General features: G+C 38.4%; 1 protein-coding gene across 1 annotated transcript; it reads right to left on the bottom strand.

Annotated features, from left to right (window-relative positions):
* Positions 1–32,109: 32,109 nt before the first annotated feature.
* TACR3 (tachykinin receptor 3) lies at positions 32,110–70,439 on the bottom strand. The gene is made up of 5 exons (XM_066549013.1): positions 69,697–70,439; positions 56,764–56,952; positions 54,895–55,045; positions 37,402–37,598; positions 32,110–34,497 (listed from the first exon to the last, which is right to left on the bottom strand). Exons 1-5 carry the CDS (start codon positions 70,170–70,172, stop codon positions 34,182–34,184), a joined length of 1,329 nt encoding a protein of 442 aa, XP_066405110.1. The 5' UTR covers positions 70,173–70,439; the 3' UTR covers positions 32,110–34,181.
* Between the last annotated feature and the right edge of the window lie 73,740 nt (positions 70,440–144,179).

The raw sequence follows: 144,179 nt of genomic DNA, 5'->3' as shown, positions 1-144,179 counted from the left end.
TAACTTCACTATCATTCTACCTAAAATTTTGTGGCTTGTAATTCTTCATATAAAGTTTGGTAATTGTTTTTTTCAAGGGCTAAATCAAAGGCACAGGGGTCTTGGGCTCTGTGCCAAGGTCTCTGAGCCCCCTGGGCAGGGACTCGAGTCCTCCAGGGCAGCCAGAGGAATTTCCTGGGTTCCAACAAACTTCTTCAAAGGGTAGGGCTGCAATTCTGATAGCACTGAGCAGCACTGAGCAGCAATTGATAGGTAGCAATTTAAAAATATATAAGTTATAGCCATAGGATTGATTAGTATTTCCAGCAAGAAAGTTAAGACCATCATGAGTTTTGTCCTAGGACTGACAGGTAATTTTCCAAGATTAAGGAAGGCTTTGCATCTATAAACTCTAGATGTATGTACAGTTTTGCCTGTGGGGCAAGATGTATGAAAAGTAGAGTTTAGATCTGCCAGATCTGTGGTCTTACTCTAACATAATACTCTGTCCATGGTGTTATTTGCCTGGAGATAGTCTCACCCCATGTGCCCTTCAAGCTGTCCAAAGCAATATCCTTCCATGAGGGTGGCTCTGAGCCTGAGCCAACAACCCTCATTCAGGGGTACACAGGCTATGGTTGAAAGCTGCACCCACACAGCTACGCATAGCACAATTGGCTTAATGTGAGCAGAACTGTCCAGAGAGCACAGACAGAGTAGAATGTCAGCTTGGGAGAGATCAGTCAGGCATCCCCTCACTCAAATTGAAGCATGGAAATAATTCCACTGAAGCAGTGTGCTGCAATGAACAGATATTGTGGCACCATGAATATAGGTTTTGGGTATTTCTCTAGTGTGGTCAGAAAGAACACTAGACCCAATAAGGTCATTCTCCAGTGACTGCCACATTTTGTTTCTGTAGCTTTCACTCCTTCTTTCCCTTTTGGAAATAAACCAGTCTCTTTGCTGAAACTGCTTATTCTTCAAAAGGACAGATGAGGTAAAAATGTAATCAATACTTGGTTGCTAGTCTACCTATCCGAATAAAGCCTATGGTAACATGTTTCCTATGTTACCAGGAGCCATGGCCAATCTTCGATTGCTGTTTCTTGTGTTGAGATAGAAATGCTGTAGGGAAATTTTACTTGTTAACCACTACACACTATACATTGTATTTCATTTTTTCCTGCAGGATAGGGAGGATAGATCACCTCACTGCTTTTGAGCTGCATAAACTTATTATGCACAGTTTACTTGGCATAGCAGAGCCACTCAGCTGAGGACTTGGAAGCTTGAAGGAAATTAGCCACATGGTGTCTTGGGGAGGAGGAAAGGGAAAGAAAACATATCCTAAATCTCCTAATTGCTAGAAAATTGAAACTTAGTTTTGACAAGAACTTAGGTAGGAATAAAAAAACTTCAAAATAACATACCTATCATCCAGTTTCTTCCCTGCCCCACCACCACAGTACTCTACTACTCTAAAAAAGAATCTTTTGTTTCCCAGGAAGAGTCTCCTGAAGAAACTTCATGGCTTTAGTAGTTTGCAAGCGAGGAAGATACAAACTGAGTTTTCTCAGAAGAGGAGTAAAATACAAAATAATGCTGATATTTTTTTATCTGCTGTCAGCTTTCAGGCTCTGTACTTGCCAAATTTTGTGTAAAGCTGGCAGGATATTTGATCAAATCTTCAAATTTAGAGATGCATTTTATCAAAAGAACACGTACAGACACAACAGTTTTGTTGGGTTTTTTCTTTTTTTTTTTTTAATTTTTTTTTATTTGTCTGTAGACTACAGCCTTTTAAATTTATTAGTACTTGCTTCTCTATACATGTAGCTTAGAAGAAAAAAGTGTTGCTTTGCTGCTTTCTCATAGCTGGCTGGTTTTGGACTCCACACAAGGTAAAAGTGTTACTAAGTCATATTACTGGTGCCATCTTGCCTTGGAATGTGGAAGTGTTGCAAGACACAGTTAGTACTGCTGGTCACATACAGGTTGCTTTCTCATCCCTGCTATTAATGAATTCATGTCCAGTGGTGGTGTAAAGCAAATAGATCTCAATGAGACCTTCAACTGGAGCTTGTAGCTGAGATAATTCTTTTTAATAAGAGTAGACAAGCTGAGAAGTGTAATATAAAAGAGCCTGTGAGAAAGGGTGCCAAGAATTTGGGCTAAGTTGATAAGAAAAGGTGCGAAGACCTTCTGCCAAAATGTGATTGGGATGACAGCATTTTGTCATTACCCTTGGCTCAGGTTCTGGTTCTTTAAAATGTTGCATGCTGCTGAAAGCAAAGAATAAGAGATGTCAATAGTTGTGCTAAAGTGGTGTTAAACTCAGGTGTTTCTTCTCAGTCACAGAGTCTGATTTACTGTTTTCTTTGTTTCTCCAGTGCTGTCGTGTTTGACTATCAGTGACTTGGGAAAATGGCTTTAATGCTGTTTCTTGGCTTTCTAAAGATATTGCTGTGGAGTTTGTAGCAAAAGACTCTGAAAGTTTAGTAAGCTTTGATCCATACTCATGGAAAGTTAGTCTTTTCCTTCATGTTGTCTTTGTGAAGTCCCTTGCAGTATGGAGGGAGGGGAGAGCAGAACAGTTTTCCAGCAGTTAAAATGCCAGATGGAGTTAAGTTATTCAGAGTGGGCAGGTATTTAACACATTTTAAAAAAATCAATATAATAATGTATTTTTCTATGCTCCCCTGGACACATTAAAAGTATGTCACATAAGAACTGTCAGCTTCGGGTTGTATTACGCTTTGAAACATGAACATAAAACTAATACATAAATTTGACCTTTGATTTTTTCAATTTAGTTTTACTTTGTGTAAGAAATGGGAATTGCATCACCTATTTACCAGATTTATCAAGTTTTGAACTAAATAAAAGCAATCTGTATTCCTCAGCAAGATGCCTCCTAAGACAGGGCCATGTCAAAGCAGAGTGCAACCTGCTCTGTTGTTCAGGTTTTCTTGCATATTTCATTTCCATGTTTGAATGACTACCTAACACATATTGACTTTAATATATATGCAAAGAAAATGAAGTGTTTAAAAATAACAGGCTTTTTTTCTCACATTTTTAAGTCTCAGTTCAGCTTGATCAACAGCAGTCAGATTATGCCAAATGTTTGCATGGAGTTTGCCATTGGTTGCTCCAGAGTATATGTTGAATGTTGTGTATTGTGGTATATTATTCACTGTGGTGTACCAGCAGGCAGCTAAAATGGTGTATATTTGGTGTGTTTATTTGTATTTGTCCATGGATAAAACAAAGTGGAAGTTTTGTGTTGGTCTTTGTGATTATTTGGCAATGTTAGTACTGAATTACTTTTCAGTTACAATTTTTGTGGCCTTGTATTTCTCACTTGGTTAGTGAGGTAGGATGGAATTTTAAATGTTTCTGGATGTTCACTCCAGGGGAGGTTGGATAACAGACAGAAATTGGAGCTGACCATGGTTTGACCTTACTGACAGGTAAGGTTTATTAGGGTTAGTTGCAAGGAGTGAATTTTAAATGCAGCGAAGTCATTACATGTAACTGATTACTGAAGCTCATGGTTTTCTGCCTGCCTGGAAGAGGGAGAGGCATATTGAGAACTCAGTATTTCCAGAAGATGTTACTGAGATCTTTGGATGGAATAATTACAAACAGTAGAAATCAGTTCTGAACTAAACAAGGAGCTCTCTGAAATGTCCAGATCAGATAGTGGTTTCTGTTTGCCTACTAGAAAGCTCAAAAATCTCGTAAAAATGGTGAAATAAATGAGATTCTACTTGCTGTACTTGGTAAACTTAATTTTTCTAGTCCTTTATGGCCTTTCTGCTCTGTTTTGCTTTCTGACACTTCATCTGTAAACATTTAATTTATAATGTGTTCAAGAACGTTCTTTGGAAAAATTACTGTGAATATTTTTCATGTTGTAAACTTGCTGTCTTATCAAGATACTATATATTTGATGCTTTTGGGTGTAATTATTTTAACATATTAAAACATAGCAACATTTAAGTTGTTGATACTTAAATGCACAAAGATTTGTGCAGCAGAAGCCACAAGAATGAAGGGCAGGGAAACTTGTCCTGAATCATCTGAGAGTCCTAAAGTCACATTTGGGGTCCTCTCTTACTGACCTGTGCAGCCACTGCAGTGACCACACTGCACATTGATGTGGTTCTGTAGCTGTCTGTAGATTAAAATTGTCAAACAGGGAGAGGGAAAACATAGGAAAAGGAAGGCCTGGTGTGTTTGTGTTGTCAAGGCACTTAACAGCTCTGAAGTAAGCTATTTACTTGTAATTGTTCTCTTATTTTTTACAAAAATGCACCCTTGAAGTAGTATATTGAGATGTATGATGGTTCTCCATCCCTGGTTCCTTATATTTCAGTAACTTTTTTTTAATTGAAAAGAGGTAATTTGAGAAGTAAATACTAGAAAAAGAACAGACTAATGGTCTACCCAAAAAGCAGCAACAGTATGAAAAATATAAGTGAAAAAATTTTCAGTGGGTAGTCACATATACAAGCTGGTTTCATCTTGCAACAGGAGTTGAGTGAGCTTGTTTTTTAAAAGTATCACACTTGGAGATGGAAGTCTGGAGGTCTTATTTTTAGAGTAGCTGTGTTCACTGGAACCAAAAAAAGGAAATAATGTATTTTGAATGAATTAGAATGAAATCCTGACTTGAAAGACAGGAAGGAAAGCAAGGAAATGCCTGAATGTGATAGGCTGAGTTACAGCTTTGTGTAAACTGCATTTTGAAACTGTGGAGAAAGTGAAGCGTATGGGGTTGGTGATGAAAAGCTGTGGGAAGGCCAGTTGAATTGGCTTAAATTCACACCCTTGTGACTGATGACATAAACTAACCTGAAGTAAGCATCTGTACTTGGATGCTACTAGATAACTGTGTGTTACAGAATTTCTTGAGTTGTCTCTGAAGCATTGCAGAACCAATACACTACTACAGCTCCCTGTGACAAGTGCTAAAACATCTATGCATTTAAAGTTATGAAAATTGACTGACCATAGTTTATATGATGTGAACATATGTTAGTTTTAAAATGGTCTTACTGGAAAAGGTTGGTGTGAAAATTAGGGATTGCAACATTCTTGATGAATATAAATAGAGCAGTAAAGAGTCTTATTAATAGAACTCCTAGCCTCTTTCCTCATTATGAGATTTGTTAGGCTTTGACATCTGAACATCCGTTGTGGAAGATAAAGGTGTTATTATTATTAAAGGTGTTGGTGTCAACAAAGTGTCAGAGGACAAGTCCCCATGCAGCATTGTGTCCTGAGGAGCAGAGCTTATCTGTGGATGAACAGCTGGGGGTGCTGTAATTCTCCTTTCATACTCATTGGTGCCACATGGCATCTTCCTTCGTTGCTTGTGTGCAGACAAGTTCCAGGGCAATAGGAATTAATTAGAACTCTTTTTGATTTGACTAGTATAGCATAAAAGTCACAATTAGCAGTATTTTGGATAATTAGCTTCTATGCTAGAGAATTCCATTATTGCATTTGGGAGACTGCTAGTTAGAATCCTGTTAAATCAAAACCTGGGTGCATAGATATTTTGTAGTCTCTTGGGAAATCAAAATGAAAATGTTTTAAAGGGGATTTTATTAATGTGCTTCAGCTCAGAAATGATTCAGAAATTATTTCTCCCTGTCTGGGTGGTAATCCACTTGTTGCCTGTCATCAAATAGTTTGGATTTGATTGTGGAAACACTTGTTGGAGTCATAAATCAGTAAATGGACTACTTATGTTCTTAGAGTTATGGCTGTGCATAAATAATGGCAGGAGCATCATCTGGCACTGGGAATTCTTTAATAGAGAACCATATTGTGATTTGTCTGTTTACAGTGTTTCATAGTAAGGCTCTAATTGCTATTTCCTCTGCATTGGAACATGTGTAAGATTCCAAATTACGTGGAATGCTTGTTCCTATTATTATACATAAAATAATGTGTTCAAATGATATGAACACTTTTCACTCTCTGATATATTTATTCCCTCCTAGCACGGGTGAAATGGGAGAATGCTTAGATGACATCTTTCTGTGAACACTGAAAAAAATGAGGTACTGAAGCTGAGATGCTTTTAAACGTCTTTATTCCATTAATTTGGATTTACTAAATAATTTTGTGAATCTGTTTACAGAGAGCCTCTGACGAAAGAGGGAATTATAACAAGATCTCCTAAGTCCTAAAGGAGCACTTAGGTCTTTGGATGGCAATTCTTCCAAATAGCTGCAGCAATCTTAAATCTGTAACGTTATTTTAAGAGGTCATTGCCTAAATTGATGTGTTCTGTTGAATGCTGTCATTTCCCAAATTGCATATATATGAATGTAGCATTTTAGATCTTCGAAGGGAAAACTTGGTGATTTTATATGTTAGCACCTGTCACTTCTCTTCTTCCCTGAAATGCTTACTTTGTTGCCTTAAGAAATAAATTCTTGTATAAAAATATACAGGGATATAGACATATATATTACCCTCCATATAATAATTATGGATGAGGGTCTTAGTATAGATGGGGAACACGGAATAAGATTCAGTGTCTTTTACTTCTCAGTCATTAATTTCTCATACCTAACCAAAAGATAAGAGTAACAATACTCTAAACAGATTGCACCAAGCCATGTTGTATTGGAAAAACCTTAAGTTGAAATTTGAATTACACAGTAGATAAATTCAGTCCTCCTCTGTTCACAGATAGCAGATACAACCCTGTCATTTTGGACACTGGCTGGGAAACCTCAGCTTTCTTTAGTCGTCTAAAGCATTTCAAGTTTCTGTTTGAATTCTTGCTTTTAAATATTGCAGTGAATCCTGAGTAAAATCTGAAATTACTTGTTCAAAGGCAAAAAAGTCATAAGAAGTTTAAAACTTGGACTTGTGTCCCACCTAGACAATGGGACTTTCTTTCTCAAAGTCCCATTAGCTTCTGGGTCCATCACAGCCTGCCTTGATATCAAATCCACTAAATCATTGAAAACTGAAGCTGTTTTTTTGTAATGGTCAGAACTTTTAAGGCTTTTTGTCTCTTCCTTTGGTTAGTTCTGAATGAAATTATCTGATTTGTATTCACTTCATATGCCTTTACTCTCTTTTAACCTGGAGCAGATCAAAGTTCTTCATAAAGAATATACAGAAGCTGGTCAGTAGACTGAAGGAGATTAGGTAAGCAAAAGAAGAATTAATCCTTTTTTTGCCACTTCCCTTTAATCTGATTATTTGTTGGCAAGATAAAAGGATAGATTATTTTCCACAAGCCCTGTTTCTTGGAATGAAGCCCTGTCCATCCCTGCCTTTGTGTAGTAGGCTGATGGTCACTTTTCAAATCCTGTTGCTGAAGATCTTTCATATCATCCTACAGACAAAGCACAGGGTCTGGCCTTCTTCAGCATTTAGTGTTGCCAAGTCCCTCTGTTCCTCATAAAATAGGTGAAAAACTGTTGAGAACCAACCATGATATGAAGCAGCAACTGAAGATGAGTAGTCAAGAGTCCAACTCCAAAGTATAGGAAAAATTTAAATTGCAGTTCAGGTTTTTCTTTAGTGGCCAGTGCACTTTATACAATAAACCTGGATTTATATGAAGTGTTGTCAGTTGCTTGCCAGAGCGAAAAAATACCTGACAGATGATAGATTCATTGCAGTGGTCTTAGTCTGCATTTCCTGGAATAGGTAGTTGATGTCAATACATGTAAAGCTGTATGTAAAGAGAAAGCACAAAAGCATCAATTTCTGGATTGCCAACATGTCCATCACAGTACCTCAAAGACTGTCCAAATGGTTACCAGAAAAGCTTCTGAAGCCTGGTTGGCTGCTGCTGCACGCTAACTGTATAGCTGAATGCTGACAGGTGCTTTGTGTGACTTTGTTTGAGGGAAGAGGAATATTTTCTTTTCTGTCTGTAGATTATGCTGTGTGGACAGGCCAATAGAAAAAGCAGGTAGCAACTTAACCCTGTGGAGTAGTAACTAAAGGCGAAGAGCACTTCTCTTCTGCATTGCAGAATATTATTTTGTGGGAAATGTTGCAAGACAATTTTCTAATTCCTGTCTGAATCTATGGTAATAAACTTACTTGCTACAAATTTTGTTCATGCAGTATAAACTAATATTTCCTGTGGAAGTGTAGGGGTAAATGTTTTCTGAATTGTTATGAGCATAGAGGTGTAATGAGAAGGAACTTCTAGCCTGAAGCTATGGGGTTGGTGAACTAAACTAATGATTGAAGCAATCATTCTGTCAATGATATGTTCTAGCAGCTTGGCCTATGTTTATTTCTACATATTGAGATAAGTAGATACTGCAGTGGAAGTAATGTTTAACGAAATGCAATGTTCTAATGAAATGCAATGAAGCAATATCTGACATATATTACTACAACCTTTTAGCAGAGACATTGGCTGTGTTTGGGCTAATTGCATATTACTTACTGGAGAGGCTACTCTCTTTAATATTTTTTTTTTTCTTACTGAAAAGTCAAAGCATAGTTTTGCATACAAAATTAGCATGAACGTTGCTTTGGAAAAGAAAGTGGACAATCACTCCAGTGCAACTCACCATGGAAGCATAGAATATGCAGTGTTGGAAGGGACCCATGAGGATCATTGAGTCCAACCCTTGGCTCTGCACAGGACACCTCAAGAGTCACACCATGTGCTTGAGAACATTGTGCAAATGCATCTTGAACTTGGACAGGCTGTGCTGTGCCTACTTCCCTGGGGAGCCTATTCCTGTGCCCAACCACTCTCTGGGCAAAGGACCTTTTCCTAATATGTGACCTAAAACTCCCCGGACACAGCTTCAGGCTGTTCCCTCAGGTCCTGTTGCTGGTCACAAGACTGAAGAGATCAGTGTCTGCCCCTTGGTCTCCTCCAGGCTGAACAAGCCAAGTGACCTCAGCTGCTCCTCATATGGCTTCCCCTCCAGACCCTTCACCCTCCTCGTGGCCCTTCTTTGTAGGCTCTCTAATAGTTTATAACATTTTCTGTTTTTATTTTGTGGAGCCCAAAATTGCACACAGTGCTTAAGGTGAGGCTGCTCCAGTGCAGAGCAGAGGGGGACAATCCCCCACTCTCTTGCCCTGCTGTTGGTGCTGTGCCTGATCCATCCTGGATGTGCTTGGCCCTCCTGGCTGGCAGGGCACAATGACTCATGTTCAGCCATCAGCCAGGACTGCCAGGTCCCTTTCTGTGGCACTGCTCTCCAACCTCTCAGTCCTCAGCCTATACACACCACCAGGGTTGCCCTGTCCCATGTGCAGAATTTGCCCTTTTTAAGCTTCATACACTTGCTGATTGTCCATCTCTCTAATTTGTCAAGGTCTCTCTGCAGGGCCTGTCCTCCCTGGAGACAGTCAAGTCAACAGTCTCTCCCAGTTTAGTGTCATCAGCAATGACACTAAAATGACACCCAGAGACCTGTGTGTCTCTGCGTGAACTTTAGTTTTAAGACACAAACAGCATGATATTGCTATCTGACAATTAATGCAGAAAGCCATTAATGTAGGAAAAGGGTAATAGTATACAAAAGGAATCTGCACTAGAAGAGTGAAAAGCATAATGTATAATGTCAGGTTTCATGGTTTGTGGTGACAGCTGAGGCTTGCTTTCCTGCTGTTTACTTCCCTTGAACACTGCTGTCTGTTTCCCTGCATGATGAGCTAATTATCCATTTCAGTTGGGTATAAAGTGTAAAATTAAGTTGTGATAAAGTTCTAGATAGCTCCTTTATATGGTAAGGCCTAATTATGACTGTCATCCTCATTAGAATTTTTTAAAAAATATCATAAGGTAATTAACAATGGAAAATAAGCAGCAGTCTCAGTGGGGGAGTGAGGAGTAATTTTTATTCCTGTAATGTTTATAAATAACAGTGGTATTACCAGTACTGATGATTTTTGTTTGTTTCTAGGGTGAAAAATTACAGTGATGTGAGGGTAAGGTAAGATGACAGAGGAAATGGCAAAATGGAAAAAAGTAATCCAGATAGAAGAGATTATTAAAAGGATTCATAGAATAGGGTGGTGAAAATGGAGCCTGGCTTTGTGGAATGCCTGGGGATTCAATGATTCAATTAACAGTACCAGAGTAATTAAAACTTTGGGCAAACTGTAACATTCTGCTGTTGAAAAGGTCCATCTGGGTAACAAGGCAACTAAAATCCTGGAAAATATGATCATGCAGGGAACTTTGCTGTTATATGCAAAGCTAGCAAAGTAGTGGTTGACACAAGTGAAGCTGTGAAACAGAGTTTATGAGAGTAAGGAGGAGTTTCTTTGAGCTAAGTAATGAACATTTGGAAAATTTATCAGATGAATGCATGAATGAAATTTGAAAAAAAAATTGTTTTAGTCTAGACCTGTTGCTCCTATAACTCTAAATTTTTAATCCAAATGAACTTTAGTCATGTAAACTTTTCTCAAATACATTACATGTAACCTATGAAGAGTTACTTATCAAAAAGATTGACAAATTGTCACTACTCACTTGGAAAAACCCTTGTAAACTCAAGCTGTGTGGTGTTCCTTATGCTGCTATGTAAAATGAACTGCTCAATCTCAACAGCAACAAGCTATGGTTGAAGTTGTGTTGTATTGAGTTGCCATTTAAATATCTAAGATTCTGTAGTTAAAGTTTATATCAACATAGAAATAATTCAGATTTGTCGTTTTGATTTAGAGTTGAAATCTGTTTTTCTGGGTTTTGCATATATAAATTAATTCCTGTTTTATTTTTTTCCTTTAATTTATTCTGTTCTTACTCAGTTTCCACTTTTCTTCAGCTTTGTGGTTTGTGCAATACACAAACAGCTTTGTGGTTTGTGCAATACACATTTTAAATTATTTTTCTTATTATTTCTTAATAGACTTTTTCCTCATATGTGGGTAGTAATGTGAAACAGTCATGAACTGATATATGAATGGATAAGTTAGATGATGATTAGTTTGCTGGAAAAAAGAATCAATAAATCAGAGAAGTCGGATCTGTTCTCAGACAAGGGAAATGGATGTCATAAAATCCATTTTTCAGCCCTTCTTGACTTTCTGGAACTTCAAAGATAACAGGTCAGCAATAAGTCACTTTATTATTGCTGTAATATAATGCTGACAATTTGAGGCAGAACATTTATAAAAGGCAGGTGATTTAAAAGAACATAAAATTAAAATGAAATAAATGCCTTGATCTAAATCCTTAACTAAATGTACCAGCAGGTCATCATGTGCAAGGACACAGATTATAGCCAGCTGGTTCTCTGTTGGCCTCTTCCTGCATCTGTTTGTTCATTATTTCTTCTTTACTCCTGAAGAAAAAGCTTTCGCCTGTACATTCTCCCAGCATGAAAACTTGAAAGAATGCACCTGAACTATTTTGAAGAAAGCAAGGGGACTGTGCATTTTTTTTGTCATTAGGGTTAGAAGTCCCTCAACTTGGGTTTGGGGAGTGCGATGAGGGCTGATGCATAAGAAACTTTATTTTGTTTCTGCTGTCTCAAGAAAGGTTAAATTTCCTTTCCTTCTCATAGTTATTGATATTCTATGTGTACATGTTTTCCTTTTAAGTAGTTTGAGTGACATTGTGTTCAGGAAAAGTTTTGTGCTTGTCTATCAAGGTGCTTTTCTGTCAGGAAGGCTGGAGAGAGGCCTGACAGCTCAGCCATACATGTAAAATACCATAGTTCTTTTATTGTGCATGAAGAACAACTATCCATTCCAATTCAAGATGCGATGGAGTGTTTGAATGTAAATTTTTCTGGGGGGAGGAAGAAAGGACAAAATTATTATTGCTAAATGAATTTCAACATCTGATAGCAAATAAGTGGGTATTTTATGATGAGTGTAGTCTTTATTTAAAGAACAGTAACATCCTTGTCATTAGGCATAAATCTGCAGGATGTGAGTCACTGGTGTAATATTCTCTGCTTGAATCTGTAACTATTGAATAATGGCTTAGTGATAGCAGGTGCTGAGTTACAGCCTCAGTGACATGTCAACTTCTAGTATCAGTGTAACTGCTTAATTACTGCTAATTTACTGGTCATACTGCAGATTTACAAAATGCCTGAGGAGGGTTTGCTTGCAGCACTCCACATAAAGCCAAAGGGAATCCCATTTCTTGTTTTCACCCTTTATGAAGAAAAGGGGCTTGAGTTGAAGTCATTAAAGGAGAGATCTATGAGCAGTCTGCGTCTCTTGAGCTCAAAACAGATGTACAGTTGTAATTAATTCTTAGTTTAGCAGTGCAGGTGATGATATCCAGGGTCATCATCTTCTAATTGACCCTTGTCCATAGAGTCTACTACATACTTGTGAAGGAGTAGACCCTTTGTCATCTGGTCTACAAGGAGCAGGTGCTGGAACACAAAAGCTGATAATTGTTCCATTGTTTGCAGCCCTGTTAGTCAAATCCTTAGAAGCCAAGAATCTGGTCATTAGTACTGAAATTTGAAGGCCTGTTTAAAATAAAGCTTTGTGTCTTAAGGATTACTTGCTGGTTTATGTCAAATTTTACCCTGAGCTATTGTTTGTTCTTCCAGCTTTTTCACTGAGTAAGAACAAATCTTGAACTGATGGAAAGTACAGCAGCTTAGCTGAAACTCACAGAAGCACCAGATTTTACCTTGTCTATGAACTTTCCTTGCTAAAGCTTAGTAATTATGAGTGGAGTTGTGTTATGTGATTTCTTGTTGCTGCCTAACTGGGCAACAGGAGAGTTGCTAGTAGTGCAGGCAGCATTGATTCCCAATACAATAGCAATAGATCTAATCTGTGAAAATAATTCTTTTAACTGAGTGTAAATACAAGGAAAGGCTAGGAGATAAAACTGTCTTTATAAATAGAGGTTTGAATTACTGCCTTTATATGGATCCAAACAGAAGGCCTATAGACTTTTAAAATAAATACAGAGCCTGTGTGCATCTCAAATCCATTGAGTGGAGTTGTATTACTATGTATTAATAATTATCAATATTTATAAATAACTAGCTTAATTTGTAGGTACACACAGTTTGTGGTAATTGGGGTGGGACTGTGGCTGAGCCTCATCCCCAATGGGCTGCAGCTGTGAGCAGCAGGTGAGCAGGATTGAAAGCAATGAGCCATGGGGTGCCCAGGGGCACTGACCCATCACCAAAGGGAACAGAGGGCACACAGGTGCAATGCATGAACAATGAGGGTTATAAAAGGTTGGGCTAAAGAACAAGAAGGGCTGACACTTGAAGCCTTCTTCAGTGGTCTGGGGTTACTCTGGGTTTTAGCTTTCTGAAATGGTATGAGGATACTCTGTGTATTGTGGCTATCTCAACTGTGACATATGCTATGACATTAATACAAAAGGCCTTTTCTTCTTTCTTTGGTTTTTCTTGCAGTTGTGTGTGGCTCTAATCCCCACCTCCCATTTTAATTTTAGTCTTCAGGTTACTTCACCAGTATAGAACACAGTGTACTGGTTGAAATCTATGCTGGTAATGCAGTAACTTCCCTGCAGCCGCTTATGAACATCAGCAAGGAGTCCTTCATAAGATATTGTAGTGAGTTCACATGTCATTTTCAGCTTTTTGTTCTATTTGCATCTGTAAGAACTAAGAAAGATTGAGCAAGTAAGAAAGTGGGAATAGAGAAAAACTTCAGAAAGAGGCAGGCTATACATTTTGGATAGTGTAGTAGCAGCAGGTTTATTGTTGTTGGATAAAAAATTTTTTTCTGAACTGTTTTTGACTATAAATGCACCAATTCAGCCTTTAGACACTAATTCATCAAAGCTAGAAATTATATTTTTGAGTAATATAACTCAACTTGACAGTAAATGAATCATAAGGATTAAAGGTAGGATTTTTTTTTAATAGTAAACTTTAAAATAAGAGACTGGAGGTTAGGTTTAAATTGTTCATAGGCAACTGTGCTGAATGATTTTCAAAGGCAGTGTATGAAGAGAAAATTATGGCTGTTCAAACAAAGTAATTCAAATCTTACCAGAATTAATCAGGAAGAAGACAGAATGGTAATATCTTAATTCAAGTATCTCAGTTACCAACTGATCTAATTTAGTGGAAATCTTAAAAACTCCCTTGAGAAGGAAAGGTGCTCATATTCCAAGAGACAGAATAGTTTTATTCTTTATTTAGCAATGGTGTATTTAAGTCAAGTTTTCCTTGCCCACTTTAATGCAAACATAACACTGTGTCTACACAGAAGAGGCTTCCAGGGGTAAGAGAGAGAGAGATGATAGCATCTCTTTTCAAAGCATTTATTGATTTTAGACTATGTTACATAATTGTGTTTGGAACAGTAAAATAGAACCCTTTTCATCTCTTTAGGATCGATGGAATAGAACTATCAGGAGGTTTTGATTAAAAATTTATATAGAATCATAGAAAAATTTAAATTGGAGAAGTTCCCGAAGATGATGAAGTCCATCCATTGCTGTGTGTGAGATGAGAATTTTCATTGTAATGATTTGGTTATAAGTGGAAATTTGCTGGAGAATAGCGCATTATTCTCCAGTGTAAAAATAAGAAGTTGCAGTATGTTTATGTTATTATATATATCTTGTAAACTTTAGATATATGCATTTCTTGGTGGCCAGGATTCACAGAATCCTGAAACAGCTGTGCCTACAGAGCTGCTTCTTTGTTATTTCTGAGGGTGAAGCAATGATATTTTATAATAAGGAGGAGTCTTTGTGTTAATTGAAGATGGCATCTATTTTGATGAGCATCACTTGCAGAAGGACTTTTTAATGTTGCAGAATGCGGACAAGAACTAATCTCATTCTTTGGAGTATGCTACTATGGGGCACTTCACATAAGGTGCATTTTTATTTTCAGCTCATTATTTTTGCTATATTCAGTTATTCCATGTGACATTTTATCATATTTGGATCTTTTCTGTAGTCCATTGAGAGGAGAAGGTTTCTGCTGTTTTCACTTTTGCAATTACCCTCTGCTCCATTGTCTGAAAGACTTGATGTAGCAACTGGTGAAAGCAAAAAATAATTTTGTCAGTGCAGTTTCTGTCTAAGCAGATTTTTTGACAACCCTTTAGCCCTTGTGCTGTGCTATGATGAGCCTAAAGGCAGGCTTTGTTTTTGACTTCATGTTGACTTAAATATTTCAAGCTTTATCTCTTATACCAACCTAGTGGAGGTTCTTATTTCTTCACCATTTAAATTATAAAAGCATTGCAACTAAATTCTGCCTTTTTACTGCTGGAAGATGGTGTATCCTGGATACATGTTTGTCAAGGTAATGCAATTGTTCCATTTTTTGGTGCAAGGGAATTCTAGAACAAGGGCAAGACAGAACTTGATGCTCTTTTCGTCAATGAAAATGTGTTTTTCCTGAGAAGTGACTATAAAATTATGGAAATTATTTTCATGGAGATGCTCTATAGCTTTTTTTTCCCCTGTGCATTATTCAGGAGATATATAAAGTAATTTCTTTACTGTTTTTCTTTCTTAGAATCTTTTTGCAGACAAATTGCTGAATATCTGTCTCTGCTAGAAGTGTCTGTATTAATTCAGAATAGGAATATACCAGCATTGATTCCTTGAGCATGCATAAGTCTGCAGTGTAAATACTTCTATCAAGTCAGAGGAGGGAAGACAACTTTTGTTTAGCTCTCTAAAATGCTAAGCTGTGAAGCAGACATGAAAAGTGAAGACAGATTGTGCTATGACATGGAACAGACCTAGTAAAGTAGCTACTTTACTAGCTACTTTAGAAATTTTTACTCTAGAATTTTTGTAAAGAAAAACGTAGCCTGAGGCAAGGGCACAGGCCAAATTCAGTGTTCAAATCCATCAAAATAGGTTTCTTCACTTTGAAGACAGGAGTGTCAGCAGCTTACAAACTGTTTTGCAAGGAAATGTAATTAGGGTGGAATTTGTGAAGCCAAGTGGTGCGTGGGATGTGAAGGGATGTTAGGATGTTCTGTCTGCTGCTGGAATATCAGCACAGTGCTGACAGGGGCTGCAGTGCCATGAGGGAGAAACCCTACCCGAGTTCCATGCATGGTTCCTGGTGACACAGGCTGACTGACACAGTAACTCAAGGCACTCCAAAGCCTCGGTGCTTGGCAACACAAATGGCATCTTGCACTGATGAGCAAGAGCTCAAGGAGCTTCTGCCCTGCGTGTCCTGGCAGTGCTCAACTACTCCAGCTGGTCAACTCCCCCTGCAGTTTCCTTACGTTGTTTGTGATGTACCTGTGCACTCGTATGGTGCCATTCACCAGTGATCTCCATTCCAGTCCCACCTCCTCTTCTCTTTTACCCCTTTCTGTCCTGCCAGCTCCTGGTTGGTAGTTCTTGATCTCACTGTAGTCTTGCCTGTACTCCAAACCTGGTATCTTTTCTTCATACAATGTTCTTGAGGGGTATAAGCCCTATGGGAGGCTACATGCTGAATAGAGAGATCCAGGGACAAACCAGACAGGGCTTATGCCCGGTAGTTGTATAGGGCTGGCAGACCAGCAGGGTTTTCTAGCAGACAGTTAATTGGTTTTTAAAAATAGTCCTGCTTTTGGTTTTCAAAAGCAAGCAGGTTGTTGTGAAGAATAAATATGTAGCCAGTGAGTCTGAGAATGATATTCACAGCTCTGGTTACTACTTACACAGCAAACTGACTTACCAGGATTCTTTTCTACTTTGTAGTCTTCTTTTTAAGTGGTTAGTGCATAAAAGCCTACCAAAGGGAACAAGAGGGAAGTAACCTTTGAAGTAGAAATCCATGTTTAAAGATGATACAAAAAATATATAGAGAGGAGATTTTTAATAACCATGCAGGAAAAAAGTGCACTCAATTGAATGACTACAGCAAACACCAGATTTAGGCATGAAAGATTACTTGTTCTGTCTCTCCTGTCTGAAAGATGTGCTTTTTACCTGGAAAAAAATCTGGAGAAAGAAAATCCTTGGGATTTAATTGGACTTTGAATATAACTATGAGAAGATTCAGACAGTGGCTATCCCAGTTTGACAGGAACATTGACTTGGGAACTATTAATTTGACCTTGGACAAGAGAGCTATTTGAACTATCTTAACCCTGCGATTGCTGCTCCATAGCTTTTATTCTTATCTGTGTTCCCTCATATCCTCATTAATGGAACTAATCTTTCAGCAATGATTCAGTCTTCTCTTTGGAGAATAAACCCTGCTCAATTGATTATGAGTTGTTTTTTTTTTTTTTTAATTCTTTTCCATTCCAATCAGTTCTCTAATACTGCTGTTTTGGAAGATATAGTCACAAATCTTCCTGCCAGCAACAATAATATCTAGAGACAGACCCCCCCCCCCCCCTTTTTTTTGTTTTTGGGCAATATGGATGCTTAAGTGCAAGCTAAGCATATGGTCTGAATGACACAAGTTATTTCTTGGTTGGGAGTTACCAATTTTATTTCTTGTCCTGTAGCTACTACTGTTGTGGAAGTTGCTTGTAACTCTTCTCAAGTAGTTTTATTTGGTAGCAAAATTACTTTATAGAAAAGTTTGTCAGTCACTCCTGTGGCAGTATTTGAGAACTTCTTTTTCTATTTCTTTGGAAAAAATATTATCTATATCTTCCAGGATATGTTGCACTGAGTCTTATTCATTTGGATCACCTTTAATCAGCATACAGGAGTATTCTGTGTCACAGGTCTGGAAATGGGAACCAGGAATCATTACTGTCCACTGTGTGAAGATGTGGAGACTTGGTTAGACACATACCCACACATTCTCTGGGGTGACAGGGAAATACTTTTTCACAGAAATATGGTGAATTGTTTGCTGAAATTGTTCCTCAAGCTGAGAATTGAATAGAAATTCCTTTGTGTCTTCACAACCTCTCTTATCTTGGATGCCATGCATTCAGTAGGTCTCAGCTTGTGCTTTTTTGTAAGTCAGGGTATTTTCTCCCTCTTAAACCTACTTATGATTTTACAGAATTTCTGCTCTGTTGTGACTGCAGTTATTATTTATTCTGGGTCCTGTTTCATGCATCTGCTCTACTTTCAGAGTAAAAACTGCCAAGATACTGCTCTCGCATCAGCCTTACACCTTCTCTTACTATCACAGCGATACTTTGAACTTATCATTATTCTACTAATCTGTTTACCACTAACAGAATGTTTGAATCAACAAGAAGTTGAAACTGAGAGAAAATCTGATCTTTTAGACTAGTGATGTAGAATCTGACATATGGGGGGAAAATGCAGTAAAATTCCAAAAACATGAGAGATAGTACTTGAAATATGATAAACTTGTTTTGTAAAAGAATCATTATTGCTATTGAAAGTGTCATATAAATTATGCCAGTCAGCTGTCCTGTTTTTTTTGTTTTTCAGGTAATGCCATATAAGTCTTCTTGATATAATTGGCATAGCAAAATAAACTTTATGGAATTAAACTTCCAAATATGTTTTGGTTGGTTAGTGGCTTTGACAGAAAGTCACTGGAGAAGGAATCATCTTCATTTTTGCTGGCTCCAGATCCACTTTAAATTTAAGCAAAAAAAAGTGAATGCAGGGGGAGCAAAAATGCAAAACATTTTCGTATTTTGCCTTGTTTAGGACTTTCTGGTGTTCAGATTTTTGTGAACTTGCTAATGGTTTTTTCCTCTGATTTTAGTAGTATAAGAAGTTGCCATTTTTAAATGAATGATTTCACAAATACTTTTCATTTGTTCAAATAGCTAGATAAGAAAAGCATATGGAAGAGTAAATAGATTGTTAACAATCTGTTTGGGGGAAAAAAAAATCTCCTTTTGCAAACTGGACTGCGTATTCATCCAGGTAAGGAGAAGGTCATAAAATCTTTATATGAACCTTCAAAAACAAATTAAAAAATCCTCTGTAGACTATGTTGAAATTGTTACAGTTGCTAGAAAGATCATTTATATTCTCACTTCCCCCTCAGTAACCATGAGACATGAATAGCTTTCTTTTTAAATTTTTATTATAAACAAATTGCATTTCTATTACAGAGAGGTAGCCAGTTAATTCATAGAAATCATTGACACCAGATCAGAAATTCTGACTGTCTTCTTACATTCCTGCTCCAAAACTGCTTCTGGTATTTTCTCAGTATTGGAATGTCTTCTGGGAATCTGCAGGTAGCTGATTTTTCTAGGATTTCTCTAGTGCTTCTTATGTTCGTGTGTATTTCCCTGTTTTTCAATGCAGTTGTTCAATGATTTTCATGTGGAAGCATATCCCAAGTGCATTTGTTGCATATATAACTAAGCACAAAGCTGAATACTGGCATAGGAAAGCCTGATGGCTGGACATAAAGGACAGTTTCAGTCTGTGATACGTAGCACTTCGTTTTTTGTGTCCTTATTGGGTAACATTAAGGTGTGCTTTAACACCTGATTCAACAGATGTGTGGTTTAATAAGAATAGTTTTTCTGGCTTCTAAAGGAGCAGATCCTTGTTAGGGATAAGATTCCTTACCTGTGCAATTTCTTTCCCTTTATAGCATGTCTGACCAAAGCTGTCTTGAAGTCTTTATTACTGCCTATGAAGTCAGCTACTTGTTTTGCAGCAATTCCTTGACTTAGCACTGGAATTAGTAGCTAGAATTGGCTCCTGCATCTACTGGGGACGTGTCCTTCTGTCTTCTTTACAGTGTTAATGTCTTTAATTAATTGGTCTTTCTACTCAGACTCAATTCCTGTTCTCCTTTACATATACACACCTTGAAGTCACTTGAAAGGAAGAATTTTCTTGTTATACTCAAAGCACTTTCCTTGTCTGTTTGGTTCACATGAAACAAAAGTGCATAATGACAAAAACATTAAAGAAACCCCACGTTGTATTAGTGTCATTCTTTGACATTCATAGTGCAGTTACCTAAATAAGTTTAAATAGGTACAACTTATGGCACTAAGGAAAAACAACAGTCATGGCTCTTAGAAATCTGCCATAGAAAAAATTGTCTTCTGTAGACACCAATCCTTCCTGTCTCTCACACAGTTTTCTTCAACATCTGTAACTATTCTTCTATTCTTTTTCCTGACCATCTTTTTTTTTTTTTTTTTTCACATGTCTAGGTCAGCTTGATGAGTGACATACAAACCCTCTCAAAAATGGAAAGATTAGCAAACTTAAAGCATCTGCTCCTTCTCTCTTAGGTATGAAAAATAGCAACAAACCTTAATTGTGTTTTCCCCATTTGGACTATTTTGGTTCCCACAGGAAGAAGTGGCATTCTTCCTATATGGATTTAATGGAAGTTGCTTACAGATACCACTTTATACATAGCTCAGGTACTGTGTAAGCTTTCTCTCAGTGTCTTTTTATGATACTCAGGTGTGAGTATGGGGTAGACTTCAGTAGTGTAGATAGTGGAGGGTTTTTTAAAGTAGGTTCACACACCATTGAGGAGAACCATATGAGAGACCTGCTGAGATCATCTGAATCAGCCTTTGGGCACCAAATGTCTTATTTTACTGTCTAGCTTATAGGGAGGATAAGTTCAGTCTCTTTTTAATCTACTGAGTCTCTGAAGACAGGCACTCTACTGGCTAGGTGAAAAGAAAATACTGCTAGTAAAAATGAGAATACACTGATGAGAAAGAACTCTAGCTGAACTGTCCTTAGTCTCAAGGGTGTTCCCATTTTCTTTTAGAATCTTCATGATGTGTATTCTTTTGCTTCATGCTCTGCTTGATACAGTTGTGCCTCTGCATTGCTCAGTGTGGTCCAACAGTTTGCTTAGTCTAAATTTCTTTATCACAATAGGATGACTGTCTTGGACATTGCTGGTTTTGTTACTGCTTTTTACAATGGTAGTGTTTGCTGTAGCGTTAGCCAATGAATGAATGAGATTAGGGATTCAAGACAAGCTTTCTGTTGCTACAAGTTGTGTTGAGCTGATGTTAAGGTAAATACCTAAAGATGGGAAGTTTTCCAGTGGCAGTAACTGAGCAGCAGAACACATTTCTAAGTTCAGTGCTGACTTCTGAATGATACTTTAGCAACAATCAATGAAAGCTTGAAATCTATCACATTAAAAATAAGACATCTCAGTGAGTAAACCTAACTACTGTCTGTTTCACCTGTTGCAAAATAATGAGAATAGCTTAATGGCAAATCTAATAATCTGTGACGTGTTTGACTATAAAACTCCCTCGTCAGTGTACATAGTTTATTTCTGAATTTGCAGAAGAATCATTCTTTACTTTTAGAAAACCACCAGTTACATGTGTGTGCATTTTATATAGAAATTGAAATGAAACCTAGGGTTTTTCTAGAAATAAAATTAAATAATTGGTATAATATGTTTGCAGGACATTCTGACTTGTGTTATAGTCCGCAAAAGTTATGAAATATTTAAGGGTAATAGTTAGCTTCATTTCCCCCAAAAGATTCTGTACAACAACAGATTTGTCTATGAGACTTTGTACTGAAAGCACTGCAAAACTGAATGCATCACAAAGTGTAAATGCATGAGGATGAGGAGGGCATCAGTGTTTGGTTCACTGTTTAGGGAGCACTGCTCTGTGTTACTGCAGTGGTATTTGTCACCCATTCCTGTGCATTTTAGAGACTCTGCTATGATTTGTGCCCTAGCAGAAAGTCAAGCCCCAGATCAGTGCACAAAATACTTCCTGCTCCATTATTTTCTACCTTTCTTTTACTTGGTACAGACAAGCAAACATAAACACAGTAATTTAGTATTGGACAAAGAAACTAGAGAGTGCAAGGATCTTTACAAACAAATGAGGAGAAAAGTGGAATTAAAAAACGAAGAAGAAAAAAAGAAGAAAACTAAAAGTTGTTCATGAATGAAGGAGAAAATAATACATTACTGAAAACTGAATTTCATTCTTTTAATAAAGGGCTAATGCTAAAAACCCCTGTGAACGTCTCTATAAATATGAGGTGTAATGAAATAGACCAACTGCAAAAGCCAAGGAAGATTTGTGCTTTTCTGAGAAATGTCATGACAGAAAAAAGTCTTTTCTGTTAATTCTAATTCTTTAAAGGATGGTAGGAAAAATATTGTAAAACAGGTTGTAAGAAGTAACTTTTTTTTCTAGAAAAGCTATCAGATGAAAAATTTAGAGACTTTTTAAAATTGTCTAAAGAAAACCCAGCAGTGGTCATCTTTAATGCATTGAAGATGACACTGCAGTACCTCTTGTTCCTATGGAGCCTGACAATGCATTCTTTCCCACAGAGTAATAATTTTGCAGGGACTGATGAAGAGCAGAGGGTGAACAAGATGGTAACAAGAGTGGTTTGTAGCACTCCATCTCACTTACAAGAGTTGTGGTGTCAGATTTTTTGGTCTGTCATCTTGCATGCTTAAACTTACAGATGTCTGTAAAAGTAATGCAGGCCTATGAGGCCTGATGTTCCTTGTGCTACTTTAATCAAATATTATGAGAAACTACTTTACTTGCTAAAATGAAAGTTTTATCAAAACTTTCAATGGGTGCTACTGAAGTTTCTGGTTGGAAGCCTATGCAACTTCTGCATATGCCTGAGGTGGGTCATTTTAATTAAAGGTTCATTAAGTTTTACCAGTTTCTAAGGGGAAAGGGATTGGCTTTTACAATTTGTTATTAAATTCTGTCCCAAATTTACCAAGCTGAAAACATTTTGGTTGCAAGGGGAAGAAGGACAATGATACTCTAGTGAGATATCGAGCTGCATGATTTTCTCAGGGAACCCAGCTATGTGCCCAAATACCTACATAGCCACAACCATTTACTAGTAGTTGAATTGAAGCTCTCTTAAAAAAATGACAAAATCTAAGTTTCTGATTCCTTGGAGATATTTTCTTCTCTAAGCTGGTTTGTGATTTGATCCCTGTGGTTTTTTTCCCATTCTTTCAGTTGTATTGCAATTGTAAGGTTTTCTGCTACGTAAGATTCTCTAATTATAACTTTTTTGGCTTTTGTTTAGTTGTGAGATGATGCCCAGCCCCAGTGGTGACCACTAGCCATAGCAAGGGAATAGCCAAGTCTGAATATGTGCTTTCTGTGATGCTTGTTAGAGTAGTATGTCCCAGACATATAAGGTGTCAACTAATAACTTTTGGTACACAAGGGAAGTGAGCGATTCCTGTACTTCTTGTTCTCGTAATAACAGGGTGCATGCATTTTGTAAGATACCTGCCCAAGAATAATTTTCAGTGATACTTTTGTTAGCTTTTTTCCTTTGTACCTGTGATTCATCAACTTCAGTGTCTGAGTTGCTCCGAGAATGCACATCAAACTGTTCAGCTTACAAGTTTCATGCTTCTATTAAGAGAACTTTCTGCCTTGTCTTGAGTGATTTAGTGGTTTCCAGAATTTGTACCTACACACTGGTATGTTATCAACACCTTCCTAGCCATGAATTCAAATCATAGCACTGTGAGGGCAGCTGTGGGGAAAAGTAGCTCCATTATATTCAGGCGCAATACAATCTCCACCCTTTATTCCCTATGGTTTGCACCAAGCTTATGTTCCACACAATTTAATACACACATATATATACATCAGTTTGTAGTGTTAAATTAGTTGTTTCACTTTGCTTCTTACTGTGTTGTTGGGGCTTTTATCACATGTTGTGGAGGTTCCTTGTGGAAGCTTATTTCTTACTCTGGAACAAGATGTTCCACTTATGACAGTCATTCAGGCAAGCTATTCCTTAGACTTTAATGCATATTTATAAAAACCTCTCAGTAAGGCTCATTTCTATTTAGATACTTCTGCAGAGTAACAATTGTGTGGATTAGAATAAAGGATAACCAGTTCCCTGAATTCCATTTACTGACACATGCACCTGAAACTTGTTTCACAGAGGCTAAAGCAACTAAGTTGTGACTTTTGAGTCTCTAGGTGTCATTGAGGTAAAAGCTTGTTTTCTGTGCATTTGCCTCATATTTGCAAAAAAGATATTGATCTGAAATGTGCTATTTTTCATCTCAATGTCACAACTTACAGCATTATAAGATTTAGTATGTGCAGTATGTCTTTGGCAAGATGCTGAACTACTTTAAAAGAATCTCCCTTGATTTTGTCAGGAATCAGAATTTCTCAGTACTTCAGGGAAAGATGCTTTTCTGTAGTATGAAAAGATCTTACTTGGTGTGAACTAATTGACTTAAATGCAGAAGAGAAACCGTGTGATGGTTTAGACCCTTTCTTTCAGCCTTTGGTTTCTCAGTTGAGGAGGAGCTAATGAGTTCCATCCAGTGGTGGGAAATTCTGTTCAGCTGTGTTAAGTCCACATCACTCAACTCACTGAAGTGCCCTCCCATGTTAGGTGTGGTACCACAGGTACTTTGAGAAGCTCTGTATGTTCTTAATAATACAGAATACTGTAGACAAATTGTAGAATAACCCCTATTAATAGCTTTTAGAATACGTAGAAAAGCAGCTCTTGCTTTTTAATACATTCAATTTTTAAAATTTTGTCTTTTTAAGTGATTTTGCCTATTACAAGTTCTTGCTTTTGTGCAGTTAGGAAGAAGTATTTGTGCTTTTGGAAGATTAGGACTATGGTTGTGTTGCTGTGCAGTCAAGATTTCCATGCATGATGGATTAGTTAAGAACAGAAGGATAAATATTAGGTAGTTTGGAGGAAAAGTCACTTGAGACAGATCATAAACCCTGTGCCAATAAGGTAAACAAGATCATTAAAAGCTAGTAGTTTCAAGGGACTTAGGATGAAAAAAAGACAAAAATTCTTCTAGTAGAAGCCAAAGACTGCTGTGCAACCTGCTGCCTCTGTTGGATGTGATCCACGTCCACAGGTAAGGATTTTATTTCACCATCATGGTGCACCTTGCTTTCAAAAGTCATGAGGTTCTGGGAACAGACCCTGGCTGTTACATTTCTTATAATTCTAAGACTTCTTTACAAACACTCACTGTTGTACAGCAGGAAAGGCTTTTCATCTTACATTCAGGAAATTAAATAACTTGAATAGATTGGTGGAAATACCTAAGGTCTCTTAAATGTTTGGATACTATCAGTGCTTTTTTCCTTTCACTACCATGAGGGTGAGTCCTGCCTGATGAGCACAGTGGCCCTCTATGACTGAGTGACTACGTCAGTGGACAAGGAGAGGCTACAGATTTCATTTATCTAGACTTTCATAAACATGACATTGTTCCCCACCACATCCTTCTCTCTAAATTGGAGAGGTGGATTTTATGAGTTGACTGTCAGATGAATCTGAAAGTGGTTGGATGGTCACATCCAGAGGGTAGCGGTCAATGGCTCTGAGTTCCAATGGACATCAGTGACAAGCAATGTCCCTCAGGGGTCTGTATTGTGACCAGAGTTATTTCACATCTTCATTACTGAAATAGATGAAGGGTTTGAGTGCAGCTTTAGCAAATTTGCAGATGACACAGGTTGAGTGGTGCTGTTGCCACACCTGAAGGATGGGATGCCATCCAGAGGGACCTTGGCAAGCTTAAGAAGTGGGTCAATGGGAATCTCATGTGATTTTAGCAACACCAAGTGTGAGGTGCTGCAGCTGGGTTTGTACAATCCTGGTACCAGCACAGGCTGGGGTGAACAGATCAGAGCAGCCCTACTGAGAAGGACTTGGGGGTGCTAGTGGGAGACAGGATGGACCAGCAGTGTGAACTTGCAGCCCAGAAAGCCAAACTATTAGATATTAGGAAAAGGTTTTTCACCAGATGGGCACTGGGCTCCCCAGGGAAGTGGTTCCAGCATCAAGCTTAACAGAGTTCAAGAAGTGTTTGGATAATGCTCTCAGGCACCCGGTGTCATTCTTGGGGCTGTCCTGTGCAGGACTAGGAGTGGACTTTGGTAAACCTAGCAGGTCTCTTGCAACTCAGCGTATTCTATGATTTCAACAAATCTTGTCATTTATAGGTCTATAATTTTACACTAGTTCTCAATTTCTGTGTAAATGGATGTGTTAGGTGCAAAGCTAAGAAAAATAATGTTTTTTTTTTCTTTCTACTTGAATGAATACAAATGAAATGTTATAATGAAAATATCTGAGTCAATTTTTCTCAGTTATATCAGAGTGAACCTTGTGTGATTTAATTAACTTTGTTGCATGCAGTTGAAAAGAAGACTGTATTTGGTCCCAAATACTCTCTCTCAGACCATCTTGTGAATTCAATGTTAACCTTGCCAAGAAAGTGAGGTATTGTACTTTGCTATTGAGAAAACCAGGAGACATTTGAGAGTCTTTCCTAATCAAGTTGACTATTATTATTAGCAAACCTTTTTTCATTTGCCAGTCATTGTGTTACATGTTCTTTGTGTTACATTTTAATTCTAAGCACATTGAAGCAGTGGTTTTGTTTTCTGCTGAGATACACAGCACAGTGGGTTTTACTCCATAAGAACTTAGTATGATATTACTAATGTAAGAGAAGTAAGTACAGTGCTTATATATTAGGATTATAAAATAAGAATTAATTTTATTGTACTGATATCATGAGACATATCCATGCCCTGTCACGGTTTGCAGTGCCATGTTTACCCAGTGCCCTCCTCAGGTACACAGTTTGAGATATATATATATATACACAGAACTATTGCTTTTTCATGTTAGAATGGTACAGACATGTTTGTACTTTGATAGTAAAAGGCCACAGATTATCTGGTGGTGGGAAACTCCAAGTTCCTTTGTCACCTCCTCAGAAGCCTCAAAAGAGTTAAAGCCCTTATGCAATTATTAGTTCTCAGACAAAATTTTTCAGTAGAACAGAAACATGTATTTCAGTCTGAATATCATATTAAATTGATTGGGCAAATGGTCATCCAGATCCCCTCAAAGCTGTATATCAAAATGATACAATTAGCACACTTTATCATATCAACCTCTGACACATCCACATGGATTTATGTTGAAATACTCACCTACCAATAGAAGAAGGTGGAAGATTATTAGCATTTAACTATTTGGTTGTCCCAGTGTCTCATTTCTGAATTCCTGTTTATTATTGGATGTTTATTATATTACTTAAAAATTATTGCATGGCTCTGAGCTCTGTGAATGGGCCCCAGAACCAGTGCTAAGAGTTCAAGATGTGCTGGGGACTTGCTTAATTCTTTTCTGTAGATGAAACTTGTGGATTTCATTCAGGGTTGTTTTCCTTCCCTGGAGCTTGTGTGTATGTGTGCATTATTTGTTCCAAGACTTTCTGTGAAACACCCACCCTGGTATTTCACCGTGGCAAGCAAGGCAAATTGAATGATTTGGTAGAAAACAATTAGGATTATCACTCCAGGCTCTTTCAGGTATTTAGGTCTATGTTGAGATAAGGTGTGGAGCTCTCTGTGTCAGAACTTGCAGCCATGCTGGGAAATCTGTCAGGTTGCACACATCCTTAGGGGCTCCATGCACCTCATGGCCTTAGGGTCAGGCTTCTCTTGGGTTGAAACAAGGTGAGGCTGCCAAAGATGTTCTTATGGCAATAAGATGGAAGGCGTGTAAAGTGTGTGAGGAGTTCTACCATTTCATTTTTTGAGAGCTTGGCAGATGGTTAGACTGATATTTTTTTTTTTCCCCCTTGGTACACGTCAGGATAATAATTGCTTTGGAATGTGGAGGTAGCTACATGTGCTATGAGTGGGACATGTATGATTAAGGATAGTAGAAATGGTCCAACCAAATGCCAGCATGGGCAAGTTTACCTGTGGTAGTTTGGTCATTTCAAGGTAAATTTTAGCCCCCACAGAGCTCTATGTTCATATATCTGTGCTATTTTCTGTACCTAAGCTCATCTGCTGCTAGCTCTGAAGTATATCTACATCCTATTAGTTTTAGTGTGATTCCATGTCTAACAAGCTATGAAAAGGAGTTTGGGGACCAGGGGCAAGCTGTTTGGCTGCTTTCTCCTTCCTCTGTTAGCAGTGGTCCTGCTACCCCATACACATTAGCCTGGCCAGGTGACAGCAATCGCATGACTCAGTAGCCATGAGGGTGCTGTGATGCAGGGCATACATAGGAGGAGAAGTGAAGATAATGATGCTTCTATGAGAACTTCTTGTCTGCCTTATTGAAGTTGCCAATCCTCAGGAGAGCTGCTCCATGTGGGCCACCTCACCTGGCCCATGCCTTCTTGGTGATGCATTTGTCTAAATGTTTTCAAGGTTCTGAATTCAGCCAAATGAATGAAGGCTGTGAATATATTAGAACACACTTCTGAATAAAATGTTACTTTTCCTAGTGTAAGGGTCCTACTGAGTAGAGCTTCAGGTTGAGGCAAAGCTTTTTGATCTTGAAGGTGTTGCTGGCTGCCTTACGTTCTTTAGTTCTCATACAAGATACAGATTTCAGTATTGCAAACAGGAAAGAGCTGCTGGCTGGACTGCTCAAAGGACTGCTCTGAAGTCCTTTGATGCTGGAACATCTCCCTGTCCTTGGTCAGACCTCCTCTGGCAGAACCTCTGCAAATCTGTAGATGCTGTCCAGGAAGTTTTCCCTTGCATTCAAGAAGGAGCTTGCCTGAAGTTTTTATGCGTGTAGTATCTACAGACTTGGTCTGTTACCTTCACTTGCATATGAATTTGTGGGCAGTGTTGTAGAAGAGCTGCTGAACATTTCAGGTGTTGGCACATTTGTAGGATTTAATTGGTCAATGCCTACTGATTAAATTATTAGTTGGTTGGTTTTGGATTTTTTAAAATCTAAAGCGTGTAAATCCAAGCAAGCTGGGCAACGTGAATTTCCATACTAAGTGTGCTTGGGAAGTACCATTCATGTGAGTGTTCCTGGTGTCCGTTTTTCTGTTTGCATCACAAATATTGCAGTGAAAAACTCCTTGTGAAACTTAGAAATAGTGAATCCAGAGGCTGTTGCAGAGTACTCATAACAAACAGCTTTGGTGTTTTAAAGCTTAACACTTTGCTTTGGGAAATCTGATGCCAGTTGTAATGCAATATGCATGTTTCAGTTTTATAGATGGGAGAGAAGCAATTCAATTAGCCAGTAACTATATCCATGTGATATATGAACTCATCTAAATACAATTTGTATTTTAATACCCACAGCAACTGCTCAGGGACTGATAAAGAATTATCTTTGACTGGTCTCAACAGATCATTTTGATTTATGAATGTAGAACCACTTGAATCTGCTCATGAACAGGAAGACACAAACTGAACTGAATGCATTATTTAATACAGGGAACTCACAAGATATCTGTAAACAGTGGTATGCCCTTAGTAGTATCTCCTGCAACTTTTGTAGCAATCTTTGGAGGTATTCTTTAACAAACAGCTCATAGTATTTAGGACACTAAATTTAAACTCATCTTGAATTAGAGGAAGAAGTTCAGCAGTAAATTTCCACTTGGAATAGGCATTTCAAAAGCCTTGACATAAATGCAAAAGGAACAAGAGTTTCTCTGAATCCTGTACCCTGGTGGGCACAGCCTGAAATGTTTGGAAATTTATATCAGTAAAATAGGTTCTTCTTCACTGATGTGAAAAAAATTCCCCAGTATTGAAGGAGGAACATCCACCTCCAAAATACCTGAATGGATTTATTTAGATAAGAAAGCACCAACTTCTAAAACCTCTTTTGTTCTCCTTTTTTTATCAGTTCCTTCTGTATGTTACTTTTGAAAATACATGTTGGTATTGATCAGAGACCTTCCTCAGTGACACCTTTAGTTACCAGATGTAAAGCAGCTGCAAATAGCTCACTCTGTGCAGGTCTGCCAGTGCCTCCCAACCTTGACAATGTGCTGTAAGTGACCTAGAAGAAAGGCTGTCAAGGGATTCCTGCCAAAGAGATACCCTAACCCAATCTGCTGGAAGCATCCTGTCTGAGTACCCTGAGCTTGCTTGGAGTTCATTTTTCCTCTCAAGATCGTGCTTTTATGTGGAAGACTGCTGCAAATCCTGATTTAGTATTCTGCTGACTATGCCAATTTGTCACAATTGAGTGGTTTAGGTAGTTTAAAGAATCACTGTCACAGTTATTGAGAAAAGTAAGTTTTAATATAAATGCGTGAAAGTGCAGCCAAGTTCAATGGCAATGTTCACTCTATTATTTACTACAGCAATGAAGCATACAAAGGAATATTGGCTTAAAATCACTAGAATGATTTGCATGGAGACCAGGGATACAAGTGATTAGGGTGCAAAGGGAAGGAAGATTTTCCCATAGAGTCACAAGGTTCAGAGTGGATGCCATTGAAAAACTTAACCTTAGACCTGATAAATGTTTCATGCTTAAAGGATTTTAGTACTTAATCAATTAACTAATTCAGCATTTATGAAATAATTCAATAAAATTGACTAAAGTTGCAGTAGTGACTTAATTATCCTAATGAGATGTCAGTGTTTATGCTATACTTGCTACAGGGTATTTAAATCAATTCCCACACATGCATGCATACAGCCACAATGAAGTGTGTACAGAAGTACCTGTGAAAAATTCCCCCTGATTTCAGTCAAATACCCTGTTGAGTGCTTTGGCTTTTCTCAGCGGTTGAGGCTCAAGGAGTGAGACTTTATCTGCCTATGCCCTGTCTTCAGCTTTCTCACAAACATCAGAGTTTGCAAGCTCTGAGAGCCATCCCCCACTCAAAGGGAGATTCTGGTACATTCCACTGAAGTCCAGGGAAGCTCAAAGGGCCTCACTTAGGACCTCTATTTATAGGGTAGTGAGATGTAATCTGTAAGAGTTCCATCCTCAGATCAGTCACGACTGGAGTTTCCAAAACAATTCCAAATTGTTTCCAATACAATTTCAAGTTGTTTTCAAAACTCCAGCCACAATGGTATTATTCCCCTTGAGTTATGGTTCAGGGAAAGTCCCAAAGCTGTAAGTGGGGGACTGACTGTGCTCTTGTCCTTCATCTCAGGGATGTTCCCAGCTCAACCACTCAAGAGTTGCCATATGATCAAGGGAAGCTTGACCACCCAACTCATCACACAAAGGCCAGTGCCCAGTGGGGATTCCTGAGGTTGTAGAGTGGTTCAAGAAAGAGTGTGGGGGGGAAAATGCACCACCATGAAGACTTGAGACAAGAAATGAGGGGGATTTTTTTATTGTTTAAATAGTCATGTTTAGCTTTTTAAGTTGGTTTGGTTGTGTGGTTTGTTTTTTTGGGTTTTTTTTTTTTTTTTTTTAAAGTTTACCCAATGTCAAGGGAATGACAGAGTAAACTGATGCTGATTATTTTGTCTTTGGTGATGTGAAAGTTAAACCTGTTCTCTACCAAGGGAATGTCCTTGCAAAGTGGCTGTTCAGGGAGCAATGATCTCTTCATCACATAAATGTTTGAGGCAGACTCCAGTAGGAGCCTGGGCTGAAGTACTACAAACTGTTATACTGAGAAGGACGAACGTGTTTCAGAAGATTTCAGGATCAGAAGACCTTTCCTGATGCTGTTTAATTGTAGCTGTTTTGGAGTGTTATTGTGCCCTTCTTGGTAAGAACCTAGCTCTGTATTGGTCTGTTTTCCTTAACTCGTTCCTAGCAAAACTGAAGAGTGTGGGTTGAAGGTTGCAGACATGAGACAGCCACAGTCCTGCACCAGCAATCATGTGTGTGCTCTGTATGCCCACTACTACTTTGAGCAGTCTTATTGACACAAACTGAGGATGATCTGATTTCCTCTGCACTTAGTGAGGGGTGTCAGGAGGCCTGTAAGGAATTTTATAGTGACCAGGCCTCTTGCTGAAAATGCTTGTTCAGAAATAGTAATTCGTATGGAAGCTGCTCTCAGTCACAGCTTTTGCTGTGCTACTTGTTTAACTGTGTAACCCTGCATGTTCTTGGGGGCTGAGACACAGATTGATTTGCACCACATTATCACTGTAATGTTTTGTTAAAGCAATGCTGTGATTACAGGGAGAGATTTCTTAATTTATTATACAGGAATATCCTGTAACTTCAGAAGAACTACAGGAATGGTGAGGGTGTTTTGACACCTCTAGCCCACGAAAATATAGTGATATTATCAATGGATTAGTTGTCCAGGAGGTCATATCATAAACACTTAAAGTGAAATTGTTTCACTAGAGGTACAAGTGTGAGGAGGCCACCATTGCTTTCTTGATATTTGTCAATGAAAAATCCTAAATGTTGCATGAAGATGATATTTTATACATGTATGCTGCTATACTTTTATATACAACTTTTTAAAATTTATACTCTACATTTAAAAACAATAAATTTATCAACACTGCTTTTGTAATAGCCATTATTAGAAAAGACTGTTTATTTAACAAGTATACATTTTCTCTATGTATGTTTCTCAGAAGTTGTACATGAGCAGACAGAGGACTTCACAGCATGTGTTTGTAGTACATCACCATTAGGTTAATATAATTAGCATAATTTTTTGTTTGTGTGTGACAATCCTGGATCTTTTTTAAAGAGTTGTTAAAAACCTGGGAAGATTTAAAGTTCTTAAAACAGAGTATTTAAAGGGAAAAAATTCACAAGTATTTTATAGGCATTGCATGACACTTGCTGGATTGCTACACACGAAAAAAAGACAAGGAGAAGTGAGAGCATGACAATTACAATGTTGGAAAATACCTGTTTTTTTAGAGAAATAGACTGTTGAAAAGCATGGACCAACATTTAAAAGGGAAGTCATTAATGAATGGATTGTTTCAGTGGATTTTATATCAGGCCATAGATAGAAAAAGTGAGTCTGAAATTGTGTTTCATTTTTGTAAGAGTACAATATTCTGTGATCATGTTCTTCAGTTATTCCGTACGTGGAGAATTTAATGTATCAGGTTTATGTATTTGAGGATATTTTACCTTAGGATTTTGATTTAGTGATACCACAGTGCACTGCAATCACTATACAAGTACAAGTTAACGCTTAGCAGAACGTAACAATTGACTATGTACATGAATCACAATACACAAATATGATTCTTGTTTTACTGATCTTGTTTGATATGCTCATTGTCACAATGCTGATCATCCCCAGTTGCTGGGAAGGAACGTGGACTAAAGCCAGCTCAAGCCTTTCTCTCTTCAAATGTCTCTTTATTAATTGCTCAGCTTTGGTACTGTGTTGGGTTCAGCCAGATACACACTGTCCTGTGCTGGTTTGGCTAACTCAGGAAGACATTCACACTCTTCTTTGTATTTTCATTAACTGTTTGACAACAAACATTCATGAAACCAATTTATCCATGCAACTGACACAGTCATTAAACTAAAACTAAGGCTGCTCTCTGGTCCCTTTTTTTGTTACATTCAGCTTCCTCTGCAACAGTGATGGTAAGTGGATTTTGTCTGAATTCAGTGGGAACATGTCTGTGTAAGAATGCCTAGAATGTTTGCAGAGGCAGGCACAGGAGTATTTTTACATGCATCAAACTATGGAAAATTTGTGAAAAGAGCCCAAATAGGGGTTTTTTTCCAGTGGAAGTTTGTCATCATGAGTCTTGTTCCTTGATCTTCTGCAGAAAAGAGTCTGTTGCCACAGTGTTATTTTTTTCATATATGAATCTTCAGTTTAAAATCTTTTGGCCTTTCTAAAGTCAATCAGAAAGGTTCTGTTAAGGTCACTGAGACAGACCTTACCCCTAGAACTAAGATACAAAGCTATGAGAGATTCCTAAAAGCAATATATTCCCCTGGAAATACAATCCCATTAGAATCTAATGTTCACTAATATGCAAACTTTGGTAGAATTAACTTAGTCTCTTAGTCATGTTCTCCGGTTCTTATATATATTTGCAAAATTACTGTTGCAGACAGAGCTGAACTGCACTCACGTGAACTTAATTTTGTCTGTTTGTCTGGGAATGGAGCTAAATTGTGAAACAGCTTAATGGACTTGGGGCTCATTAGGTTTTCATTATAAATACATCTCTATAATCAAATATCACGTAATTTTGTTACTGTTGAATTAATACACTTGTAATGGAAAACACAGTACATTTCTGCTTCAATAAGTAAAGGAGTCTGTTACATTTTGGTAAGTCAAACATAAATGCCACTGGTCAGAGACAACTGAAGCAAAGTTTTTAATGCCATTGGTTTATTCTGGATAATCCCTACGAACATTGTTGCGGCTAAGGTGCAACTATGCTTTTGGACTGAGACATATGTCTTCAAATTCCTCTTCCTCTCCAAAGCAAAAAAAAAAAGACGAGATTTCCCAAAAATCTCACAATATTTATAGCTAGGGTTTATTAGTGGAATCTGGTTTGCTTTCCTGTGGTAGGGATACTGAGTTCCAAAGTAGGAGAACATTGTCCAGTGTTGCCCTTCTAGCAAAGTGAAATGTTTAGGAATAAACATCTACTGATGTGTGCACTGAACTGATGAGGCTTGAGGCCGTGGAGACAGTCTTGGAATTCCTCTGTGAGCAACCATTGAAGTTCAGGTCCCTTGGAGCTGGTCTTTTCTTATGGCTGGCGTGCACACTGTCTCCATCGTTGGTGTCCAACACCACGGTCATGCTGGAGTCCATCCTGGACACAGCGTAGAGGCTGCTCTGCCGCGTGGGGTGGAACCTGGCTGCCTTCAGCTCCAGCTCCTCATAGCTGGACACCTCAATGAAGGGGCACCAGCGCAGAGCTCGCTTGAAGCCAGCACGGAACCTAGGAGGAAAGAAGCCTGGTGGAAGCCTGGGCTTGCAAGGCCCCAGGCCTTCATCTGAAAGCACAGAGTGCTGCTAGTGTACTCACTTGGCCAGTTATCCTGCCCCTAGGCCTGGGTGGGCTGAACTCAGTGGGAGTTTCCTTGACTGAAGTCAGAGTAGGACAAAAAAAGATAGTGGTAGCAACTCATTTCGGTTTGATTTTCTATATGCTGTCACTGCATTTTAACAGTGGTGTTTTTCTTATAATGAATTTCCTGTCTTTTGCCTCTGCAAAGTAAACAAACACCAACTTTCACAGAACTGTCTTCACAGAAATTGTTTTGATTTGACCTCTAATGAGATCTGCACCTATATTTTCATCTTCTTTCAGCAAGGAACTTCGTAACTTTTCTGCGAAGTGCCATCCCAATTTCCAAATTTTAATATCCCTTCTGTATTTCTCTCTAACAGGGATGCTTGTATGGTAATGAGTTAATGGCTAATAATTGTTCATGTGAAATATTTGGAAAATAATTTTTAATAATTAAGGGGATCCTAGAAAGTTGAAATCTGAATGTGAGTAATCTATAAACAGGCATTTTGAGGCTTTAGAGCATCAATGTTTGCAATACTCATACAGAGGCAGGGATTCACCGTAAAGACCATTGTTACATTTTGTGTGTATGCATTTCCAGAATAAAAGCTTAATATATTAATTAGAAAAGCAATTCTCTATGTATCTGTGTACAGCTGGAAAAAGAACACCTTTTCACCTAGACCTAAAGCTTATCTTTCTCCCTTTTCTTGCTCCTCTTGTTTTGTTTAAACAATCAGCTCTCTTGTTTATCCTGTCTGTAAGTTTTTTAGAGCAGTGATTAAACTACCACCGTGATGACTGCAGGTAAAAATTGAGATCAAGTGTTTAGTTAAAGTTAACAGATCTCACAGAAGTGACTTTTCTTTCCTCAAATTTTTAAGTTTGCCATGGAGTTCTCACATGATGACAACTGAGCAGGTAGGTTGCTATTCAGCATTCTTTGTTTACATGCAGTCCATATTTTGGAAAAATACTGAAAGAGCCTCTAATGGAAATGGATTTAGTGACAGGAATTGTAAAACCAAACCATCTTTTAACTGTATTACTTTTCTTGGCATCTTCCATCCTCTTTCTAATTCAGGGCATGTTTTTTCTTCATCTTGAAATAATGCTCTCTTTATCTAGATACATAATATCCTAATTAGCCTGGAAGATGATGCTGGGGATAGATGTTCTAACTCTGTCTGATACTAGATCCAGCAGAGGCATGAATTGATCTGACTCCCAGCAACAAGCTCTATTTTCCTATTTAATGAAAAGGAAGCAGATATTCTGGTATCTTCATTTCAATATGGAACTTAATTATAAGAGCACAGTCACCAGGACATCGTTCTTGCATCAAATTCTGAATAAGGTGACCTTTAGTATGTCTCAAAATATTAATTTTTCTTTGACTGTATTCTTTAATCCAGACTTTTAATTTTGCAGTTTCCAAGTGTCAACATAAACCACATCAGAGATACTATTTTTTTTATAAATTCTTTTGTAATTGTGCCATAAAAAGTTTTTGAAGAAAATGGGGTTGGTTTAGAAGTTTTATGGTGGTAACTGAAAAAAATGAGGCCTCATTTTTCCTTGTCTTTGATTTTGCAGACACTGGACACTTAGTGAAATCTGATTTCTGTTGAAATTAATGGAAAATTTGTCATTTGAGTTAGTTTTGTTCTGGCACGCTAAAACTTTACCTTGTCTTTAAACAGTTGTAAATGATGAAAAGCTCATCAGAAGGCAGAAGGTTCTATGAATTTAGTCATTGCCTTGTCTTTTTAAAAGATCATGAATGGAATTGTTGTATGTTATCCTCATCAAGAAGGATGACGCCGGTGTTTTTGCACCAATAAAAACTTGCTAGGATTTGTTCACTTCATTTTTGATTAGATTCCTTTTGACAAGTACTACATGATCTTTATTTGGGGTTTAGGAATACCATGCAATATTGCTATAAAGTTTGACAGTAATTAAACTTTGCACTGGCTGCTAAGTCAAAAGAGATTTAAAATAATATTTAAGATTACTTAATCAATACTGATTTGTACTGACTGACTTTGTGAAGTAATTAATTGTTCCTGGTGTTCTTTATCCAATAACGCTAGAAGAAATACTGGTGAATAGGATGGCCAGGATGATGTTTGTGTAGATCCTGGTCCTATAAATTGAAATGAAAGATTTGAGTCTATTCTGGAATGCAGTAGTCTCAGGCTAACAGGTGTCTGTAAAATGTCACCAAACTCAATAGGTGCAGTGCCTTTGAAATTCAGAGCATAATGTGTTGCTATCAAACACTACTGTAATTTAGTATTAAGTAATGAGAATGTAAATATTTGTATAATATTTATCAGCCAATTGCAGATCTTGGAGTGCAGTAGAAATTTAATGCTGAGATCTACAGAACACAGTAAATCACATTTTGTATTGCATTCTTCCAGCAAAACAAAATTGGGTATACAATTGGTGAACATACAGCTTGCACTCTATATCACTAATTACCATCTTCTTTATTTTTATATTTTGCAAACTAAAGCCATTAAAATGCTATAGGTTTTTTTAAAAAAATTTTTGGAGGTGTACATGGAAAGGACTGGTTTCTGAAAACTGCATTTTGCTCTGAAATTTTAAGTAGACCAGAATATTTACTGGAAGTCTGCCTCTGGGTTTGTGGGGCTTCTTTTCAAGTACAAACCTTAAGAAAGGGTTTTTTTTTTTTTTCATTTTGTTTTTTCCCCAGTAACTGGAATCTATTTAAGTGAAAATTCTGTGTCTTTTTTCCATTTAAGCAGTTTATGTTCTTGGTGAAGTTATGCACCTCATTTCATAACCAACTCTTACCTCTTATTAAGACAGCAGTAGATAATGGGATTGTACATTGTAGAGCTCATGGCAAGCCAAAAGCTGGCTAAATAGATTTGCTGAATGTATTTCCACCGGTTTAATTGTTGGTAGATCCCAGTGACTATGAAGTAAATGTGGTAGGGCAGCCAGCAGACGGCAAATGTCAGCACAACCACAATCATCATTTTTACCACCTGAAAGAAGTAAAAATGGTATTAAGCCTTTTTAGTTCGGGCTAGCATTTCGACATCCATTAATAATTTTCTTGTAATTAATTTTTAAAGTTGGTCAAAGGAAAGGTGAATATGCTTTTATATAGTTTTTCATTTTAATCTGAGTCTATTATTTTCTTCTTGACTGGAGATCCTCTTTTTCTGAAGAAAAATAGCAAGAAAACCTTTCCTGACATTATTTGTATTGATTTTTGCAAGTAATGTATTTGGCTATCTAAAATATCACTTCTTTTCTCTACATCTAACCATGTCATAAGGTTACAGAATGTTTTATTCAGACACCTCATTTTGGCCTTTATTGACCTTGCTGTCTATTTTTATTGTGATCTGCAAGTCTATTTCTTGTCCCCAGTTTTTAGATGTGATTTGAATATCTCTAGGTTGTAGGAAATGAGCAACTGCAGCATCCTGTGTAATTTCAGAGCCTAACAATTCCCTTGCCTGGTGATCCTTATTTGTTGTTTTCTGCGGGCATTGCAACATCTGTTAGCTGCCACAGTGAGCACAAATTTGTGCTCCAGTGAGCACAGATGAAGAGGGGCTCTGCTTTGTGCTCCAAACACGAGGAAAACTTGCAACTCACGTAAAATTTTCACTCCCATACTTCTCTTTTCAGCTATGTCAAATACTAGTCCAGCTACCATTTTCAGCACAATGTGTCACATGTTTTCACCACAGGTTTTCTTTTTGTAGCTGAAATGGAACTAGACATGATAGATCCATGCTGGGAAGTCTCTTGTTCATTTGTACTTGTGAATACTGAAGAATAACAGGGATCTCTATGAACAGTTCCTGTATTTTCCTCTGTACAAAGTTCCATTTCATACTGTTTCTAGTTTTACCAAGGGAAAAATCCAAAGAGCTGAAATTTGCCATACTTACATGTCTTTGGTTAATGCTTTTATAAAATTCCAACTAACATGATTAAATAATTTTGCGTATAAAAATGTTATGGTATCCTCCTTAACTCGCATTACATCTTCCTATGGGAAGCATAAAGCAATTTTTCATTTAATAGCTGGCACCAATTAACAATCTTTCTTGCTGGATGGGACTGTAATGTGCAAGATTTTGCTTATAAGAATGCTTATTGTTATATATATGCACTGATCATCATTTAAAGGCAAAAAAAGAGGCATCTGGCTAAATATAAAACATTTATAATAGTTGGTTCTTTTAAAGCACTTTTCACCAGTTAACTATACATCAGCCTGTGAGTAGGAAGATCAGTTTTATGAAGGAAGGCAACACACGCAACATGGTATCACTTTTACCTTTCACAGGTATGTCTGTGTATCTGCATCTAGGCATATATAGAAGTTTATGGGACTATATATGTGATTTATGGGGTAGGGGGGAAAAGGTTATGATTTTATGTGGACAGAAATTTCGGGACTAAACTATGTATGTGAAGTGATGCATAAAAATGTGTTGTCAAATCAGTCTATCATTAAATGGCATTGCTATTTCATTGCTTTCGACATAACTTCCACTGTTCTGCTGGGGACTTACACCTCTGCCTTGTACACATTGTATAGATAGAAGTCTTAATTCTGTAGTTTTACCATGTTACTTAAACTCCCTGTCATTGATTTACAGGTGCCCTTTGCTTGTTGTGTTTTTATAGATCTGTCAGGAATGATAAGTGTTACTTCAGCACCTTTCAGGACTTCTGTAATTTCAGAACACTTGAGAGTCTTCCTTATTTATCTTGATATTTAATTAGCAGGCCTTGCAGATCCAGCTGTGCATGTGAAATTGTTCCTAGAATTAGTCATCACTGGGATATCATAGGTACTGAATGAAAGGATTTTGTGTCCAAATTTTCAGAGTGTAAATAGGTCAATCTGTATTTACAGTTTACAGTTCATCTGTGCAGTGCTTGAGAACCAAAACAGTAGGGCATCCCAGCAACAAATGTAGCTTAATCTCATTGAGCTTAATCTGTTGTAGCTTAATCTGTGTCACTCATGCCCCAGAGATGCTAGAAATCACAGAATGAGTCCATGTTGCCTGTTTGGTATACTCAATTATGTAAATTTTTTTCCAAAAGAAAGTTGTTTGTCTTTTTTCTGACATCCAAATGTCTAGTTTTCTGTGAGATATTGAAGGGCAAAGGCAAGCAGTGCTTCTAGAGTCTACTTACAGGTTTCCTAAAGCTAATAAACCACAAGCTGTACGAAAACCAGCTTTTAGATTTCAGCTGCTGCACAAATTAACTTTGAAGGAATGAAGTTTCAGTTTAAATTACTATTAAATACAACATTTCAGATTTTCTTCAAGGGACCAGAAATCCCAAACTAACTTTTACCCTGCAAAGAAAATCCAAAATTTTTCTTGTCACAATTTCAGGCAATTCAGTTCTAATTTTGAATGTTTTAAGTTTTGAAATGAAAAATGCCAAATCACCCCCGGAGAATAAAACAAAATACTCATAGTTTAAAAGAGTAAGATTCGTATAAGGCTTTCTTGCTGCTGTTTCTCTCTGGAAATCCATGATTAAATATTAAGTCATCATCCTTCTGAAAGCAGAAATTTCTGAAGCAAATAGTCAAACTAGATAACAGGCTACAGATGATTTTAGATGGACATAAGTGTTTGATTTAATTTGTGAAGTAACGAGTCACTTGAATGACAGACAGTGAAGCACATTACATTCTTAATCATTCAGGTTTGCATGTCATTTTAAGTATTTATATAGTACAGTGCACTTATTGACATATTTCCTAGGAGAAGGTAAGTGATATGTTGTAAGTCTGTGTGGGGTAAAATTGTTGGAAACAGAAGGCTATTAAGGTTAAATTTGAAGTCAAATGCAAAAATTGTGAGAGGAATCAAAAAGACCTAGTCTGTTCTCATTTCATCATCTAAGAATGACTATGTGTTGGCAAAAATGGAGGGGAAAAAAAAGAATCAGGAGAAGGAGGGAGATTATTCTCAATGTCCTTTTCCCTTTCAGAGAGAGGCACACACTGCAAGGCCATACCTTGCATTTTATAGCTGCAGTTCTTGTCTGTAATGTTGGTCTTTGCAGTATAAAGTTTAATTTCTTGATTATATCAATAACTATGAACAGAAAGTGACTTCAAGGTCTTTAAACCCAGGGCACCTTGAGATTACTTGGAATAAATTCTGATGAACAAGTGCCTGTAAACCAACAGAGAAAGTAAATTAAACACGCCCAGTATGAATTTACCACAAAAACTTGATTGTCTTTTCCCAGTACACTGTGGTGTTTCATTAAGAAACCCCAGTGACACTTTACAGGTCCAGCTGCAGAATATAAAAACCTTCAGTTGTTTTTTGACTACTTAAACCTGTGACTGAAAAAAAAAATAAAAAAATCTCTTTTTAATAGGTTTGTTCTGTTTCGCTTTTTGAGATATTAGTGTTTTTCAGTTGCTTTTCCTTCTGTTCTGAGTTGCATTGGATTCATTAGAAAGGTTTTCTCTTGTGCATTAGGAAACATTTCTAAAGCAAGAAAATTACTGAATTCAGTTACTTAGCTTAAAATGTAGCTCTGTTCCTGCCACCATTTCACCATGGAGCTTTCCAAAATGTGAATTGCAGTCAAAATCTTTTATCCCAGTGGCACCATTTTCTCCTGGTGTTCTGTTCAATCTCCCTCTATGTATATTGTTGGCAGCATGACTGGAGGAAAGAGGATTTTTTCTAGGCAATACTTTTGTTCTAGGCAATACTTTTGTTAAATGAGTTGTACTGAGTCTCCCAGTTGTGCAACCTTCATGCAAGTCTTGAGGCTCGATTTGTAAATGTAAAATCAAAGTATGTATTTTTGTACATTGGTTTTCATCAACCAGTTCTGCTGACACTGATGCACTGCTGCCTATGTCTAAGAAAAACTATGTCTAGAAAAAGTTAATTTATGTGCTTTCTGGTCTTTATCCATTCCCTAAATCCTTTCTGAGTAAGAAGCATTCTTTCATTAATGAATGTAATGAGAAAAAAATGTATATAAAAGAGCAAAACCGATGTAAGTTCATTGGAATTGGAGTTTGCAAGTTTGCCTTTGCTGTGAAACATTTGGAACAGTAAAAGTGAAAAGGAACTAATAGATTCTGCTGCACTTAGAAAAACCAGCAAGTACATTTATTTTTCCATACTGTTTTTATTTTGCATGAAGAATAGCTAGAAGAGTAGTCTGGTTTAAGATGTAGCATTGAGAGCAGCCCTTGAAAGATTGGGAATAACATATACTGTTCTGAGAGACTCAGTTGCTGCTGGAGGAATACAGCAATTCACCTTGCAAGGCAATGAATTGCCAGCAATACCTAAGACTTGGACCCTGCAATCATTTCCTTTTCAATCTTCTCTGCAGCTCCTTATTGCCTTTCTAAGTCATCTTTGATACTGCTGCTTGTACAAGTACAGGAATTTGGCTTTTGATTTTATTTCCACTTATGCCACACAGAACAATTACTTTCAGAACTTTTACTCCTGGGTGTTATGCAGATATGAACAAGAAGCAAATGATTTAAGAACCCATGGAGTGTAAGAATGCCTTTGTTTACCTTCTCCTGGATGTTATTTATTCATGAACACTGCTTAAACGTAGTTCACAGATAATCCCTGGAGTCATAACTTTGGCCCTGTACTCTTGGGAGATGTAAAATACCACACTAACATTTCACAAAGTGTTTCTCCCAGCACGTTAGAATGCAGCCAGTAAATCCACTTCCCAGTCCTGGGGACATACATTGCACTTATGCATGAGGCACCAGAGAGAAAGGAACACCAATATGCCTTTTCTTCTCCATGATGCTTATTTGGAGTAAACTATCTCCCTTCTGCAAGAAATTTAGGATTCAAAGATAATTCTGCTGGCAACAGTACAGAGATGGAGCTGACTTCTGAGGTACCAAGTGCTTTGACTCACTCAGGGATTTTCTGTATTCTTTCAGCCCATAGGAAAGGATGGATTATCAATAGTTGAAAGAGATGCACATTTAGGAGGAGAAAGTATGAGAACGCTTGGAAGTCTTTCGGCCAGGTAAGGTATTTGCCAATTCCAATGCTCCAGATACTTTTAGTCTTCTGACTTATGTTTTCCATCTGTTTTTCTCAGTTACTTGAAATAAAGAAACTGTTTTTAATTTCAATTTGCATAATCCCTTGTTGCAAACAGAATTCATAACCATTTACTTTTTAGTTAAGCTCAAAAGTTCAAAAATATATTCTTGTCTAGAGTGAAGTAGTTTTTAATTAGTTTGCTTTCTTCCAAATTCCCCAGTGTGGGACTCCCCTCAAACCAAAGCAATTGTGACATTTTTTATGAATGGTCTTAGCTACTACTGGTTTAAATTATTTTCCCCCAAAGCTTCATAGAACACAGGTTTGACAGTGATTTTGAGTTTCTCTTAGCATGTCAAGAAATATCTGTTCCATTGCAAAGAAGAGGTAAATATTTTGCTCAGAGTTTTATTTTCCTTGAGAATGTGTGATTTTACAAGCATCTGACTGGGGGCAAGGAGGAAAAGTTTCCACAAGTTGTGTTACTTTATCTAAGAAGAGATGTCTCAGTTTCTCACAAGAGATTGTTGGGTGTTAGGCAATATGCTAATGTCTGCTACTCAACCTAAGAGAGATTTCTGTAAGCTAGACAGCAAGTAAAGGTAGGTGGCCTTGTATCATTGTCTTGGTCTTAAGCATTGAGTGGCATAAGAAGTTTATGTTCTTTAGAAAATGACTCTGAGTGGTTGTTGTGGGATTGGCATTATTGGGCATGATTATCCACCTGAGATCTAGTTCTTGGAAAAAAGTGGAAAAGCTGATTGAGTGCTTTTGTGCTTAAGATTCATACCACCACTTATTTTACAATACTTTCCTTCTTTACTGGGAGTGAATGATGGGGCAGAATTCATTTCCCTGCCTCCAACCAAATATGCGATTTGGTGTGGGGGGAAATAAAATAATCGTATCTTTTTTTTTTTTTGCTAATGGGGTAGTTAATTCTCAAGTCCACTTTGACACAATTCTGAAAGTTTTCTGGAACCTTTAATCCTCATTGTAGGCTCAATGTTTAATTTTCCATGTAAGACTTCTGAAGGAATGGTACTAGTGAATGTTCTCTTTTGAAAATTATTCTTATGTATTGGACACTGCAATAACCAACTAATGCTATGATGAATTATGCCAATGAATTATGCAAAAGTTGCATACCATCCTACTTGTGTTTTACTTTATGTGGGCTCCTTATAATGAAACCTGTCCTCCTGAACCTAAAATGAAATGGGTACCTTTTGTTATCTTCACAATAGGAGCACAGACTCTTGTTTCATATGGAAAGACTACTGTTTGAATTATTTTATTTCCACCTTATTCACCTAGGGTAATTAAATAAGTGATTTATATAATTAGAAGCCATTTGAATGTTTACCATATTTCTTTAGAATTTTGGCACAAGAAAATAATGAGAAGTAATGCAGATTGTTTCCTACATAGTTTGAAAAACCTCTTCTCTTTTCTGTTGATAAGAAAATAACTATGAATTATTCCTGAACTGTACTTATTTAAATTGCCTGGCAAAATTCTGTTACAGAAAAACACAGTTAAAGCTATTTTTTAGTTGCCATCCTAATTATGCATTTGCAATGGTAATAGCATCTTCTCTTTCGAAGTCTGAAGAAAAAACTTTTATTACCACCTAAGAAAAAAAAAGGGCAAAAAATTTTAATATTGTTCCCCAGTCCATTTTCATTTAAATTGACTTCAAATGAAACTGGTAATGTCAGAGATATTGAGGTTTATATTTTGAATTTCATGCACCTAGTTTATTTTTGTCATTCTTCAAATGACTGTACAAGGTTGTGAATTTATTAGAAGTAGACTTGTAACTCCATACAGAATATTTTGGAAATACTTGGTCAATAAAAAGTGGTACGTGCTCTGGTCAATCATTGGTGAAGAGTATCAGGAGTGTCATTATCTTGACAAGCATTTATTTTGGTACAGACAAGCAGTCCTTCAAGTATTAAAGTATCCACATGCTTGGCCATAGTGGTCAACACATTGGTCATAATTGCACTGGTTTGATACTCCTGTGGTATTCCAATTTGTGGAATAAAGTATAAGCTGACCCATGCCATGGTGGTTGAAACTGTTTCCTAGGAAACCTGCTTTAAAACCTAGGGAAATAAATTACTTCTATCCACCCCAGAAAATGAGTAATTAAATAAAGGTGCTTTGAATAGGTTGCAGTACAGAATTATTAATTCTAAAGAATTATATTCTTGAGTTAAAGGATTAGATTTGTTTGGAGAAGGCATTAATAGACATAACATAGACACCCCTCTGTGTGGAGGTGTGTAGATTTCTGCTTTAACTCAGAAAAAACCTGTGCTGAAGTTACACTTTGTTTTGACATGAAGAGCATCCTGTAATGAATGCCAAAGTGTGTGGGTGTAGTACTGGAACTGCAGTTATGTTCTGCTGAATATACAGGTCTTGGCTCTGCAGTCCTCCAAAATGAGTGATCTGCATCAGATTTCCTGGGCTTTCCACCACACAGATGCTTGGCAGTGTTCTGGAAAGCTCAGCAGACTGAAAACTCATGCTAAAATTAATTTGTTCATGACTTCCCTACAGGGATTTGATGAGGAAGTGGCTTCTTGTGCACTCTCTCTCTGTATATGTGTATGTGTGTGTGTATATATATATATATATATATTCACAAATGTGTTTTTATGCACCCATGTATACACAGGAATATTCATGTGATCATAATTTAGCAAATGTAATGGGATAACTTTGACTGCAGATTAGATGATACAATAAAAGACCTTTTGAAGTTTCCAAGGTTTGTTTATATGCTGGTGAAATATAAGTTATATTCTTATGTATAACTGAAAGAACACACTTTGTCCTGAATGTGGGATTTTAAGGTTATTGGTCTGGAGGGTCAGGTCCCAAGCTTGAACTTGGGGAGAACTGCAAAGAAGAAGTTAAGTCTATCTTAAAAAGCCCAATTCCATATTTGAAAAATGAAGATCATAATCTCCATGTTGAAAATCTGAATGTTGAAAAAGAGATACTTGGCTTTCATTTCTCTTTCTCGTAGGTATCTTGGTTTTATTATTAACAAACATGTATCGTTGAATTCAGCAATGCATTTGAAAACACACTGAGCTCACTGACATTGGAGTGAAGCACTGTTGAAATTTTTTTCTGTTAACCCAGTGTTACTTCCATTCTTAAATATATGAGGCACTAGTAAGCAGAAATTTTTGCCCTAGGACTGTGCCTAGACTTTATAGTTCACATAAATTTTCTGCCAATAGTGATGGAAAATATAAAACTAATGAGAAACATCACAGCAACTGTAAGTGCACAATTTTGAGCCTAATCACTGACCATGCAGAACCAGTCTCTTAAATCTGCCCCTGACCTGGAGATGTTGCCAGCTGTTCTATAGAAAAAGTATTGACCAGAAAACTTTGTCAGTAAATATGTAAACTGGCAAGGCTTATGCACAGTATAAAGCCATTTTTAGTATTTACTCTGCTTTTACTTCTCTGTGATTGCTGCTTGAAGCATGGACGATGGGTGTGGAAAGATGTGTTTGTTCACAGGTCTTAGCTGAGTTTTAGGACCTTGAGGCAATGAATGGAAGCTGATACTGCTGCTGAGTGTTCTGTAGCTATTTGGAGATAGAGAGCAGAGAAGAGCAATAATTCCAATAATTTTGTTATATTTCACTGTGTCAGTAATGTTCAGAGAATGAGCAGGAGGATGTCTGATTTTATTTCTACCTCAGTAGGAAATCTTGTTCAAAGTTATGGGCAGATCATTAAAAAGAGAACAAATTGCTAGGAAAAAAAAAACTTGAAAAGGAGAACAGGTGAATCCTTTTTTTTCTGAAATTCTAAGACCATAAAACAGCACTGTAAAAAATATTTTGTGTTTAACATGCAATGACAGTAATTCTCCTCTACCTTATGCCCCAATTTTTCCCTAGGCAATTTCTAAGCATTTGAAGAGTGAGACTGTGAAATAGAAATTATGATTCACAACATTAATAATTACTTTGCTCATTCCCTACATTTTCAGTGGGTTTTCAGTCCATATACTTGGTAATAGAAAGAGTTTACAGAACTTTTTAAAACTTAAAAACCAAATATTATTGATTATTCTGCCTCATCCTAATGGAAAAAAAAAGGTGCCTCTTTTGTGTGTATGTGTTTAGGGAGGGGGTCATACATTGTAATTAATGTGATGACTGTGCAAGAACTTAATTGTAAATGAAGAGCCTAAATCAGGCTTTCATGTTAGTATTCTGTATTCTTGTGGAGATTTTTGATAGCTATGGGAATATATTACTGATCAAAATAGTAACAGCTATCTTACTCTGCAAGTATTTTCACCAGAAAGATATTAATGTGATTTTCTGACCCTCCTTACCCTTTTCAAGTTTTTCTTAAACTTAGAGAAAATAAGCTTTAAAAAAAGTCCTATTCTGCAAACTTTTGACGGCAATAGAATTACTTGCAAATAGAGACTTTGACTTTACTGTTAATAGCAATCTGGTGAGTCTGGCAGGGTATTTATCTTTATGATTGTGGAACAACTCCTCAAAATGTTGGTGGAGCACTAACATTTGCAGTTGTGTTCAATAACCTTGTTAATGACCAGTCCTGGCTCACACTTGCAGAGCCATGGAGAAGGGCAGCAGGCAGGATAAGCATCTGTGCTCTGTGGGAAGCATGTCACATCTCCTCGTGTAGCTTAGTCCATCTACATTGTTACAAACCCAATTTTAGGCGTGTGTAGCACTTTGTGAAGTCAGGCTTAGCTTCTTTAGGATTGGTTTGCATCTACCGTATTAAGAAGGCTATTTCATACTTCCTGTGAATAGTCAGAGTTAAGGATATCGTAGTGAGAGGTGCCCTGAAGCAGAATGAGAGGAAACCTGTCTTAATTATTAATGTTTATAAGTAATTTTACCTGTTACATTTCACTACTGAGCTTCATTTGGGAAACACTTTCCACTGGAAAGGTAGTTGAGAGAAAAAAATAATTATTGAGAGTATTTCATACTAATCTCTCTCTGATCTGGGGTATATTCTCTAAGTATCAATCTTGAGATCTACCTAATTTAATGTATTAGGAGTTTTGTACAGCAAAATAAAGGCATACTGATAAATTTGATGACAAGACACTTCTGAGCAACTGTGCTGCTGCAGAAGTGAGAAGGAACTGTGAGGTGGAAGAACTGTGGGAGCAGAAATGAAGTTTCACAGTGCTGTTCATATACTTTGCATGGTACCAGTAGTGATTGTGTCCCTAGGTGGGGTGGTGGCAGTGACAGATATCACAGAGCAGATAGGAACTGCAGGACTGGTACTGTGCTAGTTTTGATGGGTTGTTTTACACTGTACTTTCACAGCTATGATCATACTCAGCAAAATTCTGGGATTTGCTCAATTAAGGACTGATAAAATTATCTGCTGTGAATTTGTTTGCCTGTTGTGAACAAAAGAGGAGGAGACAAATGTTATTGACTCATTATAGCAAGACCAAGTCATCCATTTCATGAAAGGAAAAAAATGAAATATTAGGATGTTCCAGATGAGGCATTCTCAGTAGAGAACAGGGAGTTACCCCTGTGCACGACCATGGTGACACTACATTGCTGGCATTCATTGTCTGGTTTTGGTCACTTGTTGCATAAAGATGTTATATAAAAGAAGATCAGAAGCACTAGTTTCATTTATGTAACAAATGTAAACAAAGACTGAGAGAAGAAATGGACATAAAAACATCTGTAAACATGACACCAGAGAGGGATGTTAAGTAATTAATTAAGCTAACTGAAAATAACGGCATAGAGCTGTCTATAAAGATATTTAGCCTGGAAAACTGAACTCTATGGTTTGTGAGATTTTTACAAGATGGAGGTTTAAGATGATATCAAAGGATTTCTCTAAGAGTTTTTTGTGGTGACAGGCCTGAGGGCTGGTTCCTGTTCTGTTTTCATTTAATGTTTTACCATTGAAAGAACACAAACTGATGCTCAGTGAATAAGTGGAGAAAGCACTGGACAGCACAGTTCGACATCTTCCAGTGTCTGGCAAACAAGGGATGAATTTGTTTCCTAAAGAGCCTTTAAAACCATCTGAGAATTCCTTCTTCCTGTTTTCTTTTTCCTTATGTTAAGTAAGAAATGTGACATTGTCAAACACAAAACTTTCCATGACTCATTGATATGAAAATCTTCAAAAACATTTAATTTTGAGAGTAGCTTCACAAAATCTGACATACATGACTGCGTGATTATAACCTCAGAGGAGACTGACTTAAAAGTATGAAATCATAAAGTCAGACTAATCACCTCAGAAACTTTTTGGTCACTTTGTATTTTGCTTAGGGGAAACACAATGTATGAGCATAAGCTGCCACTTTGGTATTTTTGTTACACCCTCAGTTGCCTGAGGAATTAATTTGGGACATTTCTATGTAAGGACTGCAGTCTTTAAAAAGCATCTCTGTTTCTATTGACTGTTGGCTGATAACAGAGCAGTGGAGTGCCCAAAAGTGGTGCTAGCTGGAGCGAGTTGTTCTTCAACCTCATATTACTAAGCTTTTTTTCTTTTTGAATGTGCTGAACAATGATTGCTAAATTTGTCAATGTGGCTGCACTCAAGTACACCTGTGGCTTTCAATCACGATAGAGCTTTGGCCAGCAAAGTGCTCACAGTGCATCAACATTTTGGATAAATGATAATTTAACTGTAGCTGTATGAAATTTCAGCTAGTCAAGCCATACAGCCACTCACACATTACAATATAAGCCATAGTGCTATGACTGTTAGATCAGTGAGATCACCTCTTCTTAAAATAGCATTTATTTCTCCAGCTTAATGTTCTATGTTAGCTCTCTTCTAGTATTTATTTAGTCTGTTTTGTACTTTCTGCAAAGTCAAAGAGAAGACACATTTACAGAAGATGTGTATCGATGGACCAAAAAATTATACAGCCCCCTATTTTTGGCAGGAGATGCACAGTATTCCTGGCCAATTGAGCTTCTGCACCTCATTACCCTACAACGGGATGGGTAGGTTGTTTCACATATCACTTGCAGAAATGTAAGATCAGCTAAAGGGAAGAGGTGTGTCTGCCCACCATGGCAGTCATTCCTGCCTGGGTGCACAAGCACAAATGAATCTTCAAGGTGGAAACACTCGTGTCCCATGAATAAATAAATGATGAGGAAGGCACCATGGCAATGTAAGTTCTCTTCAGCAGACTGCTGTTGCATGGCAGGTTTGGGTGATCTGTAGTCCTAGACTGTATGTAGGGTGAAGATGCCTTCACTGTACATACAGGGTGTTCTAGGATTTGCTTCTCTTTGCACACCTAAACATGTCTAGTGAATATTTGGACATATGTGCAGCCTTGGTAAACCATTACCTGAAAAAAGACCATAAAATTGTGTTTCTTACTGTCTGACTTTTAAAAACTAGTCACAGGTGATGTTTCAGTGTATATAAGGGCATCAGCTGTCAAGATTGGGCTTTCCCTTGAAATCTGTAGTACAAATTTGTGTAGAGTAGTTGACTGCAGAGGGGGATTTAATTGAATTTAGGATAATCAAATTATATTTACTTCCTGCTGTATTAAACTTCTATTTCCTATGTCATTTTGAAAATGGCATATAAATATAAGGTAGTGGAGACTACAGTGCTGGTTCCCATGCTGGGATAAGCCAGAAGATGGGTTGCTTAAATAACTGGTTTTAAATAACTGACTGAAGATTTTAAACTTACCATGTCTTTATGCAGTCCCATGAGGAAGCAATTACTTTCCAACCTTAAAGAAGTTTGAACAAATATGTAGGATAAAAGTGAAGTTTCAAGATGGTGTAGGAAGTCACATGCAAGAAAAACCATTGGACCCAGAGTATCAAAACATTTTGTTTCACATGGCTGGATGCAAACTTTCACAAAAGTTTTTATGAATGGAGCAATATCTAACCCTAGTCTGTCTGTCTAGGCTTAGTGGTTGCTTGTTAACTAGAAGGATCTCTGATTTTAGAGTTAATTATTGGCTATCATCTGATCTGTGAGTTCATAGTGTAATATTTCATCACCAATTTATTTTGAATAAGCTTTATATTATGAGTAGAGTCTTGTTTTGTCAAATCTGTCAGCCCATAATTAATTCAGTATTTCAAGAGTTTTGATGCCGTACCGCAATGTTTTAGGCTTTGACTTCTTGTTTTTTTTTGTTTTTTTTTCCTTTTCTCTTTTTTCCTGCCTCTTCTCCACAATAAATTACTCCATAGAGAAGCAATTAATCTTCTTTTTTTCTGGTCTGACCTGTTTGGCTACCTTTTACTGCCAGCAAAAGTATCATTATTTCTAACTAGGGCTTCTCTTTGTAAAGTGTGGTATAAAATACATATTAATGTGTTTTCATGTAATTTATTCATATGTGATAAGGAAATAAAAAAGGAAAACCTGCATTTTTAGTGGCACTGAAAGCCAGTGAGAAGTCAGGAGTATTTTTATGGCTACACTGATATGTAAAAACAGGAGCCTAAAGACATAGGACAGTTCCTTCTGAATCAGACAGCTGCACATCTATCCTACTGTTCTGTCTCAGAGGCAGTAGAAGGTGCTGTTTACCCCATGAACCTGGCAATTTTCCATCTTCTATTTTCCCGATACTGTCCCAGCACCCAGGATTGTATTAAAGAGGAGTGCATCTCTGATCCATTCCTTTCAGTATCTACTTGGACATTAGGGAGAAATTTTGGACATCAGGAAGGATTTCTTCATTGAGAGGGTTGTCAGCCATTGGAAAAGGCTGCCCAGGGACGTGGTGGAGTCACTATATCTGAGAGTGTTCAAGAAATGAATGGACATGGCACTTAGTGTTGTGGTCTGGTTGACAGTGGAGACCAGTCAGAGGTTGGACTCGTTGATCTTGGAGGTTTTTTCCAACCTTTTCCAACTCTATGATTTATGAATTTATTGCTTGTAATTTTTCTAAAACCTTTCTGAAATCTGTGAGATCATAAGCATCTGGCAGAAGAACCTCTCAGATGCCCTTTAATGACTTTTAAATTACGCTTTCTTAAAGTGCTCTCTCTTCTACCAGCCTTGTGCTCCTCTCCTATTAGTTCTTGCGTTTCAGGATTTGGTGATCAACAGTTCTTCAGTCACTTTATCCACTACCTTTCTCTAAACGCTGACATCTTGTCCCTTGGCCTCCTCATCTCCAAACTAAAAAGTGCAGGCCATTTTAATCACTTCATAAGTCCTTTGATCATTTTTAGCTGCCCTTCCTTGGACTTTCTCTAAATCTATGAAAAGGAGGGGAAAGAAAAAAAGAACAAACCAGAGAAATATGTGTGAAGTGTTCATATAGGAGTTCTCACAGAGGCTGTGAAAAGCAAGCATATGGGACTTTTTTCTCATTTTATATTCAAAGTTGAGAAAAAGAAATACATTGAAACAATGCATCTTTTAATCAATCTTCATTGCTAAAATAAATTGAGATGACACCTCAAGCTGTGTTAGGAGAAGCAGAAAATGCAGAAGTATAAGTGTGGAGGAATGAAAATTACTGAAAAAATGCCTGGTGACATACTATCACAAAGTAACAGTCATAAGTAAAAGGAGAACAGTAAAGGAAATACAAAAGTTAAGGAGAGCATTTTCTGCTGCTCTGTATCTTCCCATTGTGGCCTGACAATAGCATCTTCTGATGAGATAAACGTTCTTTTTTCAGCAAACTGTTGTATCAGAATTGTACCTCTTGATAAAAACAATACTAAATGATTTTACTTGCAGTACATAATTATTCCTTCTTATGGTTTAAGTAAAACTGAAAGAATGATTGGAACTTTTTAGATAGCAAAAGCAGGGTGTGGAGACGACATCTGAGAGCAAGGATTTGCAGAAAAGAACAGAAAAGAACAATAAAGAACATTTTGGCCTAGCAAATCTTATAGTAATATTATGAGACACTTGTACAAACTTGTTATGTGTGACACCATTGAGACTATAATTCCATATTATGAAAATAGGAATTGCAGGAGAAGAGATGATGTTCAGCTGGACATTAGTCAGTCTCATGCCAGGAGCTTTAAGAAGAAGGGATAATGGCTGCAAAGTCCCCGCATGTAGCAAATGTTCAGAAGTTCAAAAGACTGATACCAGGCAGATTTGAATGGGACAGTCCCTGAGATATTTGAGCTGTGTGTCAAGGGAAAAAAAAAAAAAAAAAGGGTTTTGTAGTTTCATCCAGTCCTGAATTTCTAAATATTTGGTCTTTGACCTTACAGATACTAAGCATGACTGTATTGTCCATCCTACAGTGTGCAGTGTGAAATTCTTTGAATCCTTCATCCCTTAATGATGCTTTCAGGATTGCCCAATCATATATATGAAGTGATGAGACTATCTGTTGAAGTACTAACAACTTTGTCAAGTTGTTCAAATCTTTTGCTGGCAAACATTGTTTCTTTTAAAGGTCTTGCATGAACTGTTCACTACCTTCTTAATATTAAATACTATTTCAAACAACCCTAATCAGACACCTTTGTGTGCTGTAACATTGCCTGATATGAAACAGTCAGCATTTTATATTTCTCCTTCATTATAAGTGCATAGATTTTCCATATGTCTTGATACCTATATACTAAATAGCAAGAGAAGCAGATTATTTCTTTGCCTGAAAGGGGCAAAGCACTAGCTCTGTTATGAGAGGCAGGCTGAGTTATGGCGTTATTTGGATTCCAGTCTGTTAGTTCCTCTCCATGAATAACCAATTATGATTCATCTTTCCAAATACCAGTTATTTCATAAATCCTGTTGGAGAGCACAGCAGTGTAGCTAAAGTGCTCTCATGGAGCTCTACCCATAAAGTCACTGATGCAGTTATAATATATCTGCACATAATTTAATTCCCTTGTTGCATGTCTTGAAGGTATGCATCTCTACTCTCACATTTAAAATCCTTTAATTAGGGATGTTTTTCCTTGTCTCTTGTATATATTTAGAATTCTAAACAGGTGCTGTTTTTAAGGTATTCAAGGGATTTAATTGGGCTCTCTGTTTCATATAGTAAAAGCCAGATTTGGTCTTCAGAGACCTCTAGTTTCTATGTCACAAGATGATTATTTTACTTAGTCATTATGATAACAGGTCCTGAAGTTCTGGCATGTCCTGGTTCTGCAATAATTTAATAATTTCCCTTCCACATTTGCTTTTGCAAGATGTGTCTGTTACAGAAAGTGATTTCTGCAGTGTCCTGAAAGAAATGAAAATGTTAGTGTTCTCCAGAATTTGAAGGAGATCTCGTGTTCTCTCAGGACCCAATATGCCCCACTCTGCTGTTGCTGCAGCCCAGTAGCATATTCCACTGTATTCCACTGTTCAAACATATAGCAACAGGAAGCAAACTGAGCAACTGAAAATGTGCTCAACATTGTGAATTAGAAATTTGTATTAGGGTACCATTTTTTCAAGTCTGAAAGGTTAAATACATTTTAGTATAAAAAATTGTGTCAGAAATAAAAATGTAGAAGGCTGTCTTACTAAATAAGAAAAGTTAGGTTAAGAAAAAGAATGTTGTAGGAAAGAAACCTTCATTGCACTGCAACATTAGGAAAACTGAACTGGAGATAGTCGAATAGTTCATAAGCAATCTCAAGTCTAGTTAGTTTAAGCAATACCTACAGTGAAAGAGATTGAAAGAAAATATCTGGGAAAACTTGTTTGTATTTCTCACAATAAAGTTATTGTTTAAAAATCTGATTTATATATTACAAGCAGGCTGATCAGTGCTTATCTCAAATATGCATGGACCTTAATCACCTGAAAGTTATAGCAAGATTCGCTTTTGTTTCAGTAGGATAATAATCTTACCTAACAAGAGCTAATGGTTTGCTAGCCCATTGTTCAAAAGTCAGTATCTTAACTCTCTGAAGGCTAAACTTTTTTGCCTTAGCTTCCAGATAGCAGACACAGTGTGTGCTGCTACATGTGGAGTAAGAAGTTAAAACCCAAATGTTTCCTTTATTTAATGACAAACATTAATGTTATGAAAAGAACAGCCAGTAAACAGAGAAGACAACTTGTCAAACTTAATCAAATTTTGTATTGAAGCTGATCTCTCATTAGTGCTCTTTCAAGTGATTTGGTGTTTCTGAAAGAATTTACTGTGATATGTTGCAACACAATTGCAGATGATTTTATAAGTATTCACTTAGTGGGATTTACTGGAACAGTACCTTTCTCTTAGCTTTGAGCTGCTCATGATATTTGTTGGACGTGTCCCCTGGTATTTCTCCTCCCCAGAGGGTAATTCCCACCATGGAATAAGTGATGCCCATGACGAGCAGTGGGAAGCAGTAGACCAGCACAATCACAATAACATGATACCTGCAATGAAAAGATATTAAGGTGGTAAGTGCCTTCAGAGGAGCTATACCAATGGAATGGGCTGCTAGAAGTCAAGACTTCTATTTTAGCACAAAGCATGTTTTATATTAACTGGCTAGTTCTTGATGTTTTCACTGTCTTTTTGAAAGTCTGGAATTGCACTGCAAATTTATGTACATTTTAATGCATGTGCTCTAATGCTGAGCTTGCACTAGTATATTATGAGTGACTCTATAGTTATTGTGATTAGTGACTACAGAATAAGGTGGGTTTGTCCATAACTAGCTGAGTTGATTTAATTGCACAACCAAGTATCATGAGGGAAAGCTAGGCATTTGGCGCTCTAGTCTGGACCATAAAACAAAGAGGAAAGTAAGTATTTTAGTGATATATTGATGCAAAAACCCTGATAAGAGTCCTATCACCCACTGTTCTTCAAATGGCAGATCTGTTGCACACAGACAACACAAATCTGCAGCCTGTGTGCAATATAGTCACCACTGCTGATGTCAGCACTGGGAAAACAAAGATCATTTCTTTTGCCTTGTGCTAGTTCCTGGTTAAATGTCAACTTCAGATGAAATCCTAGTGATTGATAAGTGAAGGATCCCCAACTGTCACTGAGAGTGACCTTCCTGCCCTAAAGAGAAATGTCTGTGAATGGCTCCTAAAGTGATAAAAATTATATGTGACTAGGATGTCTTTCACCTGCCTCATAAAGAGCAAAAGGTCAAATTTGATTCCAGATAGTTACACAGACTTTCAGCCTTGAATGCAATGTTTTTCTTAAATGTCAGTGATGACATGAAAGGACAGATGCCTAAGTAGCTACTTATTCCTAATTCTACCAGAGGGACAAATAGGATATATTTAATTTAATTGACTGATATTCTCACTTTCAGAAAGTGGAACCAGTTACAGGTTATCCAGTTTTCTCTTTTGGACTAATATCTGACATAAGTAACAGAATGAAGTGGCAAAATCCAGCCCTCCCATGAAGAAATCTAGAGGAAAAAAAAAATGGTTAGGGCCTTCTCATTCTCTACAATTACCTGAAAGGAGATTGTAGTGAGGTGGATGTTTGTCTCTTCTCCCTAGTTACAGGAGAAGAAATAGCTTCAGGCTGTGCCAGGGAAGGTTTAGACTGAATATTAGGAAAATTTTATTCATGAGAAGGGTTGTCAATCATTGGTACAGGCTGCCCAGAGAATCAGTTGATTCCCCATCCCTGGGTTTACTGAAAACCTGTGAATGTGGCACTCAGGGACATGATCTAGTGGCGGACTTGGTAGTGTAGGGTCAGTGGCTGGACTTGATGACCTTAGAAGTCTTTTCCAACCTAAATGATTCTAAGGAGAAACTAGAAAGCCTTTTTTTTCCTGGTTAGGATAAAGAGGAAGCTTGCTTTGAATTGCATGTTATGTTTCCAGTTCTGACCATCTCTGTCTGTATAGAAGTAGTAATCTTATGTGCAGCAATGATGGTAAAAGTGCAGCACAGGAGGGAGAACACTGAGATGTGGAAGAGAATAAATTTGTTCTGTTTATCACACATAATGCTTTATCATCCGTAGAAAACTGGCTCTGCATTTCTCAGTGATCAAAGTTATTCTGTTAGTTATTCTGTGTGTAGAGTATCTGCACAATGCCAGAGATTTTGCCAAGTCCATTGCAAGTCTCAACACCACCATGCACAAGTTTAAAAGAACAAAAGCTTACGTAAAATGCTGTTTTGGACCACCTGGCCATGCTACATAGCAAAGAGTTCTCCCAGGCATCACCTTGGTTATGGAGTATAGGCACTGGGGAAAGGCCAACAGGAATGCCAAAATCCATATGCTCCCAATGACCACCTTGGTAGCAGTTGCAGAGAGCCTAGGTTTCAAGGGATCAATAATGGCCATATATCTGTAAAAGAAAGCAAAAACCCCTGTGTAAGAACTCTTCAGAGATTCACATGTATCTAGAATCAGCCAAAGCTTAGGGTAAAAGTGGAGATAGTTGTCTTCCTGCAATTCTGATGTCGCTGTGCTCTTTGTGTGGTTCTGCTCCAGTGAGGGCAGCACTGAAAGGAGAAGCAGGTTCGTTGGATATTATTTTGCAGCCATGGGACACCCAGTTAATCATATGTACCATCAGTAGAGAAACTATTTTGCAAAACGTTAGACAATTCTGTTACTGTACAGCCTGATGGAAAAGCACAATGCAGCTGAATCCTCTGTTACTCTGCTAGGTCATACAACATTTATTTCTTATACAAAATTTTACAGCCAAGCTGTCAGGATTATTTGTCATCTGTCCCAAAGCTACAGGAACCTGATAAGTCCACATGCATTTATTTCAGTACAGGGAGATTGGCTTCAGATTGTCTGCCAAAGAACACCAGAGCAACTGATTCATACAGAGAACTGAGAGAAGAGCCAGTTTAGAACTGGTAAAAGCGTTAAGGGAAATAGATGCATAAAGCAAGAAAACATCTCATTTGCCTTCTCAGTTCCCATGCTCCCAGGAAGGATAGCATTCTTTGTCATGGCCCATAATTATATTGGCAATTCAGGTATGCTGGTAACCTTAGGAAAACATGCAAAAAAAGAATCAAAATGTTTAAGTAATTACAATTAAAAGTTTAGAAAAAAAAATCAGTGAGAAAAAGCATCTAAACCGACAGTAATAGAAAAACAAGTCTTGTTTTCTGTTTTTTGATCTGTTACAGATGCAAGGAATAAGGGAGACACAAAATTTGCATCAATCATTTTTTGATGAATATCTTGTGTTTGCTGCAATTGAAAGACTCATACTCATTTCAAATAAGTGGAGTAATATATTTTAATTGTTACGGTACACATCTAGGTTCTTGGCAGACTTGTCCAAGGTTTTTACGTATAGACATTAGCCATGAGTCAATAACAATAATATTTATAAGATGATGTTCCTGATAAGAATTTGTGCAAAAATCTTTTACATCCATATTTATGTGCTGTAGTACACAAATTTCACTCACACAATAAGATAGTCTTATTTTTTTGGAAATTTTATCTTTGACAGATGAGTAATTACAGAACAGATATTTGTTTTAGCAAAGCTAACTCCATTTATAGTTAATGATAAAATATGTGATAAATCTAACATTGGTCATAATAGTGCTATGCCTTTTCTAGTAGATATAACTGCCCTAGTATCTTAAAACATCTAAGTGCTGTCAGAAACAGGGAGTGATCTAAAACAGCTTCAGTTCTGAATCTTCAATTTCCATATCTGGAATTTCAAGCTTGGTAATTTTTTGGTTTTACTGCACTTTGATACTTTTTCTCTCTAGGGTAATAGTTAGTTCCCCTCTCTTTCATATGCCTTAGCTTTTTATTTCAGCTAAACTGGTGCATTTGGTATTACATAGTATGAAATAGTTTTGAGTGCTGGGTGTCTTCTGTTTCTTGAGAACGGCAGTTGGATTGTTTCCCTCTTCTACCTAGTTCCTTTCTCCTCTGAAGAGTAAGTACCACTTGGTAAAGAAGTCAAGTTTGTAGTCATGAGCCCTGTCTTTCAAATTGAGCTGGCTTTTGTGTGGACTGCCAAGCACTGTCCAAACATTTGAAGATCTTTACTTATAGTAAGTGATAAGCTGTAAGCAAATAATAATTTTCACATGCTTGTGAGACTCTTGAGGCATCTCCTTCTAGCCTGGAATCATTCCTTCAAATTGCTAGCTTTCTTCAGATTGCACATTGCTATTATTTTATGTGCTATTGTCAGATTTCTATTACATTCACATTATTCTTATTCCCAGTTATATTAATCTTACTCCCAATAGATACCAACAGTAGTTCTTGTTGCCTAAGATAAAATTTGGTTGTTTTATCTCCCTGTCTGCCCTTTAAAGACATGGATTGTTTGGGTGAAGTGACTCATACAGCTGTACTGATGGAAATTTTAACAACTGGCTGTCTGAGTAAAATAAGTCAAAGGCCAAGGATCAGATGAAAAGCATGCTATTTATCTTTAGAGTTCAAATTTGAATGATAAGCCAACAGCCTAGCTATTGTACAAGATTGATTACAAATATGTAGCAGGCAGTCATTCTAAGAAGCAAAATGGAAAGGAAGTAGGGGAACTTTGACTATTCCCTCAATAATAGCTTTGTGCTGGATAGATTTAGTGGAGAGTATTGACAGCTCTGTTACAGAGCCTTTGATAACAAATCTAAGTTATTCTACTTTGAAAGTACACTAACAATTACAGTGTATTCTGTAAGTGTAAGTTCTCTAAGTGGCTTTTCTTAGAAAATTGCTTCATTAACGTAGTGAGATATTGCTTTATAACTGCAATTATTACATTCACTCAGATTTGTCATACGTGTTTGGTAGCATTTTCTTAGGGAACCATCATTGCCACAAGTAAAGTAGAAAATGTGGATTGAGCCTTCATTGAAGGCCAAGAACTACCTCCATGTTTGAGCAGAATCTGGATGTTATCTCTGTAGCCAAAAGAAGCCTTGAAAAGAAGTGAGTTCTTCCTGCACTGTTAGCTGTCATTTGCAAAGGAGGCACACAAGCTCCTGCTTATGATTTTGTTTGCTGTAAATGTTATCTTGCCATTACAGGTATCTAAGGGTAGTTTGTCTATTTCTTTAGGCTCAATCTGAAGTAGCGGTCACTAAATTTTTGGTTTGCTCTCGCTTTTGATCTCTCTCCATTCAGCAAGGGTGCTTCCAGCAGGAATGAAAGCTGCTGCTAGCACAGGCTAGAGTTTCCATGCTTAGGTGTTGCTCAGAAAATCAGTGAGGTAAGGAGGCTAAGGATAGGATAATAGGTATGTATAATGAGCATATTGCCCCTAAATATTACAATTGCTCTGTATGATATCCTTACATATATTAAGGATGGAAAAATGCCAGTTACAAGGGGGAAGAGTAGATATGCTATCTGAATTGTGCAGTGAATGGTGCTGAACATGGTGTAGAAATATAGGAAATGTTTGAATAGGCCAGGAGTGAAAGGGAGAATGATGAGATATATAGGATCTAGCAAAAGAACTGAGACTAGGGAGCAGTTTGTTGAATGAAAAAAATAGGAGTGAAAAGAGAAAAATGAGAAACTAGTAGGAGAAGCAAAGAAAGGAGAATTGTAGAATAACAGCATATAGAAATTGTGTTGAGAGAGGAGAGATTAAGAAAGGAAACTGGGGGTCATGTAAGAGCAAAAGACATGACAGAAATCAGCTCTAGCGTAGCAGAGATTCCAAGGTAAGTAGATGTGGTATAAAACCAGAACATTTTGGCAGGGTGGCTTGGTGACAAGCCCTTCTGCCTCTGCGTCTGTATGGGAGAGATCTCCCAGAGAGTTTTTCTCTCTGTAATCAGCCAACTATAAACAACATGCAAGGTGAACAGCAGGACTTCTTGCGTGCTCCAATGTTATCTGTCTTACAGACTGTTCTGCTACTCCACGGTTCTTTCAAGTAGTCTGAGCTTCATCATAGAATCATACAATAAGCTGAGTTGAAAGCAACTCATGAGAGTCATTGAGTCCAACTCCTTACCCTGCACAGGACCATCCCCAAGAATCACACCGTGTGCCTGAGGGCGTTATCCAGCTGAGACAGGCTGTGCTGTGCCCACTTCCCTGGGGAGCCTGTTCCAGTGCCCAAGCACCCTCACAGTGAAGAACCTTTTCCTGATACCTGAGCTAAACCTCTCCTGACTCAGCTTCATGCTATTCCTCCAGGTCCTGTCACTGGTCAGGAGGGTGAACAAATCACTGCCTGTCCTTCTGCTTTCCCTTGTGAGGATGCTAAAGACTGCAGTGAGGTCTTCCCTCAGTTTCCTCCTCTCTAGGCTGAGCAATCCCAGTGACCTCAGCAACTCCTCATAAGACTTCCCCTCCAGACTCTTCTCCAGCCTTGTGGTCCTCCTGTAGATGCTCTCTAGATAGATTAATGCCTTTATGTTATAGCGCCCAAAATTTATGCAGTTGTTCTGAAGCCAGTGACAAATGCAGAAGCCCTCATAGGTTCACCGTATTCTGTGATATTTATACGCAGACCTTGTACCTCTCCACACCTCCTCTCCAGGGACAATAAAAGATGGTAGGCATTTGAGCTGAAGAAGGATTTCTAATGGCTACAAGCAACTGAAGCCTTGTTACACCACTGAAAAGCATTCTGGAGCCACACAGACATTTTTTCAGTGGGGTGCTGTGACAATTTGTTTGCAGTCTTTGGACAGTTACTGTTCAGTCTGTCACCAGGCTTGAGCAGTGTGGTTCCCTGCTGAATAAAGGACTCTGAACTCCCACTGAGGTGGTTTGATTTAAAGATGGGACTTATAATGATTTCTCACTCCAGTGGGAGCTGCTGATAGTGCCACAGATAGCTTATTCTACACAACAAAGCGGGGATATAAAATATACATTGCTGAAAGGAATGAACTCATTATGCTCATTTATCATAACAAGCAAAAATTATGATTACCCCACCCAACAAAACATTTATACTTGGAAAATAATTATAAGATGGAATATGCATATTTAGAAATGCAGGGATGGAAATATGTACAGGTAGAATTCAAGCCAGCACTTCCAAGAATGTGGATTTCTCAACAACTGCAACATGTTCTTCTGTGTATGACTCCAAAGCATTTTAGATAGCACTTTAGTTTCATTTGCACATCATTAGCACAGGATTTTTTTTTTTGTGGCCATATGACATCCCACTGTCATCACTTCTCTTACACCTATATCTTGTGTTAATCTTTGTTCCTAATTGATTACTACTGAAGTCAGCAAGAGTCTTTCCACTGAGTTTAATGAGAAATCATTCAGGCTGCATGATACAATGGCTGGTGCATCATGGTGTACTTGCTGCTGCACTCTTTTCGTAGCTGTCAGAACAGATCCAGTTCCCTTCTGAACTGCTCTGTTTGTCTAGAGTCTACAATTTAGACTCTTCTTTTCTTGTGTCTTGGGTTCACCAAATCAAGAAAATCTGTTTTCTCTGAAACAAAAATAGAGAGTCTTCTTTTGAATAACATTGATAAACTCTTTAAGCCAGTAGTTTTAATGGTAGCATAATCATGTATCTCTCTTAGTTTTCCAGTAACATGAGCCGAATAGCTGCTAAATACTATAAAAGCTTGAGAAGTTTGTGGATTATGGTCCCAACAATAGAAAAGATAAAAAATAAACCTAATTTGTCTTTTTGTAAAATGGCTTAGACTGGCTAATACAGCCAGGAAGACCTTTTGTCTTTAACACATCATTTAGAAAATTGTGGCAAAAATACACAAGATGTTATTAAAAGAAAATGATGTTCAAAATTGGATCCTGCAAATGCCCATTTGGAGACCCAGCTGGAAGCCTTTAATCATCCTAATTGATTTGTTTCACCTGTTTACAATGTGTTTATAAACTCACATGGGGCAAAATGTAATCATCCCAGATTGTAACAAGAAATTGGAACTTGACAAAGGAAGAGACTGAGAGAAAAATCATAATGCTTCCATGTAAGTGACTTGTCAACAGGACACAGCAGAGCATGCTTCTTTCATGAATACACAGAGGCTGTTATTCCCTCAAGACAGAAGCTGATCTTGGGACTTTCTATTTAGAATCAACTGGTATTTATAAACCTTAAGGAATTTGCTGTGATTCCCTGCCCTTGTTTAGAACATTGGTGTGGAAAATCCTTCAAAATGTAAGCTATATAGAGTAGACTAAAGGTGATGGAATGAACTGCGATTTTATAGGCATTTTTTGTATGATGAAAACAAAATCTTTAACTTTTGTATTCTTTAATCTCGATCTGCTACCTACTAGAGCAAGGCTCCTTCTTTTCTTGTGTGACTGGTTTGTATTCATTTATTTAGTCTGACTTTCTCTGCAGGAAGAGTGGCTGTGGGCATTTCTGTAGGACTATAACTGACTGTTGAGACAGACTGGTTTTGGTGCCCTGAAGGGCCTGTTGTGCAGTGTTCACATTAAAGCTAATGCCATAAAGGAGGTGTGTGACAACATGACAGATAAACACATGGTACATTTGAGAGATCAGTATCCCAGGAGTATAATTTGGCCTTGAATTACCCAGAGGAATGTGTGTTGCTCTGGGTGAATGACTATTTGTGCTTTGAGCAGGGGGGAAACACTGAAGTTTTTCTGAAATCAGAACTAACTTCCGATGCCTTCCTTACAAGCACCTCTTAACTAAAACCTAAAACCAGTAATATTCAAAGTTTTCAGCATGTCTGAGCTCTCATAAACAGTGCATTCTACTTGAGGAGGATCTGGTAACTGTCAATGGGCTAGATTTTTATAAATATGTAATTGATTTTATACAATGTATTCTATATCTATGAATATTGATAGAAAAGGTCTGTCTCATAAAATGACAGACTGACTTCCCCTGACAGAAAGGGGAAGTTTCTGTTTCTCCTTTTCTTTTAATATCATCTGTGTAGGCTATTGAGGACCAGTATCACTGCAAGGTCTGTAGAAACAGCTCCAGCTGCATAACCACTGTTAGTTACATTTCTTCCACTGTCATCTAGATGAGTTCCTTCTTGTTTCTGCAGTTATCTTGAAATAATTTTATTTTAGGGAAACACAGGTATGTTAATGATACAGCTTTATTTCCTGGTTGGTGAATTAGTCAGAAAAACATGTGTTTAGGCAACAATATTTAAGAAAATCAACAAATAAACAAAACAAACTGCTCTCCCCCAAAAATTCATCACTCCAACCCTTGACTAGCTTTTAAAAGTACCACAGGCCACATTGCATAGTAAACCACAGAGCATATTTTAATAGTTTTCATTAAATTCTAAATAAGAGTATGTATTTAAGGCTAAGACTGTCTAAAATGAACTTCTTGTTTGAACATAAGGTTAAAACTTAGTGGATATTTCCTCTCTGGAACAAGAATTCTGGGGACTTGTTGCTGTTGTAAATGTTGCTTATATTTCTCAAGATATTGGTGTATCAACCTCTTTTTTTACAGCACCTTTTGAAAACAGCTTAATAAATAGAATATTTACTCAGTACAAAACAAAAAGAAAAAAAATAACTGGTATGCCTGTATTTTTTTTCCAGACTGCCCCAGTATGTTTTTAATAATTTAACTCTGACATGAATTTTGACCAAAACTGGAAAAAAGTCCTTTTTGCCCAATCACTATGAAATTGTACCATTGCCAGAAAAAGTTTGTTTTTTCCTAGGCCTCTGCATGCTGAATCCTGTTGCCATTGCTTCAAAGTGTTCTGCAGAAACTATCTCACCTCTTTACTAAGAGAGAAAGAATTGTCAAGTCCAAAAAAATATTTTTAGACCCCCAGGTGATAGAGAGTCCTTTGTGTTTCAGCTCTTGATATTTGAACCCTTAATGCCCTCCTATTGAATTTTCTCTCCAGTTCTGAGAATTTGTAGTTTTCAGAGGACAGCCTAGATACTGGAATCCATAAATGAGATGTGCTTCATCTTCAAATACTCTTTGAGGAAGACAGAGAAATGGGGAAGGGGTTTTCTCTTTGAATTCTATAGTTTGGCAAAGTAAGAATAGAAATAATAGTGATAATTTCTAAAGCATATCTTGCATTTTTTGCCCTTTGTGATGTGCAGTGACCAAGGCTAATTCCTGAAGTTGTGATTTTGAAGTCATCCATCAGTTTGAAAAAACATTGTGTTGCACTTTTGTGTTGTAGTAGGGATATGGCAGGTAGTTTTTTCTGTAGTTATGTGGCACCAGAGGCTTTAGGAAAAGCCAGCTAACAGTAAAGTGGCATCTTATGGAAAAAGATAGAAGCACTATCAATTTCTTATGGTGAAAACATTCTCCGGTATGAGTGGGATGTCTCTAGCCTGTGAAGCACAAGAAACTTGAAAAAACCTCCATCTCATTTTTTGTTTTTCTTGTTCTCATGCTCATCTCTCTCTCACAAGTCTTCAGTGCAAGTTCTCACTTCTTTTTAAATGAAAACCATTTATTTTGAGACATCTAAATCTGAGGGATAGGGAATGAGAAAGGGGCGAAAGGCTGCAGTTCTGTTTGAGCAGAGCTCTGTGCCAGGTGTGACAGCTGGGCAGTGCAGGTTTCCTTCTGTCACTGCTTCAGCCTCCTCCATTCACCAGTGAGCCAAGCACAAAACACTTGGTGCCAGGCTCACATTCAAGGTGGCAAATACCAAAAGATCTTCATGTGTATCTCCTGCTGACACTGCTGCCATATCATCACAGCACAGGGTCATGCCCTGTGCACTCCGTGTCTTAAACTGCCAGAAATGTTTGAGATCATTTTTATACATACATATTTCCCTGTACTTTATTATTTCTGAGCACACAAGGCAGGTAACAGGTACTTAATAACAGTCAGATAATAGATGGTTTGGAAGGACTATCAGTTTAAAATGCTTATGGTGCATGAAGGCCTTGAGCAATTTGTCCCAGGAATGAGAAATCAGGCAGAGTGTGATACCAAAATGTATTCTACTGGAAAGATAAGACATTTTTGTGCCAACTGCCTACTTCAGAATTTCAGTAACATTAATTTATAGGGCATGTTGGTACTATTTTGTGACAATAATAACTGCTCTTACAGAATACATCTGGAGAGATTGAAGAGCCTAAGTGATATTTTCAGGATGTGAGTGTATATATATGATGAGTTTGGGTTTTATTTTATGGGGTGAATCCTTTGTTTGTCTCATGTCCATCTTCTGTTACAAGCTCGTATCATTACTTTTGCTGAAGTCTGAGTATATAGAGGGATTATTAACAGCCATCAGTAACTGAAAAATGTCACAGGAAAAAAAGAAAACTGACACCATATATGTGTGCTTCTGTAGATATATTAAAAGTGAGAAAATAAGGTGGGAAACTAGAATGACAGGTATTGAATAAGGACATACGTATGCTTGCTAGAAACTAGGTAATACTCAGGTTCATAAAAAAGAGAGAAGACTGTGCAAGCGGAGAAATAAAATTGTATATTAAATATAAAGTCAAATAAAATGAAACAAATGTTTTTTTGCCTTCAAAGACCAAAAACTTTAAGGTGTACTAGAAAGAAAATAAATGGTAAGATATGAATAGGATAAGCAACTACTCACCATTGCTATTAGAATACTTTTAAGTCATGAGGAGTTGCTTTTACGAAGAGTTAAATTCATTGACATGTGAAAATCATTATGGAATTGCAGAGAGAAAAGTAACTGAGAAAGTAATACAGTAAACCAGAGGAAAATACGTAGTACTAAGTGCTCTAATGAAGCCATGTTATTTTGTGCTATATTGCTGCATCCCCATACTTCCACTGTAATCATCAAGCATCTGCAGAGAATTTTTAGGCCTACCCACAAAACAGGTTGTATAAGGAAGCAATCTCTGGACTCAAAAGTAAGTGCTGGCATACCTGAGCCACCTTCTTTGCATGCTAAGATCTTGTAGGGAAAGACAGCAGATCTTCAGTGCTAGGCGGCCTAAATTCTGCATAATTCACTGTCATTAGTATGTCCAAGAGCTGTACTGCAGTCACACACTGTATTGCCATGATCACAGATAGAATTTGGGATCATGGATGGACCCTTTAGGATCATGCACTGGTGAGTGACAAGGGTGTATTGGCTCCAGAATTATCACCTATTCAGTTTATCTTGGACTATTCACCAGTTATCCCCATAACATAGCTAAAGAAACTGTTGCACTGGAAGGAATGGAACTGTGCAGTGCGAGCTACAGAAGAATGCAGGAATGAATGCCTGCAGCACAGCGTAAAATCCCTGCTGCTTCTGGTGCCTGAAACAACTTGGTTTGAGCTACCTGTGCCATCTCTGCAGTAGACTGCAAACAGCCTGCTGGAAAAGAAGGAGAAAGCAGGGAAAAAAACCCACTAGGAAGGGATGGTCAGAAGTGTGAATAAAGCCACATGAATTTGAGTCTGTGTTCAAGGACCAGGATCCTCAGTCTTGGATACTTTAATCATCAGCCTCAGATGCAGCTCACCCCCACTGCAGGAAGTGCATAGTTCACAAAACTCTGTGTCAGCCCAGTAATCTCACAATTCACACATCTTAGAATGTCCTACAGAACCAGATGTGAAAGGAAACTTGTACTGCCCATGACCTCTGCTCAGTGATGTCCAGGTTCACAGTCACACATTTACACTCTATGAACATTTGGACATTTGGATGCTCTAAAGCAACCAGTGGAGCGTTTCACAACATACTTTTTAGTGAGTTATTACCCATGACCTTTAGTATTTTGAGATGGTAACAATTTCTAAAGGAAAATCATCTGATCCCATCATTTCAGTTCCCTTAGCAGCTTTATCCAGATTGGTAGCTTTTGTTGTTTTAAATTTTTATTTAAAAGAATGTGTAAGGATGAGTTTACTGTGTTAAAATGGCTGAACTTTTATGAAAGGCAAACGGGAAACAAAAGTTTTAAAAGGCATCCACCCCTGGAATAGGGCAGTCTGTACATCCAAGGACATTCCTTGGGATCTGTTTTGACCCTTAGGTTTCCTCTGCTTGGAAGAATTGCTTTGCAGAGATAGCCAGGGAATATTTAAAGGCACTGAATGCATCAGGTGTGATTTGGTATAAAAGGAATAGTAGTGAGAATAGGGAAGGAGGGATAGACTGCTCTTCTGTTTGTTTTACATGATGCTGCTTGGTACTACAGAGAGTTCCCCTAAACACAGCTATGCCATTGTTCATTGAGAAGATTTTCATTTGCCTTTGGAGGCAGGTGAACTTGGAGGATGTAATATGGGATGCAAATAGTGATTTCTTCAGGGGATATTCTGACAAGAACTAGATCAGAGTGAATAACAGTAGCTATTTACTCACCTCTGAGCACCAACATTTTGCACTGCTACACCAAGGAAAACATTTCCAATAGATGTATCTGTCCATTGCACTTTAGTCAGTGTGGAGCAGAGCTATTTTCTCTCACTCTGGAAATACATTTGGATTCCTAAGGAACTGTATTCACTTTTGTTCCCAATTTCCTAACATAAATTTAGGAACTACAAAGTAGTAAGTACTGCATCTCTGTGGATAATTTTGTCAGGAAAAAATGAAATAAAACATTACTCAGAGCGTTCCTGTAACTGCTCAACTAATGACTTAATGAGCTGCAGCAGTAACTATTCTATATGCAGCTCTAACTGTTAAATACTTCAACTAAAGCTCTTTTGTTTCTGAAAACCTCAAGCTAGATAAGAATCTTAAGCGAAACTCAAAAAGACAACGAAAGAAATCTTTGCCTGGTCAAAGGTAGTAGCACTGGTGTTACACAATCTTCTCAATTTTTAATGGGGATTAACATTTGAGAAGATACATCACTAGCAGGAGGAAAGTGTACTGATTTCTTCACGTCTTCTCCCATCCTCAGAGCAGAAAAGTACAAGAGTTGCCAAGAATCTGATTTGCTCTTTCCTTTCTAGCTTTACAGAACCGAAATGCATTTAGCTGAGAGTGCCCCTGCAAATTTTATATTAGTAGGGCAAACAGAAAAGTATTATTATGAACTTGACCACAAGTACAAAAGGCACAACGTTTCCCAATCTTTGTACCTGGAAATGAGAAATAACATTTCAAAAAGTGGATTGAACCTTATAAAACCTTAACTGCCATCACTTGGAAATACTGCAGTTCTGATAAGTCAATTCAGAAAATATGTATAATGTGATTTGAATATGTAGGAGTTCAGTGAATAATCTCAGTGCATTGCTAAGAGGTGTACAAGACCAGAAATACAAATCAATCTGTTTAAAAAAAAAAAACAAAACACAAAAAACCCAGTAAGTTATCTCTCCAGCACAGCAAATGTGAAAACAATAATAAAGAAACATTTCCCAGGGGAGACTCAGAGCACTCTCTGAGAAACAGAGTCCATCAATGCATCTGTGTAGGAAACTGGCAACTACATCTTCCCTCTGCTGCATGGACATTACAACTGTCTTATTCCATTATTGTCAGGACTACAAAGGTAAAGTTTTTCCCAGACTTTTTTTGTTTGAGAGTCACAAAACTTTATTTTGCTTCAAGAAATCAGAAAAAACCTGAGCACTTTGAAACGATGTTCTTACCAGACCTCTAGATATGCACAGATGGTAATGTAAATAGTCTCATTAGTTAAAATCAGCAGGAACAAAGCATCTCAGAGCTGACCGTGAGAAAAGCTATTACAAATGGGATCTGAAGTGATTTCTGAAGAGGAGGCAAATGCCTCTGCCATCTGCAGAAATACAGAAAAGAGGGAAATTTGAAATCCTCTCCCTTTACACACAGACACTCTGCAACTCCTTATCAGTATATATTAGATGCCTGGCTGAGAGACAGACTGTTTTCACAGTGGGAAGCAAAACCCCGAGTTGCTGTTACAGAATAAGTATTGAAAGATGGAGCACAGCTGAAGTCAAACAGAGAGAGGAAATTTTGGTATAAAAGAAAGCAGAAGAATAAAAACAATGGAAGACTGAAGAAAAAAGACCAAAGACCAGGAGGAAAAGTGTGTTAGGGAGAGATCCTAAAGAAGCACAGAGGAGCACAATGAATGAACTATTGAGATCTTTGCCTCTCATCACTATGATTGTTATCTCTGCATTTTTATTTTGGCAGAGAATCTGATCTCAGTCTCTCACCCCTACACTTTTCTCTTGTCTCACCTGTCCACAGCGATGGCTGTCATGGAGTAGATGCTGGCGAAGACAGCTGTGATTGGGAAGAAGTTGTGGAAGCGGCAGTAAGCCTCTCCAAAGTACCACTCGCTGTGCAGTGCGTAGATGAAGTTGATGAGAGTATTGAAAGCAGCCATGGAGGCATCAGAGAAGGCCAGATTCACCAGGAAGTAATTTGTCACTGTCCTCATGCGCTTGTGAGCCAGAATAATCCAGATGACAATAAGATTCCCAAAAACAGCCACTGCCACCACGCCGCCGTAAGCCAGAGACCACAGGGCAATGCGCCAGGAAGGTTGCACGAACTGATTGGAGAAGTTACCTGCTGAGGAGGCTACGGGGGCAGAAGCATTTGCAGCTGGTGCTTCCAGAGCCTGTCCCCAGGGATCACCTGCTTCAACAAGGCTCACGTTCCACCTGCTGCTCGTGCTCATGTTCCACTTGGCTGTGGGGACTGAAGTCATCTTGGGTGTTTCTCTCCTCTCTTCCAAGAATGATGTAGCTCTCCCACCTCCCTATCCCAACCCCCCGAAATCCCCACCAACAGATAAGAAGAGGGAAGGAAGAGGAGGGGAAGTAAGGCAGCACAGCAGGTACTGGAAAGGAGAGCTCTGTCAGAAAAAATCTTTGGCTATGCTGTTCAAACTGTTAGAAATGCTCTAACAGACAAGTCAGGAGAGCTACCTCGGAGTAGAACAGCAGCCTGTTTCTCCTCTGTACAGCGTCTTGCTTTTGATTTTGCTCAAGGAGAAGGGGACTGGGAGCCAAGGCACATTTTATAGGCTTGTGAGTTCCCAGCGTCACGAAGGGAGTGGAGCGATAAGCTCCATCGGCTGGTAAGCTAACAGCTCCTTCCCTCTGCTCTCCCTCCCCTTGTATGTCATTCGTTGCCAGCAGCAGGCACTTTCAGGAGCTGTGGAAAGCATCACAGGGAAAATGAATTCTCATCTCGTTTATGTTGAGAGATTTGTTTTATATTGTCTTTCTTTAAGTTTCATTATTGTGCATCCTTTTTTAAATAGTCTATTTGCCCTGTGTTTGCAGGGCTAATCAGCTGGCTTAGTTGAAATTCCCAGGACTGAGGCTGCCTTTTTTATTAAAGCTCTTTCCAGATGAATTTATTCCAAATCAATTCAGACCTCCTTTTTTGCTGCTCTCTTTTTATTTAGTACACACTTTCCTTGAAACCATTCTGTAACTTACAGATTTAGAATAGTGACTCTTTCAGACAAACAAATACATTCTGCTGCTAATTTCACTTTTCATTCTGTAATATGTAATTGATATCAAGAAATATTTATAAGCTACTTGCATGTTCAGCAGTTACTGATTTTTATTGAAACAGTATGCAACCCATAGGTGTCCCTAGTTATGGGTAAAATATTAGGGGTTTGTTTTCTGTGTATCTTTGAAAAAAAATAGTTCTTGTCCCTGATTTGCATGTATTTCATGCTTAGTACTATTATTATTTTGAGCAACCAATATTTTGATATGCAGTGATTTCTATAGCTGTATAAAAGGGTAAATGAGGAAATTTAACACCCAATGTTTTCAAATCCAAAATCAGTTTTCTTGCTAATATGTTAACAACAACTGGCATTAGGAATGCATGTTTTATGCAAGGATTGATTGCAAGGGACTTCAACTAACAAACCTTTGTTATTCAATAGGCTGCAGTCTTGAGGGAGAAAATGTGTTTTAGTGCCAATCTTTCATGTTTCAACAATTTAGAGCTGCTACTTGTCATCAGCAGAGGTTTCAATTGTATCACAGCAGTGGGAGCTATTCATTGTCCCTATCAGCAATGACACATTCAGTACTTTTTTAAACAAAAGCTTCAAACAAAAATCAAATACTCCTGTGTACCACTTCCTCCCTGATGTATTTACCCAGTGGAAGCAGTGCCTGTATTTTAATTGTCAGGTTTTCACTGCAGTTTTAATTTGAATGAATGTAATTGTGGCTGTTTCTGTATGAGCTTTTACCAACTTATCCCAGCCCTTATGTGAGCAGCTGCCCACATCAGGCTTAAAAGCTTTGCAGAAAACCACAGAAGCTCTGTTGTAAATCACCTGGTGCTACAGCCTGTCTAAAACCCACCCATGCACTGCAGATGCTTGTAACAGGAAAGTCACTGCAGTTAATCCCACAGTTCCATTTTGAATTCTAAATCTTCCAGCTGCCTCTTCTTTCTTCCTCTCCCTGGAGGCGAGCCTGAAGAAAGGCATGGTAGACAATCTCTGTGAGTTTGAGAGATGAAAACATTCAATTGCTGGTTCCAAAGAGTGAGGAACAATGGACTGACTAGTTACAGCAGAGAGTTGGACACTCAGCTCTTAATTCCAGCAGCTTCACTCAAGATTTTCACATGGCTGTAAGCCAGAGAGCACAACCCAGCCCTGTGTCCAGTACCATTCCACCTTTATGCCCAAACTAAGAATTCCAGACTTTATCCTTTTACTAAGCTGATGTGTTTTTCACATTTGTACACCAGTTGCACAAGTGCCCCACATTCTTCTGTTGCTTCCATCCATCTCTCCCAACCTCAGCTCTATTACTCCTTTCCCTTTATTTTAGCAGAGATAGGATCTTATTTCCAGCACACAGTACTGACAAGTGTGCAGTAGAGTGTAAACTTACAGGAACAGAATCCTGTGGGGCACTGTGGTAATTTCCTCTGTACGGGGAGATAAAGGATCTGTGTTTGCACCACTTGCTGTAGTTCATGGAATCCCATTCTGGTCATGTTTGTAAATTCTGTCTCAGGTTTCCATGAAAAATGTGCAATATCCAGTAGTGCTGCAAACTAGGGACTGGATTTTGACTTTGAAAGCAGAAGTCTAATTTCTTGTTCTGGAATGAAGCTTGTTCTAGCTTTGCTGTGAAAAATTGCTGGCCATTGCACTCCAAGTGTTCAGGAGAGACGATTCCCATGTCTTTCCCTAATCATCTATGGTCCCCCCAAGGGAATTTGTTCTCAATGCATTCCCAGTCACAACATGAGAAGACAGTACAAGGTAACATCCCCTTATTCTAGCAGAGCTGTAGGTAAACCGAGTCCTTGAGACTTACTTTAAGCACAAATCAGGAAGCTTTTTGTAATCTGTGTTTGTGAAATGTCAGCCAGGCCCCCAACACAGGAGTGCCAGCTTCGCGATGTAGAAATCAGTCTCATTGATTCTGTCTTCCTCTTCAGAGGTATGCTGAGAAAATAAGTCTTCCCTGTATGGAAATTTTTATATACTATGCTCCTCCCCATCCCCTCTCCCCCATAAATGAGAAGAAAAACTGTGGGGTACCATTAGCATAAAAGGACAACCTAGATTTTTTAATTAGTCATTTGCTCAGTAAGATGGATGTGATCAGCCTGCAGCATGTATCTGAAACTGGCAGAAGAGGTGGCTGAATATCTGGACTTGTTTTGTTTTGAGAAGTGGAAAACTGAACAGCACAGGATAAATGTTGGGCAGCTGGATCAGTCTCCCGTGGGGAATATTTATGACTCCTTTTGGAGATGACTAAATATTTGCTAGAATAAATTTCTCTGTGTTCTGGTTTTCATTCTTACTGAAACCACAGAGAAATAATTGGAGCAAAACCAGATTTTCCTACATCCAGAGGGCTACAGCAAAAAATAGGGTGATCTGCCTTGCTGACCTTTTACTAAACTAAATAAGAAGAGATGTTGGGCAGCCAGTCATTAATTGGATCTTATATATAGCGGAAATTCACATATATAGTGATGTCAGCTGTGCTTCTCCATCAAAATTTGTATTGGTTACACATGTACTGATTGAAGTTTAGTCAGCTGGAGGCCATCAGCATTGAGTTTCTCAAAAAAGTTCCACAGCAACTTTGGTGAAAACATTTGTGTTAATAACTTCTGAGTAGCATAATCTACCTGACTGGGATGCACCTTATGCAAAGGAGTAGTACAAAAGACAAGGATCTGTGTTTTCTCTCAGTCTCTCATAGACAATAGAGGGTAACTGTGCTGGTGTTTTCTTCCAGAACTGTTACAGGTATTTGATATCCTATGTTAACTTTTGGCCATTCCAGTTTATGCCTATTTGCAGTTGGAATGTTTAATTTTCCACTCTGTAAGGCTACTCAATTTTAGAGTGACTTTCTTCTGGCCATCTGCAATCTCCTATTTCCCGATGGTCATTTGCTCCTTTGCTTTTCCACTGACTGCTACTTTGTGCCTGTGTCAAAGCACGTTGTACTTTTAAACTGTGGTTAAACTTGTCACTATTAGCAGCTCCCCATTCCCAGCTTCACAGAAACACTAGGAAATCGATAAGAAATATCCAATCTGTGAACAGAAAAGTAGCTGTGATTGTCTCTACTTCTTCCTTTGTGTTATATAGTTTGAAGCTGTTTTTTCACAGTTCCAGCTTAGCTGGCTCCTACTTATCCAGGGCAGAAGCTTAGCTCCTGACTTAGCATCTTGACTAGAATGTAGATTTAGAAGTTATTCTTAGTTGTTTATGAGATTATGATTTAATTTTCTACAGGTCTTCTGATGTGCTTGAAGTTTTGTTTGAAATTTTTCTTCCACTAAATTTTTCTGTGTGCTATGAGAGTGAGAGAGAGAATATCATCATCATTGCACAAATAGGGATTTGTGGTAAAACAGCAGCCTGCACAGTATCTCTGTTTAGCAAAGTGATAATGGCATCATTAAGATGTTTTACAAGACCTGTCCTCTGTCCTTTCTTTTGAATATAGAAGAGAGGGCATTGTGAAGTTTGCTTTTGGTTTTGGATTTGCTTGTTTGATTAGGCTTAGCCTAATTACCTCTTTCTCTGCCTCCTTCCTCCAGTGCCCCGCTGGAAGAAATGATCCTTCAGCAGGAGCAGTTTTTATTCTTCAGATTTGATAGCTCCTGTTCATCAGTCAGACATGAAAAGGTTTAGCTGGGGCAGCAGAATTTATGCAATTTAAGGATGCTCAGCACTGCCCTATTTATCATGGCTGTGTGTTTGCATTGTGCTCCTCTCATGACAGCACCAAACCACCTAGATCTTGAACAGTTTGCTTTTATTTGTGTAGCTTAAAACATAAGTGGAAAACTTAATAATTCTTTGATAAAACTTGAAAACTTCTGATAATTGTTTATGAATGCAAAAGTGTTATTCCTGTCACCAACTGCAAGTGACTCAGTAGGATATTTAGCAGCTTCACAAGCATGCAAGTAAGGATGTTGCACCACAGGGGAAAGACCAAAACCAGAAATATAGTGTGTGGCTCTTCATCATGGCTAGAGGGGGCCAGAGGGTGAGGAAAATCAGAGCCAAATAAATGATTAGAGACAAGTTTTCTTCTGGAATATGATGCTGAGATGCAACTTTGCTGAACTATTTTTAGAATAAAGTAAAACTCAATATGTCTAGAGATGAGTTATGAGAAACAAAAAGTAAATAGAAATGAAGACTATTATGAATTTCAGATAGTACTCACAAATTATTTTGTAGGAGAAAACTTTTTTCTTCCTCAGTGAAAGATTTCTTCAGCCATTGAGAGTTTGATCTTCTGATCCTCCTGAAAGGCTAAAGAGATGTGTTTTCCATTGTCTTCAGCATAGCTTATCTCTCTGTTCTTTAGCTGCTACACGTAGGACGCGACTTAAGGTGCTAAATTGCTGGCACAGTGAGGTGCCTGTGCCCAAATGTAATTTGTAGGGCACAGTGTTTCTGTGAAAAGTAATTCTTATTCATTTGCTTTCCTGGTCAGCTAAGGCTTTGAGATGAAAATACATTATACAAAGTGTGATACTAGCAATTTTTGGGAAGAAACGAAGTGGATTGATTCAAGTGGTTCTTCTACCTGACAGCAGTATATCTGGAGAGGAGGTACAGGCAGAGTGAAATGGACCATGTTGTAATTAACATTTTCTTAGGTTATTGTGATTAGTCTTCTTTCCTGCTATTATTTTCCTCTCTACATTCTTTATGACAGTTCTTGGCACAAATTAATGGGCAACCTTCACTGATACTATTTCCCCTCCTAGCTGCTGTACATTCTCTATTTTCTCTAGTGGGAGACAATTTATTTCAATTGTAAATCCAGGCACCTCTTCCTTTTCTTCTTTCTCCAGCCTCTCAAGTGCCTGTCTAATGTCATAGGTGAGATGAACTGACTTCTGTGTGTGCACTGAATGCATGTTTGCCCATATTCTTCTTTTCGTTCAAATTGCTTTAATAACTTTTTTATAAGTTACATTTAATGACAGAATTATATATTGGATCTTGTAGGTTCAGAACCTACAGCCTTGAAATTAATGGGTAGCTGCTGTAGCCACCTGAAATTGCAAGGCCACTGAAGTCAATTGAAAGGACACCTACTGGCAAAAAAACCATTTCCTCTGTCTCCTACAGGGCTCTTTCCAGCAATTTATTTCCTTACAAACATCCAAATTAAGGGGGATTTTACTGGTGACTTTTCTCACTCTTGAAGCTACTTACTCAGTTATATACATATATTGCGTATAATCAACACACATATTGCTTATAATTTACATACAAACTCTTACATAATAAAATGTGTGTTTTAAGGTCTGGAGCAAGTTGAAAAGGCATGAATGGAACTTCAGTAATTCAGTGCTGAGTAATATCAGAAAATAAGATTTTCAGATAGCTTTACCCATGTTATTTATAGACCATCAGTGACACATCTGTGTTTCACTGTTACCTGAAAAGTGAAACAGATAGGCTTTTTGACTTGTGTTTTAATAACAGGAGATTTCATCTTATCATTGTGGTATCAAGAGAATATTCTGTAATTTTTTTTCCTTAACTAAAATAAATATTTTTATGGATTGATCTTTATATAAAGCACTACAGGAAATCCACAGATTTAAAATACTATGTGGACAGTATTTCTAAAAAATAAAATATCAACTCATCTACTTTAGAAAACGAATTGGAATGTTTGTATAGAGCTGTGTTCTGTCAGCATAGAAATATTTGGTTGCTCTTTGTTATACACGAAAAAAAAGGAAAAACAGTACAAATTTACACACGATGTTACTATGTTTTTATAACTTTTGACCAAAAATTATTTTAGATTCTAAGTGCTAGAGCAGGGTCAGAGTAAAGGGAATTTTGTAATTGCTTGTGTAGTGGGCACATGATAATTTAGAAAAACTGTATCTGCCAATGTGTAAAAAATACAGGAGAGAACCTTTGGCAACATAGGAAACTTTTGTCTAGAAATATATCTATTTTGCATGGGAAGTAAAGAATAAAATGAAAATAATCTCAGTTATTCTCTCAAATGTGCAGTACCACTTATGTTCTCTTCTACATTTTGTCATTTGATTTGTGCCCTGCCTTTTTTAGAATCCGGGTTTTTCATCTGAGATAAAAGTGGAAAGGAGATCTGAACTTGGCTTTTCCACATTTTGAACCACTGTTGTGGCCTAAATGGTGACAATGTCTTGTCATATCTTGTGCATTTGCCTGTGTGACTGTCAGTGGAAAAGAAATTACTGTCAAAACTGATGCACAAGGATTATGTTATTCTTATGACATTTTATCACACACCTTCTATTTCTAAACTTATAGTTTCTTAAGCCAAAAGTTCTGCTAGTTAGTTGATATTCACTTAAATAATTCATTTATTTGTCCAAAATCCCATGTTAATCATCTATGTAAACTTTTATGGAGCCTATTACTGAAATTGTTGTGTCTTAAGAACTAGTATTTTTTACTGGAAGTTTATTTGTTGCCATATGTATTTTTTTTTCTTCTCCCTAATATTAAGGTTGTTTCTCTGTTATGTGACCTTTCTTCTTCCTTTGGAATTGGAATGAAAGGAAAAGCAACTACTTCCATATCAGAGAAATTCAATTTGAGGCTTCAAGAAGTCAGTCTCTTGCACCTTTTCTGCAAACCACTGCACATCCTGTTTCTGCTATGACATATATTTACAAAGGAATTCCTATTAATTTGATTTTCTATATTCATGTTGAAAGAGATTATTTAAGTGAGAACAAGAGTTCAAGTGACCTAACCTTTCTCAATAATTCAGCAAGTTCCAGAGGTATTGTAAGGCATCAGAAAGGAAGGCAATTAATTTTCTGAGGTGAAATGACTTAGGCTAATTTATTTTTTGTGGATGACATATATCACTAGATGAATTTTGAAGAAGCAGTAGCAAAGAGGGAGGGACAGGCATGAAAGCAAATTGTAGTAACTAAATATAATTTGTAAAGAATGCATCTTATTAATTTGGCTCTAAGAATTAGCATTCAGATTTGGTGACTAATGACTTTTGAACATCATAGAAGGTACTTAGATTTTTGTCATCATGTTCTTTTAAGATTATTTTTATTAATTTTCAAGTAACGGGCCCCTTCTGATCCTCATTGCTGGTTTTAGAACAAACCCACAACTTTTATGTGGAAATGATTAAAAAGCCAGTAGATAGCCTTGCTGCTGCTTTCCTGATGCCAGATTCAAGGCAGGTGGGTTGACAGTGTGTCATTGTGTTAACAGTGATGGTATTTGATCCTCTGGCATTTTAATTTACCATATTAATCTGGCAACAACAATGTTCTTAAAGAATACCATTCCTTTAGGGTTGGCAACAGGTAGCAGTATCTTGCTAAAAATACTTCCTATCTTTACTGGATTTCTTTTAAAATGAAGATGAACATCTTTTCCTGTCTAGGTAAACAGGAAAGGAGGAGGCTCACAGCCTGAATTTTTCACACATTTGCACACCCCCGTTCACATAAACAAATACAGACAAGGATGTTTTAAAGATAATTTCTGTGTCTTATGGTTGAATAAGATGTTTGACTCCAACAAGTGACAAATGAAAATGAGTTCTGTGGAATTATAAACTTACAAACTAAGCTTCACTGTAGAAAAACACATGCAACTACCCTTGCCTGATTCAATGTTTCTTAAAAGAGAGTAGCTGATAAACAGACTATAAAAGGAGGTCAGGGAACTGGAATTGTAAAAATTAAAATGTAAGTCTTCCTTACCTTTCCTGAGGCAGACAGAAAAAAAAAATCTTTTGATTGAATCCCTTACATTTCCTTCAGGCTATTGTCTGAAAATAATTTGTTCTCATGTAGCAAGCACTGGGGATTGAAGCTATTTTATAAATCTTTTGCTCTTTTAAAACCAGATGGTGGGTGTTGATAAAATGTGTGTTGTCTCCCTAAATTGTTCATATAATCTAATTTTATTGAGTAGAATTTGTAGTGGTAGGAATTATGTGTAGAGGTAGCATTTGTAGGCTGGAGAAACTAATATCTTGTGTCTGACTTCATGTATTCAGGGTTTTATCTAATGGATTTATTTCCAGATTTATCTGGTGGAGAAAGGGCCCTCCATCTCTCCTGCTGTAGAGCACACATTTTCTTTTATGGATGATAAAGATAGGGAAATCTTGGGCTGGCATACAAATTCCAGCATTGCCCTAATGAAATACTGCTGTCTTAGGAAGATGAACTAATGTTCCCTGCTGCAAAGCAGTGTTTTTCCTTCATGTTCTTCTTCCTTACTGAGTTAGTGTGTGGGATACCCAAGAAGGAAAAGCAAGGGGCAATTGGAGTCTGAACCTGTGGAAGCAGACAATGACAGCTACTAAAACCAATTTACATTCACTACAAAAAGAGAACACTGGAGAGAGAGAATCTAAAGAAAGGACTAAAGGGTAAAAGAAAAATCACTGAATAGCAGATTGGAATAGGTGATTGGAAAAAAAGCATTGAAGATAATTGGAAACTGAACCAAATTTTTTGGGGAATGAGGGAGAGGAGGAAAGAAACACTGCTTTTGTCTGTGGTTATATTAAGGCTTGTATAATGATGAATTTTGACAGGCATCCATAATGATGGATGCAGTTTTATCTGTCAACACAGAGCAGCCTTGTTTAGGCCCCTGTCTTTCAGTGGCAGAATTTTATTCATCCTCTATTACCACAGAGTCCAGATGCTTCTCGTGTCTCCAGACTTCAAATGAAAGTATTTGACTTGCAGACAGTGGAAATTGTTTCCTTTGTGAAATACTGCAAAGCATTCTGCATGGGGGTGGGTTTTTTATTGTTTGGTTTTTATTTTTATTGAAATCTAAACTTTTGAGACTTTTCACTTGGGGGAAAAAAAAATCTCCAGTTGTGTTGATATTTTTATTTTGATTCAGGCTAAAAATACATATTGGAATTTCTCATGGCTGTACATTGGAGGCTGTTTTTTTTTTTTTTTTTTTTTTTGCATAGTATCCAGCTTGTGGCATCTCTTTACAAGCAGCCCAAACTCATGATGTCAGGACATTGTGTTTTGATAATATGGGCATTAAAAAAGGATTTTCTTTATCCAGTTGCAACTCCCTCATCACAACTGCCATTAATCTGCAGCAATCAACTGTGTTTTTCACTGCTGTCACCTCTTGTTTGAAAAGAACAAACTGTTCTTTTTGTAAAGCAAAGTGCAGCCTGGCATTGCAGGTTTATATGACTGACAAATTCATGTTGATATGCTAATCAATGTATGTTGTCACCTTTGTGCCAAGCTCTTTCCTGTCACAATGGCTCTTTGTCCCACAGGCTTTGTTTTTTTGCAAGATGCTTTGCCAATGCAATTAATCATCTAATCCAGGAAATCTTCTCCTGGCATGGAAAACTGACATCATCTTTTCTGCTGTATATACTCTGCATCTTTTAGTCTATGGTGGAATCTTAGATACATCTACAATGTATTTTATCATTATAAATTGTTACCAGCCCCAGCTCCAAATCCCATGCAAAGGTACTACTACATATATATATATATATATGTATATATGTACCTATAGTACATATATATCTATATATATGCTTTTCTATCTTTACCATTGGCTTCACTAAGCAATTGGTCCAGTGGAAATCTCTCCTTCAATCCTATGATGTTAAGTCTTGAAAAGCACATGTTTAGGTAATTCTAAAATCTATACATAGTATTTCCTGGTTGGCACAGAATGTATGATACTAGATTTAGAGATAAAAACCTTCAATTTTTAAAAGAAAGGAAGCTCAGTAAAGTAAATTACTCTCGTGAATTTCTGCTGCAATGAAAATGTTATTGAATAGTAGCCACAGAGGGTTTCAAATAGAATGATGATGCTGCTGGTTTTTTTTATCCAATAAAATATGCCTCAATAGTTCCAGATAAGTACAGATCAGACTCTTGAAAGGTGGGCTTTTGGGTGAAGAGCTGGCCACCAGGTCTTTTCCAGTACAAAGATGGGTAAAGCTGAAGCCTCTACATGACAATGATCAGCTGCAGCTCTCTATGTCAGAGATATAAAGAACTGAAGCAGTGTATTAAAGTCTTTCTCCCAGTTTGCCTTTCTAATTTTGCTCTGTGGTGTCCTGGGAACTTACTGAGGAGGTCAGATTTGGGGTACCATTCTTAACAGTCATAATGAGACCTAGCAAAAGTGGTTTTATTTATACTTTTGTTAGATCCAAAAGTAAATAATATCCAGCCCCAAAAAGGTATTGCATCTTGTCTCTTAAATTTGTGGTCTGATAATTTCTTTGGACTCTTCCTAATACTGTTGTTTATAAAACTGAAGAAATAAGCATTCTTTATATTCTCCAATCCCTGTTAAGATGTATTAGTTTTGTTTCTCTTGCAAGCAGAGGATTTATAATATTTTTGAACCTTCCCAATTGTAAACTACACAATAAGTCTCATTCTGTTAAATATTGTTGCCTTTCTCTGCAAATCTTGTCATTACCTGTATCTTTTTTTTGAATGTTTATAGTTGTATATAGCTGCATCTGTGTATTAATAGAGCAGTATAATTGTGTTTTGTTCTTTATACCCTTTCTGGTAGTTAATATGAAGAGGTAATATATGAATTAACATGAATAGTTAATATGTGAGTTTTGGTTGCTACAAGCCAATACTTTCTAAGAGTCAAGCAGCCATTTAAAGCCTACGTGGGGGGCCCATAGCCAGAGGGAAAAACTCTTTATTCTGTGCAAGTTTTTATTGACTCTTTTGGTAGTAAAGGTTTGCTCTATACATGCTGTGTTGTTATTTACACGATTTAAAATTTCTTCCACTAAAATAATATTAAAAAAGTCTTGCAGAAGGCAATTTGAAGTGCAAATATACCCTGAGAAAGCAGAAGCCAAATCAGAAGGATTTTCACTGGACCGCCTTTGCCTTCCAAGATCAGAATCTTAACTTCTGGATTCTTGGTATGATTGTTCTTGTGTTAGGGAATTGCGAAGGATGGGTGGCCAGAGAAAGAGAGAGAGCGAGAGAGCATAGGAGTCTGGCTGTAGAAATCTTTGAAGCAGCCATCCCTTGGGAGAATTCATAGATTAGGATAAATGAGACACAGGAATTGCCCTGGTAGAAGAAGGCTGGGGTGCTGTCAATTAATTTCTTTTAGAATTATCTATGTATCAGCTAATGAAATAAGAAAGGGGCAGGGTTTTGTTGTATGATGAGTTGGCCATTTATAACTGAAGCAGTAACGACTTCACCTGTTTGTATTTTCTTGGATTATTAAGAGAAAATATAGGCATTCCTGTAAGACTTAAAAATCTAGTGATGTTCATTTTTTTTTAAAAAACCTGTAAAATATCACTTCCTAGTACAGGCCACCGAGTTTTTATAAAAATTTTTTATAAAAATAAGAGAATTTCTTCTAAATCCTGTAAGATTTTTCCAGTTGGGATAAATTTTTAAATTAGGTTATTAGTAGGCTTTAGCTGGTGATTTTAGCAGTACCTTTCAGTATTTTAGAAAGCACAAAATTTAGAAGAAAACTGCTGAATAATCATAGAATGGCTTGGGTTGGAAGGAATATTAAAAGTCATCTAGTACTAACCTCTCACCATAGGCAGGGACAACTTCTACTTGACCAGGTTGCTCAAAGCCCCATTCAGCCTGGCCTTGAATACAGCCATGCGTGGGGTATCTGTAGCTTTTTTGGGCAGCCTTTTTTTTGGTTCCAGTTCATCACCCTCACATTAAAAGGTTTCCTAACATCCAATCTAAACCTACCCTCTTAGTCTGAAGGCATTCCCTCTTATCCTATCACTACATGATCTTGTTAGAAGTCTCTCTCAAGCTTTCCTGTAAACCCCTTTTAAGTACTTGAAGGCTGCTATAAGGTATCCCTGGAGCCTTCTCCAGACTGAACAACCCCAACTCTCAGCCTTTTGTTGGTAGTTTAAAGTTTCTGGAGGATGATCATCATGAGTAAAATGCATAATTCCTTTATAAGGAATATGCATTATGGGAGATGAAAAGCAAGCAACAGCTTTAAGTGATAAGTCTCCAAACTGGTAGAACTATGGATTAGAAATTGATGAATGTACTCTTTATTTGGCAAAATCAACACAGAAAAAAAAGGGGAGAATATACAGTTAGTCCCTCATTAATTATGACGTAGGAGGTCAGAAGTGGTGTTTCTCATCAGGGCTCAGTATTTGGGCCGGTCTTGTTTAATATCTTTATTGCAAAACTGGATGAGGGGGTTGAGTGCACCCCAACTGAGTTTGTAGACAATGCTAGGTTGGGTAGGAATGTTGATCTGCTGGAGGGTAGGAAGTTCTGCAGAGGAATCTGGACAGGCTGGATCAGTGGGCCAAGGCCAGTTGTATGAGGTTCAACAAGGCCAAGTGCTGAGTCCTTCCTTGGGTCACAGCAGCCCCAGGCAGTGCCACAGGCTGGGACAGAGTGGCTGGGAAGCTGCCCAGTGGAAAAGGACCCAGGGGTGCCGATGACAGTGGCTGAACATGGGCCAGGGTGTGCCCAGGGGGCCAAGAAGGCCAAGGGCATCCTGGCCTGTGTCTGTGGCCAGAAGGATGAGGAAGCCACATTTCAAATTCTGTGTTCAGTTCTGAGCCCCTCACTTCAAGAAGGACATTGAGGTGCTGGAGTGTGTCCAGCAGGCATGCTGGAGGGCAACAGAGCTGGGGAGGGTCTGGAGCACAAGTTCTATGAGGAGCAGCTGAGGGAGCTAGAGGTGTGTTTAGCCTGGAGAAACGGAAGCTTAGGCAGAGGGAACCTTCTTACTGCTCTACAACTGCCTGAAAGAGGTTGTACATAGGTGGAGGTCACTATCTTCCCCCAATTAACAGGCAATTTGACAAGAGGGCATGGCCTCAACTTGAACAATGGGAGGTTTAGGTTTGATATTAAGAAAAATTTCTTCAAGCATTAGAACAGGTTTCCCAGAGAAGTGGTGGAATCACCAACTGCTAACTCTGGAGGTATTTGCAAGACGGGTAGATGTGGCAGTTGGTGACATGGCTTAGTGGTGACTTAGTGGTACTTGGTAAATAGCTGGACTTGATATTAGAGGTATTTTCCAATTTTTTGATTCTATGACAATCAGGCTGATTGATAAATTTCATATTTTAATCTGTCTCGTATCTGAAAAACATAGTCTGTGCCAGAAACACATTGACTGTGTAACTGTTATTCTCTTGGGATAAGAATCTAAGAATTACACTGACAAGAGAAAACTGAAGAGAGACTAAATGACAAGGGGAAAAAATAGCATTTGCTTCAGAAGGGCATGAGGCTGTTTACATTTATGTCTGTCATACCTAATTCTTAAAGGTCAATACAGTTTCTTTTTAAGAAAACAATCAATCAAGTAATACAGCAATAAGACATCAAACACTGTAAAAAATATATGCTGTCATTGAAGAAGAATGCTGACATTTTGCAAGAGATGTTGAGGGAGTCAATGGAAAACACTGAAGAGGGGAAATTATGTATTTTCAAACATTAATAAGAGTTAGTGATATTTTCAGGAGAGTGACAGTATTTGCAGTTCAGTAATGGCATTCATTTCAGGCCTTTGGATCTGAATTTTGATTTAGAGCAGCTGAAGTGAGCCCTTTATCAGCCCAGCTAGTCCAGTGGAAGCTAACAAAACTCTGTAAGAAACTGCTCAGGAGGTCTTGTTTCTATATGAGCCTGAAACTAACAAAATCATTAGCAGTTATTCAGCAGTTATTATTAATCTCAAAAGCATCTAAATTGAGGTACAGGCACTTCTTGGAAGAGAGTACTGCATTTTTGGCAGTTGATGAAATGTTCTGGTTTTGTTAGTCTGTTTTTACCCCTTGGGAAAACACACCCTAGTAATTCCTTTCAAAGTCTCTGATATGGACATCTGGGAATAAATTGGCCAGCCTGGGAGTGTTCCCCATTGCCCCAGTGACTTGTGTGTGGCACTTCCTTGCTGAAGGCAGCACTTCCAGCTCCTTCCAGACACCTCTAAGATTGGTGCTAATGAGAGAGGAGAGCTGAGGAAATCCAAAGGTGCTAGGCTTGAGGAAGAAACAGCTGATGGATGTATAGAAGCACAAAGGACAGAACTCACTGTGTGGCTGCTGTCCACTAAAGCAAGTCTCTGGAAAAGCAGCAGAATTAATTTCAAAGAAGGACCTTCCACCACCAAGCTCTTACTAATAATAGTCAAACTTTTATTAAATGTTAGTCAAGCTACTTATTCTCTTTTGTAAAACTGGCAGAATTTTTTTTCTCTAAATATGAGTATTTTGAAAATAGCTGCCTGAGAGCAGTGAGAAACATAGAGCAGAAACATCCTATTTTGTTTTTAATGAAGTTTACCCTGGTGTCTAAATGGCTGTGCTTGGACACGTATAGGCCATTTAGGACAGCAACAGCATTCTGAATGAAGCCACCTTTCACAAAGTCACCCATTGCTTGTCCTTTGATGCTGTTTAAATGCAACAACTCTGGTTCATAGGAAGATATTTTGAAAAGGGGTAAGGCAGACTGTCTTTTAAATGGTTCACTTCTGCAGCTGAAGTAGAAAAAGAAACTTGTAAATAGTCATTTACAGTAATTAGCTGAATGGTTTTCCAGCAGAGATTTATGTTAGAAATATGTGAAAGTCAAAGCATGAAAAAAGTTAAAGAAAATACCTCTAGGTTGTGTTCTTCAGTAATTTATCTAATAATCACTTCCTTTGAACGCTTGTTTTGTAACGTAAATGACTAATGTTTATAAAGCTTTTTGGAAAATATGAATATAAACAGTGTGCAAGTACTCACTGTTATTATTACACATGAATCATTGCATTAACAAAAGCAATGACTCGTCTCAGGCATGGAGCCAATCCCTCTCACACTGGATTTGATAGGATGCATCTTACGATTTCAATGAGGATCAATTTGGCAAAGTTCAGTCCATTTCACTGCTCCTCATTTCATCCCAATCCATTTCATTTTAGTCACTTTGTTTCAGAATTTTTATCCCCCCACATTTAATGTTTGATTAAAAAACCACTGCTTTAAACAAGCTTTTTAAGGTGTTGCATTCTGGATGCACTGACATCCCTTGTGTTTGTTCTACCAAAGCTAGCAGAGTGCCTCTCTGACTTTACCAGTCTGTTATGTGTATTAACTTTTTATGGAGGCGAGATATCACTGTGCTATGTAAATTCCTTCTTCCTCTGTAATTTTCTTAGTAGGCATTATTTTTCCTGTATAGATATGCCATCAGTCAGCTGTCTCTTAATCCCAGCATTTTTATCATTCATATACAGGAAAGTTTAGTGGTGTTAATTCAGCCCTTTGTCAAAACCATGCCAAAGGGTTGTGAGCTAGACGTGTGCTTCAAGAGCATGAGGTGTCTTTTGCCCTCATGGTGTTACCTTACAAAAGTATTAAGAATACTCAGCTGCCTGTTTTACTCAAGTACAACAAAATCAGTGAGCACCCAGAGCCTTTTTGTGAAACTTGTGGGACTGAGCAGGAGATTCAGGCGTGTGGCACAGAGAGCTGTGGGCTGAGCAAAGAATCTTTGTGTGCACATGGGAACATTTGCCTTGCTTGTCTGAAGTTACTTACCTGAGATGTTTTGTCATGTAGAGTGTTGAAGTCTGTCCCTTCCTCACATTTCTTGTACCATTGTTGCCTGGAACAGCCCCATGTTAGAAAACAATGGAGAGACCATACAGAAACATCTGCTTGGAAAACTGAGACCTAGGCTGGTGGCAATGGTGATAGAAATTTTATTTTAATTTTTGTTGTACAGTTCATTTCTCTCTCCTTAGGCCCCTCTCCCCATCTCTGTGCATGACAAGAAAGGCATAAAATTCCCATTATGAGATCCATACGGTATCTGAATCCACTTCTATTTCTATTGTTTGTGAAGCCTAGTTTTTACTTCAGTTTGCTCTAAACAAAGATCATGGAAGAACACTAAACCCCCTTAACTTCTGGACCATAAAAAGCTTGACACTGAATATGTAGGGCTTTACATTTTCTTAAATGAAAATATCAGGAAATTAAAGTAAAACCTCTTTTAAGTGGGAATTTTTTAAAGTTATAATAATTTCTTATAGACTAAAAAAATTTGCATTTAAAAAATTTTTCCAATTTTTTAGAATACAGAATATTTCAACATTTTTGGAAAGAAGTATCTTTTCTGGAATAGCACCATGTGTGTGTCCAGTCAAGATAACAGGACCTTAGTCTTTTAGCAGTCATTGATTGCTTGGGCAGTGGTTTGCTCCCTTTCATGTTCAAGATAAAAAATTTCAGAAGATATATTTGTATTTAAAAAGAAAAGAGCTTGTGTCTTGCATTTGAAGCCACACATTACAGACGAAACACAGGATATCACAGGATCAAATGGGAGCTGAATTTCTGTCTCCACAGATACACAATTAGGGAGGAATAGAGGGCAGTGCAGAAAAGCAATGAGTTAAGCTACTGGACAGAAAAAATAATATTTAATATTTAGTAACTAGTGCAAATGAAGTCATGCTGAACTACCAACTATGGCAACCATTCATAGCTGTATAAATTATTAATAAAATTTACTGGTTTGAAGATAGGAGTTGAAGAATAATTTATGAAGCTTTTTCTTCAAGGGGATGAAATGATGGTAGCTGTTCACCTTGTTTCTGCCATGCTATGGTTATAAGTTATCAAATACATTGTTAGAATTGGCCCTTATTTCAGCACCAAAGATGATCACTTGTGTTTAGTTTGTTGGGTGGGGATCTCTGCAAACACAGCTTACTCAAAGAGCAGAAATTCTTGTAAGACTTGGAACACAACTAACAACAAAGAGTGAGGCAGGATTTGGAAACTTGGAATGAAAGTGGAACTGACAATAAAATACCTCTTTATAAATTAAGAAATGAACAGAATTTAAATTGATTTCTATCTGTCATTGTTGGCCAATAGAAACAACACAGTGGGCTGAAGTGATGGGCTTTTCACAGCTTTCATTCCTTGAGTTGATTGGCTGAGAAGTTCTCAGTAAATAAGAACTTGAAAAAGAAACAGGGGAACTTGAAGCACAGCACAAGACAGCTGTCAGTGCTGCTAAGGAGTTAAAGAATCACAGCTGGAGATAATTCAGAGGTACTACCTCACGTGTTCTGCTTAACCCTTGGCACCAATCCACACTCTACACCACAGCTTTCTGAACAGCTCTATAGATGGATAGAAGATAGTTGTGAGAGATAAGTGAAAAGAAAAATAGCTGCAATCAGTGGTCTTCTGATTTCTGAGTGCCCTAAGCTCTTGAGAGTACACCATTATTATAAGACCTAGTTTCTTTTCTGTTCAATACCATTTTTCATGTAGTTCCTTTGGAAAAACTAGAGCAGAATAACTGTCTGTAATTTGCATCCAGCTCTTGCTCTGGCAAACATCAGGATGAGTTTTGCTGCTTTGGCAGCGGAAGCCTTGATAGGTCCTTAGCTCTGCTCTGGAGGTAAGAAATAGTAATGACTCCAGTGGAAAAGAGTGAGCAGTGTAAAGGAAGTGCCAGGGAAGTAAATGAGCATCAGCTGAGCAACTTGGTGTTCAAGAAGAGGGGCAAGAGTATAAATGATCCACATTAAGCAAGTATGTAAGAATAGAGTGGCCCCAAACTTGTTGACTAGGCAGAGCTGGGAGCCCAGTGTAGTACTGAAGACTACCACATACTACTTCTCTTTGACACTTTTCTTTGTCTATGCTCAATATCAAAGTTGGGCTACCAAAAAAAAACCCAACAAAAAAACCCACTATTCCTGATGTGTTCTGTTAAAGGAGCTACATCAGCACCATCTCTTTGTGTGTCTTGGTTTCCTTCCAAGGGAGAGCATGGAGGCTCTATTGTAGCTGTTCCTAGAATAGAGTGTGATGTGCACTGTACTGCCAAGCCTGTTGCAGACAAAAGTCATTCTCTGCATGAACTGAATGCTCACGTGCAACAGCTGGTTTTGTCTGATGGCTACACAGTGCTTGCATTTTTGTCTCTTAAAGGGAAAAACTAAGTGAAATTTAAATATAATTTATTAACTGAATCCTTTCTTACTCTACAGATTTTTCTGCAAAACTTGCACCAGTTTTGCAGAAAAAAAAGTGCAAAGAAGTGTCTCCTTTCTGGTGCTCAGACCTTTCTATTCAGTTTACTTTATAATATCTTGTTATTCTATTTATGATGATTAGTTGTGGGTTTTATTCTTAAAAAATATTGAATGTAGATATTCCCTGAATGGGAACATTTTTATTTTCCATTCAAAGGGTATGTGAATTCAATTTATCTCTTCTCACCTTTTGGGTGCTGTAAAAATTTAATTGGTCTCTTAGTTTATATCTGCATCTGTGTCTCAGTTTTATTTACTCATTTTTGAAGGGCCAAAGGTAATAGCTTTTTAAAGTGAGTGTACCTGGTAATTTCTACAATGCTTCAATATTGGATTGATTAGATTTAGAAGTAGTTTCAGTAACAAAAGGTACTGCATTTGTAATGCTCTTTACACCAGTAAAGATAAGGTGGTTATTTCTTCTACTTCTCCAGTTGGGAAGACGAGGAGACTCCTACTGTGACTAATCCAAAATTACTGCCAGTGTGATTTTAAAGATTTCTTGTGCATTTCCATGACACTATTAGAAGGATCAACAAAAGCAGCTACATGATCCACATATCATTTGCTTCAAATGCAAATGTGATTTGTGGTTAAAAATACAAATAGGTCTAGAAAGTTGTTGATAAGAGCAGGGAGGGCATAAAATTAATTCTAAGAGCTGTAAGTAGGGAGTGTGTGGAATTGTGTCTCTGTAGGAATTATACAACTACTTTAAAACATCAGAAAAATAACCCTTTCTACTTGGATCTTCAACCTAAAATATTATCCTAAGAGCTAGTGCATGATAAACAACGTTTCTGATTTCTAATTCTGTAACAGAATTTATGCTTTTCAGTCAGTCTCATTGCTGTTAATCCTGATCATGTATTAGCCAGCTGGCTGTGAGTCCTAATCTACACAGTGTGCAATTGCTGTGAAATCTGGTATCTTGCTGGGAGCTGTAGTGAGTTGAGCCTGTCTCCAGCTTCCTAAAAGTCTGGATCATGATGCTGCTCTGGACTTTCAATCTTCTGTTGAAACTGGGCCAGTGTCCACTAAAGGACTGAAGAAAAAGCAAAGCTGGAACAGGGTGGGCTTGTGGCCCAGAGATAAGAGCACTTGTTTGAATGATCTGTGTCAGACACCTCAGTGTTCATCTCTGTATTTCATTAAATGCTCAATTTAATATGTATCACAGAAACAAATGTTGCTTGGGATGGAAGAGGTTGCAATGCAACAGGTTTGTGTCTTAGTTTATGTTGAGGTCATGGGAGAATGGTCAGCCCTGGATGTATTGAGTATATATTTTGGTGGTTGGAGAATACACCTTTTGAAGTGTTTGCTCCCTAGGACTAGAACATGACTGAGCAGGAAGGAAAACATGTGATAAGGTTTGATAAAATACCTAGTCACATACATATTTCTATGCAAAACTGAGGACTGGTGTTCTGGAAAGTGATGTGGATGCACAGAAAGCTATGCAAAGTTCATGAAAGATGCACCTCGTTTCTTCTGACACCTTCTTGTTCTTGTGCCTAATCTGTGTTCTCAACAAATTACTGTGCATGATCACTACCTTGAAGACAAAAAGAATTTTGAAGAATTTGTAAATTCCCATTCATAAATGACACTGCTCACCTTTTATTTGTCATGCTGCCTACATGTGAGAACCAGTTTGTTGTTAGAACTGACTTCCTTTCAAATCAAGAAAGTTAGTTTAGTTAGTTGTCTTGTTTTATTCTGTGTAATCCCAACTGCAGACAGTAATTTTGTATGTGACCATTGAGAGGAGTAAGTCTTTACCACCCCTGACAATCCCTGAAAGACTAGAAGCAATTTCTGACATTTCATGCATTTTCAGATATTTAGGTTTGATAACAGATTTTGAACAAACAAACAATTTTTTTTTTAAAGATATGAGTTTGTGTTAGAATAGGAAGGAAAAAATGAGTGCCATTACTCAGTAATCCATTTTCCCCCCTGCTTTGGGCCTGGTCTGTAGCAGCACTAGGGATTTTTCATTCTTTTAAGTAAGTATACAACTGAATCCTTGCAAATGTCAAGACTGAAACATTTCATACACAGAATAATTCCTCCAAAGATGTCACTTGCTGAAAAGCTCAAAACATATTTACATGTTTGTTCTTGGAGTAAACTTTGCCTTCAAAAGAGGGAAAAAATGTTTTTAACAAAATAATTTTTGGCCTCACCTGGAGTTCAAATAAACTACAATTTCAATTCTATCATCAGTCCATGACACTAATACTAACTATATATTTGTGCCTTTAAGACTTCAAGAACCAACACAATCTTTGGATCTAAAACTGACCTGATATAAGGGAGAAAATTGACAGTGGTTGACAGATGGCCCAGAGAGACTGTGAAAGATTGAAATTTTGGTGTTTTGGTGTTGTTGGTAATTTTTTGAATATTCTCCTGCACTTTCTGTCTTTAGCACTCCATAGCTGCGTGCATTGCTGTTCTGAGATTTAACAACAAGTGGAGTTAGGATGATATGGCATTAATTTGTGGGAAGAAAGAACAGTTTGAAATTGGACAAAGGATAAATTAATTAACATGCTGACACTTACTACTGTCTGAAGCAAATGAAATTAAGTAAAAGATGTTTGATGTTTTAGCTGGGAGGAAGTAGTGCTAATAGTCTTTACTTGAGTAATTATGGCAATAGAAAATTCCTGCTGTGATCAGTATTTATTAGATGGTAATATTTCAGTAATACTCCATATTGCTGTTAAAATCTAATTGGTGGTGCTTTTATGGATAAAGCCAAAAGTATGTTCAAAGGGTGGTGTTGACTGATGTTCCCAATAAGCCATTTAGAAGATTTTTTTGCTTTCTAAGTATGTTTCAGCCTTTTGCTGTTCTTGTAATGCTTTGAAAAAAAATGCCTAAATTCTTGCTGGCACTATTCACTTAGATTTTTTTTATTCCTAATTACAAGTAGGCCAGATGGAAGAGTTGTGATTAACTGATCTGTTCTTTTTCAGAATATCTCAAATGACTGGGTTCTACCCATGAATTCACTCAAGAAAGGAGATGAGCTCCCTCCAAGACAGGACCACATGTTTTTGAAAAATCAGTTTCACTCCAATAACTCCAAGTCCATCTGCATTCTCAGGTAACCTACTACAAATATTTGTTTCCTTGACCACTCCTATTGGTGGTCTCATTACCTAGGTATACCCTCTCAAAGAAGTCTGTTCCTGTCTTCCAGTCAGGATTGCAATTTGTAGTATCCTCTATCAACAGTCATCTGTGATATTGTTAAATCCACAACATCCCTCTTAATGTCCCTCATTTTGTCCTTGGTATGTTACCTGCCTGATCAAACTGTTCCCTCTTTTATTACCATTCTCAAAGCCTGTGCACAATTTTTCAAACATTTTAGTGACTTTAGTCCTTTCAGACTGAAATCTTTGATTCTTCTCTGACTTGTAGCCTGATTTCCATCTGTCCGCTTGCCTCCTCTGATTGTATGGCTCATTTGCATTTGCATTATGTTGTTTCCTGTATGAGAAATGAGAGCTTTCTTCTCATTTATTGTATCATTAGTCTCAAGAATTTGATGCAGCCAGGAGTAACATCTGAAAAGTTCTGGGACAATATTTGTATACATTTGTTGTCAAATTCAGTCAAGTATTTAAGGAGCATGTGGCACCTGTGACCCTGAGGAGCTATAACAAGCCACAAATGCTGCTGAATTTCACAGCATTGTTCTGCATCATGACATGCTAGAGATTTTTAGTAAACACCTTAGACAAAATGACATATTTTTCAAAGCCATCTTCTGCAGAATATCTGAAAATTTCCCCTGTGAGCCCTGCAACTCTTAAAATCCATATGAAAGCTACTATGAAAATAATCTAACTTTGCTAGGGAAAACATAGAATTGTTTAGGTTGGAAAATACCTGTAAGATGATTGAATCTAACCATTTAACCAGACCTTCCAGTTTCACCACTAAACCATGTCCCTAAGTACCATATCTCCAACAGCCCCTTCAGATTTTTCTTGTCTTTTAAAGCTGTAGCCACTGAAATAACATACACTTAGAGTTACAGGACCAGTATTAGAAATTCTGCTTGGATTAATGATCCAGTGGATTAAAAAAAAAAAAAGAAGAAAAATTTGTTTATTACTTTAAATAACAAGAATATCAACTTTCTATGAGGACTCTTGACCTACTCTCTTGACAGATCTCCCATGACTGGGCTATTTCTTGACTTAGGTAGTTCACTGTGTTAAGACCGTTGTCCATTAACTTAGTACCTTTTGAAATTATACTTTGAAGTTCAAATCCCTTAGAAGGGGAAAAGAATATTTTTTGGCATTGAAGTAGATGCAGGGGTGTGGGAAGAACAACTATTTCTTTCTAATAATTTCACATCACAAGTCAGACCATATATAGGTGTAAAAAAATTTAAAAAGAAGTTGTATGAATTTAATATATAACATTAGAGATCACTTCATCCACAGCTGTGTTAATCACCAACTGCAAGCTGAGTGTATTATAGAGAGATTAGCAGCTATTTCTCAAACATATTGCTTTTTCTCCAACACTGAACTGAGTCATGCCTTCTTTTCCATCAACAGTGAATAACCAGAGATAGTATAGTCCCATGTGACAGACTGAAAGCTAAGGGATCTGGAAACATTCACTTCAGTTTGAGAAATTACATGCTGGGATCCCACTTTTTCTGCAATGTAAGAAAAGTGACCTGAACCCTACATCACACATCCAAAGAGAATAAGGCCATTTTGTGTAAAGATCAATTAGGCAGCGGGGATTTCCCCATGACCTCAAAATCCCTGCACATCTTCTGCCTCTTAATGGCCAAACAGGCTGGAATTAGAGCTACTGGGTTAGAGCTAGGAGTTTAGTGCATGGGAATATGGTTTAGGAGTTCCAAGATGTAGGGGGCTTGCTTCAGGGATTCGTGAAAATAATTGGATTGAGGGACTAGTGTGCAGTGTAGGGTTAGAGATAAGGGTTGAAACCTAACTGAGGTGGTCTGCAATCACCATCTCACTCTACTGCCCTGATGACTCAAATCCACATACTGAATAATCAGTTTGATGCTCTGAAGGGACCTGAGAACTTCTGAGCTATCAAGAGTGAGTGGAACCTTTTTACACAAAATTCCCTGTAGCTAATTCTTCTTTGTGTGAACATCCACTCTGAAGGTAGAAAGAGGTTTGATATGACTACATACAAATGAGGAAACCAGGTATTGGAAGACAGTGGAATCTGGTATATGGGATCAAAACTGACAAGAAAATGACTTGATTTATGAGTGGTAGTGGATTCCCTTCCACTAAACAGGTAGACTGAACCAGTCTGCCAGGAAAGAAGAGAATTCAGATGAAAGGAAATCAGGCAGCTGGTGTGTGTCTGATCCAAGAGTGCACGAATCAGATGGTTGATCCTAGGAGAGGAAGGGAAGGACCAGGTATCTATGTACAACAGAGATGAGAAAGGAGAAAGACTAACTGGTAACATCATTACAATTACAACAGAATTTTAAAGTACTGCCATGAAATGGGTTCAAAGCCACACAGGTCACCTACTATGGTTCAATTCTTTTCTGTATCAGTTTATTTGTTGGGAGATAAATGTGAAATTGCAATTAATTTGCAATTGATGCTTAAGGCTGTTTGTCAATAGTATATATTGATTCAACTAAGTTAGCTTTAAGGCTGATTTAGGTTTAGCTGATCTAACATTTAGGCTCAGGCAAGATATTCCAAGATCTAGACTTGATCCTTCTAGAATGATACCTTACCTTCCAATAAATTTTCTGTAGTACTGATTTTCAGTGTGTTTCAGCATGTGAAAAAATATCAGAGGATATGTCTAATAGTTCTTCTGTAAACTAGAAATAAACATTGTTTTGCATCTTTTCATAAATAGGATTGTACCTTGCCAATAGAAATTCTATTACTTATTGATAAAAATATAAAAGATGGAGAGAAGGTAGGGATAAAAAAATCACTGCTTTGTATTTTATTGAAATTCCTATAAAATTCTAGCTGAATCTGAGTATGAACTAGCTTGAATAGGGCTACAGTAATAACCTAGCCAGAACAGTTAATGTAACAGGAAACAAGTAACATCAGTCTGTCTGGAAATTAGTATTAGAAACAGTTTTATTAAATGTCTCTTTATGTAAGCACTCAGAGAGGGTATTGATAGTAGTTTAATGAAATCTGAAGGTAGTACTGAAATGATGAAAGAGGTGCTCACAGTAGTTGAAGGAGATAAAATGTTAATTTTAGGAAAATGCACATTTATAATACAAGAAAATAAAAAAGGTGAATGTTAGCAAAAAAAAAAAAACACAAAAGAGAAGGTAATTTATATAGCTGAGGAGGATCTCATCAATGCCTTACAAAAACTCACATACATGAGTCAGAAGAGACTCATATGAAAAGCAGTTCAGCAAGGAGATCTTGGGTGACAGAAGTGTGGTAGAAAACAATGGCTTAAGGTGATGCTGCAAAGACAACGCATTCAAAGCTGACTTGCCATCCAACAGCATCTAAGGTAGGGGACTCTTTGTATGGCACTGATGTGACAACTCAGAACAATATATTATCAGAGAAACAACAAAACATGGGCATTTCAAAGACTCTGGAAACCATCCTGTGCTGCTCCATTCTGTGCTGGTAAATTCAAGAGTGCATAAAATAGAGGTAAATTTTGGCAAAAAAAGAAAAAAAATTAAGCTGTCAGGACTGTTCCCCATAGCTACTCTAAAACTGATGTACATGTGTTGAAATTGCTTATGGCAGGTTGAAAATAAACAAAGAAAAAACCCCAAAACATACACAGAACTAAGCTATGTAACTCCTTGCCACAGGCTATTGCAGATATTAAAAATTTTCTAGTGTTCAGAACTGATTTGCTACATTAATAGAAGAAAAAATGATCTAGGATATTAAAATAAAGATGTCAACTGTGGTCAGGAAATTTTAGAATAGAAAAACTAAAAGCTAGGTGTCAATTCTTGGGAAATATATTTCTTATTTTCTTTCTACTTTTTCTTAGGAATCCTCTACTGGTGTTACTGAATACAGTATACTGACCTACACAAACCGTTCATCTGACACATTTTGTGGTTGGTTCCATTCTCACTAAATCTTCTTAAACCTAAAACTGTACTTTATCTGAACTCAGCAAGTGATCCTCACCATTGCAAATCTTCCTTTTTACCTCCCAGGGCTCACAGAAGTGGTTACTGAGTCCATGTGGTCCATAAAACAATGGGACACCAGTTTTTCCCTAAATGGTCTCATTTAAAATGAGGATATTTTCTGGGAAGAATGAGACTATAAATAATAAAAAATAGGCTTAATTTAATATGCACATTTTGGCAACAATTGGGAAAAAAAAATATTATTCTAATATGTCACATATCCCTTTCTTGCAAGTTTCTCTTTTCCTATGCTCCTGATCTCTTAAAAATTTACATAAAAGTGATGTACTGGACCTAGCTCTGGGAACTGCAGATGAGGTGATGGTGGAAGTGCTTAACGCCTTCTTTGCCTCAGTCTTTAGTGGGAAGATGGCTTGTCCTCAGGACAACTGTCCTCCTGTGCTGGCAGATGGTGTCAGGGAGCAGAATGGCGCCCCTGTTATCCAGGAGGAGGCAGTCAGAACCGCTGAGCACTTGGATGTTCATAAATCCATGGGACCAGATGGGAACCATCCCAGGGTGATGAGGGAGCTGGCAGATGAGGAAGCTGCTCCCAATCATTTACCAGCAGTCCTGGATCACTGGGGAGGTTCCAGAGGACTGGAAGCTGGCCAATGTGACCAGTTCACAAAAAGGGTGGGAAGGAGGATCCTGGTAATCATAGGCCTGTCAGCCTGACCTCAGTGCCCAGTAAGATTATGGAGCAATTTATACTGAGTGTCATCACACAGCACTTCCAGGATGGCCAGGGTGTCAGACCCAGCCAGCAGGGCTTTAGGAGGGGTAGGTTGTGTTTGACCAACCTGGTCTCCTCATATGACCAGGTGACCCTCCTGGTGGATGCAGGGAAGGCTGTGGATGTTGTCTGTTTGGACTTCAGCAGGGCCTTTGGCACTGTCTCCCACAGCACACTCCTGGAAAAGCTGCAATCCCTGGCTTGGACAGGAGCACTCTTTGCTGGTTCAGAACTGGCTGGATGGCTGGGCCCAGAGAGTGGTTGTGAACAGCGCTGCATCCAGCTGGTGGCCTGTCACCAGGGGTGTCCCTCGGGGGTCTGTGCTGGGGCCAGCTCTGTTCAATATTTTTATTGATGGCATGGATGTGGGGATTGAGTCTTTCATTAGCAAATTTGGGGCTGACATTAAGCTGAGAGCGTGTGTGGATCTGTTGGAAGGTAGGAGGGCTCTGCAGAGAGACCTGGAATGGTTGGAATGGTTGGATGGATGGGCAGAGTCCAGTGGGATGAAGTTTAATAAATCCAAGTGCTGAGTCCTGCACTTTGGCCACAATAACCCCCTGCAATGTTACAGGCTGGGGACGGTGTGGCTGGACAGTGCTCAGGAGGAAAGGGACCTGGGGGTGCTGGTTGGCAGCCAGCTGAACATGAGCCAGCGGTGTGCCCAGGTGGCCAAGGAGGCCAATGGCATCCTGGGCTGTGTCAGGGATGGTGTGGCCAGCAGGAGCAGGGAGGTCACTCTTCCCCTGTACTGGGCACTGGTGAGGCCACACCTTGAGTGCTGTGTCCAGTTCTGGGCCCTCAGTTTAGGAAGGACACTGGGATGCTGGAGCGTGTCCAGAGGAGGCAACGAGGCTGGAGAGGGGCTTGGAACACAAACCCTGTGAGGAACGACTGAGGGAGCTGGGGGTGTTTAGCCTGGAGAAAAGGAGACTCAGGGGTGACCTTATCACTCTCTGCACTCCCTGAGAGGTGGCTGTAGTCAGGTGGGGGTTGGTCTCTTTCTCCAGGCAGCACTGACAGAATGAGAGGACACAGCCTTAAGCTGTGCCAAGGGAAATATAGGTTGGATATTAGGAAAAAGTTTTCACAGAAAGAGTGATAAAATACTGGAGTGGTCAGCTTGGGGAAGTGGTGGAGTCACCATCCCTGGATGTGTTTAACAAGAGACTGGATGTGGCACTCAGTGCCATGGTTTAGTTGAGGTGTTGGGGCATGGGTTGGACTCAATGATCTTGAAGCTATCTTCCAACCTAGAGATTCTGTGATTCTATGAATTATTAAACTTAGAAAAAATGCTCCAGGTTTATAGGCCCTTAATATTCCTTGAGGAATATTATGCTTTATTTTGAATAAAATAGCATAGCTCTGATGAATGCCTACAAATTTTCATCATGCAAAGAACATTCTGCTTTTCTGGATGAATTTAAAAGCAGCTGATGCAGACAATATCCCAGGAAAACTAATTTCTTTTTAGTCCTGTGGTACAGCACAAGTATCCTTTGATCTCTGGCAGAATTATTGCATAGAGAGTACTTACTTTGTTGCAGTTCATAAGCTTATTTTTCACTAATTCCATCTGTATTGCTACATTGAGGCATTATGTCCCCAGGATTTTCAAAACAAACAATAGAGCTTTTAAACTTCAGGTTGACTTCTGAAATGATGCCAAATATTATTGTATATGATCTTACCAGTGACCTGCCTTTCTGGTTTCTTAATATAATGGGATCTTCGTTTACAAAAATTAACTGTACTAAAGTGAGCTGAACTGAACACTTTGTGGTGACTCATCTGATAGAAATGGCACACTCAGTGGTGCAAATGATAGACTGTAAATTCTGTGTTTAAATTTAATGTCCTTTTGTGTATGTTTTTTCTCAAATTTCTTAGCCTAAACTGTTGTGTATTTGCAAAGCTTCTGTTTCTTTCTAAAATGGAAAGAACGAAAAGGCTTTTTGGGGTGGATAAAAAGGGCTGTGATCTGTTATATTTTCATTGATAATCTGATTGAATTTCCTGAAAAGAAATATGTTGCTGAAACAGTGAGTGATTGCCTCAGTATACTTTTGGTTTAAGAGACAAATTTTACCATTTTTTCTATTATGAGGTTAACTTTTATCTGAATAGGAGATTCACTAATTTTTACTAGCTTAGTGGTAGGATTACTTCCAAAATCATCAGGAAAAAAAAGTATTCTCCTTTTATATGATAGTCTGCAATTAAATTTAAGTGAAATCTAGAATGAAGTATGTGTACAGAAAATTAACGAATACTAGTGTCAAATATAAAAGAATATGTATTCAAAAATCAGTCCTGTAGTGAGAGAGTTGAAAGAGTTGAGGGTGAAAATATTTTTTGTTTGCTGTCAACAGCAATTGATTAGGGTACACCTCACTTTCCAGTTAGTGGATAAAAAAACCCATAGAAATCCAGGTAGGGAAGTTTTCACACAAACAAAAATCTGATGTTAATCAGAGAAAGGGCAGAGGTTTAGAGGGATCAATATTCTGATCTGGCATTCCACACTCCCACCTCCTTATTGCTGGGTACTGGAGTAGGGTTTGTGACAATCCAATCCTTTGAAACACTGCAAAAATAAGTCTTTACACTTATGTGTTTCAAAGATTGGGTGTAGGGGAAGGGGGGGAGAAATGTTTCTCTAACGGAGTCCGAATCCCTAAAGGTATCTCAAGTGTCCATTAAAGATCCATGGGGAGATTGAAATAAAATCCCTAAAGATCCAATTGATTTTCAAGGACAGTCTACTCCAGTCAGACAACCAAGAGATCCACCTGAATGTGGTGGCTGCGTTCTGTCTGTAGCTTTTCAATCTAGTCAGCAGTGAATATGCACCGTGAGTTTTATATTTAGTAGAAAATTGCCAGTGATAAGAAAACACACTTAGACTGTCAGAAGCTGAGCTGTTAGAGGAAATGATTCTTTCCATTTGTTGTCAGAATGTTTCCTCTGTCCCTTGCCAAGGTAACTGCTTATGAATGCCTGCTGTGAGTGACACCGGAGGTAGGTCCTGCTGAGCACAGAGTAGTGCATTCCTCCATGTGGAGTGAACTGTGCCCTGATTTGCCACAGGATGGAGCACAGGGAAGAGCTGAATAAGTAAGAGGGAAAATGAAGACTGCCCAGTTCCTTTGTGCTTAGGAACAAACATCATCCCAAGCATTTTCTTCACCACTGGTCTCAGGATGATGGCTCCATGAAATGAACAATCATGGAAAGTTAACAAGCAGCATTGTTATTGGATGGTCACCTGCCATTCATGTTTGTTCTGTCTGTGCTGAAAAGTTAAAATTTACCCTGCATAGCGGGTAAAGACACTGTCCAGCCCTGAAGGTGCTGCAGACCCAGTGTTTGCTTAATCAGAAAACTTTCATTTGAGCAAACCCTCAATGGTTACACCCTAGGGATACTTCCAACAAAAGGACATGGGGTGCTAGTGAAATTGTGCCTGATTTCCTCCAAGCTTACAATCTTAACTAAGAATGTACATTTTAATTTAGCACATTTTAACTGTGCTAAAATACAGATAGGATCTCCTTACTCCATGTGTCTGGGATACAAAGACCATTTAAGTACCATGGGAATGAAAGGATGAGCAAAAGACCAGGAATTTTCTGTCTGGAAAAGGGAAAACAGAAGGGAAAGGTGATAAGAATGCATGGGAAAGAGGAAGAGGGAATAATTCCTTTAAGGTTTGTCATTAAAGTATTAGTTTTTCTTCCAAGAAATCAGGGTTATAAAACAAAACTACAAAGAGATTAAAAAAGGCATAGAAATTTCTTTGTGCCTTATGTAATGAAACTGGGGAGCTCTGCTGCAATGTGTTGTAAAGACCAGTGTTTACATGGATGCAGAAAAGCAACTAGAAAGCTTTGTAGATGAAAAAGAGCTGTTGACCTGTTGTCAAGAGCTGATAAATTATAAAGATATTATACCTCAAACCCCAGAACTTATGAATGAAGTTCACTAGATGATCTTTCAGGTCCCTTCCAACCCAAGTCGTTCTGTGACTGTATGAATTTCTTGCACCACAAGTGATTTGTGTGACCAAATGACTATATGGGGAAGGATAAATACCTTTGTTTTCTTACAGTCTTTCTCGGCATTTGCTGTTGCCTGCTGTCAGAGCAGTTGGATGTTGGGTGAGGCTGTCACTGTGCAAGCTAAGCCCTTCTCTGATACAGATTTCTTATGGTGAACTCAGATCTCTAAACAGTAACAAATGCAATGAGAGTATTCACTGTAGTTTCCATGATCTTTGACACGGCTGTAGCTGTAGTTCTGTCCTGGCACGTCTGTGACTGCAGCCCCTTAGATCATGCACGTGGGATCTTGGGAGGGCATTAAGAGGAGATGTGAACTTTAGCAAGGAGGGAGTGAAAACAAAATTATGGGACTACTAGTGCATGAAGTAATCTCTGCACTTACTGACATTTTGCAAGGTCAGTAAGCATGCTGCTGCTTAAACAGAAAGCTCAGCTGTTGCTTTTTTCCTCTGGTTTGACTTTATTCACTTGTGTCAAGATTCTAGAAAGCTGCCAGTAAAATTTCTGTCTAAAGCCTCCAAGGCTGGCATCTTCTGTTTTAAGATAGACAAATATTTTGATGAAATTTTAATTCAGTATATTTATTAGACATACAATGTCCCAGGTCACAATGTAATAAACCACATACAGACACCTACCAGCTTTCCAGCTAATTATTGGAGAAATCTGATTTTGATTTCTGCTGTACTGATTGCTGCTTTTCTTCCTATTAGAAAAAATGCTTACCACCTGTGCCTCAGCAGTTCTGTTGATACTGTTGGTGTTACATTTCTTCTAAACTCGGCCATGTTGCAGTGCTGAGAGCACTTGCTAGCTTTGAATTAGGAAGTTTTTCCTCCTGTTTTCATTTCTATGCAAAGGTACATGAAAGTGTTTCATTTCAAACTCCCTTGCATATGTTTATATCAAGTCAAGATATATTTCTTGAACCAACATGGTGGAGCGAATTAGATAACTCAGATCAACACTTGTCACACAAATTTTTGTCATCCCTGTGATCTCTAAATGGCTTATCTTACCCCTCTCCTCTTCTGTTACCTGCTGTAAAATGTACTTCACAGTCCACTTCTGACAGTTATGTGCAGTCATGCCTGCAGTATGAAACCCATCTGCAGGGCTGGCTTGCTACAAAAGTAGATGGTACAGTGAAAAAGGGAAGAGAAACTGAGATCTCTGTGTTTGATTTCCACTAATGCCAGAGGCCATTTGTGCTTTGCACATACAGAGCACTTCATGAAACCATTTTTCAGATATATGTAACCCCTCTTTTTTCACTTATATTGTAGATACAAATTTTGTAATTTCCTCAAGAAATCAATGTTAAAATCGAGATTAAATTAGTTCAATTTTTTTTCCTCCTTTAATATACTACAGTGTTGTTAAGAAGATTTCAGTTATTCACCACTATTCATCTCAGTTAGAAAATGAAAGAGTACTCAGGGAGAGAAAGTTGTTTAACTAAAGTCACGTTTATATTTTGTCCCAGGAGAATATTCTGGCTATCTTGGACCTACAGATGTAAAGAGTTATTAAAATGCTGCACACATTTCAATAATACAACCAATATAACCTTGGTATTAGGCATGAAGAAGAACATACTGTAATATGAATAAGTAGTAATAAAATCACTTAGCCGTTCTCTTTTCTGCACACACCTTTTATTTGTTTCTTAAGGTTGAAGCTGTTGTTGCAAATATACTCTATTTACCTGCTCATGTAAATTCATGTATAAATAACTGTGCAGTTATTGCTAAAAGTAAGAGAACTCCTTTTAAACACTTTTCCCTACTGTGCTGGCAGTCTCTAGCATCTGCATGTCAGAAAACAAAGTTTAAGGGTGAATTGAAAAAAGTTTCACATGGTCTAATCAAAATTGTGCTCTCTTTTCTTGCCAGCTTACAGGAGTAGTTTGCAGTGATTTCTAACAATGCCTGTGTACCTTCCAAACATTACAGATAAATGGAATTGTAATATTATTTCAGTATACTGGTCTCCAGTAGGTATCTCAGCTTAAAACTGGGTCCACTGCAGAGTTATTGGAAGGAGCAAACATCCTGTCTCCTTGATATTCTGAACTATTTTTCTAAAATAATTTTTATATTGATGAAGATTTTGAGAACTGAAGTTTGGCAGGTGTTCAGATTGAGTCCATTCTGCTCTTGTGTTCAAATCTCACATTCCAAAAATAATTAGAGAAGATTTGAGTGAAATTCTGAATGCTATAAAAGTTTTCAACTTGACACAGTGACAAGTTTACAAGACTCCCTGCAAGGTCTGAGCTAATTTTAGACGTAATTACAAAGATGTATTTAACTGATTGTGTCTAATTAACACCAGAAGATTTGGCTGGAGCTTTTATAACACTGAATTCACATAAGGTACTTTATTATTTTGGTATAAATCTAAACCAGCTTAATCCATTTGCAGTATCTCTAGATCAACTGATACTAAAAAAAGTAATATCTTACTTGCGTATACTATTATATGAACCATTGTTCAATAAGGCATGAAATGAGCACAGTTGTGCTACAATATACTCAAAAGTGACTTTTATTTTAAAACTTACAGTATGATGTCCTGTATTCTGCATCCAGTGAGGGGAATTAATTTCAAATGTTTATAACATTTTAATTTCCCAAAAGGAAAAAATGAAAATACCTTGAAATATTTCTGCTGCTGAAACACTTCATAGTCACAGAATGGTTTGGGTTGGAAGGGACCTCAAAGATTTTCCAGTTCCAACCTTGCCTTTATCCAATTCAAACAGAAATAATATATATCTAGCTCCTAAACAAAAGTAAAATTTTTGTCATGAACTTAGTTACTAAAACTAAATTTCATAATAAGGTCATTAATTGTTTCTGTGCATTGCCTGCTAATGATCTTGTGAAATACACAATTGAAAATAAGCGTGGAAACACAACTGTGCTCGGGCTGGAGAGGGGCTCACCTTCTTCTACTTTTGAGAGGTAAATAAAATGTTTATGCAAACATTGTAACACACACTGAGATGAAAGTACTTTACCAGTCATGCATAAACACTCTGGTCAGTCCTTTCTAGCTCCTTGAAAACTGTAGGGATGAACTGTACAGAATGCCATATTAAGAATTTTTGTCCTCATCAGTTCTGCAGTGCAATTCACCCACGAAACAGCAAATAGATGACCTAGGGAGGGGCATTAAGGGAGTTTATCAGGAAAACAAATTTGGAGACATTTGATACTGGCTTGTTTTTTTTTTTTTTTCTGGTGGTTTCTTCATGCTTTTCCTTTATGTCTGGCTGGAAAATGGGGGCACAGTACAGAATTACTGATAAGATTCTGCATGGTGGGAGTAAAAGAATTTATATGATCAGGGCCTTAAGCTGCCCTTAGCTGGTTCTTACTTTAACAGATTGATATCTTGAGTGCTGTCAGTGATTCAGGTGCTAAACTTTAGTGCTTTCCTTATGTTTTCTCTGTGACTTATTAGGCATAAGTCATGTGGTGCCAGGTGTCAATACCAATAGCCAATTTTCAATCAAAAATAAAACTATCACAGAGCTAGCTGGTGGCAGAACTGTCTCTCAGGAATGCTTGCTTAATGCAGATAATGTAGCACAGGAGAGATGATGTACCTTACTCATGTGGAACCTTATATATGCATGGCAAAAACCATAATTACCTATTACAGAATAAGATGTTCTGGTTTGAAAGCAAAACCAGTGAGAGACTCCAAGTCAGAAATACAATTTATTAGGAAAAGGGGAAAAAAACCCAAAATACATGCAATAATACAAAAGAAAAGAACCACTGACGAAGTCAGAATACAACCTGACACTGTTGGTCAGGGTGTTGATAGCAGTCCAATTGGAACTGTGGCTGCAGTCCTCCTGGAATGACAGATGTGGTTTTGTTGGAGCAGTGATCCTGTAGAAGACAGTAGTCTTCCTCTGAAGATCCAGTGGAAGAGGCAGCTGTTCCTCTGGGAATCTAGTGGAAAGGCTGTTCTGGTGTCCCAAAAACTCAGATTATATCCAGTTAGGAATGCTTGGCTCCTGCCTCTGGGCAGAGCATCCCACAATGGGATGCTGTAATTTTTATCAGTCATGCAGTGACAGTCAATAGCCTGTTAATAGCAGATGTCTCCCCAGAGGGAGGATTAGTTGTGGAAGAGATAAAGAAAACTGCCCAATTAATAGGAGATAACTGCCCCACCTCTAACAGATGGCAAATAGGATACATATTGCCTTGCAATCTAGGACAGGTGTAAACAGATACCCTGCTCATTTATGTACCTGTGGCCAGCAAAGACAATCTCATTTGATTTTGGATACCTGAAAGATGGATTTCTGCATCCAAGGTGGTTGTCTAAGCTTGCTGTGCAGCCAAATCAGAGTTAGCACTTCCAGGCTGTGGTGCTTCAGTGAAGCTGAATCATCCTCAAGAGGATCATGTTGCTCCAGTCTGATCCGAGAGAGTTTCAATGAGCATCTTTGGAAACAGCTACACTCAAATACATGGTGCTGTTGGTATTCCTCTGACAGAAGGGAATCTTCTACCTCATTGCTCAAGTTTGTGGTATTGTCCTAGTCTTGCAATAACTCAGCCATGTGTACGATACTTATTTAGATAATACCAAAGGGTGGGTTTTTTATTGTGGAACTTTAAATGAATTGAGAGATGTATGGTAGCAAGACCTATTAGCAAGACTATGCATTCTGGGCAATATAGGAAAGTCTAAAATGTGAGAACAATTATTTATTGGAAAAGTGTAATACCTTCCCATTTTTTTTTACTAATAACTCAAGTGATTTGTATACCATGTACATGATTTAATTTTGAAAATAATAAAAAACATATGTCATTCAGAGATAATTCAGACTATATTCTCATTCAGACTGTATTCTTGCATTATTTTTTGAAAGCAATATAATTTAAATTGTTTTAATGATGAAAGTAACTGAGAGGACCAAAACTCCAGGTGATTTTTAAAAAAAGTTGATTGTGCTATTAATCATTCTTATTGCTTGCTTTGCCATTTTCATGTATTATTTATGTAAACATAAATACGTGTGGGCTGTTTTCATGTTGACTATTTTATTTGCTAGAAAGGGTTTGCTTTAGTTTTATCTTCTTTCATTTTGCATCTGTAGCTGTAATTATGAAAGCTGCTTATAAGAAAAAGGAAGATTAATTTTATGTGTGACATAGCTTTAATTTGTGGCTACTTCATTTCCTCCTTCCCCTGCATTGATCCATTCTGCTTCATATACTGTAATCCTTCTACTCTTCTTCACCCTGGGAGGAAGGTTTTTTTTTTTACATGTCATACAGTTTCTAAACTAGATTTTGTTGCTTATGCTGATTTTTTTTAACACCTGTAGCTACAAAAGTAATAAATCTTTACTGTGGTTCACATGAGGGGCTAAAGCATGGCCACATCCTTAGTCAAGAGTATCTGTTATTCCCATGAAAGCTTGCTTAGACCTAGGCAGCAGGATTTATCAATGTCCAATGAAGGGAGAAGTTTAGTTTCACTGTTCTAGATGGTTTAGGAAATAATAAATTTCAGTGTAGGGCTGTCTAGAAAGGAGGGCTTTTCAGCTATTATCTCTGAGAGAGCCCATTCTAAAAATGTTCTGTGGGAAGATCCAAAAAACACTGTAACTGACTTATTTGCAAATGCCTTATTTGTGTTCTCTCCTGGTTTATTTTGTTTTACTTTAAAATATTCAGAGCTGGTAGAAATTCTTTTTCTTGCCTGTAGTTCTTATATCTTTGTGACTTTTGTAGTAATAATAATTGTGAATTAGAAAAGATAGAGAGAAAAATACTGAAATGTGCTGTTTCATGTTTCCTCAGGTCTATATTTTTGTTAATCTGCAAAGAAAAACACTGGATTTAATACAAATAGTTATGTAAAGACAAAACTAATTAATCCAGTGTAGTTTTTGCCACACTTATCTATGCTCTGCTTTTAAAATGGCATGAATTTGTTTCCAAATATAAAAGTTTTTCTTTGCATTTATAATTTAATAACTTGTCAGTCTCTGGGATAGGACTGAGAAATTGTGTGTGTGGGTGTACATGTAAGAAACAGTTATTTTTCAGAATGTAAAAATTAATATTTAGCACTAGAACATACTTTGGTAGATTAGAACTTTTTAAGCATCTAGTCTAAGCCCCTGTGCAATCCAGGGCAAACTTTAAATTACAGGGGAAGTGCCCAGGGCTTTGTCTGTTCGAGTTTTGAATGCAGTTTCTCTGGGCTCTAGTCCAGAGCCTGGATTTCCCTTGCTTAAACTTCTAAATATTTTTCCTTGTCCTTTTCTTGGGAAGATACATAATGTGCCAATCTTATCTATTATCAATAATGTTGTCTCAGAACATAAATACAGTTGTCAAATCCTGCTTCATTTTTCACCACATGTGGTGAAACAGCTTTGAGAAGTAGTGCTTACAAAACAGTGGGTAAGATAATACCTAATGACTCCAGTATTTTTCATTTATGTGTGGAGTGCTGTATTTTAAATGCCTATTTAATTGAAATTGAGTTAACATTACCAGTCAGCTTTTTCAGTCAATATGTTATACATTCCCCACTATATTTTCTTCCTTTAATGTCTAAAGTAAGTGTCCTTTCAAAATATGTACTCTATTAGATTTCTGATAGATAATGATTAAGGTATTGTAAGGTAGTTTTTCCCACTTTCACATGCTTTTATTTAGGGCTTATATTAAATTGTCCATTGCAAACACAAGAGGAGGGCAAACAGAAATTCTTGTGGGATTTTCTGTGTGTGTGTGAAAGCAGACCCCCAACTACACAACTGTTTGACCTATTCTGAAAAGAAGTAAGGTTACATTCAGCTCAGGATTTTCCTGTTTATTTTTTGGTACAAGTTCTCTGAGGTCCAATCCTGCCCTGCAATATTTTCTAGAGGAATTTAATTTGCAAGTAGCAAGAGATGAGGCTCCTCTGCAGCTTTTCTCTGCACTACCCCCATTCAATTAAAAAATCCCAAATATTCCCTAAATGTCTCAGACAGACAAGTCCAAACTGATATCCAAGTCTCCTAACTAGTCAGAAACAGCTGTAATCTTTTCAGTCCTTGTCTAGCCACATAAGTGCTTTTTACCACAGTGTGGCTGCATTAGTTTAAATTGCTTTCACTTGTTCTCCTTGAGCTGAAAATTACTTATTCAACAAGTATGTTAGTGAGAGCAAGATGTACCATTCCTAAAGAAAAAAAGACTTTTACCATACTTTCATGGTATAGAAGTAGCTATATACTTATATATATTTAATTTGCCTCCTTGAGAGGCAACTTGGCTTTTTACATAAAGTAAAATTGCATAAAGACATAGAAGTGTAAAAATAGAATGTTGCTTAACATCTTTGACCTCAGAAGTACTGACAACATCACCAGTGAAACCTATAGCAGTTGCTCGCCCAAGTACAAGAATGAGAGCTTAAATTGCTGGGGAATGTTAATGTTTTTCTATAAAGTTGCTGAATGTAAATGGGAACATAGTGGTGATAAAACAGTTTTCTATCTCAAATATTGCCAATTAGTAATAATAGCCATTGTCACATTTTGATGATGAAAAAATAAGATTGTGTACTTTTTAGTTACTCTTTGACATCCACCAAGACAGCTTAATTTCAACCTCTTCCATAGGGAGAAAAATTAAAATATAAAAAGGTTTTTACTTGATTGCATGAGATTAAATCACTATGGTTTATGTAACTATGAAGGAAAATGGACCACTGACTCACAGGAGTTTTGAAAAACTGTCCTTGTTGCTGACTGGTGTCCCAGTTAAAAATGTATTGTGTTCTTTGGTAGCTGCTTAAGTTTCTTTTATGTCTTGGCCCCCCATTATGGATAACAATATATTCACCCATTTTTTCAGTGTGTTTTCCAATAGTACCTGCAGGTCCCAAGCACAGGACACTGCAAAAAGGGTCACCTGTTCAGGGAAGCTGAAATGGATTCTACTCCCACTAAACTTGGTGAATGAAAACACAGAGAGCTTGACTGAAAATTTCCCAGTCTAAATAAAGAGCACAAGAGGGGAGGCAGCTTATCTAAGCATCTGGAGTTTTTTCCTTGTTTTGCTGTAACCTGTAGTGTTACATTTCTGTTTCTTGCTTCATTTGCAGTCACCTCGAGCCTTTACTTCAAAAAGAAGCTAAACCCATGCTTATATTTTATTATTTCAGTTCATATGTTTTATCAAATAATCATAATAATCAGCATTGATAGAGCCTATAGAATTTGTAACATTGTTAGGGTTATTACAATAGTAATAGAAGAGCTCCCAAAACAAACTCTTGAAAATCTCGCAATTGCTGAATTCCCAATTCTAGTAAAATTCTAGTAAATTCTAGTATTTGTTAATTAAGAAGATATCAGTAATAGTAGAATAATAATAAAGTCAGTGTATATGCAAATAAATTAAGTACTTATCAGCTAGGCAAGGCCTGCCACCTGAATGGTCTCCTCTGCCATTCCTTCTATTTGCAATTCCATTGACTAATGAGGTGTTGCACCTTGTTATTTCCTGGAGACAACCTCTGCCTGTCTTTCTCAGGAAAAGTTTCTCCCTCCTGTCCAGTGAGAGTTACAAGGTGCTCCCCAGCTTCTGGGCAGTGGAAGGAGGAGGAAGTGGCCAGAGGGACAGGAACAGAGTGGAGTGAGATGCTGCAGGAGGCAAAGGGGACTGACCCTGCAGGCTACAGCTCACCCAGAGCCTTGTTTCATATGGGCTGTGCACAGAGGTGAGAGCAGCTGCTGTGGAACAGATCTGATGGCAGGAACAGAATTTCCTGCTTCCTAGGGTGGATGCTGGGACAGATTAATGCATGAACCTAGACACTCATTTCCTCCACAGTCAAAACATGTTCAAACTAACTGTTGCTGGGAGTGGATCTAGAAGAAGGCTATAGATGCTGAGCAGGTTGGTCTGTCCTCCCAGATGGAAAGCTACTCCTGAGAGCAAGCAGTTACAGAAGTTGAATAAATCCTTCTTTACCTTCCTGTGACCATAAATCAGGTGCAAACTGCTTCACCACATAGGTAGACATATTGCTGTGCTAATATTTGTGAGAAAAATGGGACAAAGTATGTGTAGATTTGACTTCCTCTTTACAGAAAATAAATATGTAATATTTCCATTTCTTTGGATAAAGATTTATGTAGACATTGCAGGTCATTATCACTATTCTTTTAATATAGTTGAGATTAAAATCTTTGAAGGCAATATTTCCCCTGTGTGACAGTTACTGCATGATCTGATGGAAAAGCTCCCTAAGTCAACACTAAAGTGACAAAAAAGAACAAAAGCATTTGGCTTTCTATTAGACTGTCCCAAAGCAGTAAAATATTTAAAGGTTTTCCTGTCTATTTATAGTGCCATTTATATTCACTAGTTCAGTAAGAAATGTAGCTGTCTCCAAGCAGTGCACAAGATAAATGACAATGGACTTTCTGCCTGCAACATCTCTTAGTGTCACCATCAGTACATAATAACAAGTCAAAAACAATAAGAAGAGTAACAGACTTTGAAAAGTGCAGAATGGTGATTAGTTGAAGGGAAGTTATTTTTAATTTCAGAAAAGGGCAAAATGAATTTTTACTGGTTTCTATATGAGGAGTGATAATTGATCTTATGACATTTAATTCACATTTATTCAAACCTGAATCATGCATAATACATAGAATAGTTTTGCAATAATACATAGAATATGTATTTTGCATAATACATAGAATAATTTTGCAATGATAAGTGATCAGTTAGGACTTCCATTATGTCTGAGGAAAAAAAGTTGCCAAAGATTTGAATGATTGGAATACACTCAGATGTGTTGTGTTGGTCTGCAGTCTGAATGCGGCCTTCTGACATCTAGAGCTTTTCTTTTCATGTGGCCAGAGCATCTGGAAGCACAGAGGTGTCATTGAAAGATGATGATGTTAACTAATAAATTAATATTTTATGTGAAATTAAAAATCCTTGGAAACCATTAAAAATTCTTGGGAATATGTGGAAGCAAATGCAGAGTAAATAGTAGGCGGAAGATAACTTTTACACCCTGTTTTCAGTGCAGTACTAGAGCATCCCTAGGCTGTCATTTTTCTCCCCCTTGTACCTGGTGTGGCTGTCCATCACTGTGGAAATCTGCAATAAATATAAAGCAGGCACTGTGTCATTGTTGTGTTTTTGTCAGCTACTGGTATGAAATGAGTGAATGTGGAAGGGTAAACTGGAATTATAGGTAGAAAAATATTGAATTTTGCTCTCGTTTTGTTCTCTATATCTAACATCATGTAAACATCTATTTTTTTCCCTTTGTTAAGGGGAAATATGTGACTAAAAATTGAGCATATCAAATTGCTGTATCTCAAGGAAGGTTAGGCTGCTCTTCTGAAGAAGTAGCTCAAACACAAAGTACCTCTTCCTCAGTGCTGAGACCTGGTTTGTACCAGCTCAGAGTTAATTTGCTGTCTGAGAGACAGGCAGCCATACAGAGCTCTTGTCAGCTCATTTACCTCAGCACTTCTCCCACTGGTGGTGACTCCTCAACTGCCAAAGCGTCCCCTAGTCCTTCAAAACCAAATCCGTGTATTTCCTGAGGAGGCTGGAGCTGTGGGAGTACAAACTGGAGTGGGACAGAGTACTGGAGTTCTTGCTGTAGGGTAATGTGTTGATAAATTTTGAAGTGCCAAATGGTTGTATGAGATTAATAAAAGTCAGGATATCTTCATCAATTAGCACAGGAACTCCCTGCAAGCTATTTCCATGGTGACCCTCTATGGGTCACTGGGGGTGTGAGAGGATGGAGGAGATGATGTGGAAGTCACAGTTAAACCTGGGGAGCAAGCAAACAGTACTTGAGAAGGACATCAGTGAAGGAGAAAGATCTGTCTTGCTTTTGAAAGTGACCCAAAACTTGGTGACTTTGATCCAGTGGCAGTGTGGAGAAGGGCAGAGGCATAGTACAAAATGCAAACTGCTGCTTTGCTGGAAGTTTCTCTTTAACCAAGGCCCTCTTATATCAAGTGAAAAAGAAAATTTAGACACATCTGGATAGGAATGTGCTGGAGAAGAGAGGAGACTGAGAGAGAAAGAGCATGAAAAGGAGAACACTTTTAAGATCATCAGTTTCAAACTTAATCTCTTTGGTTTGATTTTTTATGCAAGTTTTTCAGTGGCTATGCAGGTGACTGAGCACAGATCAGCCAGAGATGCTATGGAGTGTCCCTCACTGTCTCTTCTTGGTGGTGCCAGGCTGTAGGACAAGAGACAGCAGGCAGATACTGACACACAGGCAGTGTCACCTGAATATGAGTAACCAAACTGGAGAGATAACTCTGGCATACCTAGGGATCTCTTCCCCCTGGAGATATTCAAGAACTGTCTGGACACAATTCTGATGACCCTGGATTGAGCAGGGTTGTTGGACCATTGTGGTCCTTTTCAAGCCAATGCCCTTCCAATCCATTCAGTGATTATGAGATAGGTTTTTACAGCTGGGCTAGAAACCTGGAAACTTGCTTATCAGTTGGTTCTTATGAGCCAAACATGTGAGTAACACAAATTTGGCTGTGTATGACTTTGTCTCCCATCCCTCCTTAGACTCTATTAATTGAAACACTGCAAATTCATTTGTTGGTAATTGAATAGTGAGATTAATAAATGAAGCCAATTCAGTTGAAGTTCCCTTTTCTTTCTTTATGACAGAATGTAATTCCTCAATGCAATCTTAAAAGAAAAGAAATAGCATTCAGAGTAATGAAAATTTTGTGAGGAGGAGGGAATCTAACCTGAGCATTGGCAGCTCTGAGCTGATAAAAGCAGGAGCTTTATTTTAACAAAACCAAAAAGAATTCTCTTCCTCTTTATATTTAGCTTACTGTGGACTTCAGTATAATGTACTGGGATGGAGAGCAGGACTAATTGCAATCTGGGTGCATGGGTGGAGGTTACTGGGTGCACCTGGAGGGACTGCTGCTGGGATCAGGTGGGATGGCCCTGAGAGGGGCAAGGGTGAGCAGGCATTGCTTGGTGCAGGGTCTATGGTTCAAGTAACCTGCCTTGGGGTGCCAGCAGAGTGGTAACCCAGTAATAAAAAACTTGAAGAGGCAGGAATACTGTGCAGAGGAAATGCTTTAAAAATGCTTTCTATGTAAGTAGCATATGGAGAAAAGAATCATGTTCCTATCTGGGATTAAGGGTTCTGAGTCAATAATGACCTTTTTATTTTCATTATTTTCTCTGACCATTGTGAAAGACCATGGCAGCTCTGAACAGTTTTCTTCCTGTCAGTGGTAAGTGTGGCCTTTGAAGGACAATACCTTATAAAGCATTTAGAGGGTACAAATAAAAGTTGGGGAAGCCTGCTCTTGTTAATGTTCTGGCTCACAAGAGCTTTTAAAGTAGCTTTGAAAAAAAATAGAGTTCTTAAAGCATATTACTCAGCAGTGAAAGCCTAGCTTCAGAATGGAGAGATCAGAAATATGTTCTTTGAAGTTAACACACTTCTGACATTTAGAGCAGATTCTTTGCACATCCTGTGTAATTCATACCTGTTTAAGTTATACTACAAATATTGCTGGAAAATACTGGTTATGTTTACATGTACAAGTAAAGCTTAACTTTACCCTCTGCATAACTGCATTTAAAATACTCATACTAGTTAGGAAATAAGCTTGTTAAAACAATGAGAACTTGCAGTAAACTTGGTCCTAGGCTTTTCTATTTATATTACAAGTAAATGTAATCCAAAGAGAAAAAAAATGGGGAAAACTGTTTAAGTACAGGAAATTTAACTGTTCCAGTATTATGCTCTACTAAAGCAACTTTTTTTTAAAGCTTACCTTTTCATGGCTAAACCACTGTGGTTTGATACTAATGAATTGTTGGTGCTAATTAGAGAGTTTAAGAAAGTTCTTTGCTGAAAGGTCTTTGTAGCTCAGAATTTGGCTGTGGTCACATCTAGAAATGCACAATTTAAACCATCTGCAGCTGAATTTTTCTGCTCCCCTGAGTAATGCCAGTGCTGCTGTGGTGTCCCAGTGGACTGATCACTTACAAATTATGCTGTGGAATCTTGATTGCAGAGGTTTGGTGCCCAACTATGCTGTCTTCTACATGTTAAAACTTTTAAGTTTTCCTACGATTGCTAGAGAGTTTTGTGTCCCATGCAAACACCGTGTATCCACCTGCCATAACTTCTCACCAGGCAACAAAAATTGTTTTCTAATAATGTGGGTGATTTGGCTCTGAAGGAGTCACTGTATGACTAGAAAATAGCAGGGTTTAAGACTTTTTTTCCCTTTTTCTGGCTAACTTCAATTATAAAGATGGTAATATTAGCTATCAATTGATTTACTCTTCAGTTGTACTCATTATTACTATTGCTATGGGCTTATGTGATGATTAAGTTCACAAGCTTCATTTGTTTTGTTTTGGTTTTGTTCTTTTTATTTATCCAGGTGTTGTGTAGTAATTAACAAAAATTCTGACACATAATTTATCAATGACAATTTGCCTTTGTATACCTAGATGAAATTCTGCTCACAGGAAATCATAAATGGGAGGTCTCAGAGCTGTGTGATAGCCTTCTTCAGGCTCAAAGCATATTTGATCATGCAAAGGATGCTGCAAAAAGTGTGGGGGAAAAGTGTTAAAGTGTTTTTTAAACTTCACCGCATACTTGTTTTGCTTCTTTCATAATCTGTGGAGTGTTCTTCGAGGTGTTATCTTGTAGTGCTATATTTTAGTTAGTGCTTCTTCTGGTAACTTACTGAGAACAAACTGCAGGGAGTGTTTTAGCAAAGTATCTGTTGTCTGAGCATGGAAAAAGAGAAGTTGGGAAGGTACAAACTGCATAAGGTCTCTGGTCCAATGCAAAAGCAAAGAGAGATTGGGGAGGAGAGTAGTACATATCTGAATTTGTGTTACTCACATGTTTGGCTCTTTAGTACCAACTGATGCAATTTTCTGGGATTCTTTGTAGAAGAATCAGTCATTACCTCACGCTGCACTTCCAGGTTTTATTCACAGTGTTCCACAGTGTTGGGGTATCACAGTTCCTTGTGGTGTTCAGCTCTTAGTGCCTCCTCAGCAGCCCAAAATACAAATGTGAAAAGTGTGAAGCATTGCTCCTGCCAAGCTGTTAACTGCTGCTGCCTCTCAGTACTGTAAATAAACATAAATACAGACTACAGAGAGCTACTAAGCAATGAACGCTGGCCAGTCCTGTGCCTGGCTGGTATGTACACTGTTGACTCACTGTGGGCATTGCATTGTTTCTGATCAGGCTGCTTGACGCTTAAAATGCATGATAAAGCCTCTTTACAAGTTAAATATTGTTTTTCTTTGTATTGGTTTTAACTTTCTAATCATGCAGGTATGATTATATTAACTGTGATTAGTGCAAGTAGCTCCTTGCTGGCTCTTGTCTGAGATCAGACCAGATGGCAATTAATTAAACTGAGAGAAACAGAGGTGGGCTGAGGAGCATCCACCTTCAGCCCTGCCTTTGGGGTCAGCTGCAGCAGTGCTGTTGTGTAATTTCTAGTGAGCTAAATGAGCATGCCACGTGAAAGATGCTGCTGCTAATGGTTTTCTCTCTGAGAGCTTGCCTTTGGAGCACTTCACAAATACTAATTAAAGAACCACTGGAAAAGGATTTGCTTACCCATGGATCTCTGTGTGTGCTTTTTGTGGATGAGAAAATCATTGCAGAAGAAATGTCTTCCTACAGGGGAAATCAGCAGAGAACTGAGATTATTGATCAGGACTTTGTTCCCAGGACTGTGCTCAGCTGTGTTGTTATACAGGGATGATCCAGTGAAAATGCAGCTATGAATACCAAGACACTGAGCAATTATTTTAAAAATAAGTAAATAAAAAGAACCATCTATTTTCAGAAGCAACTTTCCTAAGTGAGAATGCTTGCTTAATTCCCCAACTTTATTCTCATTTCAAGTCCCTGCAAATAGTGGGGGAAAAAAAAAGGCAAATTGAGACTAGTCCTTTGCTGTTGATCTCCCCCAAGTCTTTTTGCTCAATAGCTATTTTTAAAGTCTGAACTCAAACACATGTCAAATGATTTATGATTTTACTAAATGCAAGTTTCATGATGCCTCTCTATTTCATAAACTCTTTCTGAATCTTATGATGGACTAGGTTTGTTTGGGGTGTGTTTGGGGTGTGTTTTCTTGGTTTCTTGGTTTGTTTTTTTAAATTTCAAGTAGCATAATGCCTGTCTCTAACTACTTTTGTAATCATCATTGCTTGTCATTTTCCTCTGGTATACAAAGTGACTTTACGGTTAAACTGTGTCAAGATGTCACGTATTTCTTTCTATACGGTTGATTCAACTTATTGGTATTGTAATAATTTTGTAATAATATTTTCAGTATTGTTGAATATCATGTCTTCCACTGTGTAATCACCTCTTACACAACCTAGCTCCTTTGGCATTAATGTAATGAATAATTATATTCATGGAGTGGAAATTTTTCAAAATTCCGTGGCTAATTTAACAGTCTATGTACGTGAGTGATCAAAGGTTGCTGCTTTGGAGCCTTCATGTTCAAGTGTAATTCCCACTTCTGTTAAAATGACCTTTGTAGAGGATTTTGGAGTCGTGTTAGGAGGAGATATAGCTAGCAAAGAAATAATTGGTCTTTCATTGTGCAGCGTAACTAATGCTCTAATTAATGGGGTAGGTGTTTTGTATCAGTTATAATCATGTATTACTGCAGAAACACTTGCATTTTTTTTTCTTTACTGGGATTCTTTGTGTAAACATCTCAATCCTAGTAACTTGATACTGCCAATGTCATGGCTGTACAAGTGACCTTAGCAATATATGCCACAAATTAAATGGAGTCTGAATTTATAGAGTTTACTGTGCATACAATAGGCACGCAATACAATCTGATGTCCAATGATACCATCAGACAGAAACCATGTTTTGAACAATCCTAAATTGTTGCATAACTGTGGGTATCTGGCCTGGTGGAAAAGGAGAAAAAGTCTCCATGTTTCAGAATGGGGGTGTGAAATCTTGACTGAATGAGGATAGGAAAATAGGATATATAGAAAGAGAAATAAGAAGCTATTATCAGAAAGCAAGAGGGGAGGAGAGGATAAAAATGTGAACAGAAAAAATAACCATGAATATATGGAAAGAGCATAGAGGATGGAACAAAATGATTAGAAAATAAGGGGAACTATTATTTACCTACCACTGACTCTGGCTTTCTAAGGGGTTTTTTGTTATTGCTGTTCACATAGGTAAACTACAAGAAAGCTGTGAGGAAATAATGATATATGTGTGTGGATATACACATATATATATATATAGATGTCCCAAAATAAAAGATGACTAAGTGTAGAAAATCACATTCTCAGAAGTTACAAAATCATAATGATCCTTGACCTTAATCAACCCCACTTGTGTGTAGTCATTAATAACGATTACATATGACTGATTATTCAAAAGTAACCAGATAGTCTCTAGATAATTGAATTTTATTTAATCAAACAGCATTAAACCCCTTTTTTATTATATTTTATTAATAAGGGTTTAAATTTCCTCAACTCACCTGGCACTAAAGGTAAAACTAAAGTACCTCTATTTTCAAGGTATTTTGAGATAGGTTCAGATGCCAGCATGTCTTTAGAGAGAGCACAGTTCACTACTCCCTCTGACACTTGACTGCATTTCTTCTTATTAAAATGTTATTCCAGGATATTAGATAATTTCCTCACCAGCAGAAGATAAAAAACTTCAGAAAGGTCCTTGAACTGTACTCTTTTGCTACCTTTCAGAAATAGGAAAAAACCCCAAACACTACTTTCTGTTCATGTGATCATCAACTCTGTGACAAATTGTCAGCCTTTCTGGCATAGCTGAGTGTGAGGCTGACTTACCAGAACAGCAACATTCCACTAACAGAAGTTTGTATTGCAAAAAGAAGCCAGATATTCAGGTGACCTGATGAGCATGGGAGGCAAACTGTTTTTCAGTTGTCATGGCCTATAACATCCTCTTGCAGTTCTATTTATTTCTATTAAAAATTTTCTTCCTTCCCCTCTCTGAATGGTAATAAAACACAACAGTCCTTGGTATCTTCTTCCTGCAACCCAGGTTTTTCCACAAGTTCTGTGTTCAGCAGGTTTTAACCATTGCTGTAGGTGGTACTTCCATGGAGAAATTATTGAAGGAAGTCATGTTGATGTGCCAGGAGACTAAATAAATGAAATTCTTAATGGCTGATTCCGTAGGTGTAGAAAACAGTAGTCCATGCTGATGCTGGAACTTTGACTCATAGGCGGAAATTATGTGGATCCACAGCAGAGAAAACCAGCTTATTATGTGTTGTGTACTAAATAAACTAATGCACAATGAATAAACAACAGGCCCAGCAGAGCTCATTATAATGATATTCATTATTTTGTGACATTTCATTTATGAGGAAGTTGTGGACTTGAGTGTTCTGGAAATGCAGCTGCAGCAGCTGATGGTTTTCATAGCTACTGTAGAAGTTTTAGCTGGCAGGAAGAGTTTTTTATGTATTGCTGTTGCAGTTGAACTTCAGGTTACCAATGTAACTTGTTAGTTAAGTTTGGATAACTAACTTTAACTAACTTAACTTGTTAGTTAAGCCTGTTTTGAATTGACACAGTGCAGTTAGGAGGTTTATTTGTTTATTTAAATAACAGAAGGAAAACTGAAAAGGTGTTAAGATTGGGGTTGTGGAATAGGAACAATTATATAGTTTCACACCAGAAGTTCCTTCAGATTTGTTCATATGAAGCATCATACAGTGATTTCATTCATCTGCAGTTCTTGTACATAGCACTATGAGACCAGGTATTAGAGACCTGCAAGTAGGTTCTTGGCTTAGATTAAAGATCACTGATATTAGAAGTGCTGTCCTTTTCTTTATAAAATTCATGTAATGTGTGAAAAGGAGCTTATAATTCATAAAGCTTCTCTGTCAAAGGCTACTGTTCTTTGGCTTCTTCTAGTCCGTGTTTAGGTAGCCCACTGAGCACAACAGGATGGTGCTCAAGTGATGCATTTTAGAAAGAGACACAATGTGCACAGGATGACTTTTGCTGTGCACTGAGGTGCAGTTTTACATGGTTATGGTGGTTGAAAAATGAATTAAGCAGTAAGTGAGTCCGTAGGTCCTGTTGAACCTCCAAAGCCTGTGAAAGGGTTTTGTGTGGCTCTGGGCTGATGTGTAGGTGTTGTTTCTGAGCATCACTAGTGCTCAGTATCACTGTGCTTTCAGCTGGCAGAGGGAGGAGCTCACTGCTGACCCTGTAATAAGCAGACTTGGCAAACTCTGACACCTATTAATTCCCTACAGCTGTCTGAAGTCTTTCAGTATGTTTGCTTCCTACTGCAGGTAAGGCTTGTAAAGCAGACTGCAAGATAATTCCCTGGAGGAAAATCCCTCCCTGCAGGTAGCTATTACAGACTTCTATTTGCTGCCTCACTGTGTACAGATGGCTGGTCTCTGCTGAGCCATGTGGTGCCAGCAGCCATCCTCACACCACACTGAGCTTTGCTCCTAGCCCCTGGGGAACCACTGTGTGGCTGGCAGCCCCAGAGGTAGCACAGCAAGAGAGAAAGGGAGATGTGTGCACTGTTAATCAGCTTAGGAAACCTTTGAAACCTCTGTCTTTATCCATGCGTGTTACAGCATCTTGCTCTCACTTGTGTTGTCCTAGTGCCACCTTGCCTCTTTGTCAGATTGAGGGAAGGGGAGCTGTGAGTCAGGATGACTCCTGCAGCAAGCGGGCCATGGAGGCAGCTTGGTGGATCTTACCTACTCTCAGCAGCACCTGTTGCCAGGGCTGTGCCCTCCTTTTAACAGTGTACCTGGATTGGCTTTGGGGCCCATGGGGAGGAAGGGTGGAAACCTGCTCAGAGGTCAGTGATGGCAGTAGTTCCCCTCCACAAGGATCCCCTGCAGAGGAGGCCCTTGTTTCACAGGGACAAGAAGGAGGCAAGCTCTCAGCCTTTCAGATGACCCTCTTTGTGCCCATATTAAGGCCAGAGTAAGACACCTACCACTGAAGCTGTGGAGCTCCTGTTCTGCTCTTAATCTGCCTTTCTGGTGGCAATCCCCAAAGCCATGTGACCTGAGCTGTGCTTAAGAGTGTTGGCAGACTAGCTGTTGCTGAAGCCCCTTTAATGGCAAGCCAACATTCTAGCCATTTTGGTAAGACTTTTGTTAGTGAAGCGCTGACCAGCATTTGCAATCTGATTTAGGGCATCCTGACAATGTCTAGACACCATGACTGTGATGTTTCCTTCCAACAGCTGTTGGTAGGAACTTTTTTGATATTAGTTTTTCCTGTATGCAATCAGTGATTGCCTAGCAGTAAAATATGATAGCTCTCTAATGGCCTCTGTCTGCTGCTGTGCTGTTGCTCACTATGAATGAGGCACTCAGGAAAAGGAACTTGGCTTCTGGATGGGAATTTATTATAGAGGGGGAGTTGGCATTTTTTAAAAAGCTGGTTTGGCTGTTCTATGAGAAGAAGAGGAAACATCTTCTCAGGCTGCCAGAGTTTTTTCTGAAGAGGAGTCCTTTGCAACAGCCTGGCAAGCTCCTTCCCCCAGGCACAGGGCCATTTGTCTTCTTGGCCAGGCTGGCATTAGGAGGGCTGCTCCTTTTTTCTCTGTGGGTTTTGCTCAGGAAAGAGGCCTGGCTCTGCTTATGCTGCTGCGGGTAATCACAGCTTAGCACTGTGGCAGGCCAGGACCCAAACAGTTTGACATCCTGCTACCAGCATTCCTGCCTCTCCAGTCTACGGGCAAGAGAGGCCTCATATATGTGAGCAGTGCCACTTTGGGCAGCACTCCTTTCCATGTGAATGCAGCTTTGCCAGGGATTAATTTGTGTGGGCAGTCTGCAGATCAGCTCTGTGCCCAGGTTGTCCTCTGACCTTGGGCAAATCTCTCAACCTTCGGACAATTCTCCGTTCACATCCTTCTAGTAAAATGTGTTACGTGTTACATCCTTCTAGTAAAATGCTGCTGTGAAGTAGGCTGAAGTAGCTGTGTGTCTTGAAAATTCTGCTGTGGTTGGATTGGAGAACTTGATCTGGGCACCTCAGTGCTCTGCAGAATCAATAGGAATGAGTCTATAGGACCCCCTGGGGTAAGGTTTACTTAGAGCACTGACAGTTTGATGTAAGTACCCAGTTAGAAATTAGCAACAAAAACCACTTACTACTGAGGTCCTTTTAAATGTCAAGCTATACAGGAGGAGCCCCCATGGAAATACAGTGCTGAAAGTTAAGGGCATTGAGTAGTAGATTTAAAGAAAATATGCAGTTTTATTAATAAAGGAATTCAGCTACACGGTGCACATTAATTTTAAATCCACCATTTTACTTGGATTTAATCTTAACCACCTTGCACTACTGCTTTTTTTCCTCCCTCTTCCACTTAGCTAGAGCAGCCCTAAAAAAACAAGGGTCTTATATGTAATAAAATGAATGATTCAGCTGCTCTTATAACTAGGAAAGCTATTGGAGATGAACCTTTCATGTAACACCTGTGATTCTCTGAGTTCTCTCATATATCTGTCAATGTATTATCTGATTAATAAAGTCCTGGTAAATTCTAAAAATTGTTCTTAACAACATTAGTTGCTATCTCGTGTGTTGGTATGAAAGTCCTCCCTAATGTTGTCACTTACACTCCTTGCTACTCTCTTCAGAAAGCAATCAATCAGATTAAACATTTTTGGGAGATAAAGCTTAGCCAGTATTATAACCCAGTGGTTATTGCTGTCTGGAGTTCATCTACCTTAGAGCAAAGCATGGGTTTTTCTGGAGTTAAATGCCTTGGTACCTCTAGGGCATGCCGTGTACCTCTGGATAGAGTGGGGAGGGTGTCCTGGGCAGGAATCAGTGTCCATAGTAAGGAAAGAAAACAAAGCAGGGCATGTCAGCTACTCCTGTAGCAGACTGACTGAAGGTGCAGCCTTTGTGGCCTCTACAAGCAGAGCCAAGTTCTGCCTAGTTTTGGGAAAGGACCATGTTGGTAGCAGCTCTCAGGTATTCCAGATCTGTTTGCTCTGGGTCCCAGTTTAACTCATAGTTCAAAACTCCTTCCCCTCCCACTCTTGTTCCCCATAAGTCACCATCTCCTTTAAGTATTGCTGATGGTGGAGCTGTTATTCAAGGGTCAAAAATACTGTTCTCTTTGGGCCCATTAGCTTATCTCTTTGTAAGAGTCCAGCTAACAGTGGTTGTCAGTCTGTCTCTCCAGCCTAGGTCAGCTCTCTTGACCCTTTCCTTTACTAGGAATTTTCACATCCTGACGCAGAGACTGAGGACCACAGAAGACATGAATCTTTGTGTGAGCGCCTTCCTTCTGTCCCATCTCTGTGCTAAGACTCTGTCACAATGTGCCTGCAGCAGTGCTTTGTTAAGACACTAGAGGGGAAACAAGAGGAACGAGAAGGAAACATTATGCTGTCAACTAGCTGCCCCTACCTGTTGATGAAATTCAGTGGAATAAATGCAAGAATTGTTTGAACTGGATTGTTGGGATTTTTTTTTAATAATAGAACAGGAGGCCCAGAGAGGTACAAGCATGAGCAGATCAATTTAAACTCTTGCTTCCTGCCCTAGGAATAAATTCTGGTGTGTATGGGTGAGGGGAGGATGCATATGGAATATCGATTTACACATTGTGATCTTGTTTTGAACTCTGTATTCAGTGGTGGTCAGCTCGATCTAGGAGAGCACAATGGCAGCAGTGAAACAGAGCATGGGCAACAACAGGGGCCTGATACTGAGGTGTCTTTTTACTGAGCCAATTCATGCCAGCTTGCTCTTAAGCAGTCCTGGATTATAGATGTGCTTCACATTTGGAGGTTAATTTTTATTGTCCAAAAGGAGAAATGTGTGGCTTTGGGAAGAATCAGGAAGGAGGCAGTGTGATAACAGGGAACCAGACTGCTACAAGGTTGGAGTAGAGAATTTTCATAAACTCTGTCAAACTTGCTCCTTTGAAATGCAAATAAAACCGGTGTTCAAAGAACCACAGAGGTGATTTTAATGATCTCTCCAGTTGCTTCTCAAGCAGAGTGATCTAAAAAATGATAATTTTCCATTGTACTATATGTACATGGATTCCTTCTTAAAAGGGCTAAATGGTATTTTCCTTCCACTATCTGCTTTTCCTGCAGATCTTTTTTGATGTAAAATTACTTCTCTAGTCCAACTCAGAGATAAAGCATTGAAAGAGCAGTAATGATGAGCAGTCTATATTTGAGCAAAAATCTGCAGCATTTCCACGGGGAGTATACTCACTGGGATGACTTGAGCCAAAGGAAGGCTTCCAAAAAATATGAAGTGTCCATGTAGGAAGAACTAGACAAACATTAATATTTCTGTAATATCAACAGAAGACATTCACCAGGTAGTCAGTGCTCCTTGCCAGTTGTATTACCAGGGCTCTCAGAAGATGCTGTAACTCTTAATTCCTTATGAGACCCTACATCAAAGGTCAAAGCAGCGCATCTAATTTGAGATGAGTGACTGAAGGGGAATTGTCCCAAAACTCACTCTTTTAAACTTAAAATATCTGGAGTGTAATGACTAAAGATCACAGGCCAAGCTCCATTGTCAGATTTTGTCAATGGTCCTTTTGACTTTGTAAACATGAGAATTTGTGAGGTTTTGGATATAGAGCATGAATGGTGAGAGACATCCTGCTCAGAGGGAGGTGCTGGCACAGCCCTCTGCAGTCCAGGAGAGCTCAAAGGACCTCACTTATCCATTGTTCGTAACATCCCAGGATGATTGGGTTTATTCTTCCATAAATTTTCATCCTGACCACATTCATGTCCATGAAAAACAGTCCTGGAAAAACACTATTCATGTATTAATCAATGATTGGTGTTCCAAGCTCATGTGCATTGATGCTCATGGGTTACTCTGCCTGTTGTAAGTTTTCTGGAGGAGTTCTTGGCCCAGCTACAGCTCAAGCTGTATCTCCTTGAGAGCCTGTTCCACACCATTGCTAGTTTGGATAAGGGGGTTGAGTACACCTTCTTAGGATTTATGCCCCCTCGGTGCCCCAATTACAATTTTATGTACCCTTGTGCTTGGCAAATTAAGGGAAGTAATTGGTAGCTGGAGCTGTTTGCCCTTTGCATCACACTATTGGAATTGCAGGAAAACACAAAGCTGCACAGGTATAGTTGCAGTGCTACTGAAGCAAAAACCTCATAGCCTGCAGAGGTGGAAACTGGCTCAGGTTCCTGCCAGGAGAATTCAGTTCCAGCACTGCTGTTGCCTTCCTATCTCTCAGAACAGCTGGATCTTGGCAGCTCATCCTGTGGACTTTCCACAGCCCTTTTACTGGGGAAACAACCCCTCTGTTGTCATTCAAAAGCTGTTGACTAAGTGTTTTGACCCTTCCAATTTTATGTCTGTGCACCTGGATTGTCATAGAAAGATGCCTGGCTTTTATCTGCCTATCTGTGCTTTTTTTTACAGATAGGTCTCTTAAACCTGGGGTCCACTGAGATTCCTATGTTGGCACCACTGACAAGGATATCCTTGTATAGTCTGAAAGATTGCTGAGTGTGAAGGATCACCTTTGTTGCTTCTTCTTTTTTTTTTTTTCCTGATATTTAAAGCCAGTAGATACTCCTATGAAATAAAATATTGTAAGGCAGCTTGTGACAAAACAGATGCTAGAGACATGCTGGAACTCATAGTGTTTTGTCCTCTTCACACTCAATCTACCAGCAGCCACCTCCTTATAACAAGGTATGAAGCGGTGCTGTCATTAAAATTAATGAAAAAAAATTTTAAAAACTGTTGGTGCATTTATGAACAACAGAGCTGATGTGTAGTATCTTCCTGCTGAAGTGACAGCTATGGTAACTTTGTAGAGCTTGATCCTATGTTTTGTGGAAATCTATCATAGAGATTAGCAATATGGTAAAAAAAAAAGTTGTGTCCAGACAGATTTAACATCTATGATAGTGATTTACTCCACACCTTGACAGCACTTAATTTAGAGCTCTGTAATGCAGAACTTCTGTTGTTCAGGTTCATCAGTGTGTTTTATTCAGGGCCTTTAATTTCCCCACTTCAATAGGTCCCATTTTGGACAGCACTTAATAGAGATGGTTATTAATGCTCTTGGCAACTCCTTTTTGAATGCTGAACTGGCAGTGTTCACTTCATGGTTCTGCCTTGCATATTCTTTTCCTCTCTCACATTCCTTAGGAATAGTGAAAGGATATATGGTATATTTAGACAGGGGAAAAAAAGGTACTTTCTTTAATATTTAGGATATGATGCTTTCATTGAAGAGAAGTACTGTTTCAGGAAGAATATTATGGGGTTTCTACATTCAAGTAAGCATGTAGATAAATAGACCTGGTATATTTCCTTCCAAATACAGTAGTATGGACAGGTTATGCTAGGAACATGAGATTTTTAATGATGGAGGAAAAAGCTGTAATTATGTTTTCAGAGTTTGTTAGGCTGTGGAAGTGGCAAAGCCAAAATCAGTGAATTTAAATTTGAATCATGTCTTTTGGGAATATGACTTGTGTGAAGATGGCAGATCTTATGACTGCATGAAGTGTTTAAACATTTGATTCTTCTTTGCTGACAGCACAACTTCTCTGTAACAGTGAGTACTGCCTAGACACAAGGGCACTTGCCTTTTGGGAGCCAGCCAGAGCTTGCACACTTATTCCAGAAAGGTTTCAGGACTTCAGGAACACCATTAGCTTGGATAGCACCTGGTTTCACTCACCAAATATTCTTGAAATATCTGTATTTTGTTTCTGAGTGTTTCTTGTTCATTTAAAATGCAGTTGTGTTGAGAGATTTTGAGATGCTATTGCAAGCATCTGTGCTGCTGTTCAGAGGTCAAGAGTTTAGTTTTCTTTAGGACCACATGGAATTTCTGACTCTAAGAGGGTTTATAATAAGCAGGAGAGAAGAAGGACCTTCTTTTACCTTGAGAGAGATGACAGTGTGGTTCACCTAGACATTCTTCTAGTTTGTTGTAAAAAGGGTTGGAGGTATTTTAGCAAATTGGATGCAATGGAAATTCTCTGGAAAGAGTCCTTAGTTGAAGTTGTATGGGGTAATTTGGGCTGGGAAAGAGCAAAAATACTGTGCTGTCCTATAGCACAGTAGGAAAATATTGCCTGACCACTGGGAATTTTTTAACATCTCAGTCTAAACAGAAGTTATAAATGTATGAAAATAAGTTCTCAACAGCATGTAATGTTTATATTGAATGTTTATATATATTTACATAAATGTCTATATTTATGAATTAATTTTCCATGAAAAGTTATTTTGGAGAGGTGTGGTGGTGCACCCTGATTCCTTGGGAATAACTTCCATAAGACTCTTGCTAATACCACCCTGAGCCAAACTGCTGTCTTTGTTAGACTTGTTTGAAGAAGAAAATAATAAATTTGAAGAGGTGGAATATCTCAGGGTTTGTTTGAAAAGAGTTGGAAAGTGTAAGAATGAGACCTAGTACAATGGTTGGACAAATGGTTCCAAATTAAGAGAGGAGTCCTAAGGATGTGAAATTCAGGACATTTAAGAAGGAAAAACACATACCTCCTTAACAACTGCAAGAACCACTGAAAAGATGAGGCTAACTCTTTTGACAATAGGAAGTACAGCACTTAGTCTGTCATCCCCTCTTTTGACCTCCTCCTGTTAACAGCTGTCTTTCCCACTTAAATAGAGTCCTATTAGGGTCACACTGGCAGCCTTCAAGTACCTAAAGGGGGCCAGCAAGAAAGCTGGAGAGGGATGTCTTCACTAGGGCATGTAGTGACAGGACCAGGAGGAATGGCTTTAAACTGAAAGCGGGCAGGTTTAGCTCAGATATTAGGAAGAAATTCTTTGCTAGGAGGGTGGTGAGGCACTGGCACAAGTTGCCCGGAGAAGCTCTGGCTGCCCCATCTCTGGAAGTGTTCAAGGCCAGGTTGGATGGGGCTTTGAGCAAACTGGTCTAGTGGAAGGTGTCCCTGCCCAAGGAGGTGGAGGGTTAAAAGTAGATGACCTTTAATGTCCCTTCCAACACAAACCATTCTGTGAGTCTATCTTATTTCTCATCTTCAAGACTGTTTCATTTCTGGTTCAGAACTTGAAGCTTGCACCCTGTTCTTCAGTTTGATTACTTGACCATTTCCTTTTTGATCCTTTAATCTCACATTTAAGAAAACACTGATTGTAAAGTATTCTAGAAGTTGCCCATGTAGTGGAGATTGGAGTCATGAAGACCCTAAATAAATAAGTAGTTGATTAACAGTATAACAGTAATTTCACAAATCTGACTGCTCCTTTCTTTGCTCATTGTACAGCATACAATTTAAAACACATTGGCAAGCATTATCTAGTGATGTATTTTTGCCAGAAGACACCAAGGTCTGCATTATCTTGGCACGTGTGCTGAAATAACAGAGATAAGAGATGTGGAGGTTGTCCTCTGACAAAACCTGCCAACCAGAATTTTCAGCGGAGAATAAAGAAGCAGTGATAATGTGTTGATTTTCATAGATCATATTTTTGTGTTGCTGCATTCCAGCTTTTCAGGATTGAGCTGGGGGCAGTCTGTAGCAGAACACTGTGCACTCCTCCCTTTCCCTGCACCTAAGTAGCTTCCCCATTCTTGGACAGGGCCAGGCTGGGCCCCCTGCACCAGGTCAAACTGAGCTCTGCTGAGTGAACAGTGACTGCCTCTCTCCAATGTTTGTTTTCTTCATTAGGAGCAGAGATGTTTTATGGTAGGCAGCAGGTGCACTTCATTCTATCAACCCCAAGTACAATTCATCACTTCAGGTGAAGCAACTCTAAAGTTGCTGACTTTGGAAATCTAAAATACTGGGGTTCTGATGACTGAATATTAATTCCCAAAGCACAGCACACACTGCATATTGCTCACAGAAGTAAAGGGCAACTTCTCCACTTTCAGTATTTCCTCCTTGAAATCAGGAAGAAAAGACTACCTGAGGAATAGCCATTGCTGTTGCCATGACATTAGAAATGAATACAAATTCATATTTTCTTTATGTTCTTAGCACTCTCTGATTTCCCCTAAGATCTTGGCAATGGCAGGGTGAGAGAGGGAATAAAGCAAGAGCAGGAAAGACTAGGAGACAAGATACATTGGCTTGGAGCTGAGTGAGAGGGAGAAACCAAGGATAATGACAAAATTGAGGTAAGGGCAGCTGAGGAATATCATCAGCAGAAAATGTGGACAAAAATAACAGAGAAATTATGTTCTGTCCCTTTTTATGCCTACATAATTGGAACTACCATAAAATTGATGCCCAGAGCATGGAGAAGAGCTGGAGAACTCCAGAGTGGCCCAATGAACCAAAGGGGACTACTGAATAACAAACAGCAACCCAAATCCCCTAATTATGTGGCAGATTGTTTTCTTAGAAGAAAAACAAGCTTAATGTGGATGCAAGAGGACTGGAAAAAAACACCTCAAAATTATCCACAAAGATGAGACAGCAATTTCATGACAGAAAAAGAAACTGAAGTAAATGTTTTGGAACTCAGGTGCAGGAGGAGAATTTTAGACCTTGATTACCCAGAGCCTTGAATTTACAGCCTTTCCATTCCAGAAGCTTTATTAGAGAAGCAAAGGTCTCAGTCTTTTCATCTTGGAGGCTGTGAGGAAGGACTGCACAACCTTGCTGCACTGCCCTGCCTGTCCCTTGAGAATTGTGGCTATATGCCCTTTACAGTACCTTCCAAGAAACCAGGAATTAACTTTTGATAACTTCAATTTGTTCTTGTAGGAAGGCTATATTCATGTATGATAAAGGCTTCCTATAGAATTCTATCAGAAGGGTTGTATTGATTTTTTTTCTCCCCCAGACCCCCTATACCTGGTGGACTTTATATTTACCCTTAAGTGTTTTTCTTTCTGCACGAGGATGCGTTTCTTACCACAAGGTAATAAAGACAAGGAAATTATAATGTTATTTTCATTATGACTTTAAAAAAAAGTGTCTTTAAAATACAAGATGATGTAATTTCAGCCCAACTATAATTTCTCTGCTTTATGGTAGACAGCGCTCTGTAAAAGCAGTTTCCAGTTACTATGGAAACATGTTTGTACACACGCACTTACCTGCGCAAATGAAGAGGCTAAAAAGTGCCATCTGTTGGAAATGATGTATAAGTCTGTCCCTGTGACTGAAAAGAGACCTGTGTGACTGCTGGAGTGCAAGAGCAACACTCTGTATTAAAGATAATACAGTCACCCCAACAAGTGTGCATAAATTGGCTACACTCAGTCAGAAGCTGCCTTCTCTCATTAAAGCGTTTGATTTGATGCCCAAGGTGAATACAGCAACCATTTGCAGTAGGTTTAGAACAGAGGCAGAACTGGATTTCCTGGTGTGATTGACTACAGTAGCAAAGAGTTGGCTGCCCTTTGCCAGCTTCCCTTTGACTCTTTACATGCATGGTATCTTCAAAGGTATTTTTGCTTGGCCTTGCATTTTTTGGTTTTTCTATGCTGTCACAGGCCACAATATCCAAAGTATTCCTGCTTGCTGCCAGTGGCTGCCTGACAGTTCATGCAAGCCCAGTAGGGCCAAAAGCTGACTGTCCACCTGAAACTATGAGCTCAAGGAGCAGTGAGGAAAGGTCTAATCTGCCTTGAGGAACAACAAACATGTCAGAGGCCCCAAAGAACCAATTTCAAATGTACAGGGTAAAGGAGGATGAGCTGGGTGAGACAGGTGAGCAGGAGAGGCAACAGTGGGGCATCTTCAGGTGTAAATGATATTGCCTATGTCCTAAATTCATCACATGGAAAACTGTTTTCCTTGCTAACAAAGTTGAGAGCTTATAAGATCTGCCAGTCCTAAAACTTGCCAAATCCTGAAGCACATGCAATCATGGAGGTAGAAATGCCTGGGAAGTTACATGTGTATAAACTCATCTGAAGATATCCTGTGCAAGACCAGATATGGGTTTTTTCGTGAAACACTTAACAATTTGATTTCTTTTGCATTATGTTATGTACCCAGTTATTTTGAATATGTCAGAGCACTGTTTGTTTTATATTCTATGTCAATAGGTGGAAGAGACTTTACTAAATGGAAAATTAGGTCTGAATGATGCTGTATTTTGTGATGAGATGGGCCTTTTTTTTGGTCGGTCACTCTCGAGTTTCACCTGGGATGGACTTAATTTCCTTCCTATAGCTGGCACAGAGCTGTGTTTTGAGCTTAGTATGAGAGCAGTGTAGATACCACACTGGTGTTTTGGCTGCTACTCAGTAGTGTTTACTGTCAATCAAGGACTTAGCAGATCCCAGTGCTCTGGCAGTGAGCAGCTGCCCAAGAAGCTGGGAGGAAGTATGATCAGGACAGCTGGCCTGAACTGGCCAGAGGGATATTCCACGCCATGGAACATCCTAGTTGGTGTATAAACTGGAGGGAGTTGGCCAGGAGGTGCTGATTGTGGCCCAGGAACAAGCTGGCCATTGGTCAGTGTGTGGTGAGCAATTGTATTGGGCATTGCTAGTGTTTCTTGGGTTTTGTTTCTCTTTTGTTCCCCTTATTAATATTACTTATTTATTACTTTATTTCAATTATTAAATTGTCCTTATCTAAACCAGTGGGTTTCACCTTTTATCTGCTTCTTCCGCCCAGCCACTGGCAATAAGGAGTGAGGAAGTGGCTGTGTGGTGCTTAGTTGAGGGCTTGGGTTAAACCATGACAGACACAATGCTGAGGTGAATTTTATGTCAGTAGAAACCAGATCAGATTGGACTAGGTTGCTAATATTTTCTCACTTGATGAGAATTGAATGTAATTTGAAAAGCCAAAAGAGTAATTACACTGTAATCATCAATTGTCAATGCAATTATGTGTGTGTCTAGTGTAATTCTGCTCTTAAAGGCAGAACACTGTCCTAAAGCAGACACTTGGGTTTGGTGAATGTTCTGCAATAATGCAGCTGAGAAAATTTATTGTCCTACTTAAACCTTTCAGGTAGGTTTTCTGGGTTATCTCTTCAGCTGATTTATAACTTCAGGAGACAGAGGACAAGCAGCCCTTGGTACTGTGCATCAGTCATCTACAATCAGGGACGAAATACCCAAGTGCTTTTTTTTGTCATCTCAATTACAAGGTTTATAGAATTGGCCTCCCCTTCTACAAGACCAAATGGGACTCAAAGAGGAAAACACCATGATGCAAGGGCCTAGGAAAGTCACTGAGGAAAGATGTGCATACACTAAAAGCTCCCATTGTAACATTACTTTCTAATCAGCTGAACAGTTTTGTTTTGTGAGAATGAAAACCTTTCATTCTTTAGCCAGCACATGGAAGTATGGAAATACATCAACCTGTTGTTCATCCTTTGTGCAAGTGGATAGTCTGCACCTACAGTTTTTCACTACAGTGAGCAGCATTTTTCTGCCTTGCCTGAGCTGTTTTTCCCGAGCCTTTGCAAAGTGCTGTGACAGCGAAGGAGGCAGAGCAGGGTATGTTGTATGTGACAACAGATCATCAGTGGGCTTTCTGAGCCCAACCCAGTGTTTGTGTTTTGGGGTGATAAATTGCTAGTTTGTCTGTCTAATAGTATTGGATATTTTCTGGGGTTTTTTTTATGATATGAGGAGAAGAGTTTTCAAAGTTTTATGAGCTACTTATACTAGTTGAAATTTTTGAAACCAAAATTTTGGTTTGCTTTGTTTAATAAACTTAATCTTCATTTCTGGGTCCCATTAAAGTCTTTTGAATGTATGAGTAACCAGCAGTGTATTCACCTTTAATCTATTGAATTAATTGTGAGTCTGAAAAAAAATTAGTTGTGTCTGTAAGGTCCTTTACTTTTCATATATAGTGTTATAGCCTAGGCACTTTTTGCACCAGAAAACGCATTTCTGTGCTAATAAAGAAGGTTAATTTATGAAAAGCTAATTTCTAAATTAGCACTTCTACTTACAAGTTTTTCTCTAAAGTTACTTAATTGTAACTCATAGACTACTTATTTGTTGTTGTGAAATTTGGATGATGACACAAAATTAATTTATTGATGGCAACCTTGGTCTAATTTATTACCAACCAAACATCAGGAGGAAATTCTGTGTTGCATGGGATTTTCATGAGGTGTGATTAATACCAATTCATCAATGCCCACAGTCTGTTAGTTCCAAAAGGAAATAAATATAATTAGAGAGCAGCTGTTAATAATTTTTTTTAAGCAGGAATTTAAGGTGTGCTTGAATCTTCCAGTAACTGGAGAGAAACTGGGCTCAAATAATTTTAAGCTTTTGTACAGGAACAAATTACTTCTAGCACTAACTATTGAGTACTGAAGTGTTTTTCATACTTCAAAACACTAGTTGATGTTCCAAATTTTGGTCAGCTCTGGATCAAAATTAGATTGGTCTGTTAACAGCTAATGTTGCAGAAACCAGCAGAGTTAGCACTGATTTGAGATGATGTGTTGTGACTCTCACAGCTCATCCTTTTATCCAGTGGGCTGTTACTGATATTAAAATTTAGATGGGATATATTTAGTTTCCTATTTTTCTTCTGCTGTTGTTTGTGGGTTACAACTTCTGGGCTTCATAGGGCAAAGTTCACAGAGTCAAATCTGAAATGGATGTTGTTCAGTAACCAGTCACGAAATGTTCAGTTCTTCTGGGTTCTGGTTAATACACCACACCCCCTGCCCATTCCCAAATTCCTCCTCTTGTTCCTTTATATGACAAGCAAGTCTTTTTAATGGATTTATAATTCAAAAGAAATCAGTAGTTTTTATTCTAGTACTGCTTAGTCAGTGCTCAGAATCTAAGCCCTAAATAATTCTATCACCCAGTCTGATATTTTGCAACTAACTGCTAATGAGGAAGATTTGAGCAGGACAATTAACACCAGAAACTGGCAGGTGTTTAAAATTCCCCTTGAAATATTACCTAGAAATGCCTTTCTTTAGAAGCCACTTAAGTTGCTCATTTCTGATATAAAACCTCTGCCAAGTATTTGGATCCACAGCATAGATATGCCACGGTTATTAAGCGCTAGGGAGTTCTTTATGGTAATTTAGCAATTCATTATCCTGCTGTCAATCCCTCTGTGGAATTTAGCTCGCTCTGTGTGTGTGCAACCTTAATTTGTTGCAATGCAAAATAGAATGGATTCACACCACTGACCACTGACCATCTTCTGCTGTGGCAGAAGATGATTTGCAAAAGCCATGTCAGGAAAGTCTGGTGTCAGGCTGCAGGATCCTTGACATCTGGAGCTTTATGTAGGGTGGACCACACAAACAGCAGCAAAACAACTTTTCTTTGGAGTGATGGTGGCTGTACTCACCTGTCTGACTTAGCCCTGTAGAGATGAGAGGTGCAGGTCAGGCCAGTTCCCTTGCCTGACTCAGGGATACAGTGATCTCCCAGCTCGGGCACTCCTAAGGCTTTTCACTGCTATGATGCTCGGGTTTATCTTTGTTCATAGTCTGTGAAGTGTTTGCCTTCATGGAGTAATGTCTGGAAACAGAAATACCTGAGCTTGCTTTGGTTCTAAAAGCAACACTGCTGTGTTAATGCAGTGCTCCGCTGCTCAGATGGGTTAATTAGCTGTATTCTTTGGCCCCTCATTTAGACACGAGCTAGGGGCATTGAAAGTAGTTTAGAATTGCTGTTCAGAATTTCCTGAATAATTCACACACTTCTACTTCATAATTTTTGCTCTTCATGCCAGTTTGATTTAGTCCAACTTGCTTCCTAATTATACCAGAATAAGATATCCTGCAGTAAAGTTTCCAAACTGGAAAATCCAAATGGATTACTTTAGGAGTAGCTGTTGTATTTTACACTTGCACCCTATGTTATTCTACTTCAGCTTTTAAATGTAGATCACTCTTACTGTATAAAAATTCAGAAGTTTTGAAAGGCAAAAACATTTATTCAAATAATCATAAAATGATCAATAATTTTCACATCTGCATTAAGAATATAAGTAGAAATGGTTATGTGAGACTGTTACTCCTAACAGATGACTCATGAAAATATGGGTTTAGAAGTAAACTGTAGAGAGTTCAGCCTTTGTGTAAGCTAAAAACTATAGAAGAAACAGCTGATTCCTGGGGAGTGGATTTTGCTAGATGCCTTATTGGAAACCTTTTCTGTAGTTCCAGATATATGATTCAAGTTAAATCAAAGGCAAGTAGCTTGAAACAGAGTTTGCAGTCAGTGTACTTGTTCTACATGCACCATTTAATTCCTGTGATACCCACAGAGGGTAAAAATTTAGAGCAAGGTGCCAGCTCTGCTCCTGACAGCAAACAGAAGGCACAGCAGCAGATAGCATGTGATTTGAAAATGGCCTTGTCCATAGAGCTGAGGCAGAAAAAGATTTCCTTTGTACAAATGAAGTCAACTGTTTTTCAAAAAAGTGGAAATACAACCTTGGGTTAAGAACTGCAATATGACTGTCTCCAGTTTCTAACTGCTTTGCCTGAGTACCTCTGAGCAAGTTGATTAGATGCTTTTCTATCTGAGGTGGTTTTTTTTTCAAATGCAGCTTGAACCTCTCTTACTTTGAGGTTTGGTGTGGGTTGTTTTTTTATTTTGATGTTTTATTGCTTGCTTGGGGTTTTTTTGTTTGTTTTGTTGTTGTTGCTTAGGGTTTTTTGTTTGTTTTGTGGGGTTTTTTTTGCAAACACAAGGATGCAATCACTAATGTAAAGTCATCAAAAGGGTGACTTTCTCTTGGTTTGTGCTTTGAAAACAGCTACCTCAATAGGGCTCCATCTCAGCTGCTGTTTCTGGATTCCTAATTACTATGTAATAATACTGGGGGTAATGCATTACCACCTGTAGCAGAAACAAATCTCTCCTTTGTCAAGCAGAAAGACATTTGGCAGATGGCTCTTTTTGCCATTGGCCTGGGAGATGACCCAGCACACATCTAGGATAATGTGTACACAGCGTACACATGACCTCTTTAAACAGGGCTGGGGTGGTCCAAGCGGCACACAGGCAATTACACTTGCAAAGCTCTCAGAGCACTACATCCAGCTCTGTTGTCAGGAATCCATTCTTAATTTTCTCCTCTCATTTTTGGTGAATGTGTCTACTCCTAGCTCACAGCCAGTGTGCATTTTCTACTGTGCCCTGTAAGTTCATTTGGCAAAACCCCTGTCTCAGCTTTGGTTGACTTGAATATGAAGTGCTCATGTTTCTGCTACTGAGCCCAACATAGTTCATGGGTGGAAGTGTACATTGGTAATATTTTTTTGTGTCAGGTCAATGAGGGCTAATGGCCCCTGTCAGTTCCTGACACTGTCAAGTTAAAATACACCAAGTGATTATGTGCTCTCTCACTGTGTCCTATCAACCTTTCTAGTGTATTACATACATGACACAAATTATGCCAATATTTTTACATAACACTATGTGGAGAAAACGTGCACAGAAAAAGCTCAAGTCTTTACCCTCATTCAACAGGCAGAAAAACTAAAGCAGCCTTGTTTCTGAGCCTGGACACTGCAGTTCAGCCACTAGGGCTGCAAATACAGCAGAAAAAGAAGGCAGAGAGAGATCAGCGCAACATTTTTGTTCAGAACTTGTTGCATATTACTAAGACACCTTTGCAATGGTAAAGCCATAATAGCTGAAAAGACCTTCTGTATATGTTGTTGCTTTTTGGAAGAATTGTTCTTCTCTGACACGAAAGGCCCCCAGGCAAATGCAAAATTTAAATCTGAGTGAGGAACCTCACTTCAGTATTACCTCTGATGCTTTTCTTAGAATAACTTTCTTTCAGTGAAATATGTACCCAGCTGCTTTTGGATTAAAGCTTGGCTGGAGCATCTGCCAGCTCCCAGGTACAGAGTGAGCTCCTAGCTCCACTCCCACAGCTGTGTCCAGCAGCTCACTGCTATTAGGCTGGGAGAAACAGGCAGGGAGTGCTGCCTTCTGCTTTGCCTTCATGCACCAGCATTGAAACAGGATGTGAGAGGCCAGGGGGAGAACTCATATAAATGAGCAAATCAGCCCTACTCAGGCTGGGGATCCTGCTGATGGCAGGAGACTGGCATGGAGGCTTTATGAGCCAGCTTTTCTGGGGAACAGCTTCATAAAGCATTTTTGTCATTGATGTGCTTGTGGACTGAGTGGCCCTTCGATAGAAAGAATGAGCTTTTACACTTAATAATAGACATCCTTAAATGTTAGCACTTAGAAAGATTTTTCCTTCTAAAAAGAAAAATGTATTTTTTAGGCAATTTGGGCATTGACAGTGGTGTGCCAGTGGTCTTTGGCCTCCTTCATAAATAGATAGAATCAGGGACAAGCTGCTGAATTGAAGAATCGAAGTTAAGCCCAATATAATGCATATTGTGCACTTGCAATTAGCAAAGGTGGTATAGATAAAACAGAAGCAAATACAAAATAAAACAAGTAGGTTTTCAGGCAAAAAAAGAAAAAAAACCAACCCAAACCCCAAAAACCAAGACGTAACATAATTGTCAACCTCTTATGTACACAAAACCAAGCCCATATAAAATCATATAGTCAGCACAGCATGTGTGAGCCCTGGGCAAACACACAGGTGGTTGAATTAACTATACCAGGGGCCTGCTGCTAGAAATTAGCATGTACTGCTTCCTTCCTGACTGACTGGAAAAGTCTTTCAGCTGGAAATGGTTTAACAGCCCTCAATTTGCCCAGGGTTACCCACTGAGTCCTGCGGAGTGGATGGCCTCAGCATTTGGGGCTTGGAGGGTTAAGAGAGACAAATTATGAGATGTTTTCCATAAAAACCTATGTAGACAAGCATTTATGCTCTGCCCTTGTTTTCTGGGTCAGCCAAAGAAGCCAGCTTGCCTCAGAGATGGGCTTGGCAATCCATGGTCCCTGCAAGGAACTGAGAAAGAAAATGCTGTGTAAGGCAGCAGAGTCATGTTTGATCCATCACTGTCAAAGCCCAGATGGCTCTGAGATACTGTGCTATGAAATGGCTCCAGAAAGCTCAACTATACCTCTCTCTAGTAGGCCCTAGGTCATTTTCTTCTTGTCTAGTAATGCTTCTTGAGAGAACCAATCAGCAAATTTAGTTGCTCCTTTTTTATATTACATTAACATCTAGAAACACAAGAAAGAGCTGGTCATGTTGTACTTGATGCCATTTATCAGTATAGTAGGAGACTCTGTCTGTCCCAGATTTATATTTTCATCAAAAACAGAAACAACAAAGAGCAGAAGTAGAAATAAAAGTCAAATAAGCTGAAGTGGCTCCCCAAGGTCATGTAGCAGACTGCTGGCAAAGTTGATGTTTCCTGATTTCCAGCCTTGTGCTGTGCCTGCAGAGGTATGCCACTGACACCTCTGAAAGGGATAGCAAAGCAGCAGTAGTCAAAAGCCTAAGGGAGTTTGATAACTGAGCACAGACTCAATCTGCCCTGTTGTTTGCCAGTTGCCTGTTTGTCCCCTTGAAGACTACTGGGGAGGAAAGCAAGCAGTCTGTAGAGCAAGGCAGCCACTGACTTCTGAGGCGTGATGTAGGAGTGCATGGTTCAGAGCTCATCACAGCAGCTGAGGGTTTGGGGTGATTTCTGTTGCTATGCATGCAGAAGGTTTGGCTGGGATGGGCTAGAAGGCTGGAACCAGTAGATAAACAGCACCAGAGATAAATTTGTAATGAGCAGTTGTAACTGTACTATGATTATTTTTCATTCCCCCAGTATTTATTATTCTTTTGAGCTGTGCTGCAGGGGCTTGGCTCTGGAGGTGTGTGGCAGTGAGCTGATATTAAGTCTGTCAAAGTGAGAAATCTGAACTGTAAGAGAGCTGAAGCTATTTTTATATGGTTCAGAAGTGTACTGGAGGAAAAATAGATGGGGTAAAATCTATTTCATTTGCTTCACATTAGGCTGAATTCAAACAGAAAGATTTAGAAAACATTCAAAAATGTGGAGTCTCAGATCGATACAAACTAATAAAGCTAGCAGACAATTACAACAGAAGTGGCAATAACATTTCTGGCCTAAGTGCTAAGTGAAAAAAGATTTCTCTCGGTAGCTCCACTGGAAGAAATAATTCATTTCTAATTAAAAAGAGCTGGAATAGAAGTGTGGGATGTTATGCTAAATATCCATAGCTGAGGCATCATTAGACTAAAAGCCTAACTGGGTAATACTAAAGACACTTTCTAGCTCTAAACACTGAGTTACAGAACTAGAATATAAAATGTGCCTTTGGAGAAGTGTACCTGTGGACTATAATCCATACCAAACTCTAAATATTAAAGTTGAGCACTCCAGCTTTGTAATTAGCTTTCCCTAACTTGAGTTCTCAAGTGTTCAAATTTCACCATGAATTAAGGAGGCAGGAGAAGAAAAATGGCATTTTAGAATGCAGGTGTTATAAAAAAAGTCTCATGAACAGAAGCCAAGCTTGTAACTTAGCCGGACCCAAACCATCAGGATTGATGGTCCCTTTGCATCATTTTTGGTAACTGAGGATCCCAGGACATAATCTTGGACTGAAGTAATTACATGAACCTCTTTGGGAATCAGGAAGGCCTTAAGTGATAATAAGGAAGTTGTGTATATTGTTGTTTCTGGACTGAAAAATTCATGTTTATATTATCTGACTCTTTTTAAATCACTGCTTTCATGGCTGATAACCTGCCCAGGACTGGTTGTGAGGTAAACCAGACCTTGGCAATATAATGCAACTAGCAGATTAATCAGTCTCAAGCAAAATTGTACTGTATTCTAGTTTAGTAGACTGTTCAGTACTTGATCCTGAAGTATTTCACAGTACATGGAATGTATTTCAGTGTTATCTCCTGCTGCTGCTCTTAGCACAGCACTCTGAGATTGATTTTGTTGTGGTTCAGGGGCTTGCTTGACTCTGTTCCCTCTGGGGCAAACTGGTACGGCTGCATTTACTTTGGCAGATTTTGGTCCTTGGTCAAACAGATTAAATATGAGAGGGTTGCTCTGACACTTGCCTTTGAGTTGGATGTTGGGGTGTGTGTGTGTTCCCTCAGTCTGTCTGCATGGGGCAGAAGCAGCTCGGTGACGTGGTAAAGCTGCTTCTGCAGGGAAGTAATATTCAGATACAGTTAAAAGGTGAAGAGCTGACCCTAAAGAGTTATTCAGCATGAAGAAAACTGAAAATATCAGGCCTACAGAAAGAAAAGTCTGTTTATTGGAACAAGAGCTGTGATACTCAGTGCTTTCCAAACCTTACTGGGTGTCTTGGAGTGTTATGTGGCCAAATTAAGCAGGGAATGTTTTCTGTTTCTTCCCTGGTGTTGGGCACTTGACTCTGTGACAAGCCTTATATTGTTTCTTGTGGCAAAGCTCAGCAGGGCTCATCTGGACCTGGCCAGCATCTGAAGTCCTCTCTCTTGGCCATGTTTCCCACCCCTCTGGTCACCAAAGGAAGCTGGCTGTTTCTGGCAGTAGTTGCCATGTGGTGATAGCAGACTGAACAGCTGGCTGGCCGACAGAAAGACAATAATCACTCACTGCAGGAATCTCCTGAATTATCAAGTCCTGTCCCTGTTCCTAATAGGCAAGCCTGACACATCCTCTTCAGAAACCAGCTAAACACCACCTAAAGACAATTTGGTTCTCTACCCTCTCTACTTGTCTTGGAATACTGCTCCATAACTTCACAGTTCTTGTAGTTAGAAATGATATGATCTCCCTGTTTAAATATATTTCTGGTCACTTTATATCCATATGCTTCTTTCTGATATTTTTAAGCCCACCAATTTTATTTTTTCCCTTGCCAAGGAAAATTAGGAATGCATAAGGTGTAGTAAAGGAGGCTAAGCCTGGAGTTCTTCTGTTCTACTTGTCCTAATTGTTTTGTGACATGATTGAACAAATAGCATGAACACAGAAGTATAATGTGAGTTGATTTGCAAAGACTTCTGATTAATTGAACCTGTCACTGAATTAGTTGCTTCACAGTGTGTAAAAAGTACCTTAAAAAAGGGATTTGTTGCCCCTGATTGTCCAGTTGGACACTAAAATATCACTGCTGGTAATTTCCAGTTTCTTTCTGGAAGACCATTTGGATGTCACTGAGCATGTGCATTATGATCTCCTAACTGATGTACTGAAGTTTGGTTCTATTTCTCTTGTCTGTTATTTGTTGGTATTAACAAAATGCTTAAAACAATGTATTTTGATCATATACCTTGGAAGGTTTTCCTTTCTTTTTTGTCCTTCAGCCTTCTGAGTTGTTCAGTATGGCCTTTAACAGGTTTCCCACAGTTTTCAGGCTTTCAAGAACTGAATTTGTAAAACAGAACCAAATGAAGATAAATGAAGAAAAACACTCAAAAAACCCCAACAACCAAGCACTATTTTCAAAGAGTAAAGACAGTCAAACATACAACTGGCTTATTTTGTACATTCCATTTCTATAATGTATGTGTTATTTTAACCTGTTTATAAACACGTCACAGATCTCATCTATCGTAACAATGGGTTACTGCTCCATACCTTGTATTTAACTCTCAAAGTTTTTCCTTCCTTCACAGTCAACAGAGCAGGAACAAATTAAGTACTTGTTGTCTTTAGGAGCTTCAGTAGAAGAGGGATAGTTCTAATTTAATTAATCTCAGGTGACATTAAGATAGGAAGAGTGATTTGGCAACTCTTGTTTATAAGAAAACACTTCTTGTTGACTTGCTTTGCTGATGGTAACAAAAGCTGTTAAAGGGTTGGGTTCTGTTTGCACTCACCTGGCTACAGGTGGTCAGTGGAAGTAGTTGTGGTATAAATAAACAGGGTAGGGAAGGCTCTTTCTGAAAATCCTCTGCTGGGACTTTAACCATTGATTCTGTGGGATGGGATCTGTTTCTGCAGGTCAGCAGAGACAAAGCTGCTGGGTCAGAGCAAGGGCCACCAAAGTGCAGAGATTCAGCATACGCTCACTTGAATGCTTCAAGCTAAACTAAGTGACTGCAATTCCTCTAGTACAAGGACTTTTCAGCCCAGTGCAACTGGGCATTTGCACAGGACATCTACCCTTACCCCAGCACTTGCTGAAGGAATTATTGTCCTGTGTGTACTGCCTGAGCCCTAAGCAAATAAATGCCTGAGGAATTTAGTGTTAGGAGTGGAGTAAGAGAGATATAAGTACAGTGAGAGTGAAGTCCTGTAAATTTAATCTTCTAATATGCTTGTCAAATATGTGCAGGGACTTACTGATATGTATTTAATAAGATCTGGGAAAAATGTTTCTTAATGTTATGACTAAAACTAAGAAAACAGTGCAGGAATATATAATTTCAAAGCAGGCAACACAGTTTCTTGGCAAATATAGCACAGTGCTTAAAGGCTTGCTTTTTGCCTTTCAAAGCAGTTAAAGTCTACCTTTGTTTTCTGCTAACTAAAAGTAGTGAAAATATTCTAAATGCAAGATATTTCCCTATAATTCTGAGTAAGACACAAAGATAAACAGAGCTGGTCATCTACTGACAGCTTAGTCCCTTTTTGCTTTTTATCTGCTTGCATGTCTGCATCAACATGACAAGCAAAGTAAAATCCTGTTTTGGTACCACTCAAGATCTGTGGGTGCATGAATACATTGTGAATAGAGCCATGAATATTTTTTTAAATTATATTCAGAAATTGCAGCTTCTGTAGCTTCTGGTTTATTGCCTCAAATTATTTCTGGAATCTGCAGACAGAGAACAAACACTGTGGTTTACACCCCTGCTTTGCCTTCAGTGTTGCTGATTTTAAAAACCCCAGCCTTGTAGGCGGGGGAACACTGGCACTGGCTATCCCCATCAAGCCAGGGCCTCCTCCTTACTGCTTTGGGCAGGAGAAGACAGAGGCATTGCTGTCTGTGCCTACCCTGAGCCCACTCACATGGCACCAGAGCAGCAGGGAAAACACGGAGGGAGGGTTTAGGAAATGGCCTGTGTCAGGGCTGTGTGGCCATTGCCCCGAGGCAGGGCTCTGGCCAGGCTGCTCAGCAGCTGTGCAGAGCTGCAGCCTGGTGCCCATCAGGAACAGCCAGGGCAGTTATTGTAAGGAAAGCACAGTGTTTGTGTTCCCTTGGACTTCAGGCATTTATTCATTCCTGTCTTTTTCCCAGCACCTCTGCCCTCAGTGGAGACTTGTGGCAGTCATTAGCTGAGGGAGTGCTGCCTCGATTCCCGAGCGGGGACTGGGGAGCCAGCCTGGTGTGGGGAAGAGAATCTCTCACACTGACAGAGCAGGAGGGTGTGTTTGGCATCACACAGCCCTCCCCACTTCAGGGAACTCATTTCATGTTCTGCTCTGCATGCTGTAGTTGACTCCCACAGAGAACTGGAACCATCAAACCAAGACTGGCTCACCCTGCACCCTTGGTAGACCACCTCTGAGAGTCAGTGCAAAACTTTGGCACAAGCATTTGCAGGAGATATTTTGCTTTAGTTATTACCACTATTTCTCTTAGATGTCTTGCTTTGAGCAAGATTGTAGTGTACATCAAACATTTGCCAAGTGAACTTAAATCCCAATGTTGTGTTTCCATCATTTCTGATCTGAAGTGGCACCTTCAGTCTTGCAATGCCTCCTAGGTGTTTTTTCACTCCAGTCATTTGCCTGTGTAAGTGAGAAAAATCAGTGACACTTCCAATTAATATTGTTAACTGAATTCAGCTGATGACTAAGTGCCACTTTTTTTTAAAGCTGCTACAATGATAGCTGAAGAGAAGATATTTATGTTGTTGCTAAATCTAGTAATGGTCTCATTTGGGAGGGAAACACAAATCTCTGAAATACAAAATATTAGCAATCATTTCAAAGCTGAATGTATTACTCATGGAGGGAATATAATTAATCTGCTTCATGACCACTTCTGCCTGAGTGTCCTTCATTCCTCTGGGATCCAAAAAATAAGTTACTCAAAATTTTAGTCTTGGGAGGGGAGGATAATGGTAATTTCATACAAACTCCCCACACAGCATCCAGAAAACTCTCAGTAGTGATAAACACCAGTGTATTTCCCCAAACTATATTTAACTCATTTTTGTTATGTTTATTTTTATTCTAATTAAACATCTGCTTAGATAAATAATGAGAAAAAGAGGAAAGCATCTACTTTTTGGGGTTTTCTTTGTACAAAGTAGGCATCATAATTTGGCATAGGTCAGTGTGGTGGGTTTTGTTTTGTATGTAAATGTATTTTGTAGGTGTGTTTAAATTAATAAAATTAGTTCCAAAAAATACTAACTGTATTCTACATGGAGAAGCTGTTGGGCAATGAAGAACCAGAAAGAACTTTGATGAGAGTGCAGAAAGTCTTGCTGGTTGTTGCTTGTTGAACTTGTTGGGTGATTTCATGCTGAGTGAGCTACAGCCCAGGAGAATCTTGTTTCACTTGTTCCAAATCAGCAGCCAAGGTGAGATGGAGCTCTCTGCAGGGGCAGTACAACCGCATTACTCTGTAATAATCCATCACAGTCATTGCTCCACTAAAGCCACTGTTGAGAGAGAGGTTCAGCAGCCCATGTTTGCCTGGGAAAGCAAACATCAAGGAAATTCTTGATTTTGTCCTATAGATTTTAGATCCTCTGGTGCATTTTAAAAGGTATGTTGTAAAGATCAGAGGTCTTAATAACCATGTTTCAAAATACATCAGGTTTGTTATCCGGCCTCTCAGGCCATGGGAGAGATGGCACACTGAGCGAGTGGGGTGGAGGTTCAGGGACATCCCCATGGTGGCTGGGGGAGGGCTGTGTTTTTCAGGCTGTGCCAAAGCCAGGGTGGCAGTGAGAGCATGGAGCCTGAAAGGCCACTTGGGGCACAGTTGTGGTGCCTCCAAGGAACAGACTAGGTTCAGACAGAGGGGAGTGCAGGAGCAGCTAGAAACCTTCTGTAAACCCATCACCCTACTCACTATATCACAGAAAAAGAGGCTGTTAGAGGGAGCAGAAAACAGTATGTTCAATCTTTCCTCTCTATGAATGTAGCCTAGCATTGACTTTTTAAATAGAGGCTTTCACAGCAAAATGAAGTTTCAGAAAAAGAAATTGGCTTTTA

This window comes from Molothrus aeneus, chromosome 4 (assembly GCF_037042795.1).
Source record: "Molothrus aeneus isolate 106 chromosome 4, BPBGC_Maene_1.0, whole genome shotgun sequence".
In the NCBI taxonomy this organism is placed as follows: domain Eukaryota; kingdom Metazoa; phylum Chordata; class Aves; order Passeriformes; family Icteridae; genus Molothrus; species Molothrus aeneus.
This window is presented reverse-complemented; position numbering and strand designations above follow the sequence as displayed.

What these genes read in the sequence shown, in the direction of transcription:
- TACR3 (XM_066549013.1), bottom strand. Translation starts at nt 70,172, where the DNA reads ATGACTTCAGTCCCCACAGCCAAGTGGAACATGAGCACGAGCAGCAGG. An exon ending in ACAGCCATCGCTGTGGACAG is followed by an intron (nt 56,953 to 69,696) that starts GTGAGACAAGAG and finishes TTTCTTTTACAG; the next exon opens with ATATATGGCCATTATTGATC. An exon ending in GGTCCAAAACAGCATTTTAC is followed by an intron (nt 55,046 to 56,763) that starts GTAAGCTTTTGT and finishes TTTTCATTGCAG; the next exon opens with GTATCATGTTATTGTGATTG.